This window comes from Rattus norvegicus, chromosome 4, assembly GCF_036323735.1.
Source record: "Rattus norvegicus strain BN/NHsdMcwi chromosome 4, GRCr8, whole genome shotgun sequence".
NCBI classification, from domain to species: Eukaryota; Metazoa; Chordata; class Mammalia; order Rodentia; family Muridae; genus Rattus; species Rattus norvegicus.
Genome location: NC_086022.1, coordinates 11,305,439 through 11,440,936, shown reverse-complemented (window position 1 = coordinate 11,440,936; position 135,498 = coordinate 11,305,439). Strand labels below are relative to the sequence as shown.

Genomic DNA, 135,498 nt, shown 5'->3' with positions numbered 1-135,498 from the left:
TTCCACAAATCGTTGCAAGCACTCTGTGTGCATTCTCACTGCTCCACACTATGGGCGTGTATACACACAGCAGGAGCCTCATATGTGCTGCAGATTTACCTACCAAGGAAATGCCCTCCCTAAGGTAGTGCTCCCATGCACACTATGGGAGGAAGGCTTTGATATGCTCAAGACCCAATCAAGATCTCTGGTATAACTTGGCTAGTCGGTCACAAACATCAAGAAAGTTTTTCAGAATATAGGGTCAGCCAAATCTGGCTTTGGTCACTTGGTCTTCCCAGAGTCCCACCTCCAAAAACCAGATCCCAACTAGCAGATTGATTATATGACACTCTGAAGGATAGACCTCTGACCTGCAGAGCAAATGAGTTCAAAGAACTGAGCAAGGGTCAGCATGTGCAGGAAGAAGCCGGTGAGGAGGAACCAGAGACCACAGACAGAGAGAGCCTGCTGGATGCCTGGGAGCAGTGCCCCCCAGGACATGGCAGACAGCAGGTTGCAGAGGAAGAGGCTGAGTCAAGGCCTTGCACTGCTTCCTTAGGTTTTCCTGTCACAGAGACCTGGCCACTCTGCTGCTCACATGATGGACACTTTGGAGTCTAAACCCTGAGCCCTGCCTGGTTGTGCTGACCCTGGGATCCAGGGGTCTCACAGGCATGGACAGACCTTTCCCACCCTTTCTTTTCCCACCCTTTTATTGTCTTATGAAAATGAAAGCTTTATGAAAAACTAGAATTAATAAAAATATATAATTTTTAAAAAGATTGCGTTTATTTGAAATTATGAGTATATGTGTGGGTATGTTCATGTGTTCAGCTGCCTGCAAAGGGAGAAAGATGTTGGATCCCCTGTAGCTGGAATTAACAAGGGTCCTGAGAACTAAACTCGGGTCTTCTGTAAGAGTAGTGCATGACTTAACTGCTGAGCCATCTCTCTCCCCCCACCCCCACCCCTCTCTTTTAAGACTGGATGTCACGCAGTCCAGCCTGGCCTCATTCTTGCTATGAAGTTGCGTATGCTCTTGAACTTGATCCTCCTGCCTCTGCCTGCAATCATAGCACAGGCACCCCTTGCCTGCAGGCTGTGGCACCCCTCTTCTGTCCTCCTTAGAGCTGGTAGGGAAGGCACACAAGCGCCTCCCTCAGTCAGTCTGGTGGTGATGGAAAGAAATTCTGGTACTTCTCAGTCAGTCAGCACGGAACAATGCCAAAAAAGTCAGTGAGAGTGCCACAGCGCTTACGGTCCTGACTATGACTCTGTCTCTCTGCCACTCTGGACAGGGACTCTGTAGTGTACCAGGAGGCATGGCAGCCTGGGCTTCCTGACCACATCCAACACAAAGTAACGGAATCGGGGCCAGCACCATGCCCAAGATGCCTGTGCTGGGTGAGGTAGCTAAGGGGGAACAGGCTGGTGTTGGACTGGGGTACAATCGGGGTGAAACTGGACCTCAAAATCTCAAAATGCTGCATTTATAGCAAGAATTTGGAAACAATTTGATTTTCATCAGCCCAAAATAGATCGGATGTCAGCTGAGTGACAGGTGCTTGGAAGACAAGTCACTTAAGGACATATCAATAAGAAGATATATATTGATCTAGAAGGATCTCAGCTACAAGTCAAGGGGGGGAGAAGCGACAGGTACAGGACGGTGTGTAAAGAATACCAACATCTGTGAGTGTGGGCATGCGCAAGCACGTGCTGTGTGTGCAAGCACACATATGACTTGTGTGTTTATGTGTGTCACATACAGTCTGTGCACATGCAAAGCACTCCTCCAGAAAGATGAGAAAAGCAGACCACAGTTTGTCCCTGTGTTCGTGCATGTGTGTGTCTGTGTCTGTGTTTGTCTGTGTCTGTGTGCATGTGTGTGTGATTGTGTGTCTGTGTGCATGTGTGTGTGCGTGTGCGTGTGCGTGTGTGTGTGTGTGTGTGTGTGTGTGTGCGCGTCTTCATGCCATGCTATGTATGTAGAGGTCATCAAAAAAAAATCTGTGAATCAATTTCTCTTCTTCTACAACATAGAAGGGCTTGACCTTAAGTCATCAGACTAAGTAGCAGGGACCTTTACCTTCTGAGCAATGGCACTGTTCCCTTCCTTCCTTCCTTCTTTTCTTTCCTTCTAAAACAGGGTCCTATGTAGCCTAGGATAGACTCAGACTTGCTATGCAACAGAAGATAACCTTGACCTCCTAATTCCCCTGCCTCTGTCTCTTGAGTGCTGGGATCTTGGGCATATTTCACCAGAACCGTTTTGTTGTTTGTTTGTTTGGTTTTGTTTTTTTTTGTTTGCCATACTAGGGATCAAACCCAGGGTCTCACGCTCTTCCAGTGGGGCAATCCCTCCAGTTCTCACTAGCTGTCCCACAAGCTTTGACAATTGTGTAATGATATGCACCCACCTCTGTGGTGTCCTGCAGAATAGCTTCACTTGCCTGAAGCCCCCCCCTCCCATGCCAGTCCACGTATTCATCCCTCTCTTCCACTCCCAAGCCCCTGGCAACTGCTCATCTCTCACTTTCCATAGTCAGTTGAATGCTATGACACAGGCAACTCCTGGGCTCTTTCACGTCAGGATGCAAGTGTCAGCTTTGCTATTTGTTTATTTATTTAAGCCTGAAATAATCTACCTCTGTTTGTATGCTTACGTTCCCTGTACCATCATGGCAGTTTAAAAGTCCTGGCCATGAAAATCTGCCTGAAGGCATCCAGACTCCCCAGGCTCTCCGGTGGCCTCTGGCCTGATCCCATCACAATGACTCCTTGCCATCATCTGGGAAGTCCCTCCGCCTCTCTTCTGTTCATTCCATAAACGTGTGGTGTCCTTATCAGTACAATCGTTGTTTGGAGTCAGGCAATGAAGCACACTGTGAACAAAACAGACCAAAGTGTTTCTGCCCACTTGGAACTTATCAAATGAGACAGATGGGTAAGAGGTGGATGTGACATCCACCGTAGCCATGTGAGACTGGTTAAGCACTCAGAGGTCAGTTCAGAGGGTGGGGTTAAGTTAACCAAGACTCCAGATGTATTAAGACCCTTTTGGAAACCCACTACTTTGTAGCTAATTTTAAAATATAGTAAAAAAGGCGTGGTGGTGTATCCCTTTAATCCCAGCACTCAGGAGGCAGAGGCAGATGGATCTCTGAGTTTGAAGTCAACCTGGTCTTTCCAGTATGGCCAGGGATATGCAAAAACAAACAAACAAACAAGCAAAACTAACAAAAAACCAAACCTGTCTCAAAATATATATATATACACATTACATACATTATGGAAGCCAGTAGCCAGCAGGGAGGATTTATAACATCCTCAGAAATAGGGTCTTACCATTTATTTCTAGTAGCCAAGAGTAACAGCAACACACACACACACACACACACACACACACACACACACACACACACACCAGTGAGTGGCTTGAACACAGGTACCCTACATGGATGGACATGGCTTCCACCAGAAGACATAAGCTATTAAATGAAAATCTCAGTGTCAGGCATGGGACACACCGCTATGAATTATTGGTCAAGGAGTCCCCAGAGCATTTGTGTTTATGCCCTGCATTAGTCCTGCTGTCAACCTCAGTCAGAGAACCTTTCCTCTGCAATGGGCAGCAATCAGTGGAGAAATTCATAGCTGGTCAAAGAGTGGGAGAGCATAGGTGACCACTATGCCGCCACTAGCCTAGGTTCGTGACATAACAGAAGATGGGTGGAAAGGGTGCAGAAGCCAGGGGATGAGGCTGGGAAGTACTGTCTTCTGGGCAGTAAATGAACGAGAGAGAGAGAGAGAGAGAGAGAGAGAGAGAGAGAGAGAGAGAGCACACTAGTGATATGGAAAGGGGTGTGTGTTGAAATCTCGGCTCGGTCCAGACAAAACACACCAGGCCAACATGGTCCCACATGGAGAGGTTTAATGTAAGGACGAGTCAAGGGAGAGGGAGGAGAGACAAGAAGAGGAGAGGAGTAGGGGCCGGCCATGAGCACGTGATGGGAAGTGGGGAGGGGAATGAGGAGAGAAGGGACAAAGGGGCAAGAGGGTAAGAGTGAGAGCAGGAGAAAGAGGGAGAGTCAGGCACAGCTGGCTGTTGCCAGGTAACTGTGGGGAGGAGCATCCCTGGCTTAGACAGAATGTTCAACAGTGTGGGAGATGGATAGATGAACATATGCTGTGGACTTGTATGAGATTGTCAAAGAATAGAAAGAAAAGATGATTTTGAAAATCAGTCAATTTCATCCATCACATTAATGAACTCAAGGAGAAACAGATTTCATCGGCCAATGCAGGACTCGGAGTCAACAAACTGCAGCATCCATTCACTGTAAGAACGCAGAGAAACCTGGATGAGTGGGGTTGGTGCGCACGCCTTTAATCCCAGCACTTGGGAGGCAGAGGCAGGCTGACTTCTGTGAGTCCAAGGAAGGCCTGTTATATAGAGAGTGAGCTCCAGGACAACCAGGGCTACACACAGAAACCCTGTCTCAAAACAAACAAACAAACAAACAAAACCACCCCCCCAAAGTGCAACCTAAGGGCAGCTGCCAAACCCATGAACTGACGCCAAACTGAGCTCTTTCTCCAAAAGGCATGACTGACTAGTTTAGTACCTCAGTCTGAGCATTGCCAGCAGTGGAGCAGTATAAGGAGGCTGGAAAGGGGACAAAGACAAGGGCGGGGAAGGAGAGAAGTGTCCTCATCTGCAGTGATACTGTGGAACAGGAAAGCCCCGTAGGTCTGCAGAAGGACCTAAGGAGAAAGTATCAAGGCCCAGGATGTAAAAGCCTGAAAAACTCACTTCCATACCCAGGAAGACCAGCTGGATCCCAGAACTGAAATGCAATTCTACCTTTAGTTGCTCAGGATGATGAAGTGCTCTGCACAGGGCAGGTTTGTAGGGACACGGGGCAGGTTTGTAGGGACACTTGTAGGACTTGCCCGTCGACAGCTCTACAGAACTAAGAAAGGAAGCAAAGAAAACCCTCCATCGTGGAGTGGCAGAGCTCGGCGCTTTGGGAGACTCGGTATAGGGAACATGGTGATTGTCCCCAGTCTGACACTGATACACGGACTTTTAAAAGGCAGGGTCTTGTGTAGCCCATGCTAGCCCCCAAATCATTTATGTAGCAAAGGATGGTTTGGGAATCCTTGATTCTTCTATCCGCCTCTGTCAAAATTCCAGTGAGTATTTTTTGTGGAAATAGAGAAAAGTACTCTGAAATGAAAGATGAAGGAAAAGGAGAAACGGCTCAGCAGTTAACAGCACTCACTGCTCTTCAAGAGGACCCAGGTTCAATTCCCATCCCTATGTGGTGGCTCCTAACCATATGTAACTCCTGCTCCAGGATTGCCCTCTTCTGATTCCCATGAGCATTGGGCACATGTATGGTGGGCAGACATGCATTCAGGTAAAGCATCCATATACATAAAATAAAAATAAATAAATCGTAAGAAAAAGGGGAGGCAAAGAAACAGATACAATTGAAATAAAAGAATAAAGTAGCAAGCACCAGTGAGAAAGCTCAGTGGGTAAAGTGCTTAGCTGGCAAGCTGGTGACTGAATTCAATTCCTGGGGTCTATGCAGAGGAGGAAGAAGGGAACCAACTCCAAAATGGTGTCCTCTGACCTCCAAATATGCCCTTGGCACATACCCGTGTCATGTGCATGCACAGACACACACATTTGGTTGTGAGTCTACACTTTAATGTCTGAGCCATCTCATCAGCTGCCCTCCCACATACAATAAGTAAAAATGAAAAGAATACCGTTGGCGGACTCATGCTAACCCAGGCCAATGGCTACTGCTCAAGCATCACCTTCAGAACACTATGTGCTTGGCAGAGAGGTGGACACAGATGAAAGAAACAGAGCAAAGAGCCCGGGGACAGACTAGCAAATATGCCCACCCAAACTCAATAAGGATCTTAAAGTTATCAATAGAGGAACGCCAGGGGGGCAGGAGAGATGGTTCAGTGGTTAAGAGTACTGACTGCTCTTCCAGAGGTCCTGAGTTCAAATCTCAGCAACTACATGGTGGCTCACAACCATCTGTAATGAGATCTGGTGCCCTCTTCTGGTGTGTCTGAAGACAGCGATAGTGTACTCATATATAATAAATCCTTTTAAAAAAAGAGGAAAGTCAGAATGAGCACACACCCAAAGTCAGAACCCCTCTAGGCTCTGTAAAATGTGGATTCAGCGGGTCACAATCTAGTGCAAAAGAGAAAAGTATGAGACTTTTAGACACAGCCATTCTATCAACTGCACCTTTGAGACCAGGGCTCAGTGAAGACCCCTCAGACCTGATGATTGGGTAAGCAATAGATTGATTTTCATTAAATAGAAAGTTTGTTACAGCATAGGAGAAAAAGGGAAACATATATCATATCAGACAGGAGCTACTTAGTATACATAAAGAACTCTGAACTCAGAATTCAGGGGAGCTGGAGGGGGAGGAGGAGAGGGAAGGGAAGGGGGGAGGGCTATCCACACAGAGAAGGAACACAGAGGAGGAACAGCACTAGGGAGGCAGAGGCAGGATGGTCTCTGTGTGTTTGAGGCCAACTTGGTCTACAGAGTGAGTTTCAAGACAGCCAGACCTTTCCAGAGAAACTCCTGTCTCAAAGAACAAAAACAAACAAACAAAAGAAAGAAAAGAAACAGAAGCAGAAACAAAAAGAAAAACCAACAAGACAGTCACAGTCACTTCCACACCAGGGTAGCAGACCCTGTAAGGTCAGGCGGTGAGCACAGCCTTAGCACACCGGGCAGAGCAGCTATGCCTCACCTCTGGGACACCACAGAAGCTGGTTGGATGTGGAGAGACCGAGCCACTGCGACCTCCAGCCAGGGATGTAGTAGACATGGGTCAGCAGAGAGTTTGGCAGTCTTCTTGTGACTAAGAACTTTAACCCGGTGCGTGCAGTCCTGAGTGTCCATCCCAGAAATGAAATCTCACAGTCAGCCCCAAACCTGCCCATGAATATGTCTGCAGCAGTTCTCTCCAGGACAGCTCCAAGCTGGAGAGGACCCAAGTGGGGACTATTATCCAGCTAAAAGGGAATGTTCTCATGCTACACATAGCTTCGCAGGGGAACCTCAGGACAACCGAGAGCTGGTTTCAATCTTTGGAGTTATTGAAAAGTGTGAGAAAAAAAAAAAGCCAAGTAAGTAAAAGGAAGACTCACACATTGCATGATTCCATTTTGATTCCATTTATATATCATTTTTGAGATAGCAAAATTATAGCGACAGGGAACAGGTTAGTGGCTGCCAGGAGTTAAGACAGGGTGGCATGGAAGGAGGGCGGATGGAATCCGGGAAAAGAAAAGGCCTGTCTACACAGCTGAGCTAGGCTGATGCCGGCTCCTGAGGCCTGGCCCACATCCCAAGGCCCAGCACCTAGGCCACCTATTTTGGAAAGGCCTCTGACTTGTTACTAAGCCGAACTCTGGAGAGAAGAAGATACTGGCTTACCTGGGTGAGCCCCAAATGTCCTAAGAGTCCGTATAGGGAGCATAGGGTGGAGGAACTGATGGAGCCGACGCGGCTGATAAAGTGCTTGCCTCACAAGTCTGGGGATCTGAGTCGGACTCCCAGAATCCATATGAAGATCAAGTGCAGTGGCACACACGCACACACTTGTAATCCCAGCGACGGTGAGGTGGGAGGCAGGGACAAGTGGATCCTGGGAAGCTTGCTGGCCTGGACCTTGTTTTGAACAATAGGTGGAAGTTGCCTGAGAAACATCACACAATAGCTTCAACACACAGGTACTCACATGCACACACACACACGCACTCACACACACACACTCACACACACACACACACACACACACACACACACACACACACACTCAGATGGGCCAGCCCTGAAGCAGCAAGAGGTAAAGGACAGCTTCTGCCCTTGAGCTTCTACAAGAAGCACAGCCTGTCTACACCTTGACTCCAGTTACCTAGCTCACGGCCATTACAGTAGCCGTGGAGAAGAAACTTGAGCATGTGATCAACAACGTGGCTGAGATATGTTACCGCCCAAGTTTTGCAAGGGGTTACCATTGGGGGACAATGGGTAAAGACGCACTACATTGCTTATGTTCTCTCTTATAGTTGCATGTGAATCCACAATTATTTCAAAATAAAAACATCCAGTAAAAAAACGAGCCAAGGGACTTGGGGGTGTGGCTTAGCTGGGAGAGTACTTGTCTACCAGCATGAAGCCCTGTGTCTGACCCCCTGCACTGTACAAGCTACACACCTGCGAGTCTAGGACTCAGGAGGTGAAGGTGGGAGAATTAGAGGTTCGAGGTTATTCTGGGCTACAGTGAGTTCAAAGGCAAAGCCGCCCCGGGCTACAGGAAAGCCTATATAAAACTACAGTGAGTTGTATGGGCTCTACGGTTAAGCGTGCTTTCTGTACAATCGTAAGTACCTTGAGTTAGGATTCCAGCACTCATGGGACAAATTGGGCATCCTGTATGTGCCTGTAACCTCAGCTCCCCAGTGACAGCAGAAGGATATCTGGGGCTTGCTGACTTCCTGTCTGGAGGAGAAATGAGAGCCCCAGATTTAGGGAGAGACCTTGCCTCAAAGGAATAGGTGGAGAGTAATGGGGGTCACCTAACACTTTCACTGTCCCCCATACCTGTACACTCATGTGCACACACAATTCCAAAGACAAAAGGTATATAATAAAGCAAAGAAGGGAGGAGACACTTTCCTTCTTCTTTCTTTTTATTTTTCTAGACAGGGTCTGTAACTTGCACTGGCCTGGAACTTGCTGTGTAGACCAATCTGACCTCAAAATCACCAAGATTTGCCACAGCATGTGCCAGCACGTTGGGCTTGGGAGGGAAGACTTTGTGTGTGTCTGTGTGTGTGCATGTGTAGCTCCATGGACCAGACTGCACCTTGACTTTATAGAGATCCTCCTGTCTCTGCCTCCCAAGCATTAGGATTAAAAGCGTGCACCACCACCGCCCGGCTTTTGGTTTTGTTTTGTTTTGGGAGGAATGGTTATTTGGGTTAGGGAAGGGCTAGCAGCGATTTCTCGGCACACTGGGTTTGGTGTTAGGAGAAACTTGCTGTGTCTGCCGGGCCAGAGGAAGGTGTCAGATTCCCTGGAGCTGGAGTTACAAGTGGCGGTGAGCATCTGATGTAGGTGCTGGGAAATGAACCCCCATACTTTGCTCTTGACCACTGAGAAAACTCTTCAGTCCCTTTTCTTTTTTATTCTCCCCTTTTCTTTTTCTTTCTTTTCATTCTTTCTTTTAAAAACAAAAAACAAGAAACAAAACAAAACAAAACAAAAAGACTTCCCGTGTATCCCAGGCTAGCCTCAAGCTCGCTAGGTAGTCCAAGCTGACCTTAAACTCCTAGTCTTCCTGTCCTAACCTCCCCAAGTGCTGAGATTACAAATGAGTGTCATCACAGTCTGGCTAGGTTTTCTTTTTCTCTTTTTCATTAATTTATTTATTTATTCACTTTGCATCCCAATCAGAGCCCTCCTTCCTGGTCTCCCCCTCATACAACCCCTCCCTCCCTCCTTCCTCCCATTGTCCTCTGAGAAAGAGGAGCCCTTACCTGGGTATCACCACACTACAGGACTGGGACTAGGCCCATCCTTTCCCACTGAGCCAGCAAGGCGGCACAGTTAGGGGATGGGATCCGCAGGGAGGCAACAGATTCAGGGAGAGTCCCTGTTCCAGTTCCTGGGGGACCCACCTGGCTAGGGAGACTGGACTGGGAAGACAGCTCAGTGGGAACAGCATTTCTATGCAAGTGTGGAGACCTGAGTTTGAATCCCAAACTCTGCATACAGTTAGGCACATCAGTGTGCATCTATGTTCTGAGTGTTCTAGCAGCAAGGTGAGATGTAGAGAGATAGGAGAACCCTCATGTGGAGGTCAGAGCACAACTTCTACCATATGAATTCTGGAGATTCAACTCAGGTGGACAGGGTTAGCCGCAGTCACTTTTCCCTGCTGAGCCCTTCTGACATCCCTGCACCTCATCTTGCAGACAGACCCCTCCCCTCTTCTCACTTTCTCCAGAGCCACTTTCTCAATCACCAGCTCTCATCTGAGGCCCTCCTCTTTTTTTTTTCTTTTCTTTTTTTGGAGCTGGGGACCGAACCCAGGGCCTTGCGCTTGCTAGGCAAGCGTTCTACCACTGAGCTAAATCCCCAACCGGGGCCCTCCTCTTTTAAGCCCTTGCTATGACTCTCCATCAAAACTATGTTGCATCTGGCTACGACTTGCCTCGCAGGCAGCTGTGTCTAGTGTCCTGTCCTTGCATTGCAGATGGTAACGCTGAGGACACTGGGATAGATGACTTTTCCAGTGTTCTAGTGACATCCTCACAGTCTTCAGAACAGCCTACCACAATCCCTCACAACTTTATTTCTTATGTTAAAAATAATATTTATCTTTATTGCTTTTAATGATGTAATGTGTGTGTGTGGTACACATGTGTGGACTGCCTGCAGAGGTCCGAGACACCAGTGTCCCTGGAGCTGAAGCTGCAAATGTGACAGCTGGGAACTGAACTCAGGTCCTTGGCGACAACAGTGTACTTTTAACTACTGAGCCAGACCTCCGGCTCCTTCCTCCGGCTCCTTCCTCGCACTCTCTGGTTCAGCAGAGCTGAGTTACTTCAGTTTCCTGGATTGTTAGACTTCTAGAGGAAAGTCCCGGGTGTATAGGTCCAGAAAGAGGGGTAGTATAGAAAAGGAGAGAAAAAGAGGGGCCTTTTTGTGAGGTGTGGGTGAGGCCAAGCAGCCAAGATGGTCCTGAGGCTTCCAATTTGTATATCGGTGGGAGACTGAGAGGCACGGAGAGAGGGAGGATATGCTACAAAAACCAAGGTGGGGTCAGAGCCTGGGCCTAGGGTATACCCAGCAGAGATCACAAGGCAAGAGGGCAAGTGGGCTACGCCACCAGATAGGCACGAGAGCTGGTGGAGTGGTACATGCTTAAAGCCTGGGCATCTCAGAGATCTGAGATGGCAGGAGTGGGCCTGCCTCCTCCCAGCCTCCAACACCAGCTCTGTAACTGTGACCACGACCACCAACTGAGTCATGTAGCATAGCACCTGGAGCTTTTCTCCATGCTAATGAGCTCTCTAGATAGCCTTAGCCTTCAGCCAATGAACTTCCCTTCCTGGGCATTCTCACAGTCTTTCCCCCAAAAGTATATAATTCCTGGGTCACCACAAATAAAGTGTTTACATTTACCCCAATAACGAAATATGAACAAGCTAAGATTTTCTCAGAGAGCTGGTTCATTAGAGGTCAACATGGGGAAGGCTTTCACCTAAAAGAACCTTTCTCCTCTCCTGCCTCTCCAGCATTCAGCACTCCCAACTGGACCACATCCTGCTCAACCAAGGCTCTGCCTTCCCCTTCCTGCCTGGCAGGCAGACATCCTGAGGGGAAATGTAGACTGTGGACCCCTGTTCCTGACTTCCTCTTGGGTCCAGTATACCTAAGGCATCCTGGCACCCTGAGAGGAGACCTTGAAACCACAGCATTCGTTCTGGAACCTGCTCTCCCCATTGTGAACTTTTCCCTGCCTTCTCTGCCATGGTACAGAGGTGACAGACACCTCTGGCAGAGAGGCAGAACAGGATACCACACACAAGGGTGCGTGGCCATGGCTAAAGTCACTCTATGTTCCCAGATCCACTTTTCTTCCGAATCTCCCTCCTCCCTCAGACTCTGTCATTGGTCAAATACAACCAGAAGCCAGAAAACAGGAGTGGCCAAGGCAAGGGGGGTCTGCAGAGGTCCCGAGGCAGCACGGGGCAGGTCAGCACACAGCAGGGGAAGGCTGGGGTGTGGACCTGGGAGCGGGTGCAATGAGAGAGTTTGGCTCTTGTTGAGAAGAACACCATATTCCCTCAACCTTTGACTACCACGAATCATTTTCTCAGTCCTTCCTTCAGTGAGGACTGACATTAGTGACCGACATTGTCATGGAAAATTTATTGGGGAAACTGATCTCAGCTGCTCCCCATGAGAACTGTGCTCTGGGCTGGTTGCCACCCGCTCAGTCTGGTTCTACACTCTTCTCACATTGTCCCAAGTTCTGTGGCAATGCAGGCCTTTACGTCCACAAGCTGTTGGTGGTCCTGCCCCTTCTAGGACCTACTGCATTTTCAGCCTGGCCGTTGTTATTGCAAAAGGAGAACATGGGTCTACCAACCCCCGTTGAGCATTAACAGTCATTCCACTGAATTCGGAGCCCATCAACCTGCCAGTCCAAGGAAGGTCTAGGCTGTGGCTATCCCAGCTACGTGAAAAGCCGGAACTGGCCTAGTGCGTGTTCCCTCTACAGAATCATTAAGATGCTCAACACACATCCCTGGGTTTGATTGGAATGAACCAGGCTTGGCAGTGTGCACCTGGGATCTCAGCACTCAGGAAGCACAGTGAGGACGCACAGCTCACGGCCATCCTGGACTGCTTTAGGGAAGCCCAGAGCAGCCTGAGCTGCACGAGAGTCTGTCAGAAGAAAAGAGAGAAAGAAAGAATGAGAGGAAGGAAGGAAGGGAGGAAGGAAGGAAGGAAAGAAAGATAGTAAATGTGTGTATTTTACCTGCACAATCACAAAAAAATGGAAAATTGTCGTAGCTACAGCTGTTACAGGACTAAAATTGGGAAGTTGGAGCAACAAGAGAAGCAAGGAAGCTAGTACAGCCCTGCCCACTGCTGGTGGGAACGGGGACCTGGCCCGCATCTTTAGAAAAATGCCCAGGCATCCTCTCAGCAGGCACCTGCACCTGCTCATGACCCAGACATCCTAACCTAGGCATTTACTAAGACACCTCAGGGAACCTGCCTTCAGTACTCTGTGGAAACACAGCCGGAAGATCTCTCTAGCATGAGGAACACACCTGAGCTCTGTCCTGAGTCCCTGAGTGGCAGCGATTTTCTAAAGGGCCTCTTCTATAGTGCCTGTGGTTTTACTAATGAGATGATTTAGACACCTCAGCATGGCCCACACACCAAAAAACCCCAATAACTGGAGGACTCCAGGTTGATAGCTGTCCATCTGCCTACCTGGCTGTCGCTACCCAAGAAAGGGAACTGGAGGCCAAACTCTTGAACCAACCAGGAGATCCTGAAGCCTGTAGAGAAGGGTGCAAAACCCACCCCAAACTTCCCCCAGTCCTTGTAGTGATCATTTTCCTTTCTATCCAACCACATCCATCATTGTTTGTTGATTAGAGTCAGTGTCTTGCAATATAGCTCAGGTTAGCCTTGAACTCACCACCTAGGATGAGGATGCCAGTTTCAGTCAGGTCTCTTATACAAGTGGGTAGGTGTAGATGGAACACCTCCCTGAGGTCTGTAAGTTGTCCCAACAAATTAGCCAAGGAGGAGTGGCAGAGGAGGGATGACTTGTAGCTGGTCAGTCTGAGCTTAGATGGAAGTGACAGCCTGGGACTTCTTTTTTTTCTTTCCGGAGCTGGGGACTGAACCCAGGGCCTTGCGCTTCCTAGGCAAGCGCTCTACCACTGAGCTAAATCCCCAACCCCAGCCTGGGACTTCTTGTTAGCATCGGAAGTAGGACAGTCTCGTGGGACTGACCCCTCCAGCTGCACCCTCTGACATTACATCCTGGTGGACGGTATGCTTTTGTTTGCTTTGATAAAATATTCTGATCAAAGCAACTTGGAGAGCTAGGCAGTAGTGGTGCACACCTTTAATCCTAGCACTCTGAAAGCAGAGGCAGGAGGATCTCTGTGAGTTCAAGGCCAGTCGGGGTCTACAAAATGAGTTCCAGGACAACCAGAGCTACATAGAGAAACCCTGTCTTGAAAAACAAACAAACAAACAAACAAACAAACAAACAAACAAAGCAATTTGGAGGAAGGAAGGTTATTTCAGCTTACAGTTTTTAGTCCATCGTGGAATGATGCCCACGGCCCTGCTTTCTTCTATTGTCCAGAGTCCCTGACTGGCGGTAGCACCACCCACAGTGGGCTGGGCCCTTTCACATCTATCATCCATCAAGAAAATGCCCCAGAGGCTTGTCTAAAGGCCTACTACCTGAGGCTCCTGTTTCTCAGTCAAGTTGACAAAGAAACTAGCCAAGACCCAGTGTCAATCAAGGACCGCAGAAGCTGCACAGAGGTGGAGAACTGCCCCGCTGATCTGGTCCTGGGCGCTGTGGCAACTGTTAAATCGAGAGCAGCAGTGTGCTTCTAGCCCAGATATCCCTGAAGGAGAGAGGGCGATGCTGGCATACTGTGCGGTGGAGACTGTTCTGCAGCACAGTAGGGCTGGCCGTGCACCCACACAAGCAACTATATTTTCTGGGAAAGTGCCCCTCTGGCCTACTGAGCAGAACTCAAGGTTCTGGGGAGGAGAAGCAAGCATTTGTAAGATGTATAAGGAGAAATGCTGATGAGGCATCCTTAGCCCCAGCCTTGACCCTTGGCTTCTCTGGCTCCTAGAGGGGGTTTCTGGCTCCTTCTCTTCAAATCTTTAACATCTTTACCTGGGCTTAGTCTCAGAACAATGGAATGAGTGTCTCCTGGGATACCCTGTTCATGACTAGACTGGGAACTCTGCTGTGGGAGAATGAGCCAAGTCGCTTGGCCATTGCCCTAAGGTCTCTTAGTAGTGGTCAGTGTAAGACCAGTGGATTTCAAGGGTGTAAACTTATTGCTGCACACGTTTTTCCCATCATGAATTCTTCGGTTGGAGATGATGTGCGAGTTACCATGGCAACATATAGGGCACTCTGAAAATCTTCAGATGGTGGTGCTGACAGAGCTGTGTAAGTAGGGAGAGTGGGGATGACTTCATGAAGGAGTGATACAGTTGCCACCAGCCTGTCCCTGGCTGACTGCTTCCTCCCCTTGTGGAAGCTGCAACACCAGGGACTTCACCTGCTGGCCTTCGCTCACCTGTAGCAATCTGAGAACTTACCTCTGTGAACCTCAGTGAAGGGGTTACGTGACAGAGAGAAGGGGCTGAGTGGCAGGCACAGGAGAAAACTGTGACCTCTTGGCCGTGATTTCCGGATGCAGAGAGTGCAGGAAACCCTGCACAGCTTCCAGATATTGTCATAGCACACCTCCATGCGCTTCCCCTCAGACTTGCTGTCTGCAGCCATCTGGCCACAAAGTTCCTGACCAACATGGCAATCTGTTGCTTGCTACTCACCAGTGTAGAGCCACACCGAAGCCAGCTTATCTCTAAAGCAAGCTACAACAGTGGTGGCGGATTCAGCACAATGGTTTCCAGGGACTCCTCCATGTGGGCATGCAGCGCCATCCAGCGCTTTTCTGTCGTGAAACAGTTGGGTTCCGTCTGAGTTAAGGTTTGACTGCTGTGAACAGAGACCATGACCAAGGCAACTCTTACAAGGACAACATTTCATTGTGGCTGGTTTACAGGTTCAGAGGTTCAGTTCATTATCCTTAAGGCAGCATCAGGGCAGCCATGGTGCAGGAGGAGCTGAGAGTTCTACATCTTTATCTGAAGGCTGCTAGCAGAATACGGACTTACAGGCAGCTAGGATGAGGGTCCTAAAGCCCACGCCCACAGTGACAGACCTTCTCCAACAAGGCCACACCTCTTAATAGTGCCACTCCCTGGCCCAACCATATACAAACCATGTCCTCTGTTGAATAGGACCTCCCAAGAAGCCAGGCTGTGAGTTGAGAAAGAGGCAGATATCGTCGGTGTCTGAACTACTGACCCAGACTTATTTGTGCCTTTTGCACAAATATATCCTCACAGGTGCAGTTGTCTTTACTAATGACAGGCAAACTGCACATACCCCGCTCTTGCAACCCTAAGAATCCTTTGTTCTTTGCGGGGTCTGGGTTCAGATCTTCCTATCCATTTAACCTTCCCAAGGCTCATCATTCTTTATTATATGACCTCGTGTTTTTAACTGATTCTGTTTCCCCTTTCCACCACATAAGTTCTTAAATGCTGATCTGTTTGTGAAAATTCCATTTATCTGTGGTTCCTGAGTCAAGAGTCTGAGGCCATCTTGACCATAATGAGATTTTTATCTTAAATTTTTAAAATTAATTAATTAATTATTCTACAAGATCTTATCATGTAGCCTTGGTTGACCTAGAGCTTGCTATGTGGGCCAGGGTAGCCTTGGACTCACAGAGACCTGAGCATGCTGGAATTAATGGCCTTTTTTATTTATGTATTTTCATTTTTAATTTGCAGCCTTTTATGTTTGTAGCCCTGTGTTTTCTTCCCTTTGGCGTTAGTCTTTGATGTTGGCTTTTGTCAGTATGTAGCAGGCAGGTATGGGACAGGGTGTGGCTTCCACTATATTTATTCTACTTAGGGGTCATATAGGACTTCATATCTTTTTTTATGATTTAAAAGTTTCTGTGTGTGTGTGTAAACTTGGGTGCATATGTGTGTGTGTATACTCAGGTGCATGTGTGTATATACACTTGGGTGCATGTGTGTGTGTATATGTGTGTTGTACACTCAGGTGTATGTGTGTGTGTATACACCTGGGTGCATGTGTGTGTGCATGTGTGAGTATGGGTGTGTATGTATACTTGGGTGCATGTGTGTGTGTGTGTGTGTGTATACACTTTGGGTGCATGTATGTGTGTATGTGTGTGTGTGTACACCCAGGTGCATGTGTGTGTGTGCATGTGTGCATGTATGTAGATGACAGAGATCAGCTTTAGCTCTCTTCCTCAGTCATTCCTACCTTGGTCTTTGGAGACATGGCCTCTCACTGAACCCAGGTTCAGCATTTGGCTAGCAGACACCAGGGACCCCAGCACCAGGGTTTCAGATGCATTCAGTCACAACCAGCATTTCTGTGGGTGGGTGCTGGGGATCCAAATTCAGGTCCTCAGCCTGTACAGCAGGCGCCGAACCAACTCAGCCATCTTCCCAGTCCTGTGTCTTGAAAACTCTCGGCAGCTGTTTGTTTATATACCACTCCGTCGTTGTCTTTCTGCTGCGCTGGACCCCAGTATCAATCATGAAAGCAGACTTGCCCTGGGTGAATCGACTTTCTCCATTCTCTCTCTCTCTCTCTCTCTCTCTCTCTCTCTCTCTCTCTCTCTCTCTCTCTGTGTGTGTGTGTGTGTGTGTGTGTGCGCACTTACAGAGCTATGTGGAGGTCAGACAACTGTCAGGAGTCAGTTCTCTGCTATGTGATACCGGGATAGAATCAGGACACCAGGCTTGTAGAGTGAGGACTTCTACCTGCCGAGTATCTCAATGTCCATCTTGGCTGTCTCTTCGGAGCAACTACATCCTTCCTCCTGACCTACTGCGAACAGACACACCCTCTTATTTGATCTTCTGGTGTGCTATGCAGCCTCTCTTCTAGAGTCTTAATTTCAGTTATATTTTCTGTTTATTAATCTTTGTGAATTCTGTAAATTTCTCATCATGCACCATAATCCCATTCATCCCCCCCAGTCCCTCCAGATCCACCCTCCACCCTTGTAACACTCCCTCAAAATTTTTCTCGCTGTGGAAGCTGCAGTATGTCAGTGTCTCCTGCAGTATACCATTTTGTTACACATCTTCACTTACAAATGTTCACTGCAGTGAGTCACTGGTCTGGTTGGAGGCCTCTGGATTCTGCTACTCCATCAACACTGGATCCTCACAGGGAGTCCTCTCATATATGCTGCTGTTGCCCTGTGTCATGGAGATCCTGCAGCTTTTAGACTAGGTAGATGTTGGGGAAGGCCAACTCCAAGCCCTGTGAACAGACACCATGACCAAGGCAACTCTTATAAAGGACAACATTTAATTAGGGCTGGCTTACGGGTTCAGAGGTTCAGTCCATCATCATCAAGGTGGGAACATGGCAGCATCCAGGCAGGCACGGTGCAGGAGGAGCTGAGAGTTCTACATCGTCAAATGAAGGCTGCTAGCAGAACACTGGCTTCCAGGCAGCTAGGGTGATGGTTCGAAAGCTCACACCCACAGTGACACACCTACTCCAACAACTGGATCTGGGCCTGGGTGGTTGCAGAGTTGGTCAGCCCACCAGCTCTCCTGCACCCATGCCACCAAGGGGAGCTCTCCCAGGCTGCCCAGGGGACAGTCAGTTCTCTTGTGCCCCCACCATCAAGGCCTGGTCTCCCAGGCTACCCCGGTGAGAAGTGGGTCAGCTCAGCTTAGTCCTCAGACAGCAACATGGCTCCAGGAGGCAGCCCAGACACAGAAGTCCTCATGGTCTTTTGTAGTGGGTAACATGGAACACAGACATCTATACAGACCTCTGCTGGGACAGGGACAGGGACCCACACATGGCCTGGGCATAACCACGACCTCAGGTGGCCGCACAGGCTACTCACACCAGGCTGTTTCTCACCGCCATCACATCTCCAGTTCTCCCTCTTCAGTACACAGACTTCTGCTTCTCTTTCTTCACCACATACCAGCTTATCATAGTGGCGTGTTCCCCACCCCAGCCCATCAGCACCAGGTGGCAATGAAGGCCTCTCTTAATTCACTTTTTAATACTCAAGTTTCTAATAAAGTTAATCTTCTCTCCTTTTTTTTTTTTTTTTTTTTCGGAGCTGGGGACCAAACCCAGGGCCTTGTGCTTGCTAGGCAAGTGCTCTACCACTGAGCTAAATCCCCAACCCCTATTTGTATTATTTTAAATTATGCATATGTATATGTCTGTCTCAAATAAATAAATGAATTAATAAGTATACAAATAATGGACCATGCTTGAGGTATAGCACCTTAGTTTGCCCTTTGACTTCCCCATTTATGTGTGCATAAATGTATCTGCACACACTCATGCAAACACACGAAGACCTGTATGCACACATGTAAATTTACTTTAAATATTTTATGTTTTTCTTCTTGAATTTTTATTTATTTACATAATTCTGTATTAGAAGAACTCATGTGGGGGATCAGGGGACAGTTTTCTTTTGGTTTGTTTGTTTGTTTGTTTGTTTTTGAGACAGTTTCTCTGTGCAGCTCTGGCTGTCCTATAACTCTCTCTCTCTCTCTGAAGACCTAGCTGGCCTTGAACTCACAGAGATCTGCCTGCCTCTGCCTGCTGAGTGCTGAGATTAAAGATGTGCACCATCATCAATTGGCCAGAAGACAACTTTTTTTTTTTTTTCGGAGCTGGGGACTGAACCCAGGGCCTTGCACTTCCTAGGCAAGCGCTCTACCACTGAGCTAAATCCCCAACCCGAAGACAACATTTTGGAGTTGGTTTTCTCCTTCCTTATGTGGGTCCGGGGGACTGACTTCAGATCATCAGGCTTGGTAGCAGGTGTCTGTACCTGCTGAACCAACCCATTGGCCTATATTTCTCTTTTTGAACACATATATGAGGTGACTCGGTGGCTAAGGGCACTGACCGATCTTCCAGAGGACCCAGGCGGTGGCTCCACAGCACCCACACTGAGGCTCACAGATATCTGTAACTCTAGCTCCAGGGGATCTGGTGCTCTCTCTTTTGGCTTCTCCAAGCACCAGGCATGAGAGTAGGACACAGATACACATGTAGATGAAGCATCTATATAGATCAAATAAATTTTTATAAGATGTATTTATTGCAACTGTATTTCTATGAGTGTTACCTACATGTGTGTCTGTACCATATGTGAGCAAAGCCCCTGAAGGCCAAAAAAGGGATTGGGACTCTCTAGAAATGGAGTCACAGCCGGCTGGGAGCTGCCCTGTGGGGGCTGGCAATAGAGCTTGGGTCATCTGCAAGAGCAGGTGTGCTATTATCTGCTGAGCCACATCTCCATGCTTTACTCTTGAACATCTTTGTTTTAACTTTTTTTTTTTTTTTTTTTTTTTTATTCTTTTTTTCGGAGCTGGGGACCGAACCCAGGGCCTTGCGCTTCCTAGGTAAGCGCTCTACCACTGAGCTAAATCCCCAGCCCCTGTTTTAACTTTTAAACTTTTGTCTTTTCCTTTCCTCTCTCTCCTCTCTCTCTCTCTGTTAACGGATTCTGTTAAGATGTGCATTCACTAACTCTAATGTCTAGATCACCTGTGAATCTATTGCTATTTTTTTTACTCTTCCTTTGGTTTTCTGTAATTAATTCTTGTTTTTGATATGTCTGGTATTTTATTCTAACAGCCTTATTGAGAAATAATTGATATTTACCAAATTGAAAATATTTAAAATATGCAATTTGATGGTGTTTACCATCCTCATAATTGTGATGGTTTGTGTATGCTTGGCCCAGGGAGTAGCACTGTTGGGAGGTGTGGCCTTGTGGATGTGGGCTTTAATTCCCTTACCTTATCTGCCTATGAGCCAGGATTCTGCTAGCAACCTTCAAATGAAGATGTAGAACTCTTTTTTTTTTAAAGATTTATTTTATTTATTATATATAAGTACACTGTAGCTGTCTTCAGATACACTAGAAGAGGGCATCAGATCTCTTTACAGATGGTTGTGAGCCACCATGTGGTTGCTGGGAATTGAACTCATGACCTCTGGAAGAGCAGTCGGGTGCTCTTAACTGCTGAGCCATCTCTCCAGCCCAAGATGTAGAACTCTTAGCTCCTCCTGAACCATGCCTGCCTGGATACTGCCTTGATGATAATGGACTGAACCTCAGAACCTGTAAGACAGCCTCAATTAAATGTTGACCATTATAAGAGTTGCCTTGGTCATGATATCTGTTCACAACAGTAATACCCTAAGGCAGTAATCTAGGTGGAGACTGTATCCAATCAAGATGGAGACTATATCCAGTCAAGATGGAGATTATATCCAATCAAAATGGATTCTGTATCCTCTATGCCCTGAAGTTTTTTTGTGTCTTATGGTGACCCATTCACTCCTCTCCCATAGTCTCTAACAGTCCCACTGAGTTATCAAAATAATAAACTGAGGGGTTGGGGATTTAGCTCAGTGGTAGAGCGCTTGCCTAGCAAGCGCAAGTCCCTGGGTTCAGTCCCCAGCTCCGAAAAAAAGAAAAGAAAAAAAAATAAACTGAAATAAATCACCTGGTACCACTTTTCCTTTTTGCCCTTTAACTCAGCATTATTTGGAAAGTTACTGTGTAGCTGTCTGTATGCATAGTTTGTTAGTTTTTATTGCTGGCTAGCACTCTACTATGTTTTTGCTTTTGATGGAAATGTAAGTAGTCCAGTTTAGAACAATTTTAAAAGAGTCACTGTTATGTTCTCACACAAGTTTATTTGTTTTTTTCATGTCTTTTGTACAAATGCTTCGGTGAGGAATGGGGAGTTCATATGGTAGGTTCATGTTGTTGTTTGACCCTAAAATGTTCTCAGAAGTCTCACAGGTTAAGGACTCCATGCCAACTGATAAGCTTTGGGGACATAATTGGATCATAAGGGCTCTGACCTCATCAGGGGACTAAGCCATGTATGACATCATAGTTGAGTTAACTGTTCAGGTAGGGTATAGTTGGGGGATGTAGGTCACTGGGGAACATGACTTTGAAGGGTGTATCTTGTCCCTGGTCCCTTCCTCTCTGTCTCTGCTTCCTGGATGTCATGAGGTGAGCTCTTTTCCTCCACCATTCCCTCACCTCACTATAGGTGTGAGAACAACAGAGCCTCCTGACCATTATTAAGTCTCCAAAACCGTGAGCCAAGAGAACCGTGCCTCCTCTTGAGTTGCGTCAGGCACTTCGTAACAGTGAGGCAAGTGGCTTACAGAGTACGCACTTCCCTTTTCATAATTACCAGGCTCCTCTGGGAGTTATGATTAGTTACCCTGGGATGAATCCTGTGTTTTTATATCTTGTTTGTTTTCATTTTAACTTGTTCCCCCCACCCTCAGGACTAGAGATTGAACCCAGAGCCTCACACATGCTAAGTAAGCGGCCCTACTGCCCATCTAATATCCTTAACCCTTAAAAACAAAACAAAACAAAACTATTGATCGTGGATGAAGAGATGGGTCAGTTAATAAAATGCTTTCCAGGTAACCACGAGGATTTGAGTTTCTATCCCACGTTGAAAGCACATGTGATCCCCTCACCAGGGAGGCAGAGACAGAAGGCCCTGGGACTTGTAGGCCACCAGTCTAGTCCAATCAGCAAGTTCCAGATCTAATGACAGGTCCTGTCTTCTAAAATAAGGTGGAAATCAACTGAAGAACAAATGTAATATCAACCTCTGGCCTCCACATGCATGCACACACTATCTCCAAAAGATGAAGACTACGTGTGTGTATACATATATATAAAATATATATTTATATATGTATATATTGTATCATATTTTATATCATATTTATATCATTTATATCATATTATATAATTGCTATATAATTATATATAATTTTACAATTTAATATAATATATAATGATATGTATAATAATATACATATTATATATCATATTATATATGATATTTATTATAATGTATAATGTATATTATATATAGTGTATGTATATTATGTCATATATCATATATATTACATAGCATCATATTATATATAATACTATGATAATAAATATATAATCTATATTTATATATAGGGTCTTTATATATATTTCTGGCTGGCATAGAATTTGCTATTAAAACAAGCTGGCCTTGAACTCACAAAGATCCACATGTCTCTGCCTCCTGGGTGCTGGGTTTAAAAACTTGCATTACCACACCTAGCCCTTCTTTTTATGATATATGTGTGGTCAGGGCTGTGGATGGAACTCAGTTGAGTATTTGTCCAGCATACATGAAACTCTGGGTTCAATTCCCTGCACCACATAAACCAGGCATGGTGGTATATGCTTACAAATACAACATTCCAAAGGTGAATGTGGGACTATCAGAAGTTCAAGGCTAGCCTGAAAAACAGGAGACCTTGCCTCAAAACAAACATATCTATAAACATATTGCAATCATAATCATGCTTGTAAAAAACATACTACTTTCTCGATTTTATCAAATATGCCACGTTTAAACATCAAGTCATCTTATAAATGTCTTTTGATTTGGCTTATCCATTCATTCATTTATTCATTTTGAGTCATGGCTTCAAAACTATTTGGAGCTGAGGCTGACCTTGAACTTCTGATTCTCCTGCCTCTATCTCCCCAGTGCTGGAATCACTCACAGGCATTCACTAGCACTCCTGTATTCGGCGGTGCTGGGGTCTAGAACCCAGGGCCTCATACACATTAACCCAGCACACTACCAACTGAGTTACATTCAGCTTTCCTTTTTAAAAATCTCTATTTATCTTATTTGTTTTCAGATAGTCTCTCTCTGTAGCTCGAGCTTTCCTTGAACTTGAGTCCATTCTCTGGCCTGAGCCTTCATGTGCTGGAATTAGTCATGACCCACTACACTCGGGTTGTAAATGTCTTTTTTAAGCAGGTAGGGAGGCAGGCAGGGCAGGGTACCAGCAGGCTAGACCAAATAGATGGTGGTCAGCAGCTAGCTGAGAAGGCACCGTCCCCACAGCAGGATATCGGCTTGAAAGTGTTGCCGGGACCCCTGAAAGTGAGCATCGTGGGTTCAGGGAACTGGGCGTCAGCTGTTTCAAAAATCATTGGGAACAATGTGAAGACCACCAAGAAGTTCGCTTCCCCGGTCAAGATGTGGGTATTTGAAGAGATCGTCAATGGGAGGAAGCTGACAGACATCATCAACACTGATCACGAAAACGTAAAGTACCTTCCCGGATACAGGCTGCCCGAGAATGTGATAGCTACTCCAAGTCTCAGCCAGGCTGTGCAGGACGCAGACCTGCTGGTGTTTGCTTTCCCACACCAGTTCATTCGAAAAATCTGTGATGAACTCGCTGAAGTGGTGCCCAGGAAAGCCCGAGGCCTCACCCTCATCAAAGGCATAGACGAAGGCCCCGAGAGCCTGAAGCTTATCTCTGACATCATCCGAGAGAAGGTGAACATAGATGTCAGCGTGCTGATGGGGGCCAACTTAGCCAATGAGGTGGCTGCAGAGCAGTTCTGCGAGACCACCATTGGCAGCAAGGTGCTGCAGAACGGCCTTCTCTTCAAAGAGCTGTTTCAGACCCCCAACTTCCGAGTCACTGTGGTTGAAGATCCAGACACGGTGGAGCTGTGCGGAGCTCTAAAGAACATTGTCGCCATGGGGTCCGGGTTCTGCGACAGCTTCTGTTGTGGAAACAGCACCAAGGCTGCTGTCATCCGCCTGGGCCTCATGGAGATGATTTCTTTTGTCAGGACCTTCTCCAAGGGCCAAGTGTCCATAGCCACTTTCCTGGAGAGCTGCGGGGTGGCTGACCTCATCAGTACCTGCTACGGGGGGCGGAACCGAAAGGTAGCGGAAGCCTTCGCCAGGACAGGAAAAAGCCTTGAGGAGTTGGAGAAGGAGATGCTGAAGGGACAGAAGCTGCAAGGGCCACACACCTCTGCCCAGGTGTACCGCATCCTCAAGCAGAAGGGGCTGCTGGACAAGTTTCCACTGTTCACAGTTGTGTATCAAATCTGTTACGAGGGCAGAGCAGTTACCGAGCTGATACCCTGTCTACAGAACCACCCAGAGCACAGGCGAAGGGAACTGGGGACAAGCCCAGCTCTACCTCACCCATCTCAGGGTCACACAGACACCAGGACGTGACAGTAAGATGGTTGCCTGCCTTTCTCTCATCTTGGACACACGAATTTCTGGGTCATGAGAGAGGACTCAGTGGCTGATGTACTGGTAACAACTACACATACACAATGAATGTGAAAAAACACAGCAAAGAAAAAAAATACAGCTTGGGAGTTGAATCAGGATCCCAGTGAGGTTCAGCGTTGTTTTCTTGTGTCTGTGTGTGCAGGTGTGTCAATGTGTCCGGCGGGGGAAGCTTATGGGTCTTTGTGGTTGGGATATGTTTAGGAACAAGTTGTAAATTGAGCATGAACAAGTGCATGGTGTATGTATGTGTGTTTGTGTGTGCATATGAGTGTGTGCGTGTGTGTCAGCTGGGGGGCATATAGGTCTTTGTTGGTGGGATATGTGTTTATATACACACATATGTGTGTGCATGAACAAGTGCATGGTGTGTGTATGTGTGTGTGTGTGTGTGTCTGTGTGTGTCTGTGTGTGTGTGTATGAGCATGTGTGCAGGAGTTGGGTCATCTGTCAGTGCTCTCTATGCCTTGCTGGCTTTCCCACTCTAATGGTGACATGCTCCCCCATGGAGAAGGATAGCTTCCCTGAATGACTTGTGTGACATCAACAGAAGTCAACGCTCAGCAGTGGAGCTGTCCCTTCAGTGTTTGGTTTTGTTGTACTGACTCACTTTTTGTCACCTTGACACAAACTAGAGTCACCTGGGAAGAGGGAGGCTCTGCTGAGGAACTGCCTCCATCAGATTTCCTGTGAACACGTGTGAGGGGCATTTTCTTGATTGATCACTGATGTGGGAGGGTCTGCCTGGTGTGGACAGTCCCATCCCTGGGATGGTGGTTCTGGTTTGCTTAAGAAAGAAGGCTAAGGGGTTGGAGATTTAGCTCAGTGGTAGAGTGCTTGCCTAGCAAGCACAAGGCCCTGGGTTCGGTCCCCAGCTCTGAAAAAAAGAAAATGAAAAAAAAGAAAGAAATTGGCACCGGACACGGACTATTACTGTGGCAGACTGGCCATGTTGTTTGGGGAGAACTGTGCAAACATTTGGAACTTTGGGTCGGAACTGGCAGTGAGTGTTCAGCATGGGAAACAGAGTGAGAGTAGTACAGAAAATCGGGGCCTGGCCTGTGACAGTTCAGAGGGAAGCAAAGGTTCCATTGGTGGCCTGCCAGGTGGCAGCAGCACAAGGCCTTTAATTCCAGCACTCAGCAGGCAGAAGCAAGGGGATCTCTGTGAGTTCAAGGACAGCCCAGGGCTACACAGAGAAACCTTGTCTCAAATATGAATATAGCTATAGATAAATCATTAGGGTAAAATCTTTTGCAAAGGTATTTCCTCAGGAACAGAATACAGAATCTATGGTTCAGAGGGGGCCAAGGCTGCATCTCTAGCTGGTGGCTGAACTTGGTAACATGAGTCTCCCACATGTTCCTGGTTTTAAAGGAATGAAGGGGTCACGGAGAGCAGCTGAGGCTTGGCATCGTGTTGCAGAGTTGGAACCCCTGCAGAGAGGCTAAGAAGCCATTGGTAAAGGTGAAGCCTCAGTTGTGAAGATCTCTGGTTGAAGAAGCTAAGGCTTAGCACAGAAAGAGCCAAAGTTGGGGTCAATCTAAGGCCAGTGGGAAAGTTCCACCTCAATCCTCCAGGCACAAAGACCCCTCCCTTCCATGGAGTAGTTAGTTCCTGGAGCAACTGCAAACCAAACTGTCAAACAAAGCTACCTGTGACTTCCAACTGACCTCCCCTTGACTCCCAACCATCCCCTCTGGAAAGCCCAGAATGGTCCACTGATCACGAGTCAGTTTGGAGGTCACTTTGCCCCATCAATAATACCTTGCCTAGTTACCAATTGTTTGAATTCTGCTCCCAATTGTTTGCAAGGTATATAACTCCCTGTCAGAGTCTGCTTGGGGTCCTCTCCGCTTGAAATGGGAGGTCCCCAGCCTGCTGGAATTAAACTCCTCTTGCTATTGCATCGATCATTGTCTCAGAGACTCTCATTCAAGAGGTCCTGGAAGGTTGGGGATTTAGCTCAGTGGTAGAGCGCTTGCCTAGCAAGTGCAAGGCCCTGAGTTTGGTCCCCAGCTCTGAAAAAAAAGAAAAGAAAAAAATAAAATATAAAATAAATATAAAAAAAAAAAAAAGAGGTCCTGGAGGAGGTTCAATCCAGAACTCACAGCACCGTGTACCAGGATCAGAGTCCCTGCAGAGGCTAGGTGAGGCCACTGTTGAACATGTCGCCTCAGTTGGAATTAAGACCTCAGCATTTTGTAGATGCCAGGACTGTGGATAACCACCAAGGATAGTGGTGGGTGTGGCATGGAGCTGGCCTGAGCCCATCAGACATGTTGTGCATGCTATAGATGGCAGACATAGAGAGGTGGACCCATCCAAGCCCTTTGGAGAGCAGATAATTTGTAAGTCCCAGACATCAGACACTGACCTATTCAAAATGGTTGGAGTCTAGTTTTGCTCTGATTGTGACTGTGTCCTTATTATTCTTAGAATAAAAAAGTATGTTAATTTTTTATTTAATAGAATCCCAAAGTTAAGAGACTGTAGGTATTTTAGAGACATTGGACTTTTATAAAGTGTTAAAAAAAATTAAAAATGATGCCTCTTCTCCCCCCCCCCTTTTTTGAGACAGGATTTCTCTGTGTAGTCTGACTGTCCTGTAATTTTCTCTGTAGACCAGGCTGGCCTTGAACTCAGAAATATGCCTGTCTCTGCCTTTTGAGGGATTAAAGGAGTGCACTACCACGCCCATCTGACTATGAGACCTTAAAGTTGTACTATGCTTTATATTGTGATATTAACATGAAATCTTAGGGGAAAAGAAGAAAAGAAAGGTTATAGTTTAATAGCGATATGTGTGTCAAGCTGACAAGGGGTCAATTATACTGGTTAGTCTTTTGTCAGTTGAACACTTGGGAAGAGAGAACCTCAACTGGGAAATTGCCTGTGGGAATGTCTGTGGGGCTTTTTCTTGATTGATGGTTGATAGCAGAGAGCCCAGACTACTATGGGCTCTGCCCACCAGGCGGTAGTCCTGGATTGTATAAGAAATAAAGAGAAGAAAGCCAAGAAGAGCAAGTCAGTAAGGTAAGCAAGATTCCTGCATGGTCCTGCTTTTCTACCTGTTTGAGTCCTCGCCCTGAATTCTCTTTGTGATGGACTACAGCTGTGAGCTGAAATAAACCCTTTCCTTCCTGAGTTGCTTTTGGCCTTTGTGTTTATTCCATCAATAGAAAGAAAATACAGGATAGCTGTCCTAAGGCTTTGATTGCCCTCCTAGCTCTCCTTTTATTGATGAGAGAAGGAGTCCTCCTTCCCAAACCTCCACTGTGTTTTCTCTATACCCGCTCTCATGAAGAGCAGTTAGATTGTTTCCCAGCTCTTCTCTTCCATCCACAGACGCGCTGGCCTGTATGATGGTGTGGAGAGATGCCCACAGAGGAGGAGGAACGGGTCCCTGTGGTAACAGACTGCCCTACTCTGCAGCTGTCCTTGCGGATAACTGGTTCCCACCAGTGAGAGAGCTACCACCTCAACAGTGAAACTTTCTTGATGTCCACCAGCTCATGTGGCCAGACGGTTGGAGGTGGGGTGGGATCAACCTGTCTTGACAAGAAGTAGGGGCGTGAAGGCACGCTGCTGAGTGTGCAGGTTTCTCCGTCTGGCAAACTTGGGCTCAAACATCAACTTCATCGCTGTGTCAGTTACACGCCGAGACAGTCACTCACCTCTCATTCATAATCTCATAATCTGAGGCTTGTGGCTCCCAGTTTAACAGCACAGGCCTGGCTGCCTTGGAAAAGGTGTTTGCCGTCAAGATTAAGTGACGGATGTTGTCGCAGGGATATTAGTCTGGATCGCCCAGGTGAGTTTTTTCATGTCACAAGGAACGGCCTTGAAAGACACCTGAGACGACATTGGGGCTTTTAGAGATGAACAGGAGCCCAGGCTGAGGTCTAGGAAAACTGGGTTAGCTTTTCACAGCACTATTCTTTCTGCTTTTGTATTTATAAGACTTGGAAAGCAATGCCTCCCTCCCATTCCAAGGGAGAATTTGCTTGAGACTTGCTGAAGCCGGATGTGCGGGCTCTGGCGCCACCTGGCGACAATCTCGGGAATGACACCCTGGGGCGCTCCAGACGCACTAGGTGCTGCTTTGGCTTTCACCAGCCAAGTTGAAGCAAGGAGAAAGGCGGCAGCTGCCACTTCAGGCCCACTCGGTGCTGCCTGGCACTATAGAAGCCTCTTTGGCACCCTAGCCCAGCCATGTTCTCTCAAGAGCGTCGATCCCCAGGCCCCGTTGCTGTCTGGACCAGCATAACTCTTTCCATCTCACTGTCTGAAGACTTGCTTTTATTTTTCCCCGAGACAAGGGTTCTTTGTGTATCCTTGGCTGTCCTTGATCTAACTCTGTAGACCAGGCTGCACTCAGACTCTTCAAACCCCACCTGCCTCTGCCTCCCAAGTGCTGGGATTAAAGGCGTGCACCACCACCGCCCTGCACTTGCATTTGGGTAGATCTGATTTGGCACAAAGACTGTGGCTCCCTTTCAGTGTAAATGCTTCATGACCTCCAACTCTGGAAATCTGAGGGGAGACAAAAGCAGAAGATAAATCCGCGATGTACAAATTGGAATTTTGGAAACAAGGATAATGATTTTAAAATAGGACATAAAATTAAAAATAAGACATCTCTGAAAATATACAAAAATTTCTCAGAAGTAGTTAATTATCTTAAGACTGTAGATTGAGAAGTCGGCAGTACTCAGTAAGGAAGTGGCATGCGATGGTGGTGTTTTCTGACTGGTTGAAACCTACCTGCGAGTGAGCACAGTACAGACTGCTACGTGGATTTCCTTCCTTAGTCTGGGCAGCAGGTGCTACAGATGCATTAGGATGCATCCTGCATGATGAAGCCAGCTAGCTTGCAAAGTATGGGGTGCACGCTGCAACCTCAGTCGGCTTGTAAGGACCCCACGATGCGTGTACTCACCACACCCTGAGCCGGGTTGACCTTGCTGAGGTCCCTGGAAGGTGGCACCTATCTGGGGCTGGCCCAGATCCATCTGTAACAGCCATGTTCCTTATCTAAGACTTGTACAGATAGTACAATGCCCCACCTCTGTGTGCAACCTGAAACCAGTCACACCACAGGGGTCAAAAGGCCTCAGACACCAGGTACAGCCTAGGAGAAGCAGGCAAAGCCTTTTCTTATACCTGCTTACTCAAGAGCTGCCAGGCAGGGGAGGGGGAGTTCTGCTTAGGGGTTTTCTGAGACCCTTCCTGCAGTCCCTAATGCAGTCTTAGACTTAGTCCTGGCTTTATAAAGGACTTCAGAGCCACTAACCAAGCAGAGCCAGTGCCGGGATGGGATTGATCCACAGGTCTCCTCCACAGGACATGTGGTTTTCAGGAGCAAATCCATGAGACACTCCCAGCTGAAGGTCACCTACCTACACATGCTCAGTCCTGGAGCCTTTACAGTGTTGTAGAAAGATGTATGCATGCATGCGTGTGCGTGTGTGTGTGTGTGTGTCTGTGTGTGTATGCATGTGTGTGCACGTGCGCGTGCATGTGCTGTTTGTAGGACTTAACAACTGTGGTTAAACGTGTTTTAAGCTTGCACTGAAGGGACAAATTCTAAGGATGGTCACCTTGACTCTCCAGGTCAGGTCCTTAGGCCCAGCCCCTCCCAGCGACTGCGGGAAGCTCTCAGAGAGGTTGCCAGGGTTTCCCCCAGCCATAAAGATTGCTGGTAAGTGGGGCTGACAGTGAGTGGCCTTTGAGGCTGGGTCAGCTCCTGCTGGGTACAGTACCTATCTCATGCCCCGCCCCTCTGTGACCAGGTGCTTTTTGTTTGTTGTTTTGTTTTGTTTTTGTTTTGTTTTTTGTTTGTTTTTTAGTCAGGGTTTCTCTGAGTGGCCCTGGCTGTCCTGGAACTTATTCTGTAGAGTAGGCTGGCCTTGAACTCAGAGATCCACCTGTCTACGCCTCCCAAGAGCAAAGGCGTGTGCCGCCTCGCTTAGACTTTTTCTTTAATTTTTAAGGCGTGTGTGTGTTTTCACATGTACACGCAGGTGAGATGCATGTGCGGTGTTGACATTGATGTTGAGTGTCTTCCTCAGTCATACTTCACCTTATTTTTTTAACTTTCAAAAAAAGAATTTTACTTATTTATTATAAATCAGTACACTGTCACTGTCCTCAGACACACCAGAAGAGGGCATCAGATCCCATTACAGATGGTTGTGAGCCACCATGTGGTTGCTGGGAATTGAACTCAGGACCTCTGGAAGAGCAGCCAGTGCTCTTAACTGCTGAGCCATCTCTCCAGCCCCATTTTTTTTTAACTTTTAAAAATTTAAAACATTTTTCTAAATGTTTTTTCTTTGTTTTGAGGCAGGGCGTCTCTGTGTAGCCCTGGTTGTCCTGGAATGCTCTGTAGTCCAGGCTGGCCTTGAACCACTGTGCCGGGCTTGTTTTTATTTTATTATTTTTTATTATTTTTATTATCTGTGTGCGTGTGTGCGTGTGGGTGCAGGTGTCTGGAGGCCAGAGCTGTGAGACACTCCCTGGAGCTGGAGTTACAGGCACTCGAGAGCTGCCGAGTATAAATACAGGAAACAGAACTCAGGTCCTGTGCTAGGACAGAATGCACTTGTACCCATGAGCCATCTCTCTAGCCCCTTCCCATCTTACTTTTGGAATAGGCTCTCACCTGGAACTGGTCAACCCCAGGCATCCTCCTGTCTCGGTCTTTCTGGCGCTGGGATCACAGGTGCATGCGGAGTCCTGTAACACGTGGTCAGTGTAGATGTGGCATCTGTTGTATTAGAGTCCAGAGTTGCCACACTGTGGGCTGGGGTGCTGTCTTAGTTAGCTTTTTACTTCTGTGATAAAAGCATGACCAAAAGTAATTCACAGGAGGAAACAAAGGGTTGCTTAGCTTACAGGTCCTGATCACAGGCTCACTGAAGGAAGTCAGGGCAGGAACTGAAGCAGAGGCCATGGAGGGGTGCTGCTTACCGACTTGCTTCTTGTGGCTTGCTTGGCCTGCTTTCTTAGAGCACCCAGGACCTGCCCCCAGGTGGCCCCACTCTCAACCATCATCAGTTAGGACAATGTCCCACAGTATTGCCTGTATGACAATCTGACAAAGGCTTTTTCTCACTTGAGGTTCTCTCTTCCCACATGACCCCCGCTTGTGTAGCGCTGACAGCAAACTGCCACGCTCCCCCTGCCCTTCTGTGGCCCTGTGATTCTGCTCCGACTGCCGCTTTTGTCTCTGAGAAACCACGATCCGTTCTCGTTCTAGTCTGGCCCTTGCCGACTTCAAGTCATTTGCATCTGCAGCCTTTTAGGCTATTTAACTTGTAAATTTCCTGAAATGATTCCAGCTCATAACTCCCAGAGTCCTGATTGCAGCATTTAAATTTTTTAGTATGCTGCGTGCCATGTCTGAGAGGTGTGGGTGCCACCCTCACCAGGACAGCCAGAAGGTACGAAGAGCACAGATGGGCATGGCACCGCTTGCTCCCCGAGTTACTCTGTCAAAACACCTGACAAGAGCAGCTCATGTGCAGAAGGGTTCATTTGGCTCGTGGCTCGCCATCCAGTGCACCATGACAGGCTGGCCAGAGCCAAGAGCATCCGGTCACCCTCCACCCTCAGTCAGAGGCAGAGATGAGCGCTCCTGTTCAGCTCACTTCCTCCTGTTGCCTTATCCCCTGGTTTCATTGTGGGGCCTGAATCCATCATGAGGGATCCACATTCAGGGTGAGTCTTCCCTCAGAGAAACCTCTCCAGAAGCGTCCTCACAGACATGCCCCGAAGTGACTCTTAGTCCTGGCAGGTTGACAGGGAAGGTTACCCACGAAGGGTGTCTGCCCACCCCATCCCCCATCCTTAATTGGCTTGGGACATCTGTCAAACTCCTGCTACACCACTGTAGCCGCGACGGTGCCACTTCGCTCTAGCTTCAACCTCAGAGTAACTGCCCCTCTTTAGTAAACGATACTCACTACACGTGGCCCACACTTCCTAGCCCCATGGGACAGTGAGCCTCTCGTGTGATCATTTTGTCCCTCCTACCTTGGAAGGCAGATCGTTGTGGAAAGACAAGTGTTTCTCCATCTCTTTCCACCTCCATGACTATCTCCCTTGAGATCCCCACGACACTCTCCTTCAATCTCAGGCTCATCCCCAAAACCTGGGGTTATAATTCACTGTGCTAGAACACTGGCTCCTTCTTCAGGCCTAGGGAAGCTCACCATGGTTCTTCCACATTCTGGTCTCTCTAAGTCCCTAATGAACCGCCTCAGACTTACTAACATCCAGTAACTACTTTCTTGTGCTCTCACGGCTCAGTAAGTCAGGAGCAATGAGAGGGCAGAGGGAGGGGCAAGTTGTCCCTGCTCTGCCAGACTGGAGTAAACTGGGAAGCCTGGAAGAGAAAAGTGTGTGTGTGTGTGTGTGTGTGTGTGTGTGTGTGTGTGTGTGTGTAGCAGGGAGCACGTGGAACCATCTTCTCTCACACATGGTCTGGCAGCTGGCGCTGACAGTCAGCCAGAACCCTACATACGGCCTCTTCACAAGCTCAGCGAGTACCAGCTGGCTTGGGCTTCCACACAACCTGGTGACTGAATTTCTAGAGAAAGGGCCCCGAGGGCAGTACTGGAGGAGTCCATGTGTATTTATGCTGCAGCCTGGGCAGTTACATAGTATCTCTTACACCATGCCTCCTAATTTCAGGAAGCCAAGATTGCTACTGTAGTCACTCAGACATGACCCAGCTACACCAGGGACTCCAGCCTCCTGCAATCATTTGCTCCCAGCTTGGCTGTTCTGTCCCTGCTGGGGACACTAAAAGGGTTAGTGTTCGCCTGAAGAAAAGATTTCCATAGATCTATGAAGACAGGTGTTTGGTGACCCAGGAGGAGCTGCAAGTTATGGTCCAGCACTGAACCTAGAGGAAGGAGGCCAGAGAAAACCCATTCATTACTTTCTGGCTTGTCTGTGGGTGGTAGTGTTGGGGACACCATGCCTGCACCCCTTCAGGAGAGGATAGACTTAAAGATAGTGTGTATTTTTCTTTCTTCTTTTTCAAATAAGGAGGCTAATTTGGGTGCATGGTTCCAGGAAGTTGAAGGGCTACAGCCGGCAATGATCTTCTTGCTGGCAGAGTCCTGTGGGACAGCCTATGTGCAGCAAACATGATGGGCTCATGAACTCTGCTCTCTTGTTTTCTTTCTTTTCTCTCTTTATAGGAATGCAATGATTTGTAGAACTTTAATACTGCCTTTTAACTGCTGTTTCAATACTGGTTTTGCAATACTTTGCAATAAGTCAGAAATGATAAACTTTGGATATGGGGGTCTGTAGCAATGGTATCTTTTTTTGTTTTCTGTAAATTCAACTTGAGATTGATAAGACCTGAAATAGAAGCTGTGATAGAGCTGAGAGGCTGCTCTGAGAGAAACTTTAGCTCTCACAAAAGGCAGGGACTGGTTCAGGACAGGGGTGAGATTTAATTGAAACAATGGATCTCTTTGGGGTTTTGTCCTTTGTTTTGTTTCATTTTTTTTCCCCTTGAGATGCTGGGAACTGATAGATTGTTTGAGGATCCAGTCAGTGAGTCAGGTGAGCATGAAGCTGGAATTTTTTTTTTTTTTTGGTTCTTTTTTTTTCAGAGCTGGGGACTGAACCCAGGGCCTTGCGCTTCCTAGGCAAGTGCTCTACCACTGAGCTAAATCCCCAACCCCGAAGCTGGAATTTGAAATAACTGTGAGCAACCTCACATGAGTGCCTGCCTATGTAACTACAGGAAAGGAACGCCTCATTTAATTATATCTAATTACTAGACTCTGTGCGCATGTGTGTGTGTACTTGTGTTTTTGAGTATGTGAGTGCACATATGTGCTTACATACATAAGGGGTCATTCCTCACTTGCTATCCACCGGGGGTTGTTTGGTTTGGTTTTCTGAGACACAGCCTCTCACCAGCCTGGAGACGGCTGGTCAGTGGCCCCAACAGATCTACCTATGTCTGCCTCAGCTTTCCTGGGACTTTGGAGTTCAGGTCTGTTTGCTTGCATGGCAAGCACTGAACAGTTATCTCCCCAGCCCCTTAAGCATAACTTTAAAAACCATGCCTGTGGTCCTTAGTTATTGTCAGGTTTCTCTTTTACTTAAGGATGTGTTTGGGGGCTGAGCTTGCGAGCTGCTTCACTTGGGCAGTGAGCCAAGATAGCTTCTGGCGCCCACCATCAGAGGAGCCTAACTCAGGATGACTCCCAAGTGGCCCTGCCAGAGGTGGTGGTGGTGGTGGTTGTTGTTGCTTTGTTTGGGGGTAGGGAAGAGTTGTTTTGGTTTGTCGAAACAGGGTTTCTCTGTGTAGCCCTGGCTGTCCTGGAACTCACTCTGTAGACCAGATTGGCCTCGAACTCACAGAGATCTGCTGCTTTCTGAATGCTGGGATTAGAGGCGTATGCCACCGCCGCTGCCACCACTTCCACCACTGCTGCCACTGCTGCTGCTGCCACTGCTCAGCTAGTTTTATTTTTTAAATGGAAAATAGACTAACTTTTGTTTCAAACAATAATCCTGATTGTGGTTTCCCCTCCCCTGCTTCTCCCCGTTCCTCCCCACCTCCATCACATCTGGATCCACACTGTCTCTGTCTCTCATTAGAAAACAGCCTTCTAGATAATAGTAAAATTGACTTGAATTAAGATAGGATAAAACCAAAACCTAGCACATTGGAATTGGACAAAACGAATAAGCAGAAGGGGAAAGAGCCTAAGAGAAGGCACGGGAATCAGAGATCTACTCGTTCCCACACCTGGGAATCCCATTAAAAAAACCTCTAAACTGGAAGTCATCATACACACACCGAGGAGCTGGTGCAGGCCCATGCAGGTCCTGTGCCTGCTGTCTCCATGTGTGAGTCTATAGGAGCTTTGATCATGGCGACTTAGAGGGCTTGTTGTCCTGGTGCCCTCCTGTAGGAGCCTCTGGCTCCCACACTCTTTCTGCCTCATCTTCCACAGGTTCCCCTGAGCCCTAAAGTGGGGATCTGATGGAGACATTCCATTTGGGGCTGAGTGTCCCAAGGTCTCTCTGCATAATTCCTGGCTGTGGGTCTCTGTGTTTGTTCCTGTCTACGGCAGGAGGAGGCTTCTCTGGTGATGGTGAGCAAAGGATTGATCTAGGAGTGTAAGAGGATGTCGTTAGGAGTCGTTTTATTGATGTTTTTGGTTTTGTTGCTTTGTGTGTGTGTGTGTGTGTGTGTGTGTGTGTGTGTGTGTGTGTGTGTGTGTAATAGAACAGTGGTATTTGGTTTTACCCTAAGGCTTGGGCCATCTATCTACTCCTAGGTTCTCAATCACCTAAGCAGTGCTGGGGGTCAGTTTTGAAGCGGAAATACCAGAGCCTTATTTATTTACACCTCCTGACACTTACTTCCCCTGAGGTTTTCTTCACAGGCTAAAATGGCAGCAAAAGATACAGCTCTCAGCTTACTGTAAACATAAATATTTTGAAATGAGACTATTATGTAACCCATGGCTATGTTCCAGGTATCACACCAATCTGCTACCTGGAGAAGCTGAGGCAGGGGGATTGCTTTGATTTCAAGGCTTGCTTGAAATACACAGCAAGGCCCTGTCTCAAAAGCCAATAAAAGTAAAACTACATGAGCAAGTTCTTCTCTAGTCTTTTTTTTCTTCACAAACTTGTTCTCCTATGCTGAATCCTGTGTTCAAGAATATTAAATGGAATCAAGGGAGTAATGACCTTGGGGCAAGATCCCGCCCAGCTAAGTTAGCTCCAGGCAACTAAGTACAAACCTTTACCAATGACAGGCGTACAGCTTTCTAAATTCAAGGTCAATCTACAGAGCAAGATCCAGGACAGCCAAGCTCTGGCAGGGAAGGAGTTAGACAAGAGGAAACTGGTGACAATGTGATAGAACCCGGGGGCCATGTTCCAGCTCCTGCAGGCAGCAGAACTCAGCAGCTTCAGCCATGTGTCTCTGGCTTTACATTCAAGAGGAGAAGGAGACAACTGGGACAATTGATGCTGGTTAACTGGAGCTAAGGAAGAGATCAGCATCACTGAGGGGAAATCTCTGGGAAGTGTTTTTTGAGAGCTGTGTTTCAGAAAGGCCAAGGTTGTACCTCCTGCTGTGGCTGGACTTGGTAGTGTGTAAGAGTCACCCAGGTGGTACTGGTTTTGAAGGCATGAAGGGGTCATGAAGAACAGCTGAGGCTGGGCAGTGTGAGAGGCCATGGAAGGCCATTGGTGAAGGTGCTGCCCCAGTTGCTATTGATGGCCCAGGAGTAAAGGAGATCAGGCAAAGGAGTTGAGGCTTAGTACCGTGAAGAGAGCCTGTGAGAGGCTACTGGTGAAGCCTAGTTACAATGGAAGACTCCAGTGTATTGGAGATGCCAGTACCATGGGACGATCACCAGGAACAGTGAAGTGGATCAACCCAAGTGTTACAGAGGACAGAGCTGGAGAAGTGAAGCCAGCCCTTTGGAGGATCCAAGACATTGAAACAAGCTGCAACATTGAAGCTGCCTTGGAAACCCAAAGATGTTAAAGATACCAGAGCCACCCGCTATCTGCTGAGGAAAGCTGCTAACAGGAGTGGAACCAGCTCAGGAGAAAGAAATTAGTTGCAGTCAACAAAGATGAAAAGGGAGTTGAAGATCTGAAGACCTGATGACATCAGACATGGAGACGGCAGAGTTTGGAGTGTGCCCAGCTGGTCGCCTGTCTTAATTTGGGGATTACAGCTAAGTGATTGAATGGATCTCAGAAGAGACTAAACTCTGGACTTTTAGCACTGTTGATACTGCTATAAACTATGGGGACTTTGAAAGTTGGACTAAATATACCTTTTTATTATACTGTGTTTGGGTATGTCCTTCATAGGCTCATGTGTTTGAACAAGCCTGTGGAGGCCAGGGAGTGGAATGTGATGGTTTGCATATGCTTGGCCCAGGGAGTGGCACTATTAGAAGATGTGGCCTTATTGGAGGAAGCATGTCACTGTGGGGGGTGGGCTTGGAGACCCTCCTCCTAGCTCCTCCTAGGATGCTGAGTCTGTTTCTGGCTTCCTTCAGGTGAAGATGTAGAGCTCAGCTCCTCCTGCACCGTGCCTGCCTGGATGCTGCGATGCTGCCATGATCCTGCCTTGATGATAATGGACTGAACCTCTGAACCTGTAAGCCAGCCCCAATTAAATGGTGCCCTTTATAAAACTTGCATTGATCATGGTGTCTGTTCACAGCAATAAAACCCTAACTAAGAGCAATAAAACCCTAACTAAGACATCTACGAAATGAAACACGTAATCTATTGTGTGACACTGCTCTAAGATAACATCAACATAATTTCTACTCTTAATCAATATATTGCATCTTTATGGGTTGGCATTTTAATTCCTCAAGCCTTTGTGGAGTTTTCTCATCTGTAACTACCTGTTTTTTGTTTTGTTTTGTTTTGTTTTGTTTTGTTTTGTTTTGTATTCGGAGCTGGGGACTGAACCCAGGGCCTTGTGCTTGCTAGGCAAGCACTCTACCACTGAGCCAAATCCCCAACCCCTTTCTTTTGTTTTTAAGATTTATTTTATGTATATGAGTACACTGTAGCTGTCTTCAGATACACCAGAAGAGGGCATCAGATCCCATTACAGATGGTTGTGAGCCACCATGTGGTTGCTGGGATTTGAACTCAGGACCTCTGGAAGAGCAGTCAGTGCTCTTACCCGCTGAGCCATCTCTCCAGCCCGTAACTACCTGTTTTTGCTGTTGATGTAGGTTTCAGACTGGATTCTTTTGAAGACTCTTTATTCTGATGTAAAGAATTCTCTAACCTCTCTGTTCTACGTCCTGTAACCCAGAGTTCCATTTTCCAGACCTCTCCTGTAAGTCTGCTTTATTCCTATATCTTTCTTAAATATATAATTCTAATCATTATTATTTGTATGCTGATAAATAGAACAAAGTCATGTGGGACCCAGGTGCATTGTCATTCATTGTACTTTCCGTTTTAACATAGAAAATGTTTCTTTTTAATCTCTAACTCTCTTCTTAATGACTTTCTTATTTCAAAATATTATTTCTTCCTATGATTTACTTTTATACCCAGGTTCTTTTCTCTTTTATTTTTTTCAAACTTAATACCTCACCAGTTCAGAAGTTTGGGGTTGTTCAATCCCATTGAAGCTCTGGAAAAATGTTCCTCTGGTCCTTCTGTGTGTCTGCAGGCTCCTGAGGCCAGCCTGTGTCTATGCGCTGCCCTCCTTAGTTCAGTCTAGCAGGCTGCTGTAGCTGGTCTGGTAAAGATCTGCTTGCTTCAGGTCAGTTGCTTTCTTTGGACGGTCATAGGCTTTTCCTGTGTGAACCTGAATTGGGCTGTTTGGCTAGCTCTCTCTAGTGGGCTTTTTGATCGTTCTCTGGAACCATGTTGGGCTTGGAAGAAAATGCAGCTGCAGCCCTCAGACTCCAGTCCATGAAAGCCTATGGCACAGCACTTCCCATCTGTGGATGCCTTCCCAGCCTTGGGTAGGGGTGATACTGGACTCGTGGATTCTTGATTAAGTCAGAACAGACCTCCCTCCTGACTTACTTCCCTCTTTTCAACACTTCTGCTTCCTCTAAGGGTTTCTCACTATCCAGTCTGTGGCTTACCAGTGTGGCCAGACTGTCCAGCCAGCAATCCTCCAAGGACCCACCCTGTTGTATCTGCCTCCCAGGGCTGGGGATATGAGTGTGTCCACTCTTCGGGAGTGGCTCTTGTTTTGTTTCTGTTACTTTTTATTTATTATGTGTTCTGGAGACGAAACTCAGGTCCTCCTGCTTGCACACTAAGTTACCAACTAAGCATTGCACCCAGAGGACCGCGTTCTATTCTTTTTCTTAGGTCTCCTTGCATAGCCTCGGCTGTCCTGGAATTTCTCATTTATACCCAGCTGACCTTGAACTCCAGAGATCCACCTACCTCTGCCCCTACAAGTGCTGGGATTTTAAGGCACGCATTACCATGCCCTACTCCTCATGTTATCTTTACCCAGCAAAGGGTGCTGAGGAAAATTACTATGATTCCAAAAAGGACATAAGAGGAAAACCTTGTAGCACTCATTACGGCTGGCAAAATAGACCTTCTTCAAAGGCGGCTGTGTCTGCAGGCAAACTGGTGGTTGCAATGGGATGGAGTGTCTCACAGCAGGGAAAGATGCTCAACTCCAACTTGAACCAGGATAAGTGTGAATAATGATAAAACAGCAGGTGGAGCTCAATGGATAAAAAATGACCAAGGGCGGCTGGAGAGAGGGCTCAGTGTTAAGAGCACTGGCTGCTCTTCCAGCTCTTCCAGAGGTCCTGAATTCAATTCCCAGCAACCACATGGTGGCTCACAACCATCTGTAATGGGATCTGGTGCCCTCTTCTGGTGTGTCTGAGGACAGCTACTGTGTACTCACATACAATAAATAAATAGATAATCTTTTTAAGATGACCAGGGAAACATTGTAGAGAGAACATCTGGAGTTAAGTCTGGCTGACTTCTTGCTTCATGAAGGAGTCTGCTGACATCTGTCTTTGTTTGTTAAGACATGCGTTATAGGGGCTGGGGATTTAGCTCAGTGGTAGAGCGCTTGCCTAGCAAGCACAAGGCCCTGGGTTCGGTCCCCAGCTCCGAAAAAAAGAAAAAAAAAAAAAAAGACATGCGTTATAGGGGAGGAGGAGTGGGAGAGGGGGGAACCTGGAAAGGAAATAACATTTGAAATGTAAATACATAAACTATCCAATAAAAGAAAAAAAAAAAAGACATGCATTCCCTATCCTGCCAAGTTCCTCCCCTTACATATAAATCACTGAGAGACTGTCCAAGCCTGAAGGAAACCTTAGTCAAACATAAATACTGCGTACCATAAACTCGCCACATAAGCATTTTCGGCCATTGCTCATCTTCCTGGGATTAGTCATGCCTTCTCTTACCTGGCTTTAAAAGACACTGAGAAAATAATCTCACCGCTGCATGCTATTCACCAACAGCCCTCTCATCTCTGTCTCTTGCACCTTCTTTCTGCCTTTCCTACAACCATCCTCACTTCCCTAGTCTTGGTTCCCTCGTTGACTGTACTGGCTGGCTCCAACAGGATGACACCAATACAGGAAGGCTCCAATACAGAGGCCGAAGGACAGCTCAGAAAGTGAGCACGTAAAAAACGTTGTCCGCTCAGAAAAACAATTCCGTGTGGTACTTTCTGGGAGTAAAAGACATACGAAAACAAAGATCTCAGAAAAAGTAAGGGAGCTCATAAATGATAGAAGCCGAGAGAGAGAGAGAGAGAGAGAGAGAGAGAGAGAGAGAGAGAGAGAGAGAGAGAGAGAGAGAGAGAGAGACGGGGAGACAGGGAGACAGGGAGACAGGGGGAGGGGAGGGGAGGGGAGAGGGGGAGATTTCCTAATGTGCTTCACTAAAGTACGGCAACAGCAATTACTTAGTCTTTTGGATTTTGTAGAAAAGGTTTGTCTTTGGTGTCCTGAGGAAGGAATAAATTCAGCAACCTAGAAGAAAGTTGGAGAAAGACTTCAAAACTATTATGATGTGCGTGGACTAGGTAAAGTGCCTGTAGATAGTGTTTGGACCTTGATTAGGGCTAGGAGAGAGAAGTGGGTTTTGGAGAAGCAGTACCGAGCCGCCCCCCCCCCCCAAAAGCTCCCCACCCCCCGTGTCCACGGGGGGTGGGGGGGGATGAGGAAGAGAAAATGAAAGTAAGCAGTTCCAGGAGTCAGTTGGGTGCACTGCCACAGTGGAAGTGAGCTTGGCAGTGGCCTGGGAAGCAATCCTCTGCGGGCCCCATTCCTGGCCCTGTTGCCCTGCACCCACTCACTGATGGAGTGCCTACCTACTCCCGGAGGGGCAGATAAGGCAGCAGTGGGACAGGGGGAGGGGATGATGGAGGTGGAGGAGCCTACATGGAGCAGGACACTGTCTGGAGCAGCTTAGCTGCTGACTGGCAGGCGGAGCTTGCTCCCATCCCTCCCTGTTTGAGCAGCCACTGAGGGAGCAACTAAGAGCAACAGGGCAAACTCTGGCGCAAGTGAGTTATAATCCAATCCGGCAGGCTAATGGCCAAAGAAAAAATGTTTATGGAAAGTGGTTGAAATTGATAAATGCAAGTAATGAAGGTTAGAGGACCTTATATGGTGATGACTTAGAAATAAAAAATGTGAGGCTGGAGAGATGGCTCAGTGGTTACGAGCACTGATTGCTTTTCCAGAGGTCCTGAGTTCAAATCCCAGCAACCACACGGTGGCTCACAACCATCTGTAATGGGATCCGATGCCTTCTTCTGGTGTGTCTGGAGACAGCAATGGTGTACTCATAAATAAAATAAATCTTGAAAAAAATTTTTAAAAATGGAAAATGTTTCATATTCCCCACACGCTAATGATATTTCTAAGTTCAGAACTTTAACATTGCTCAATGGAATTCTGATAAGTTAATGGAACACTGGCTGCCTACAGTTCAGTCACAAGCTCAAGATTTTAATTTCCCTTTGGTTGTCTTCTGAATATAGACTTAAAGGTACACTCCGTTTTTTTAAAATGGATTTCAATACTATGGTAAATACTACTGTCCACTCGTTTGTAAACTAAAGTTCACATAAGCTTCAGGGAATCAAGAGTCCTAAGACTTGGACCCACCTGCCACAGAAAAAATGGACTCCAGATAAGTACACTGCCTGTTGTGATCCAATCCAGCATGTGTTCCCAAATATAAATTATATGACTGACATATATCATATAAGTTAGAAATTGTATGCATCAAAACATGTATATAAGATGTATACTTTATTCACATGTCATCAGAAGATAACCTGTCCTTAATAACTACTATATATTCACACGTGCATGTGTATATATAAATTATCCACATTAAATATAAATTATACATCAAATGTAAATTATACAAGTTAAATGCAAATTATATACATTGAATATGGTTTATATATGTTAATATATAATATATAGTAAATATAAATTACACACAATATTAATTATATACTTTAAATGAAAATTATACACATTAAGTATTAATTATATATGTTAAATATAAATTAAATATTAGATAAATATATAAAACACATGTTATATATTTGAGAAAATAAAGTATATGCATTGAATATGATTTATATGTGTTAATATATTATATATGATAAATATAAATCATGCATTAAATATCAGTTGTATACTTTAAATGAGAATTATATACATTAAATATAAATCATGTGAAAATGTGAAATTAAATATGAGTTAGATCTGTAAAATATAAGTTATAATCTGTATAATATACATAATTTTGCATGTCTTCAAGCACAGGGAATTATGGAATGAGCACATGGAACTCTAAAGGCTGGTTACAAAATTAAAAACAGGGAAGTTGTAGGCTCCTTCACCACAAAATTTCATTTTGAATTTTTTGACCTTGGATGCCAAGGGACTCTCTGTTGCTGAGTGTCTACGGTACCCTCTGCCAAATTGGCACAAGTCAGCAGGAGCAACCAAGAGTGGCAGGGATGCCAGGAGAAGTTGTCTACCGTGCCATTCTCAATGAAGTGAAGATCAGCAAAGTCGAAGATGTGAGTCCAAGAAGTGTTGTGAAGCTAGCTATGAGCCTTCATCACTGTCCATCAAGTTGTAGTTATACTTCCTCCAAACGTGTCCTCCCACGGATCTTGCCTAAAGTTTTGTGGTGTGTTTCTTTCTGTGAAGTCATGACAAAAGGAGCTCAGTAACGCAATGTAAAGTGAACCAATACATACGTGTCGTTAGACATCCTTTCACATCTATGCCTTAGCAAAGTATCCTTTCACCTGTGTCTGCTTCAGCAAAACATCATATGACATAACTGAGTTTCCAAAGAAACCAGAAGTTTCCATTTCACCTGAGTCTCTGAGCTGTTGCCCTTATCAATAAGTCTTTAGGATTGTGTTCATAAACTATCCCTGTCTGACTGAGATTGGCGTTTGTCTGGTTTGTAGAGTGACTCCTGAACCCCAAACTAACTATCTAGGATTTAAATCAAATCAACAAAAAATTCAACCACAAAAAAGTACAGATCAGGGCTGGAGAGATGGCTCAGTGGTTAAGAGCACTGACTGCTCTTCCAGAGGTCCTGAGTTCAAATACCAGCAACCACATGGTGGCTCACAACCATCTGTAATGAGATCAGATGCCCTCTTCTGGTGTGTCTGAAGACAGCTACAGTGTACTTCTATATGATAAATAAATAAGGGGTTGGGGATTTAGCTCAGTGGTAGAGCGCTTGCCTAGCAAGCGCAAGGCCCTGGGTTCAGTCCCCAGCTCCAAAAAAAAAGAAAAAAAAATCTTAAAAAAAAAGTACAGATCAGAAGAGATCAGTTACAAACTCTTAATGACTTTCATAGGCTATTGGAAGATAGTAACTGATTATAGCCTGCTATTGGGTTAACTACTTAAGAGTTGAGTAATTTGTTACAAACTTTACAAGGTGATTCCAACTTAAATGGTCACAGACAATTAACAGCTGATGCAGAGAAAGAGTTGACTCATGCAGAACAAAAAATGGCAGGATGGACATGTGGACTGTCTGGATCCCAAACTTGACTGTATTCTAGTAATCTTGCCTTCTACTCATTTCCCAGCTGGACTCATTATGCACAGGGAAGACAACATTTTAGGGTGGATTGTCTCAGCACATAAACAGAGTTAAAAACTAAATACTTACGTCGAAAAGGTGTCAATCTAATAGTAAAAGGAAGAATAAGACTGTCAATTATCAGGAACAGACCCAGCAGAAATTGTAGTACCATGTACTAATGCTGAATTTACCTCATTGTGGGTAATTAATGAAGACTGGGAAAGAACTTAGCAATTATTTGCAAGAAATTAACAACAAATATCCCAAAAGCAAACAACTGCTTACAAAAAGAACTAATCGAATTCTCCTCCGTGTGGTAAAAGGGATACCAGCTTCTGAAGCTCCTAAATTTTATACTGATGCAAACAAATCTTTAATGGCAGGCTATATGTCAGGAAATATAAGTAAATGAATTCAAAGCCCATATGCTTTGGTTTGAAAATTAGAGCTATATGCAATTCCTATGGTTTTTTTTATTAGATTTTTCTGAACCTAGCAATGTAATTACTGACTCACAGTATGCAGAGGGATTGTGTCATATATAGGATCAGCTGATAATTCAGAATTAACATTATTAATTATACAACTGCAAAAGACACTCAAAACAGAAATTATCTATTATATTTCAATCATATTTGATCTCATATGGACTGCCTGGTCAAATGGCACAAGGAAATGAAGAGATTGGTCAATTATTAATAGTAAATATGCTGGAAGCCTCAGAATTTCATTTAAAAACTCATCACGTCAACAGCAAAAGTTTAAAGGGAAATTTCTTTTTATTACTTGGCAACAAGCCAAAGAAATTATTAAAAAAAAAGTCCTACTTGTTCTTTGTTTAATCAAGTTTCATTACCAGCTGGAAGTAATTATATGGGTACCTAAAGAAATGAAATTTGGCAGGTGGGTGTGATTGGCTTTGCAGAATTGGAGAAACTAAAAGTTATACATCACACTATTGATACATATTCAATATGTCAATAGGTTTCTGCTGAGTTTTGAAAAGGCTGATTCTGTAATTGCACGTTTATTGGAAGTGATGGTATCTTAATTAAGGCCTTATTGCTGCAACAAAACACCATGACCAAAAATCCTTCCAGATTTCCAGATCATAATCCATCATTAGAGGAAGAAGGGACAAGAACTCAAGCAGGACGAACTGGGAGGCTGGAGCTGACGCAGAGGCCATGAGGAGCATGCCTCCCCTGGCTTTCACAGCCTACTCTCTTATAGAACCAAGGACTACCAGCCCATGGATGGTACCACACACCAGGGGCTGGGCCCTCCAGAATTGATCACTAAATGAGAAAATGTCCTACAGCTGGATCTCATGGGGGTGTTTCCTCAACTGAAGCTCCTTTCTCTGTGATAAGTCTAGCTTGTGTCAAGTTGACACACAAAACCAGCCAGTACAGATGCTATCGTGGGGATACTCTTACAAATCAAGACTGATAATGCCTCCATATGTTTCCATTAAAATAAAATGGTTTTTTGCATATTATAACATAAAACATATTACAGATAGACCATACAATCCAACAGGTCAAGCAGTTATAGAAAGAAAATGGAACAAAAAGCACACACACACACACACACACACACACACACACACACACACCAATCTGCACGGAGGCAGTTCAACAGAGCAGCTGAAAAAGGACAGATCATTCATCAGCCTGGCAGAGTGCAAAACTGTGATGCTGAAATGGACATTTGCTGAAGGATGATGATCAGGAGTGCTCATGAAAATCATTGCGTCAACGGCTCTTCATAAGGACATTTAGATTGTTAAGATTGTGCGACCGATAGTTGTTTCTGTTGTAATAGTTAAACTGTGTATGGTTTTCAGCTTAAACAGAAAGGGGGAAGATGTAGAGGAATTTTCATCCAGCAACATGGCTGCTCTGGTAAGAGATTACATTCAAAGACTTTCTAGGTCTATATGATCAGGCTGGAACAAGACATACCCTTGTTATACACCTTTAGTCACTAACAGTGAAAGTAAGGTTAGTTAGTTAGCAAAGTTGGGGATGTGCCCCTCGAGGTACAAGAGGCCAGGCCTCTCCCCCAGAGATCTCCAACCTCTAGGATCCAGCCACAGAACACTCTAGCTGACCTAATGGCTTGACCCAGCCTCTGCCCGTGAAAGGTCCAAACTCAGGACTTAAAATCCCATCAATCACTGAGCTTGCCCTGTTGAAACCCCACCATTATCTACCCTGGAAATCTCTGCACCCTGTACCCCCAAGAAATTTTATTCAAACCCGGTCTCCTACTCAGTTCTACATTGCTTCTCACCTGAGCAAAGGCAGCCAACATCCTGGTTCTTCCCTCCCAATAACTCTGTGTGGAGTTTGTTGTACAATGTGACCTTGGTACTCCTTGATTTCCAGGTGCTAGGATATCTTTCCTCTCAGAACTGTAACCCAGCCATATTCCAAGGGCCTCAGGCTTCCACCAAGCTGATCTAGCAGTATTCTTGCTCTCAGTAGATTCTACCAGCACTGAGAAAGAAGCCCAAAATTGCCAAGGTTCAGAAAGTTCTCAGGAGACAGGATGCTTTGGGCAAAGGATAGACTCCTCGTCAAAGATTAGTTTGATGTCAGCTTTAATCATTAACTTGACACAACCTGGAATCATCTGGGAAGTATATCAGTGACACTTGGATTGGACTGTCTGAGACTATCTTAAGTTGATTGATGTGGGAAGACCCTGAAAGAGTCAGAGTTCTCCAAAAGGGAGTTGATCCCAACATGTTGGAATAAAGCTCCTTTTGCTTTTGCATCAATTACTGCCTCTGAGAGTCTCACTCAAGGGGGTCCCAGAAAGGGGTCAGATTGGACCTCACATTTGGTGCATTAACTGGGAAAATTGCCTCTTGTGGGGGACCCATGGGAGAGTGGTGGATAGGAGGAACTAAGGCTACCACGGACAAGCAGGTACCACGATTGTCTGTGTTTTCTCTATCTAGCTTCTTTGTGTTCTGCTTTCGGTTTGGGTCATGCTTGCAAGCGTCAGGAGGGTTCAGAGAGCCTCAGTAACAGGACTTTGATCTGGCAGGAGGCCAGGGAAGTGGGAAAGTCACCAGAATCTGTGTATCTCGCTCCTGGCAGGAGCAGGTAGCCTGAGTTATTCTCTTCGTGACAGGAACTGGCTGGTCTTTGTACTGCGCCTGTGAAAAGAGGCACTTGGTTTCTGTGTTAGTTGTTTGGTTTTGTTTGTTTGTTTGTTTGTTTTTGTGTCCTTGTTTTTGTTTGTGTTCTTGGACTTGGACTGACAAAATTTTTGGACATGGGACAGGCTATTTTCTCACCTTAATTTTATTCTGACTCATTTTAAAGAAGTTAGGACTAAGGACCACTAAATGCAACTTGGAGTGGCCTGCTTTTGATGTTAAATGGCCACCAGGAAGGAGACCTTATATTTCCCCAGGGTGTCATCAGTCGAGGATAAAATGTTTCAGAAGCCCCAGCTCCGGAAAAAAAAAAAAAAAGAAAAAAAGAAAAAAAGAAAATGTTGCAGAAGTTTTCCCTCTACCTCCTTGCTAACACTTCTTTGTCAACAGGAACAAAAAACAGCCAGTTTCATCCTTGTTGACAGCATAAACTTTCAGGCTGGAGAAATGGCTTAACAGTTAAGAGCACTGATTACCCTTCCAGAGGTCCTGAGTTCAATTCCCCACAGTCACTTGTTGGTTTCCTTTTTCCCTCAGGGCTGGCTTATCCCCTCTTCCCCTCCCCTTCTGCCGAGTGCAGACACAGGCGTCCAGGGTCCCTGACAGGATAGGCTCCAAGTGGGCATATGTATCCCTTAACAGAGCTTGCAACTGACTCCTGGTCACTCATTTTGTTCAGGAAATGGCTATCCTTCTTGCCAAGAGAAATGCTCACTCCCTGTCTTGATAAATGTGGTCTCTGAGTTGTTAAGATAAAAAAGACTTATTTTATATAAAGAAGGGGATGCCTCTGGTAGGCTCATGTTGAGGCATCTCTTCCCCTGAGGGACCACCCACATGATGGCATAATGTAGAATAAAGTTTATTCAGGGCATGACACCCACTCCCCCCAAAAGCTCTTACAGGTTCTCTTCACCACAAACAGAAGCCAAGAAACTAGTTCCTGGCCCCACAGGGAACCCATCCAGATTGGGGCTTCAACACAGTAAGGGTAGGGAGCATCTCCAGATTTGCCACCAGGCTCTGTTAGCAGGTCTCAACAATAATTTGACCAGGTTTAGATATGATATTAAATAAAAGAAAACAGAGAATTCTAGTGTGGTAGCCCTGGCTTTCATCAATTAAGTTAGTGCCAAATATTAGAGAAAAGTCACAGATTCAAGCTAATAAAAGTTTCAGAGAGAGTATAGAAGAGTGCAGATTAGACAGGAAAAAATTAACTAGAGCCCTTCTAACTGACAGTCTTGGATCCAGGAGAAAAGACTACCATAGAAATGGCCAAAGGGTTATTTATCAAAGAAACTGGACTCAGTGGCTGCAGGACTCAGTGGCAGCAGGATGGCCGCCTTGCCTGTGTTTATTGTTGCCACAGCACTGTTGGATAAAGATGCAGATAAATTAACTTTGGGACAAAAGTTGGTCATGACTACCCCCATCCCCACCCCCCGCAATTCTGATTATGACTCGGTAATGCCTACATGCTTCACTATCAGACTTTACTAATCAATCCTGGCTGAGATATTTTCCAGCCACCTGTTTCCCTGAACCCTGTGACTCTCCCAGCTGACCCTGACTTGGACTGTCCACTCCATCAATATGATGAAATTCGGGCCCAGGTACATAATACCCGACCTGATTTAAGAGACTCTCCTCTGTCAGAGACAGAGCAGATCTGGTTTATGGACAAAAGCAGCTTTATCCATGAGGGTCAGAGGAGAGCAGAGGCAGTGGTGACAATGGGATTGGAGGTGATCTGGACTCAGTCTCTTCCTCCAGACGCTTCAACTCAAAGGGCCAAACTATTAACATGAACATTGGCCCTCACCATGGGAAAAGGAACCAATGGCTACAGATAACACCCTGACTGACAAGGCCGCTAAGGAGGTAGTTTAAAGGAAACAGCCATCTCTAGATTGGTTACTGTCCTACCTGAACCACCTAGAGCAACTGATATATGCAGAAAAAAGGAATTAAATGGGCTGGTGAGAATCGCCTGAAGGTAAGCTAATATTACCTACCTCTTTAATAAGAACTGTCCTCAGAAACATCCTGAGTCACTCACTTGGGAGTAAAACAAATGACAAACTTTAAAGCTTGCCAGCTGACCAACACTCCCAGGAACCCCAAACATCCAAATTCCTGACTCCAAGGGAAGAGCCTGGAGGCCTACTGAGAAAATTGCTTTTATAGAGATCAAGGAAGAAAGATATGGCTCAAAATACCTGCTGATATTTGTGGACATTTTTCTCCAGATAGACGGACAGAGACACTAGAAGAGATTTTTTCCCAGGTTTGGAGCACCTAAGGTAATAGGATCAGATAGATATGGGCCTCCCTTCATATTTCAGGTATGTCAGGGACTTACTAAGGTCTTGGGGACTAATTGGAAACTCCATTGTGCATATCATCCCCAGAGTTAAGGGCAGGTAGAGAGGATAAATAGAACTCTACAATAGACCTTAATTAAATTAGCCTTAGAGACTGGTGGGGACTGGATGATGCTCCTTCCCTTTGCCCTATATTAGATGTATATGGCATTCTAGCCCCCATTGTATCCAGCCTACAGTTGGCAGCTATTACAGAACTGAAAAATGATAATTTAAAATTTAAGGTCAGAGCTACCCAATAGACTCATGAATGTGTGTGCCCTAAATTACGTGCCCTCTATGAAGCAGGCCTGGTTCCAGAACCACACAGGTCAAAAGACACTGGGTCTATATGAAGAGATTGTACTAAGATGTGCCTAAACTCAGGCGAATAGGACATTTCATCGTCCTGTTGACCACGATCGATCACCACCTGGTTGTACTACAACCACGCCAGACCTGCTCCTCCACTGAAGAAGATTACCTGGCTCCAGCTGTACCAAAATAGAGGGTTCTAAAGGACACCAACCCCCTCAAGTTAAATTGCTTAGTAGCTTTTAGAAGAGAATGCAGCCGAGTTAATGATCTTAAGGCGACACTATATGCAGCTGGAAGCAGGGAAGCAAGAGTACGAGTTAGAGGACTGTAAGCTTCAAGATTGAAGCTATACGCAAGGAAAAGGGGGGAATGGAAAAGCCAGAGTTGGGGCCAATCTGAGGCCAGTGGGAAAATTCCACCACAAACCTCTGAGCACAGAAAGACCCCTCCCTTCCAGTAGGAGTAGAGCTAGTTTACTTCCTGGAACAGCTACAAGCTAAACTGTTGAACAAAGCCACCTGTAACTCCCCATCTGATCCCCGTGGAAAGTCCTGGAATTGTCCACTGACCACGAATCAGTTTGGAGGTTGCTTAGACACACTGATAGTGCCCTGCCTAGTTACCACTGTTTGAATTCTGCCCCCAATTGTTTGCCAAGTTTATAACTCCCTGTTAGACTCTGCTCAGGGTCGTCTCTCTCTGAAAGGGGAGCCGACCCCACCATGTTGGAATAAAGCTCCTCTTGCTTTTGCATCAATTACCACCTCTGAGAGTCTCACTCAAGGGGTCCCAGAAAGGGGTCAGATCAGACCTCACAACCCAGCTCACAGTGGGTAACATCATCTCTAGGCAGGGAATCCTGAACTGTGTAGGAGTAGGGAAACTGAGCTGAGCACAAGCAAGCAAGATGCACACATGCCTTTTTGCTCATGACTATGGATGTGACGTGTGCAGCTGTTTAAAGTTCCTACAGTGACTTCCCCCCAGTGACAGACTGTAACTTGAAAATGCAAGCCAAATAACTACTTCCTCCCCCATGATGCTTATTTATCAGGTAATTTTATCACAGCCATAGATATGAAACTAGGATAAAGGGTAAAACTGAAAGTCCACCAGACTGAAAATGTGAGTCATTACACCAATGCCCTCAAAATTCCACCTTCTAGCTACTGCCTGAAGTTCTTACTTTATAAGCAACAAAGACTTTACTTTTTAAGTCTGTTTTCTTTCTTACACAAAATTATCTTTCCATACAACCCAATCCTGTGCAAATATATGGTTCTCCTAGAATCAGCTATTGATGGAGATAGACAGCCAGATAGCATTCTGTTACTTTTTGTTCTTCAAGCAAAAATCAACCTCCAGGGTTAAACTATGTTGTTGTACAATGTGTGATTAAGGATTTCCTGATGGTAGGTAAGGGGAAGTAAAATCAGATTTGCTTAATTTCCTTATTTACTGCTACAAAAACATGGCAACACAAACACCCAAGGGTTGGGGTAGGGGAAGGGCAGGTAAAAAGTGCTGACTGGGGGTTAGGGATTTAGCTCAGTGGTAGAGTGCTTGCCTAGCAAGCGCAAGGCCCTGGGATCGGTCCCCAGCTCCGAAAAAAAGAGAAAAAAAGCGCTGACCCCTCTTTCGAAGAACCCAGGTTCAACTCCTAGCACCTCTATGGTGGCTTACAACTGCCTGAACTCAAGTTCCAAGGGATCTGATACTATCTTTGGGTCTCTATGAATACTGCACCCATGTATGGTGCATAGACATAAAATAAAATCTCTGGGGGAAAAAAAACCAAATCAATGCAAAGCATGACTGCTTCATCTGTAAAATGTTCAGTTGGAGCCACAGAATACCCACTTTAGAAAGGAACCTGTCAGATGCAGTCGCTCATGCCTGTAATCCCAGCCCTTGGGAAACCCAGGCAAGAGGACTGATCTGAGTTCCCGGCCAAACTGGAACAGGCCAGCTGTGAATTCTAGGCTTGTCTATCTTAAACAGCAGAAACCACAAAAACATGTTGGTCCCTCATGGGAAATCTAATATGTAGATGCCAGGAACGTCTGCTTCTTGGTGTGTTCTCACATGGTGATTTCACACAGGACAGTCTGTATCTCAGGGCACATTGCACAGGCCATAATTCTATTCCTGAGAGCAGAGTCCTCAGGATCCAAAGGCCCTGCCTCTCACCATCTTGGTTGGGGTAGATTCAAGATATGAATGTTTGTGGCTGGGAAGATGACCTAGAGATTAAATCCAGGCTAGTCTTCCAGAAGTCCTGAGTTCAATTCCCAGCAACCACACGGCAATTCACAAGCACCTAATGCACCTAACAAGATCTGATGCCCTTTTCTGACATACAGGACAGAACACTGTATACCAGATCTTGGGTTCAGACTCCATCCTAGAGAACCTGACCTAAGTTTGAACTCTCTAACACCAGTTTCTAGGTTACTCTCCAACAAACCTGCTCCTTAAGGTTACAAGCCTGCCGCTGCCACTTCACTTCCTCACAAATACCAATCAGGAGGAAAGCAGAAGCTAAGTTTTCAGTTTGGGCCCCAGCAACACCCAATTATTTTAAAGGGCAACAAAATTCCAAAATGGCCCCCAATCAGATGTGTGCCAGGCTAGAAACCTCCTCACTTGCTTGCCATTTCCTATAAACCTTTGTCCCACTGAGAGCTGGGGCTTCACCTGCCCATTCTGCTATGTTAGAGAAGTTGGTATGGCCCAAGCTTGAGTCCCTAGTGTGATTGCATCAGAACCAGCCTTGACTCTGTTAGAGGGGACTAAAGTGGAGGCACTTCGAGACCGAAACCACGCACAGGATAGAAGATGTTCCAGGCTCTGGTCAGGAATCCTAGTGACTCAATTTGGGCACTGGGCTTGGAAAGCTATGAGTGTGGTTATTTCTCAGTCCCTCCTGACAGAGAGGAGAGGACAATTTTTTTCTTGTGTTTTAATGTGCTGTGGGGTGTGTGTGTGTGTGTGTGTGTGTGTGTGTGTGTGTGTGTTCTTGAGATTTTCGTTACAGGGAAATTTTGACTCTGACGGACGCCGACATGGGACAGACGCCTTCAACTCCACTAGAATTGTTCCTTAGTCATTTTAAGGATGTTAAAACTAGGAAAGATAAACTAACCACATTATGCAGGTCAGAATGGCCTACTTTCAACACTGCCTGACCCCTGATCTGGTATTGGTCCAAGGGATCAAGAAAGTCATTTTCAAACCTAAAATTGACCTTCCAGCTCAAATGCCTTGTGTGGTGGTCTGCTGAGACCTCCTTGAAGACCCACCCTCTTGGCTTAAACTTTCTTTCCAGACAACAGGCAGAAGTTTTTACATTGGCTAGCAAAAAGCCCAAGGATATGGAGGAAGAGACATGGGGCCACCCATCTCCTTCTGTACCATCCCTCTACCCAGTCATCCAAGGAGGAACGGAGGAGGTTGCTATCTTTCACCCCACCTTATTCAACCCCTCAGGCAGATTGGCAGCTGCCACAGGAAGCTCAGCCACACCACAGGCAGAGAGCGGGGACCTGCTGCAGGGACACAAAGCCACTGGGGGCTTCCTCCCAAGCCTGCGTGCAGTGGGGCCAGTCAATGATCATGGAAACCAACCTCATCACTATTGGTCCTTTGTTACTGTATAACTGGAGAATTCAGAACTCCCCCATTTCAGACAACTCTTGAGACTTAATCACTTAGAGACAGTCCTCTTCACCCACCAGCCCACTTAAGATGATTGCCAATAGCTTTTGCAGGTTCTCTTCACCACAGAAGAGAGGAAGAGAACCTAGACAGAGTCCAGGGAACTGGCTCTTGGCCCCACCAGGGAATCCACTAGTAACCAAGCAGCTATAGAGGCTGGCTTTCCCTTAACCCATCTGGATTGAGACTTTAACACCATTAAAGGTAAGGGAGGCTCTGTTGTCAGGTCTCAGGGTGGCGGCAGGATAGCCCACTAATCTGGCCAAAGTATATGATGTTAGTCAGGAGATAATGAGAGCCTTGCAGCTTTCTTAGAGAGGGTCATGGAGGCATTCTGAAAATATATCACATGGACCTTGAATTATCAGAAATAAAAGCATCAGTAGCTCTGGCCTTTATTAATCAGGCAGCACCAGATATCAAGAGAAAGCACCAGGGGGTTGAGAGGTTAGGAGAAAAGGATTTTAGAGACTAAGTGATAATGGCAGAGAATGTGTTAAATGGAGGAGAAAGGGCAGAGGAGAGGCAAATGCAGGCAGAGAAACAGTTGGAGGAATGACAGGTGGAAGAGCAGAGACAACAGACTCGTGACCTGACAAGATCCTGTTGGCAGCCACGGCCAAACCAGAAGACCATAGGGTACACCTAAAATAGATGGCTACCAGAGAATGAGGTAAGGGGTTGCCCTAAGGATGGAGAACTCCTCCACTTGGGAAAGAACCAATGTGCTTATTGTAAGGAGGAGGGCCATTGGGCCAGGGAGTGCCCCAAGAAAAAACAGTCTATTCAAACCGTGGTCCTGGAAGATGGAAATAGATGAACAGAGTGATAGGGTTTAGATGCCTTCCCCAAGCCCAGGGTAACCCTAAAAATGGAGGGGAATCCCACAAGTTTCCTTGTTGACAGCAGAGCCCAGCATTCTGTCTTGATAAACCTAAGGGTAAAGTTTCTTCAAAAAAATCCTGGATCCGGGGCTGGAGAGATGGCTCAGTGGTCAAGAGCAATGATTGCTCTTCCAGAGGTCCTGAGTTCAAATACCAGCAACGACATGGTGGCTCACAACCATCTGTAATGGGACCTGGTGCCCTTATCTGGTGTGTCTGAAGATAATAATGAATGATAATAAATAAAATTAAATAAATAAATCTTAAACAACAAAATAAATTAAAAAAAACATTTTCTAAAAAATAAAAAATCCTGGATCCAAGGGGCACAGGAATTAAATAATACTCATGGACTATCAGAAGAACAGTGGACCTGTGGGTGGGCATGGTACTTATTTCTTGTTGTACCTGAGTGCCCCTACCCTCTCTTAGGAGAGATTTGTTGACAAAAATGAGGGCACAACTGCACTTCTCCCCAGAAGGAGCCAAACTATTAGGCTCAGAGGGGAAGCCTATTCATGTCCTGGCCACCACTCTAGTTGAAGAGTACCGGTTGTTTGAACCCTTCCCCACCTCAGGGGACGAAATTACTACTTGGCTAGATCACTTCTCCAACACTTGGGCAGAGACAGGAGGAGTCAGGACGACTAAACATTGGGCCACAATATGGATTAAGCTCAAGCCAGGGGTGGAGCCTGTATTGGTCCAACAGTACTCCATGTCCTTGATTGCCAGGGAAGGTATAAACCCCCACATCAGGAGGCTGTTAGATGTAGGGATCCTGAGACCATTCCTTTTGGCCTGAAACATCCCCCTTCTGCAAGTCAAGGAGCCCAGAACTAATGAGTATACCCTGGTAAAAGACTTAACCCTATACCCCCTGCCCCCCCAGTGCCATTCCTCCTGAGTGCCAACAGTATACGGTGCTGGATTTCAAGGATGCTTTCTTCAGCTTACTCTCAGCACCCAACAGCCAAGGCCTCTTTGCCTTTGAATGGCATGATCCAGAGCCTGAGATTAGCAGACAGTTGACTTAGTCCTATCTGCCCCAAGGATTTAAAAATCTTCAGTGAGGCCCTCCATGAAGATTTGAGTGAGTATAGAACCCAGCATCCTAGCCTGACTCTCTTGCAGTATGTAGATGACTTCATGGTGGCAGCAGAGACCAAACAAGAATGACCTCTTGAAGGCCCTGGGGAATATGGGTTACTGAGCCTTTGCTAAGAAAGCCCAACTCTGTCAACCACAGGTGACCTATCTAGGGAATGTATTAAAGATACATCAGAGATAGCTCTCTGAGGCCAGGAGGGAAATTATCCTGTGCCTTCCAACGTCCAAGACTCCCTGCTAGGTAATCTTGGGGTCCACTGGGTTCTGCAGAAATAGCTAAACCACTATATGAGGCCACCGACGGGCCTCCTAAGAGCTTTATGTGGACAGAGAGACATTAGAAAGCCTTCAATTCCTAAAAGAAGATCTTAATTTCTGCACTGGCCTTGGAGTTGCCTGACTAAGCCCTTTCATCTCTTTGTTGACGAGAGATCTGGGATAGCAAAATGGGTACTGACTCAGACTCTTAGGCCCTGGTGTCAACCAGTGACCTACCTCTCAAAGAAATTAGATCCTGGAAATCAGAGGCTGGCCCCCTTGGTTACACATCATCTTCACGATGGCCCTCATAGTCAAGGACGCTGACGAATTGTCATTGGGTAAGGCTGCCACAGATTCACAGGACCAACTGCCATCTTCTTGGACCTGCCTGGGTCAATGAAGCTGCTCATCTGACTGAAGACTCTCAAGACACACGCTGAGATCCACAGATGACGACTGAGACAGACTTGGGACCTTCCAGCTACAGATGAATTCTCTTGCCAAAGTCAAATGGTTACTGAACTTGGGGAAGTTACATGATAGTAAGGAAAGCATGATGTCTATATAGACTAATTAAATGTTGATTAAAACCGAAATTAATACCCTCACAAACTGTTCAACTCATGGAACAATTAATTGGTTCAATAACCCCTTGTCTTCCTAGCCCCAACCCCCTGTTACCCCTCTGGCTTTTGTTGTGCTAGCCCCCACCCCTTGCTACCCCTCTGGCTTATGTTTTGTTTTTTGATGCTAATACCTCACCCAAAATTCTCACTACAAATGACACAGTCACTCCAGTGATGCCTCTCCTTTATAAAAAGAAAAAGAAGGAACTATGGAATATAAACCATGCCAGGAAATTTGGTAAGGAAGAATAGGTTGAAACCTGGAGACTTGGTGGGCACACACCTGAGTCTTAGGTGACTCCTAGCTCCCTGCCAGACTCCTGACTTGGAACACTTCTCACATAAAATAAGTGTGTCCTATGGTCATATGTGTTCTCTGAACAGATCATGATAGGACACTCTGAAAACAGAGTTCTTCATGCTAATGAGGTACCCAAATGCCTGGAGGGCTTAGTTGATAAGCTTCCTTTCCCAGACATTCCTCCCTGCAAAACGTATTTAATCTCATGCCTACCCTAAGAAGCTGAGTATGGTTTTACATTCACAGGGCCAGAGCCTGACTATCACCATGCCTGATGCTATTGAAGGGGTACTAAAACAGCCAAGCCTACCCCATTGATGGCTCACCAAGGCCAGAATGACTCAAATTACCAGTCTCTCAAATCCCCCTAGGATAACCTTTCATGTCCAACTGCTCTGACTCTAGCTACCCTGCTGCCTGACCCAGACCTCGAGTGGGGCCACTACATGATTGCTCAGACATTTTGGCCCAGATCTTCAGGACACCCCTTGGATGGATGCAGAGGTAGCATGGTTCCCCAATGGTAGAAGCTTCATTCATGATGACCAGAGGAATGCTGAGGTAGTGGTGGGCACAAGCACCGATATCATATGGGCAGAAATATCAGCCCGGAAAGCTAACCTGGTAGTTCTGACAAGGCATTAGAGCTGAGAAAAGACAAGAGATACAGACAGCTGGTGTGCATTTGCTATTGCTCATGTCCATGGGGCTATGTATAGGGAGAGAGACCTTTTGACAGCAGAAGGAAAGACTATCCAAAAAAAAAAAAAAAAAAAAAAAAAAAGAGGAAATCCTGTCCCTACTAAGAGCTCTCTGGGGACCTAAAAATCTGGCCATCATCCACTGCTCGAGACATGGAGCAGAAAGGGAAAGACCCAGTCTCAGAGGGCAACAATAGGGCAGATGAAGCAGCCTGACATGCTGCCCTAGAAATTGGACCTCTCTTGCCCCTGACTTCCCTGGATCCAGGGGAATCCTACACTCTCTGATCACACTAAGTATTCAAAAGATGACATAACCTGTTCTAGGAATTTTCCAATGTCCCAGTGTTATGAAGGATGGTGAAGAACAAACTCATTGGGTCAGAAGAAATGGAACTATCCATTCTTCAGAAGATCCACTGCTCTTCCCACATGAGCATCCAGAGAATGCAGGGTTTGATACGGCAAATATCAGGCTTACGGATGCCAACTCAAAGACAGCTGAGATTGTCAAGAACCGTGAAGTCTCCCAGTTAATGCAGTGGCTAATGAGAAGAACCCTGGTAATAGGTTTAGAGGTACAAAGCTTGAATGAAGCCTCCTGGGAGATAGACTTCACAGAGGTAAGACCAAGCGAATTTGGATATAGATATTTTCTGGTGTTTATAGATAATTTTAGAGGATCTACTGAGGCCTTTCCCACTAAACATGAGACCATTCAAACGGTGACAAAAAAACTATTAGAAGAAAAATTTCCAAGGTATGGTTTCCCCCGACTTATAGGATCAGATAATGGACCTGCTTTTGTGTGCCAGGTAAATCAGGGATTAGCAAATATTCTGGGGATTGTTTGGAAACTTTATTGTGCATATAGATCCCAGACCTTAGGACAGGTAGAAAGGATGAACAGGACCCTAAAAGAGACCTTAACTAAATTGACCATGGAGTTTGGCGGTAACTGGGTGACTCTCCTTCCCTTTGCCCTTTAGAGGGTACAGATCTCCCCATATCAGATGGGACTCACACTCTTTGAGATCATGTTCGGTTTTCTCCCCTCCCATCATTCCTAACCTTCAGGCAGAAGTCATTGTTGAGTCAGATGACCTCCTACTACTGGATGTCCTTGAAGGTGTCCAATGGGTCCACAAACATATTTGTCCTAAACTCCATGCCCTCTATGAAACAGGTCCAGCTCCAGGACCTCATTGATTCCTGCCTGGAGACTGGGTCCAATCAAGAGACACTCCAAGGGGTGCTAGAGCCTTGTTGTAAAGGTCCCTATGTCATCATTCTGACCTCCCCCACCAGGCTGAAGGTTGAAGGTATTGCAATGTGTTTACACCATACTCATGCCTGAAGTGCAGGCCTGTTTGCAGTTGAAGACCACCTGGACCAGCGGAGAGAAGAAAAATGGAAGGTTATCTACCAAGCACCCTTCCAACCCTCTCAAGCTTAAGTTACAGTGTTCCTGATGAGCCTCTTTACCGTATGTACTGTGAAACCCAACCCCCATCAGCCCTTTAACCTTAGTGGGCCATCATCAATACAGCCAAAGGGAAGACTGTCAACTCTACTTCCCTGGTTGTGCCCCTGAGTACTTGGTTCCTAGATCTCCATGTCAACTTCTGTGATCTGACCAGTAAAGAATGGAATTCTCCCCTAAAAAAAAAAAAACAACTTGGGGACCCTGTGGATTATGGTTCTTTTTTTTTTTTTCCGGAGCTGCGGACCGAACCCAGGGCCTTGCACTTCCTAGGCAAGCGCTCTACCACTGAGCTAAATCCCCAACCCCCGACCCTGTGGATTATGGCTGTATCACACAATTGGTTTAATGGGAGACTAGGCACCAGGCTTTTTTTTTTTTAGGTTTGTTTGTTTGTTTGTTTGTTTATTTATTTATTTATTTATTTATTTATTGTATATAAGTACACTGTAGCGGTCTTCAGACACACCAGAAGAGGGCATCAGATCCCATTACAGTTGGTTGTGAGCCACTATGTGGTTGCTGGGATTTGAACCCAGGACCTCTGGAAGAGCAGTCAGTGCTCTTAACCACTGAGCCATCTCTCCAGCCCGGCACCAGGCTTTTTATGCCTGCCTGGGACATTCCCAGAGCTGTGAACAATGCAATAAATGTGGAGACCCTGAGATCTTCTTCTGTGTGGCATGGGGATGCGAATCCCCTGGATGGATAATCTGGAAGCCCTCTAGTAAGGACCTTCTCACCATGACTAGGCTCAATACCCAGGCTATGGGGAGTAATGCAGTCCTCTTGTTATCAGATTCACAGATGATGGTAGGGAGGCTGACTGGACTACCGGGAAGGCAAGGGATTGAGACTTTATGGTTTTGGTAAAGACCCTGGAGTCCTGCTCACTATCCCATTCTATGTTCAGACAACTTCCACTGCTCTTGGCCCCATTGTCCTGCTGGCTAAACCCCCACCTACACTATCTCTGCAGGCTTGGAACAAGGCCCCAACTCAAGCCACAAGGACAATGCAGAGACTGAGTGATGATAGTCTTTTTTTTTTCTTTTCTTTTCTTTTTTTCGGGGCTGGGGATTGAACCCAGGACCTTGCGCTTCCTAGGCAAGCGCTCTACCACTGAGCCAAATCCCCAACCCCGTGATGATAGTCTTAACCCCTCTGGAACATGATGCTTCAGTCTTCTCGGGTGACCAATGCATCCAGACCTGAGGTAACTGAGTCATGCTGCCTGTCCTATGAGATATGGCTACCCTACTTTAAAGACATAGCCCTGATTGGAGACTTTACTGAAACTGAGAACCGCACTGAGTGCATATGGCAACGAGGTGAGGCCAAGCTGACCTTAAAGCTCACTTGAGTCCTATAGCCACCCCTGTAATCAGACCTACAGGAAGAATCTAGACAATGATAAATACTTATAACCATGCACCTGGGCCTTGTGGGCATGAATTGCAGGGCTTACCCCATGTGCCTATGGGCCTATATTATACCAGACAAGGAATTCTGTGTACTTGGCCAGTTGTTACCCAGGGTCATCTATCACACAGATGACTAAGTCCTAGATTTCCTACGTGGAACCTCAGGTTTAGTTGCCCCAAGAGCCAAGTGAGAACCAGTCTCAGTTGTAACCCAGGCAGTTCTCACAGAATTGGGAATGGCTGGCACTGGAACTGGGGTAGCCTCCTTGATGTTGCAAAACAAACATTATGATGGTCTAAGAGAGGCCTTAGACACTGATATACAGAGATTAGAGAAAGGGGTCTCTCTCCTCCCAGAATCTCTGGGCTCCCTGGGAGAGGTAGTACTCCAAAATAGGAGGGTGCTAGATCTCTTGTTTATACCACAAGAAGGGCTGTGTACATCTCTTAAAGAAGAATGCTGGTTTTATGCTGACCATTCTAGAATAGTCAAAGAGTCAGTGGCCAAAGTTAGAGAGGGCCTGGGTAACAGAAAAAAAAAAAAAAGAGAAAGAGAACAGGCACAAAGCTGGTTTAAACCATAGTTCAACAGGTTCCCATGGCTGACCATGTGATATCTACCCTACTGGGTGCCCTGCTCATTTTACTTCTGCTCCTTACCTTTGGTCCCGACATTCTAAAGAGATTGGTCCAGTTCATGAAAGAAAGACTTGGGACTATTCATCTTAGGGTCATGAGGAATCACTATTACTCCCTCCAAAATCTAAACAAAGAAGCCTACAAGCTCCAGAAAGCCCCATTATTGGACCTTGTAGTTGCCAAAGAAAGGGAGGAATGAGAGACCAGATCTTGGGTTCAGACTCCATCTTAGAGAACCGGACTTAAGATTGAACTCTCTAACACAAGTTCCCAGGTTATTCCCCAACAAACTTGAGCCTCCAGTTTACAGGCCTGCCCCTAGCCCTTCATTTCCTCACAACTACCAATCAGGAGGAAAGCAGAAGTTTACAGTTTTGCTCCCAGCACCAGGCAATTATTTTAAAGAGCCACAAAATTCCATAATAGTCCCCCCAATCAGTTGTGTGCCAGGCTAGAAACCCCCTTGTTTGCTTATCATTTCCTATAATAACTTGTCCTGCTGAGAGAGCTTGGGGCTTCAGCCTCCCATTCTGCTGTGTCTCGAGCTTGAATAAAAAGACCCTAGTGTCCTAGTGTGATTGCATAGAGTTCGAATGCATGTCATATGCCTGCTAGCCAATTGATTCAAAGGTCAATATGCTTAGCCAATAAGTTTAAACTGTACCCTTGCTGGTGTAGCCTGTACCTCCAAAAAACTGCTTGTGTAAGGCTCCAAGTGAGTCTTAACTACTGGGAGACCCCCAAGTGAAACACGAGAACGGAGTTTGATGCAAATGCAAGAGGTTTATTTTCCAGCATGTTGGGGTTGACCTTCAATCAGCCCCTCATGGCGAGTGACTAGAAGACAACCAGGGTAGAGTCCTTTGGTCCCCAGCAGCCTCATGTAGATGACATTCCTCTTGTAGATAACAAAACTATCTCCAGCATTGGTACCATTCCAAACCACAAAGAAAAATGGAGGAATTACACAGGTGAAGGAGGAGATATTAAAAATTTTACTAAACCTACTATTTTCAATTTTAAGGGAACCTTCAAATGTGATAGATGTATTCTAAGGGGTAGTGGAATTAAACGCTACCCCTGTCTTAACATCAGAGAAGCAGCATCCAGGCATATAAGAGGACCACAAAGAAACATTGGGAACAATGTGTCCCACCTGTAACTGCTCCTGCAAAAGTCCATATGCTGCCTCCAATTTTTCAAAGAAAAGGGGCCAGTGCTCTACACAGGATAGGAAGCAACTTAGCAGTGGTCCCCATGACAAACCTCGCAATCCCATCCCATCTGTATGGGATTGAACAACCAGTTCCCCATCAGACACAGGTTGAAGATTACCCTGTCTTACCTCCCCAAACCCTTCCTGGGGGCAAATCCCTGTTCATAAGCATCCTCTGCACTGGTTGGGGTTCAGTGGTAAGCACCACTCCCATATCATGTAAGATGTCCCTCCCCCATCCTGCAGCAGCATCTCTCTGAGCTGTCTGGGAGCACTGCTCCCAACATTCTCCTCTCCATATGAGACAATCTCCCCCAGACAGCACTGCCCTACATAATTGTTGCCAATCTCCAGGAGTCAAATTGGACATAACATAAGATTCAAAAATAGCAGAAATAGGGTTGGGGATTTAGCTCAGTGGTAGAGCACTTGCCTAAGAAGTGCAAGCCCCTGGGTTCGGTCCCCAGCTCCGAAAAAAAAGAACAAAAAAAAAAAATAGCAGAAATAAAGAGAACAAGGGGACCATAAGCAGAGACTGCTTCTTTCAGGCTTTTCAAATCCTTAAAACTCAGAGGAACATATTGTCTAATAATTGACAATATTTTGTTGGGGTCTGGGTCCTCAACAACAGGAAACACTGCTCCCTGTCCAGGGGAAGGCTCAGGAAAAATTACCCCTCTCCTTGGAGCCTTCTCTCCATAACACCACTCCAAGGAAGGATAGGGTTCAAAGGCAGGAGGAGCAGGAGCTCCCTCTTCTTTAAAGAAGGGATTTTTACTAGGAGGATGAGATCTTGATTTTTTTTTTAACAACCATGCATTTATTAATCTTCCTTTTAAGCTCCTCTATTTCTTTTTTTTTTTTTTTCCCGGAGCTGGGGACCGAACCCAGGGCCTTGCGCTTGCTAGGCAAGCGCTCTACCGCTGAGCTAAATCCCCAACCCCTCTATTTCTTTTTCTTTTTCTTTTTTTTTTTTTTTTATTAACTTGAGTGTTTCTTATATACATTTCGAGTGTTATTCCCTTTCCCGGTTTCCGGGCAAACATCCCCCTCCCCCCTCCCCTTCCTTATGGGTGTTCCCCTCCCAACCCTCCCACCATTGCCGCCCTCCCCCCATAGACTAGTTCACTGGGGGTTCAGTCTTAGCAGGACCCAGGGCTTCCCCTTCCACTGGTGCTCTTACTAGTATATTCATTGCTACCTATGGGGTCAGAGTCCAGGGTCAGTCCATGTATAGTCTTTAGGTAGTGGCTTAGTCCCTGGAGGCTCTGGTTGCTTGGCATTGTTGTACTTTTGGGGTCTCGAGCCCCTTCAAGCTCTTCCAGTTCTTTCTCTGATTCCTTCAATAGGGGACCTATTCTCAGTTCAGTGGTTTGCTGCTGGCATTCGCCTCTGTATTTGCTGTATTCTGGCTGTGTCTCTCAGGAGCGATCTACATCCGGCTCCTGTCGGTCTGCACTTCTTTGCTTCATCCATCTAGTCCAATTGGGTGGCTGTATATGTATGGGCCAAATGTGGGACAGGCTCTGAATGGGTGTTCCTTCAGTCTCTGTTTTAATCTTTGCCTCTCCCTTCCCTGCCAAGGGTATTCTTTTTCCTCATTTAAAGAAGGAGTGAAGCATTCACATTTTGATCATCCGTCTTGAGTTTCGTTTGTTCTAGGGATCTAGGGTAATTCAAGCATTTGGGCTAATAGCCACTTATCAATGAGTGCATACCATGTATGTCTTTCTGTGATTGGGTTAGTTCACTCAGGATGATATTTTCCAGTTCCAACCATTTGCCTACGAATTTCATAAACTCGTTGTTTTTGATAGCTGAGTAATATTCCATTGTGTAGATGTACCACATTTTCTGTATCCATTCCTCTGTTGAAGGGCATCTGGGTTCTTTCCATTTTCTGGCTATTATAAATAAGGCTGCAATGAACATAGTGGAGCACGTGTCTCTTTTATATGTTGAGGCATCTTTTGGGTATATGCCCAAGAGAGGTATAGCTGGATCCTCAGGCAGTTCAATGTCCAATTTTCTGAGGAACCTCCAGACTGATTTCCAGAATGGTTTTACCAGTCTGCAATCCCACCAACAATGGAGGAGTGTTCCTCTTTCTCCACATCCTCGCCAGCATCTGCTGTCACCTGAGTTTTTGATCTTAGCCAATCGCACTGGTGTGAGGTGAAATCTCAGGGTTGTTTTGATTTGCATTTCCCTTATGACTAAAGATGTTGAACATTTCTTTAGGTGTTTCTCAGCCATTCGGCATTCCTCAGCTGTGAATTCTTTGTTTAGCTCTGAACCCCATTTTTTAATAGGGTTATTTGTTTCCCTGCGGTCTAACTTCTTGAGTTCTTTGTATATTTTGGATATAAGGCCTCTATCTGTTGTAGGGTTGGTAAAGATCTTTTCCCAATCTGTTGGTTGCCGTTTTGTCCTAACCACAGTGTCCTTTGCCTTACAGAAGCTTTGCAGTTTTATGAGATCCCATTTGTCAATTCTTGATCTTAGAGCATAAGCCATTGGTGTTTTGTTCAGGAAATTTTTTCCAGTGCCCATGTGTTCCAGATGCTTCCCTAGTTTTTCTTCTATTAGTTTGAGTGTGTCTGGTTTGATGTGGAGGTCCTTGATCCACTTGGACTTAAGCTTTGTACAGGGTGATAAGCATGGATCGATCTGCATTCTTCTACATGTTGCCCTCCAGTTGAACCAGCACCATTTGCTGAAAATGCTATCTTTTTTCCAATGGATGGTTTTGGCTCCTTTGTCAAAAATCAAGTGACCATAGGTGTGTGGGTTCATTTCTGGGTCTTCAATTCTATTCCATTGGTCTATCTGTCTGTCTCTGTACCAATACCATGCAGTTTTTATCACTATTGCTCTGTAATACTGCTTGAGTTCAGGGATAGTGATTCCCCCTGAAGTCCTTTTATTGTTGAGGATAGTTTTAGCTATCCTGGGTTTTTTGTTATTCCAGATGAATTTGCAGATTGTTCTGTCTAACTCTTTGAAGAATTGGATTGGTATTTTGATGGGGATTGCATTGAATCTGTAGATCGCTTTTGGTAAAATGGCCATTTTTACTATATTAATCCTGCCAATCCATGAGCATGGGAGATCTTTCCATCTTCTGAGGTCTTCTTCAATTTCTTTCTTCAGTGTCTTGAAGTTCTTATTGTACAGATCTTTTACTTGCTTGGTTAAAGTCACACCGAGGTACTTTATATTATTTGGGTCTATTATGAAGGGTGTCGTTTCCCTAATTTCTTTCTCGGCTTGTTTCTCTTTTGTATAGAGGAAGGCAACTGATTTATTTGAGTTAATTTTATACCCAGCCACTTTGCTGAAGTTGTTTATCAGCTTTAGTAGTTCTCTGGTGGAACTTTTGGGATCACTTAAATATACTATCATATCATCTGCAAATAGTGATATTTTGACCTCTTCTTTTCCGATCTGTATCCCTTTGATCTCCTTTTGTTGTCTGATTGCTCTGGCTAGAACTTCAAGAACTATATTGAATAAGTAGGGAGAGAGTGGGCAGCCTTGTCTAGTCCCTGATTTTAGTGGGATTGCTTCAAGTTTCTCTCCATTTAGTTTAATGTTAGCAACTGGTTTGCTGTATATGGCTTTTACTATGTTTAGGTATGGGCCTTGAATTCCTATTCTTTCCAGGACTTTTATCATGAAGGGGTGTTGAATTTTGTCAAATGCTTTCTCAGCATCTAATGAAATGATCATGTGGTTCTGTTCTTTCAGTTTGTTTATATAATGGATCACGTTGATGGTTTTCCGTATATTAAACCATCCCTGCATGCCTGGGATGAAGCCTACTTGATCATGGTGGATGATTGTTTTGATGTGCTCTTGAATTCGGTTTGCCAGAATTTTATTGAGTATTTTTGCGTCGATATTCATAAGGGAAATTGGTCTGAAGTTCTCTTTCTTTGTTGTGTCTTTGTGTGGTTTAGGTATAAGAGTAATTGTAGCTTCGTAGAAGGAATTTGGTAGGGCTCCATCTGTTTCAATTTTGTGGAATAGTTTGGATAATATTGGTATGAGGTCTTCTATGAAGGTTTGATAGAATTCTGCACTAAACCCATCTGGACCTGGGCTCTTTTTGGTTGGGAGACCTTTAATGACTGCTTCTATTTCCTTAGGAGTTATGGGGTTGTTTAACTGGTTTATCTGTTCCTGATTTAACTTTGATACCTGGTATCTGTCTAGGAAATTGTCCATTTCCTGAAGATTTTCAAATTTTGTTGAATATAGGTTTTTATAGTAAGATCTGATGATTTTTTGAATTTCCTCTGAATCTGTAGTTATGTCTCCCTTTTCATTTCTGATTTTGTTAATTTGGACGCACTCTCTGTGTCCTCTCGTTAGTCTGGCTAAGGGTTTATCTATCTTGTTGATTTTCTCAAAGAACCAACTTTTGGTCCTGTTGATTCTTTCTATGGCCCTTTTTGTTTCTACTTGGTTGATTTCAGCTCTGAGTTTGATTATTTCCTGCCTTCTACTCCTCCTGGGTGTATTTGTTTCTTTTTGTTCTAGAGCTTTTAGGTGTGCTGTCAAGCTGCTGACATATGCTCTTTCCTGTTTCTTTCTGCAGGCACTCAGCGCTATGAGTTTTCCTCTTAGCACAGCTTTCATTGTGTCCCATAAGTTTGAGTATGTTGTATCCTCATTTTCATTAAATTCTAAAAAGTTTTTAATTTCTTTCTTTATTTCTTCCTTGACCAGGTTATCATTGAGTAGAGCATTGTTCAATTTCCACGTATATGTGGGCATTCTTCCCTTATTGTTATTGAAGACCAGTTTTAGGCCGTGGTGGTCTGATAGCACGCATGGGATTATTTCTATCTTTTTGTACCTGTTGAGGCCCGTTTTTTGACCAATTATATGGTCAATTTTGGAGAAAGTACCATGAGGAGCTGAGAAGAAGGTATATCCTTTTGCTTTAGGATAGAATGTTCTATAAATATCCGTTAAGTCCATTTGGCTCATGACTTCTCTTAGTCTGACGACATCACTGTTTAATTTCTGTTTCCATGATCTGTCCATTGATGAGAGTGGGGTGTTAAAATCTCCCACTATTATTGTGTGAGGTGCAATGTGTGTTTTGAGCTTTAGTAAGGTTTCTTTTACGTATGTAGGTGCCCTTGTATTTGGGGCATAGATATTTAGGATTGAGAGTTCATCTTGGTGGATCTTTCCTTTGATGAATATGAAGTGTCCTTCCTTATCTTTTTTGATGACTTTTAGTTGGAAATTGATTTTATTTGATATTAGAATGGCTACTCCAGCTTGCTTCTTCTGACCATTTGCTTGGAAAGTTGTTTTCCAGCCTTTCACTCTGAGGTAGTGTCTGTCTTTGTCTCTGAGGTGTGTTTCCTGTAGGCAGCAGAATGCAGGGTCCTCGTTGCGTATCCAGTTTGTTAATCTATGTCTTTTTATTGGGGAGTTGAGGCCATTGATATTGAGAGATATTAAGGAATAGTGATTATTGCTTCCCGTTATATTCATATTTGGATGTAAGGTTATGTTTGTGTGCTTTCATTCTCTTTGTTTTGTTGCCAAGACGATTAGTTTCTTGCTTCTTCTAGGGTATAGCTTGCCTCCTTATGTTGGGCTTTACCATTTATTATCCTTTGTAGTGCTGGATTTGTAGAAAGATATTGTGTAAATTTGGTTTTGTCATGGAATATCTTGGTTTCTCCATCAATGTTAATTGAGAGTTTTGCTGGATACAGTAACCTGGGCTGGCATTTGTGTTCTCTTAGGGTCTGTATGACATCAGTCCAGGATCTTCTGGCCTTCATAGTTTCTGGCGAGAAGTCTGGTGTGATTCTGATAGGTCTCCCTTTATATGTTACTTGACCTTTTTCCCTTACTGCTTTTAATATTCTTTCTTTATTTTGTGCGTTTGGTGTTTTGACAATTATGTGACGGGAGGTGTTTCTTTTCTGGTCCAATCTATTTGGAGTTCTGTAGGCTTCTTGTATGCCTATGGGTATCTCTTTTTTTAGGTTAGGAAAGTTTTCTTCTATGATTTTGTTGAAGATATTTACTGGTCCTTTGAGCTGGGAGTCTTCACTCTCTTCTATACCTATTATCCTTAGGTTTGATCTTCTCATTGAGTCCTGGATTTCCTGTATGTTTTGGACCAGTAGCTTTTTCCGCTTTACATTATCTTTGACAGTTGAGTCAATGATTTCTATGGAATCTTCTGCTCCTGAGATTCTCTCTTCCATCTCTTGTATTCTGTTGGTGAAGCTTGTATCTACAGCTCCTTGTCTCTTCTTTTGGTTTTCTATATCCAGGGTTGTTTCCATGTGTTCTTTCTTGATTGCTTCTATTTCCATTTTTAATTCCTTCATCTGTTTGATTGTGTTTTCCTGGAATTCTTTCAGGGATTTTTGCCATTCCTCTTTGTAGGTTTCTACTTGTTTATTAATGATTTCCTGTGTTTCCCTAAGTGTGTTCATGTCTTTCTTGAAGTCCTCCAGCATCATGATCAAATATGATTTTGAAACTAGATCTTGCTTTTCTGGTGTGTTTGGATATTCCATGTTTGTTTTGGTGGGAGAATTGGGCTCCGATGATGGCATGCAGTCTTGGTTTCTGTTGCTTGGGTTCCTGCGCTTGCCTCTCGCCATCAGATTATCTCTAGTGTTACTTTGTTCTGCTATTTCTGACAGTGGGTAGACTGACCTATAAGCCTGTGTGTCAGGAGTGCTGTAGACCTGTTTTCCTCTCTTTCCGTCAGTTATGGGGACAGTGTGTTCTGCTTTCGGGCGTGTAGTTTTTCCTCTCTACAGGTCTTCAGCTGTTCCTGTGGGCCTGTGTCTTGAGTTCACCAGGCAGCTTTCTTGCAGCAGAAAATTTGGTCTTACCTGTGGTCCCGAGGCTCAGGTTCGCTCGTGGGGTGCTGCCCAGGGGCTCTCTGCAGCGGCAGCAACCAGGAAGACCTGTGCCGCCCCTTCCGGGAGCTTCAGTGCACCAGGGTTCCAGATGGTCTTTGGCTTTGTCCTCTGGCGTCCGAGATGTGTGTGCAGGGAGCAGTCTCTTCTGGTTTCCCAGGCTTGTCTGCCTCTCTGAAGGTTTAGTTCTCCCTCCCACGGGATTTGGGTGCAGAGAACTGTTTATCCGGTCTGTTTCTTTCAGGATCCGGCGGTGTCTCAGGCGCAGAAGTCCTGCCGCTCCTGGGCCCTCCCCCACGGGAGCCCAGAGGCCTTATACAGTTTCCTTTTGGGCCAGGGATGTGGGCAGGGGTGAGCAGTGTTGGTGGTCTCTTCTGCTCTGCAGCCTCAGGAGTGCCCACCTGACCAGGCGGTTGGGTCTCTCTCTCACCGGGTCTGGGAGCAGAGAGCTGCTGCGGGCCGGGATCCGCGGGTGTGGGACTTCCGGTAAACACAGACCGTGCGGGGTCCTAGAGAAATTCTGCTTCCGTGTGTCCCAAGCTCACCAGGCAGCTTTCTTGCAGCAGAAAATTTGGTCCTACCTGTGGTCCCGAGGCTCAGGTTCGCTCGTGGGGTGCTGCCCAGGGGCTCTCTGCAGCGGCAGCAACCAGCCTCTATTTCTTTTTCTAATGTTTCTTCTTCATCCTCCTCTGAGCTTGAATCCTGATCTGAATCTGAGATTTGTAAAGACTTGCGAGAGGCATCATCCTGTGACGCTCTGAATGTTCTTTCTATCTCTGACATTTGTTCCTTTCTCTTAGCGTTAGTGCTCAAGAGAGCATCCTTGACCAATATCCACAAAGAGAACATGGTGACAGGAATGCTCTCAGGGCCATCTCTTTGCAGTGTCCTCTGCAAATCTGTCTTAACATGTTCCCAATCAGGAATACTAAGTACTCCTGAATGAACAAACCAGGGACTAGTCTTTTCTAAAGTTTTAATAAATTCTTTAGCTGTTTTTACCTTTATCTCTGTTCCCTGCTGCTTGAGCAGAGCTACTATCTGATCTATTAGCTGTAATGTGGAACTTGAGGTTCCCATGGCACAACCCTTTTACTTACTGCGAACTAAACTTCTGAGCCAATACGTTCCTTTCACTTCACCGGCCAGCTTCTTGGAATGATCCCATCAGAGGCTCTTCACTTTCCTTATCTTGGTAGGGACCTCCACTTGGTGGCGCCACGGTACCAAGAACCAGGCATAGGCCTGGGGGATTTAACAGAAGACAGAGACTCGGGTCATTCGTGCTATGAGAATGCAAAAGCTTTACTGATATATATATATCTCAAGTTCACAGGGTGGAAAAACCCCAGAAGCACAATGGAAAAGAAATGTTCTCAGGATAGAAACAGGAACATGGAAATGGAAAAACAAGTTACATTCTCAGAATAAAAACAGGAACTGACTCAATGGTGTTACCGCCCATCGGCCAAACAGCAAAAGCCAAGATGTTCTTTTCTTAAAAACAAAAGTTTCCACATGTGTCAGCAAGGCTCAGCAGAGGGCAAAAACTGAGGGAGCCCAGGAGGGTCTGACATCGTGGGTTCTGGGTTCATTTGGAAAGTGATGAAATGGGCTGGAGAGATGGCTCAGAGGATGAGAGCATTGACTGCTCTTCCAGAGGTCTAAGCTCAATTCCCAGCACCCATATAGTGGCTCACAGCCATCTGTAATGGGATCTGATGACCTCTTCTGGCATGCAGGCATACATGAAAAGAGACTGTATACATAATAAATAAATCTTTTTAAAAAGTGATAAAATGTTTTAAAATTTTTTGTGATTATGTATGGTCAACTCTTCAAATATACTGAAAAGCGGGCTGGAGAGATGGCTCAGCAGTTAAGAGCACCCGACTGCTCTTCCAGAGGTCCTGAGTTCAATTCCCAGCAACCACATGGTGGCTCACAACCATCTGTAATGGGATCCGTTGCCCTCTTCTGATGTGTCTGAAGACAGCTGCAGTGTACTTATATATAATAAATGAATAAATCTTTAAAAAAATATACTGAAAAGCACTGAATCATATAACTCGAATTTGAATATTATGATCCATATGCATTAAATCACAATAATATTGTTTTAAAAATGAAAATTCATGCTATTCAATCCCATGAAAAAAACTTTAAATTCTGTACAGAAAGACCAATCTACATATACAAAAAAACAGCAGTAGGATCTTTGGGAGGCAAGAATCAAGTTTCACTTTGCACAGTAAGTTTGTTATTTAGTTGCAAAGAAGGAAAGACAATGCCTTAATAATTTCTTTAGAGTGGAAATAGTTACCTACAGATACCATTTTTTTGGGTTTACACTCTATCCTAGTTAAGTTTTTACTACTGTGAACAGTCACCATGACCGAGGCAAGTCTTATAAGGACAACATATAATTGGGCTGGCTTACAGGTTTAGAGGTTCAGTCCATCATTATCAAGGTGGGAGCATGGCAGCATCTAGGCAGGCATGGTACAGGAGGAGCTGAGAGTTCTACATCTTCATCTGAGGGCTGCTGGTGGAAGACTCACTTCTAGGCAGCCAGGGTGAGGTCTTAAAGCCCATGCCCACAGTGACACACCTACTCCATCAAGGACACACCTTCTAATAGTGCTATTCCCTGGGCTGAGCATATACAAACCATCACATTCCACTCCTTGGCCCCCATAGGCTTGTCCAACCATATGAGTCTATGGGGGGGGCCATACCTAAATATAGCATAATGCAAAACATTTAGTCCAACTTCAAAAGTCCCCATAGTCTATAGGAATCTCAACCATGTTAAAAGTTCAAAGTCTCTTCTGAGATCCATCCAATCACTTAACTGTAATCCCTGAGTCAAGATAGGAAACCATTTGGCAAACTCCAAACTCTGCATCTGCATGTCTGATGTCAAAGCAGTTTTCAGATCTCCAAATCCTTTTTCATCTTTGTTGACTGCAACAAACTTCTTTCTCCTGGGCTGGTTCCACTCCCTGTTAGCAGTTTTCTTCAGTAGATAGATCATGGTTCTGGCATCTTGAACATCCTGGGTCTCCAGTGCAACTTCAATGTTACAGTTTCTCGCTTCAAAGTCTGGGATCCACCCATGATCTTCTGGGCTCCTCCAAAGGGCTGATGTCTCTTCTCCAGCTCTGCCCGCTGTAGCTCTCTAAGCTCAGGTTGATCCACTCCACTGCCGTTGCTGTTCTTGGTGATCTTGCCACGGTCCTGGCTCTCTTCATGGTGCCAAATCTCAAATGACCCCTTCAGTTTTGGGCCATCAACTGCAACTGAGGCTGCACCTTTACCAATGTCTAGTGCCAAGCTGCTCATGCTCATGCCTTCAAAACCAGTACTATCTGGATGACTCTCACACATTACCAAGTACAGCTTGCAGCATGAGGTACAACCTTGGCTATCTCTGGAACACAGCTTCTTTGTGCTCTCAGAAAACACTCCCCCGATAACCTCAGTGATGCTGGTTTCTCTCTCTCTCTCTCTCTCTCTCTCTCTCTCTCTCTCTCCCTCTCTCAAGATTTATTAATTGTGTGTATATGAGTACACTGTAGCTGTCTCCAGAAACACCAGAAAAGGGCATCAGATCTCATTACGGATGGTTGTGAGCCACCATGTAGCTGCTGGGAATTGAACTCAGGACCTCTGGAAGTGCAGTCAGTGCTCTTAACCACTGAGCCATCTCTCCAGCCCATGCTGATCTCTTCTTACTCACACCTAATTTCTTAACTCCAGCTAACCAGCATCAATTGTCCCAGTAGTCCCTTCTGTTCTTGACTCTAAAACCAGAGCCATGTGGCCAAGCTGCCGAGCTCTGCTGCTTGCAGGAGTTAGAACATGGCCTCCTTGATCTATTACATTATCATCAGCTTTCTGTTTTCCAACTCCTTCACTGCCTAAGCTTGACTTGTCCTGGAACTTGCTCTGTCGACTGTCTTTGAGCTCATACCTGTTTCCTAAACGCTGGGATTAAAGGTATGTACTGGCATTCCTGGATCTAAAACTTTCTTTGTTCTAGGCTAACCTTGAACTCAGGAAATCTGCTTGCCTCATTCTTCAGGAATTAAAGGCAGCTAGGGTGAGGGTCTTATAACCCACATCCACAGTGACACACCTACTCCGACAAAGTCACACCTTCTAATAGTGCCACTCCCAGGGCTGAGCATATATAAACCATCACACATTCACTTTCTTTTGTTTGGTTCTGATAGCTGTGTCAGTTGGGAGGCATAACAAACAACTTGCAAATCTGAACCTTATAATAACTTCTTTAGCTCCTGATTCACAGAGGCCATTTTTGGACTGACTTGGTGGGCCTGTGCTGGGCTCTCCCGTATGTGCGTGGGAAGCAGGTGTTGAATGATCAATGTAGCTTCACTGGCAGGCTAGCAGTTGGCAAGCTCCCTGTTGGGGTTCCTGGTTGCTTATGCTCCTGCAGGCTAGATCAGACCTCCTCACAGTCTGCAGCAAGATGAATCTCAACACCAGAGCGTTGTTTCCTTTCTCACAGTATTAAAAACATACCTCATTTTTTATTCCCGTTTGGATTGTTTCCTTTCCTAGATATAAGGACACATGCCTGTTCCTAGATACTGGTATTTTTCACAGCACTGAGCAAAGCTGACATCCATATCTACTGTACCCATGGTGGTAATGGGCAGAACTGAGTAGCAGAAGCTGCTGGAAGCATGGGTAGCCTACCTAACTTCAACAGGAGAGGGGATCCTGGTGGGATTGTGTAGGGTGGTGTGCGGATCCTTCAGTTTAGGGGGACCCCCTGGGCCTAGTAGAGGGAAGACGAGAAAATGTTCAGGAAAACAGGTCTTGCTCTGTCAAGGCTTTTGTGGAATAAAGCCAGATTCATTTTCCTCTGACCTCAGAAAAACTGTGTCTGGGAGTGGACCTGGAGCACTATTAGATTTGCAGTGCCTCACCAGGCCTCCTCTGCCCCTCTCCCACCTCCCAAGACTAGTTTTAGCCCCGCCTTTCCAACCTAACAGCTCCACCTACAGCCCGCCCTGCCTCCATCTTCTTTCGCGCCCCTTCCCAGATCAGCTCCACCAGCAAACTACCAGGTCTGCCCACAGATTGCCTGACCCTCATCTTGGCCCTCGCCCCACCCACTTTGCCCCTCACCTCCCTCCTCTACATCAGCCCCGCCCTGCCCACACTCTCCCTAGCTCCATTACGCGATCGTCCCGCCCCACACAGTCCCGCCCACTAAGTACTAGCCCCGCCCCCAAGTCGCGTTTTCCGGGCTTCCTTCCTTTCCCACCGCCTTCAGCTCGCCCCTCGGCCCCACCCCTCCGTGTAGCCCCCGCCCACGACCCGCCTTCCGGACGGCGCGAGGGGGCGGAGCCGGGGGCGGGGCCGGCCTCACCCGGAATGAAAACAAACGGCGGCCTCTGCCGCATCCGGGCATTTGGCTGGTCTCGGCTGGCTCGGTGGTGGCGCAGGTGAGACTGCTGCGGCGGGCACCGACCCGGGTTTGGGCCTCGGCCTGGCAGCGCGGCTGAGGCGGCCGTCGGCTGGGTGGGCAGGAGTGGTCGGGCGAACCCGGCGGGGCAGGCTGGGGCGGAAGCGGGAGGAGGTCGCGGTAGAGCTGAGGGAAAGGGAAGGATACCGGCCGCCAGCCTGAGCTAGGATGAGCTGACTGCCTGGGCTGACGTGCAGACAGTGGATGGCGTTGGGTGAGAACGCGAGCTTTCTGGACCCACACTGTCCCTGCCCCTTCCCTTGCCCTTACTTTTAAATAGGAGGCCCTAATTGCGTGTTATTTCCCCGAGAGGGAACGTGTTGAATGTGCGTAAGGCTGTAGGCAGTCTCGATTGATTGACAAGTGAAAGTGATATTTTTCAGCGTTGATTCCTAACGTTTCACTTTCGGTTCAGAGCTCTGATATTCATGACAAGTATTTTCTGCTGTATGATGTGGAACGCCCAGCGACAGACAGGAAACGCAGTTCTCCAGTTAAAATTGAAAACTGGGCTGTTAGATTTTCTTCCTTTTGACCTAACATGGGTCATTCTGTTGCCTGTAGTTGGAGTTTCATACGTTTCAATACAGTGGTTTAATTTTTTTTTTTTTTTGAGATAGTGTCTCACTGTATAGCTCTGTCTGTCTTGGAATTCGCTAAAGGCGAGCATAACTATGGTCGGCTTCGGTGGTCTAATTTCGTTAAACATTAAATCTTAGGTTAATCTGGGCGTGGCACACCCTCCTCCCAGAGCTTGGGAGGCAGAGACTGGAGATCTCTGTGAGTTCAAGTTAAGCCTGGTTTACATAGTGAGTTCCAGGACAGCCAGAGCTCAGTACTGAGACTCTGTCATGGTTTTTTTTTTTAAAAAGAAAAAAAAAAAAAGGAAAAAAATCTTATGTGATGCAGACCTGGCAACAGTGTGGGCACAGATGAAGGGTTGTAATATCCTTTTTTCAGACAAAGGACTGGATACAGTTGAAAGGCTGTTTTCAACCTTCTGAATAGCTGGGTACTAGTAAATTATCCCTGCCACCCTCCTTAGGAGATTGCAGTGATCTTTTTCTCAGAATTTCTATAAATTTGAATCCTGTGTTTGGTGGTTTAAGAGATTTGTATTTGCAAAGCTCCTAAGTGCCTGTGGTGAGCTTATGAGTGAAAGCACACAGCATATTCTCTGTCTTTCTGCTTCCCCTCGTCTCTCTCTCCCTCCCCCATCCCTCTCTCCCTGTCTCTCACCCTCTCTCTCTTCCCTTCCTCTCTCCCTCTCTCCCTCTCTGACATAAATACACACAATGTTCACTCCATGTGCCATCCTGATGACCTGTTTCTCACTCTCAGATAGATCTGGGCATCCTTTTAAAAGTGTGGTTATGGAATAATGCTTAAGTCACCACGCTTGTATTGAAGATGAGGTGGATTGTGTTTAGAAGGACGATATTTAAGTTATATCAATCCACGTATTGTTCCACTCTCTGGAATTCATGTTCACCAGTGAGGAGTGAGTAGCTTCCTACTGTGTTTAATCTGGCAAACCTTGAAACACTTTACTACTTCTTCCAGCTGCCGCAGGCTCTTAGCAGCCCCACCTACCCCGTGGAATAGCTGTGCTCATGTGCAATGCCGTCAGCATGCTGTCAGTGCTCATGTGCAATGCTTTCAGTAGCCCCACCTACCCTGTGGAATAGCTGTGCTCCTGTGCAATGCCATCACACCTCCTATGTAAAAAATGGAAAGTTGTATGCTGAGGACGTGCAGCATGGAATTGTGAGACAAACTAGAGTCCCTATTGTAGGCGGTTGTCCCATGCCAGTTCTGGCCCGGGCTCATTTTGTGGTTTTACAAACCTGGAGCCTGGAGTTTCCCAGCAGTAAAGGGACTTCTCAGAAGTACCAGTGAAAACAAAACCAAGGAACAAATCTTGAAGACAAGCAATTCTCAAACTAAACAAATAAAGAAACAAAAAGTGAAATGGTGCAGTGCTGTACGTTCTTTTATTTATTGATTGATTCCTCGAGGCTGGCCTGGAACTCAGAGATCTACCTGTCTGTGCCCTCCAAATGCTGGGAATAAAGGTGTGCATCACCATACTTAGCTAACTTTTTTTTTTTAAGATTTATTTATTTAGGGGGGAAGATTTATTTATTTATTATATGTGAGTACACTGTAGCTGTCTTCAGACACACCAGAAGAGGGGGTTGGATCTCATTACAGATGGTTGTGAGCCACCATGTGGTTGCTGGGATTTGAACTCAGGACCTCTGGAAGAGCAGTCAGTGCTCTTAACAGCTGAGCCATCTCTCCAGCCCCCTAGCTAACTTTATTTTCAGAGTTCAGCTATATAAACATTTAGTACTGATGCTTCATAGTTCAGACTAGCTTTTCTCTATGCTTAGTCTTAGGTTTTGAATTAAAGTGGCTAAGTGTGAGAGAATTTACAAAGTATAGATTGGGTTACTAAAGGGTTTGCCTTGTCCTTTTTTTTTTTTTTAATTACCTTTTTTTTTTTTAGTGGGTATGGGTGTTTTGCCTGTATGTATGTATACCAGAAGAGGACCTTGGATTCCCCTGGAACTGATATTACAGATGATTGTGAACTTCCATGGGGATATTTGGAACCAAACTGACTTCTGGAAGTATGACAGCTCTAACCCCTGAGTTGTCTGGCCAGCCCCTTTCCCTGTCTTTATGATAATAACAGGGTAAGAAATGGAGAGATAGGGCTGGGCTGCTACTGAGCAGAGCAGAGGCCTAGAATTATAATGCAGAATGCCCTGGTTTGCTCCCTTCTTCCATAAGAAACATGAGAGTATGTTACTCCTTGTTACATCTTAGCAAGTTGGAAGTAGACATTGTACAATGGGCTGGTTATAGATTTAATCCCAGTATTCAGAAGGCAAAGGAAGGCAGATCTTTGTTCCAGGTCAGCTTGGTCTACAGAAACAGAACAAGTTCCAAGACAGCCAGGGCTACACAGAGAAACCCTGTCTTAAAAAGCACAAACAAAACACAACAATAAAAATTTATATTGCCTTGCATGTAATTGGATCCAGTAGCTGAGGTTCCTCAGTGGATTAAGTAATGTGTGAAGCATTTTAAAATGTGATACGGGTTTTATTGATTTACAGTTTTACTTTCAAGGATGGCGCAGAAGAAATATCTTCAAGCAAAACTGACCCAGTTTCTAAGGGAAGACAGAATTCAACTTTGGAAACCTCCATATACTGAAGAAAATAAAGAAGTTGGTTTGGCCTTAAAGGTATTTTTTTAAGATTTATTTATAAGTCTATTATATATAAGTACACTGTAGCTATCTTCAGACACATCAGAAGAGGGCATCAGATCCCATTACAGATGGTTGTGAGCCACCATGTGGTTGTGGGGATTTGAACCCAGGACCTCTGGAGGAGCAGTCAATGCTCTTAACCACTGAGCCATCTCTCCAGTTCAGTATTTTTTTTTTCAGAAAATATAGTTTTATTATTAGATAAGTAAAAAGTAACATTCTACAATCTCACCTTGGCTTCTATTTATTCTCTTGAGTTTGTTTTTTTTTTTTTTTTTTTTTTCCTTTGTTTCGGAGCTGGGGACCGAACCCAGGGCCTTGCGCTTGTTAGGCAAGCGCTCTACTGCTGAGCTAAATCCCCAACCCCCTCTTTTTTTTTTTTTTTTATTGGATTTTTTAAATTTACATTTCAAATGTTATCCTGTTTTGTGATTTCCCATCCATAAACCCTCTATCCCATTCCCCCTCCCCCTGCTTCTATGAGGGTGTACCCCCACCCACCCACCTTTTCCCACCTCCCTACCCTGACATTCCCTTACACTGGGGCATCGAGCCTTGGCAGGACCAAGGGCTTCTCCTCCCATTGATGCCCAACAAGGCCATCCTCTGCTACATATGCAGCTGGAGCCATGGGTCTGTCCATGCGTACCCTTTGGATGATGGTTTAATCCCTGGGGAGCTCTGGTTGGTTGGTATTATTGTTCTTATGGGGTTGCAAACCCCTTCAGCTCCTTCAGTCCTCTCTCTGACTCCTTCATTGGTGACCTTGTTCTTATCTCAGTTCAGTGGTTGTCTGTGAGCATCTACCTCTGTATTTGTCATGCTCTGGCAGAGCCTCTCAGGAGACAGCTAGATCAGGCTCCTGTCAGCTTGTACTTCTTGGCATCAGCAATACTGTCTGGGTTTGGTGTCTGTGTATGGGCTGGATCCCCAGGTGGGGCAGTCTCTGGATGGCCTTTCCTTCAGTCTCTGCTCCACACTTTGTCTCCATATCTCTTCCTGTGAATATTTTGCTCCCCCTTCTAAGAGGGACTGAAGCATCTGCACATTGGTTGTCCTTCTTAAGCTTCACGTGGTCTGTGAATTTTATCTTGGATAATTCGAGCTTTTGGGCTGATAGCCACTTATCAGTGAGTGCATACCATGTGTGATTTTTTTGTGTTTGGGTCACCTCACTCAGGATGATTATTTTCTAGTTCCATCCATTTGCCTGTGAATTTCATGATGTCATTGTTTTCTGTATCCGTTCCTCTGTTGAGGGACATCTGGGTTCTTTCCAGCTTCTGGCTATTATGAATAAGGCTTCCATGAACATAATGGAGCATGTATCCTTGCTGTATGTTGGAGCATCTTTTGGGTGTATGCCCAGGAGTGATATAGCTGGGTCCTCAGATAGTGCAATGTCCAATTTTCTGAGGAAACTTCAGATTGATTTCCAGAGTGGTTGTACCAGCTTGCAATCCCACCTGTATTTTTTTTAAACATGTAAGTCTTTTGCAGTGTGAAAACCTACTTATAGTAAATACTATTCTGAAGTCACCAGAAATTACTAGGCACAGCTGTGGAAATTTTGGGAAGCACCAAAACCATTAGTAATGAACAAATTCCTACTTAATTTTTTTCAGCACCAGAAGTAGCGCCCTGGGTTTCACACAGGGGTATGCAAGCTCTTTGCTACCAAGCCACTCCCCACAAGCTGCCACTTCATTTTTATGTTACCTGACTTCCCAGGCATTGTACTAGTCATATTAACTATAATACAGTAGCTGGGGAGAATTAAGTTATAAAGAGAAAAAGGTTATTTTGGTTTATGGTTCTGGAAGTTCCTCAAGCCTGAGTGGTCCTGAAGCCTTGGGACTTTGTCTGGGGTGGCACCCTGTGACAAGCCTCAGGGCAGAGATGAGGACTGTGCACCAAGACACACAATCCTGTATGGCATGTCCTGTTTCATGAGAAGGGATAGGGAAGGGGGCAAGAGCAATGAAAAACCAGCCTTGGTTCAGTTAGCATGTGCTCCTCTGCCTTTTCTGAGGTAGTTTACTGTGAAGTGTGTGGAGGGAGGCAGCAGCAACTTCAGAGCCCTGTAGACCAGGCAACCAGGTGTGAACCAAGCTCCTGCCTCAGGCCCAGTGTGAAGGCAGCCTCTCATTTCCTAAACCAGGAAACTGAAAGGGAGGTTGTGTCCAGCTGTCCGATAACCGGGGAAGGCCCAACCCTCTAGGATCTTCCACCTACCAGTAGTAGCATCTACGCATTGAGCCTTTACCACAGCCTTTGGAAGACATTGAACCGTGACACGAATGTGCTGTTTTTAAAGCCATTTGATCTTGCTTGCTGTGGTATCTTGGCTTGAGACATTGTAATAGACTGGCAGAGCTAACACTCTTGAGAATGGTTAGGACTTCAGGAGCATCTAACATCCTAACAGTTTTGGAGGAAGGGTGGCTGCCAGAAGGGAGAAGCCTTGATTAGAAGCTGCATGTTTTCCATGTCACCCTCCAGGGGCCAATCATGTCATAGACATCGGTGGCCCAGGATCTAATCAGCCATGCCTGATAGCATGCCTCCATTAAAGATATGTAAATGACGGCTCCTGAGACCTACATTAAACACCCAGGAGCTGTGAGGGTGGCATACCGTCTAGAGCAGGGACTCTGTTCACTTGTAGCTTTGTGGGAAGTTAGAATCCCAGACCTTGTTCTGATTTCTGAGTCACTGTAGTAAATTGTCGAACATGGGACCCCATACTTTGTAGTAGTCAGTCAGTGAGTGTGGCCTGGAGACTGGTGCATGGCACGTGGTACCTGACATGGGGTCTTAGGGTTTAAGTCTCCGCCTGTGCCCAGGCAGAACACACCAAGCCAACATGGTTCCACATGGAGAGGTTTAATGAGAGAAGAAGAGTAGAAGAGAGGAAAGGAGGCGGGCCATGGGCACATGGAGGGAAGGGGTAGCAGGGATAGAGAGAAGGGATAGGGAAGGGGGCAAGAGCAGTGAAGAACAAAGAGCAAGAGGGAGAAGAAGGGGCAAGCAGCCCCTTATACCAGCAGGCACAGCTGGCTGTTGCCAGGCAACTGTGGGGCGGAGCCTATCTGGCTGTTCCCAAGTAGCTGTGGGGGTGAGCTTAGAATACCAACATGGGGTGTTCTGTAGGACTGCCCCAAGACACCAGTGAACTGTCCCAAGTTAATGTTAGAATTACTTGCTATCAGGAGAAAAAAATAACCTTCTCTAGGTAACTAGAGTTTAGTTGGTTATTAGGTTGGTTTGGTGTGTGTTCTGTTTTAGCTTTTTGAAACAGGTCTCATGAGGCCTGGATTGGCCTCAAACTCCATAGGACCTTGATCCATGGGATCCATAGGATCTTCCTTCTCTGCCTCCTCAGTGCTTAGATCGCAGGTGTGCTCCACCATGCTCTAGAGACATTAGAAGTTTTAGAAAGTAATGTTTTTGTACATTTATTTACTTGGGGTGGGTGGGGGATGGGGTGCACATGGGGAATCAGGGCAACTTGCAGGAGTTGGTTCTCTCCTTCTATGTGGGCTCTGGAAATAGAAAAGTTGTCAGCCATGTTTTGACAGGGACCTTATCTGTTGAGCCATCCTACTGGCCCTGAAATTGATTGTTAAGGTGTTTTATTTTCAAAAATTTCATGTTTTATAGTGATAAAAATAATATGTCTTCCTGGATTAAAAATAGAACCGAGCCTAGTCATACGCACCAGAAATTCTAACACTCTGGAGGCTGAGGCAAGAGGGTCACCAGTTCAAGGACAGTCAATTGTATACTTAGTCTCCTTCACCACTGGGGCCGTCCAAGAGTTGGGGTGATGCGCCTGAGGCAAGAGTTTGGTTCACACCTGTTAGGCTGAGGTTGCTGCTGCCTCCACACTACTTCAGTGTAAGTTGTTGTCTGTAAGCAGGTGAGGGCCGGTGAAAGATAAGACTAGAGCCTGTGATTGGGTAGTGGGAAAAGAAGTGGACTGAGAGTTTTAGAGACAGTACAGAGAGACAGAGAGAGGAGACAAGACCTATACTAGAAAAGGAAGACGTACTGGATCCACAGGGCTTGAAATAGCCATAGGTGGCTATGGATATCATAGAAGAACAATAGAATAATGTAGGGCAATTTGTCCAGTCTAGGTGTGCAGCTTTTATCAATATCGATTGAGTTTTGAATTTTTTTGTGTGGGTGTTTGTGAGTTGAGAATTAACAAATTACAAGCCTCTGGAGGTTTCTTTATACGGGATTCAGGGTTTCCAGAAAGTCTTGACAGACTAGCCATAGGGGACAGATGCTTGGGAATCTGAACACTTCAGTGGTTTGGCTAGGGAACTGGGTAGACCACCGCTTGGGGATAGCTGTGGGGGCAGGGAGACCTCCACAGCTGGAGGGAGAGTAGCCGTCAATAGCATACATTTTTTTTTAATAATTACATGCTATACTTCATAGTAAACTATTACAGAAAAGTCAGAGGAGCACAGCTAATGAAACCAAGATGGCTTTGCAGCCATTCACTCTCATGAAACAGTATTTATGTGCTGTGCTGATGCCGTGTCCTGTGCTTACAGGACTGGCATCACAGTAGACTTATTCACACCAGCATCTCCCACACATGCAACATGGACATTAAAATGGCCTCTTCTGCTCTGAAAGAGATGACTCAGCAGTTAAAAGCTTGCTGAGGACCACAGTTCAGCTCCCAGTACCCATATTGGTGGCTCACAACTGCTTGTAACTCCAGGTCCAGGGGATCTGTTGCCTTCTAGAAGGTTTCCATAGGAACCTGCACACACATGTACACATGCACTTCTACTGATACAAATAAATTGAAAATAAGCCCTTTTTAAAGTGGCACTTGAGCTTATGTTTGGTCTGTCATTGGTCACAGCATAAAGAAGACAATTTTATAAACCATGGTGGGCATGCCTGGAATTGTAGTACCCAGGAAGTTAATGCAGGAGGATCAGAAATTCAGGGTCATCATTGGCTATATGGCGAATTTAAGACCAGCCTAGATGAGATTCTATCTCTATCTCAGAGAGTATATTTTTAAAAACATAGTAAACATCAGTGATATGGTATTCTTCCAGCCTTCTCCTGATGCCTATTTAAAATGTATTATGATGAGGATGCCATCACTGAAAGAAAAAACAAAGAAGCTGGAGAGTTGACCCAATAGTTAAGAGCACTTGTTCTTACAAGGACCCAGGTTCAATTCTCAGTACCCACACCACCTCCTTGGGCATTGGGCACACGTGTGCACAGACGTGCGTGCAAAAAAAACCAAAAAACCAAAAAAACAAAACACTCATACACAAAATAATAAAATAATCCTAAAAAAAATTAAAAACAAACAACAGCCAGGTAGTGATGGCTCATACCTTTAATCCTAGTACTTGGAAGGCAGAGGCAGGTAGATCTCTTGAGTTCAAGGCCAGCCTGGTCTACTGAGTGAATTCTAGGACAGCCAGAGCTATGTAGTGAGACTGTATCTCAAAAAAAACCAAAACAACCCCCCCCCCCAAAAAACTTCCCATCCAATGATGATGAACAGTTCACTATTTTAAGAAGTTTTTTTTTACAGTTATTTATGTATGAGTGCATGTGTTTATGTGCCTGTGTATATGCAACATAAGCATGATTGGTGCCCTTGGAAGTCAGAGGAAGAACATTTGAACCCCCAGAATGAGAGTTGTGGGTGGTGGTAAACTACCATGTGGGTGCTGGGAACCAAACCCAGGTCCTCTAAGAATGAAAGATCCTCTCAGCCACTGAGCCATCTCTCCAGCCTCTACAACTTTGAAAAAAAAGTAGCCGTGTGTGTGCATGCGAGTATGAGACACTTATGGAGGTTAGAATTCAATTATAGGACTTGGTTCTCTCCTGCCACCTTGTAGGGCCCAGAGATTGACCTCAAGGCATCAGCCTTGGTTGGCCATTAGTCATCGTCTTCACAGCCCTAGTTGACTGCTTCCTAAACTAATTTCTTAGTCTATGAAGGTCACAGGAGTCTCAGCCTCCCTCCATCTCTCTGGAATAGTCCCAGTTACTCTCACTCTGACCAGCAAGCTATTTTTACTATTTATAAGTGTTTTCATTTCTCCCTGAATATCCTTGAGAGCCCAGATTGAGTTTCAGTACAGTGGGGGTATCTGCTGGTAAGAATTATGTTGCTTTGGGAAATATACATATATACTATCTATATATAATAAATATATATAGTGTTTATTATACACACACATACACACACACATATATATTTTGTTTTTTGGTTTTTTTGCACTGGCCCTCCACTGAGCTCCGTTTCTGGTTTCTGCTCATAGGACCTTGCTAAGAGGTACTCCGAGCGGCTAGAGTGCTGTGAAAATGAAGTGGAAAACATAATAGAGGAAATCCGATGCAAAGCGATTGAGCGCGGCACTGGGAATGAGCACTACCGCACAACTGGGATTGCTACGATTGAGGTGTTCCTGCCTCCGAGGCTCCGGAAAGTGAGTAGCTTTAAGACCGCCATGCTGTGCTCATCTGAGGAGCAGTTGTGTGGTTGGTTTGCTTGGTTTGGCTTTTTGAGTCAGGATCTTTTTGTGTGTGGTTCTGTCTGTCCTGGAATTCCATACGTAGATCAGGTTGCTGCCTCTGCCTCCAAAGTGCTAGGATTAAAAGGCTCTTGCTACCATGTCCAGGAAGCTGCTGTTTTGTAAATCTACAAGCAGAATGCCAAGGAGTTCCATGTGTTGAATGGTTTTATTTCTGCAGGGGGGTAGGGGGAGGGTGGCACAAGCCTTCAATTCCAGCACTTGGGAGGCTGAAGCAGGCGGCTCTCTGAGTTGGAGGGAATGGGTGTTGGGAAGAAAGTTCAGGCCCGCTCTAGGAGGAGTGTAACTCTTATCCACTGAGCCACCTCTCCATTCCAGTATAGTGATGGCAGGCATGTGACAGATCCCACTGAGCAGCTCTACCTGTTGCACCCCTAGGACAGTCAGGTCACCCTGTTGGTCTAGACTGGACTGTGTTCAGCTGCTTCTCCTTACAGGCAGTGTTTTGGTGCTTAAATAGAGCCCTGTGTTTTCATCCTGACAGCACCTTACAACCTCACATGCAGGGCAGCAGGTCCAAGGAGTGTCTCACTCATGTCCATTTTGTTTTCTCTTTTTGAAACAGGATAAGAAAAGCTTGTTGGAGACCCGCTTGCATGTCACTGGTAGAGACCTGAGGAGTAAGTGAGTATCTGAGCAGTGCGTCCGTCCCTACAGGTCTACCCCTTTACCCTGCTTCTAATGCCTCAAGCCATCCTGTGAGCGAGGCAGCTGGCCTGTCCCCCTTATAGCAGAGAAAATGAAGCCTGGAGGGCGGGCTGACAGGCTGCTGGGCTCACACTGCTCCACAGGTAACATGGGAGCTTCCTAGAGCTAGTGCAGCTTTCAGAGGACTGCAGCGTGGTGCCCCACAGGAAGTGCCCAACTGTAGGAGTGGCTGAGGGATGGAAGGAAGCAGGAGCCAGCCTTGCACCTAGAGAACACATGGTTTATAATTCCATTCCTTTGGTGCTGGTCACTTGCTGTGACCTTCAGCAAAGGCCAACCATCCCAAGGGTCCCTTAGCTTATTTGTCTCACTTCTTCATCTTCCATCAGGGTTAAGGAGAACCAGGAAGTGCCACTCATTCAGTAGACAGTGGTTTAGGGTAAGCCCAGTTTCAGGGTCTTCAGAGGATGCTGGCAAGTATGGCAGGCATGTTTTTGACTCTTGCTCAAGTGGACAGCCCTGAAGTCCTCAACTCAGAAACAAGTTTTAAAAGGACTTGTCTCAGTGGCCTCCAGCAGCCACCCACTATATAGCTTTAGTGTAAAGTGGTGCTTACTGGTCGGTGGGCGGGGGGCCAGGGTGTCCGTGGGTAGAAAGTACAAAGTGGGGAAAGTGGACCTCATAAGTCTCTGTTGTAGGTAACAAGCTTGCTCTCTGGAGCTCACTCTGCATTTATTTTATAGAATAGCTGAAACCTTTGGATTTCAAGAAAATTACATCAAGATCGTAATAAATAAGAAACAGCTTCAACTAGGTATGTCAAAGCAATGCATCTGATGCAGATGTAGTGACTTTGTTATTTCTGTGTTTGTCGGTTGATTGGTTGGTTTTGCTTTTCCTCTATGGAAACCTTCCTGGCCTTAATGGATTTATTCTCCAGAGTTGATTACATTAGAAGTTTACCATAATAAAAATGTTAGGCAGAAAAGAGCATTCCGGGCTGGAGAGATGGCTTAGCATCTGACTGCTCTACCAGAGGTCCTAAGTTCAATTCCCAGCAACCACATGGTGGCTCACAACCATCTGTAATGGGATCCAGTGCCCTCTTCTGGTGTGTCTGAAGACAGCTACAGTGTCCTCAAGTACATTAAATAATTAAATCTTTTTTAAAAAAGAAAAGAGCATTCCAGTGAACAGTCACTGGCTTGCTCTGACTAGTGGGAAAGGGGACATTCATTGCAGTCTCACAGATTGTTCCAGAATGGACGTTTGTGCTGAGGGGAAGATCAGAGTTACTCATAATATATAGTTTTCCCCGTGAAAAGAGAGACAGATGAACAAGGCCAGGTTGAAGCATTCTGCTAACACCCAAGGGAACTGAGTGGGGTCTGTGTCTGACAGGAGCCATGTGAGTCTTCCAGCAGTGACTTCACCCAGGGGAAACTTCCTTGTCCAGAGGACAGTTGACTTTGTGAGGAGACAGTTTTGATGATAGTTGTGTTGTGGGCAGGGGGAGGGCTGCACTTGTCATTTCCTAAGTCAGGGTCAGAGTTACTGCTAATATAAGACAGTCCCTAGAAAGGCCTGCCGCACAAGCTTCTGCCCAAGGTCATGCACGTTGCTGAGAAGCTGTGCACATGAGCCTTGTTCAGTATAGTTTGTCACCAGAGAAGTGGGAGGCACCGATGCTGTGAGGTGGCACAGGGGCACGTGTGGCTCACAGACCCTTCCTTGGGGCAGTCTGCAGGACGCATGAGTGGAACTGGACAGGTATTAGCTCTTGAGCAGCCCTGGTGGTCCCTCAGGAGTCGAAGGTTTGAGTTTCTAAACACAGCCTTGCCGGTCTCCGCTCTGGCTGCTTCCATGTGTACTCCTGTCACAGCGGCCTTCACTGGCTTCCCATCCCTGTGTTCTGCTCTTCACTGGACAGAAATTCTTAATTTTGATGCTGCTAAAACCATTGCCTTATATTTTGTGTTGTCAAAAAGCTCTGCCCGGGGTTGGGGATTTAGCTCAGTGGTAGAGCGCTTGCCTAGCAACCACAAGGCCCTGGGTTCGGTCCCCAGCTCCGAAAAAAAAAGAAAAAAGAAGAAAAAAAAAAAGCTCTGCCCAAGCCCAGGACCACAAGGGTGTTCTCCACTTGTCCACCAGCACCTCCCTTTGTCCCTGAAGGGTCAGCCTAGTGTTCCTCCAGTGTCAGCTGCTAACAGAGGTGGGTGCTGCTGTCTTAGGAGGTCTGTCCTTCCTGCACTTCTGTGCTTCTCATGCCTCTACAGTCTCCCCTCCTGTGGTTCTTTTCCTTTGTAATGTTAAAATGCAATGGGGGTGCTGGGTGGTGGCCCAGTGGGTGAAATTCTTGCTGCCTAGGCGTGGGAACCTGAGTTTGGGTCTCTAGCACTCCTGCATGTTAGGTATGGTGGCACACTCTGACCCCAGCTCCATGAGATGGAGATTGGTAGAGGACACATCGGCCAGCAGCTTAACTGAAACAGTGGACTCCAGATTCGGTGAGAGATCCTGCTACAAAAGATAATGTGGAGGCACTGGAGAGGTGGCTCAGAAGTTACGAGCCACCGAAGGAGGACCCAAGTTCTATTCCTAGCAACTATATGGTGGCTTGCAATCACCAATAACCCAATGCCAGGGAATCCAACAGGCACACGTGTGGTGTACATACAACATGCAGGGCAAAATAGTCATACATACCAAGTAAACGAAATAATCCTGAAAAGGGGGCTGGAGAGATGACTCAGTGGTTAAGAGCACTGACTGCTCTTCCAGAGGTCCTGAGTTCAGTTCCCAGCAACCACATGGTGGCTCACAGCCATCTGTAATGGGATCTGATGTCCTCTTCTGGTCTGCAGGCATTACATGCAGGCAGAAAGCTGTATGATGTATGCATAATAAATAAATATTTAAAAAAATAAGCTTGAAAACCATTTAAAAGAATAATGTGGAGGAGCAGTTAAGAAAGACCCTTGATATTGACCTGTGACCTCCAAACCCACCTACACAAAAACGTAGTCAGGGCAGTGGTGGCACGCACACCTAGTCCCAACACTCTGGAGGCAGAGACAGGCAGTTTCTCTGAGTTCATGGCCAGCCTGGCCTACAGATCTAGCCAGATGATGTCCCCTCTTGCCACCTCCTTCTGGTGGATCTTGTAACATTCAAATACAGAAATGAGGTGTCTGAAGGCGGGGAGCCTGGGAAGCGTAGGAGTGCAGGAAGGACAGACCTAAGACAGCAGCAGCTCACACTGGAGGACCAGCTGACCCTTCGGGGACAAAGGGAGGTGGGAGGTGCTGGTGTCTGGGCTGGCCTCCCTTCTTTTGTTTGTGGGCATTTATTATCAGAGGAAACCGAGTCCTCTGCTTTTCACCATGGCCGGAGCTGGCCCTGATGTCCTTACTGCACTGCGGCTTCTTGAGTTAGTTTTTTTCTCAACTGGAGGATAGGAGAGTTTGCGTATTGATAGATTACACTTTCTCGTTTTCCTCTTATCCTGCCTGGATATCATTTCTATCAGTATGGTCTTAGGGTGAAGAGAAAGAAAACAGGAAAGAGCAAATGTGGCCTGCTGGTCTCAAAGTGCAAATGAATGCAGGGTTTTGACTCCTGTTTTCCAGGGTGGTGGAGGGATTCAGTGGGCACTGAACTGCCAAGCCTGGCGATTTCAGTTTGGTCCTGGGATGAAGCAAAAAAGTGCTTTGTGCATGTTGTTCACACACACAAGCTCATTCCAAAATAAATAAATTATTTAATTAAAAAAGGACTCCATTTACCACAGGAAATGGACTGTTGGCCAGGAAGTTTGTGTGACAGGCAATTCTGCTGTTCCCAGGGAAAAGCCTTGAAGAGCAAGGAGTCACTCACAATGTGAAGGCCATGGTGTTGGAGCTGAAACAGTCTGAAGAGGATGTGAGGAGAAACCTGCAGCTGGAGGAGGAGGAACAGAACGAGGCTGAGCAGAAGGAGAAACGCATTCAGAGGACCAAAAGGGGACTGGAGATCCTGGCCGAGAGAGGTACACCATGTTGGCTTGTCACCTCCCTAGATGCATCCGGACAGCACACAGATAAGCATTGTGCCTGCTGTGGAGTCAGTCCTCTCCACAGTCTGGCATCTCCAGTGTAGTCACTGCTGCCCAGCCCTGAATTAACGAGGCTCCTGTGGCTTTCTTGCAGCTGAGATGGTGGTAGACCCGGAAACGATGCCTTACTTAGACATTGCGAACCAGACTGGCAGGTCAATCAGAATTCCCCCTTCAGAAAGAAAAGTAAGTCTGCTTTGGAAGGCTTGCCCTAGGTGGGCGGCTCACGGGGGGTTTGTGCTGGTTCCTAGGAGTCAAGAGCTTCTTAGGAGGAAGAGGTCTGACTTCAAGTTCATTTTAGGGTTTTTGTTTCATTTTGTATCTTTTTGGTATTTAAATGACAATTTGGGGCAAGCCTCACTACTTGAATTATTCTGTTTAAAATGAAGAATTTGGGGACTGGAGAGAGAGCAGCAGGCAGAGGTTCTTGCTCTCAGCCTGCTGACCTGGTCTCCTCTTCAGAACCTACACTGTGGGAGCAGAGAGCAGCCCCCTCTTACATTCACATGCACTCTGTGACAGCTGTACTCATATACAGACACATGCACATACACAATAAATAGTTAAAGATTACACAATGAGGTTGTAAGCTGGACATATGTTACAAGCCTGTAATCCTTGCACCTGGGAGGCTGGGGACCGAGCCCTCATTTAGTGCACAGTTGAAGCCATTGCAACCTTTTAAAAATGGTTTAGGGGCTGGAGAGATGGCTCAACAGTTAACAGCACTGACCTCTTCCAGAGGACCTGAGTTCAATTCCCTGCAACCACATGGTGGCTCACAACCATCCAGTGCCCTTGTCTGGTGTGTGTGAAGACAGTGACAGTGTACTCACATATATAAAATAAATAAATCTTTTTAAAAATGGCTCTGGAGGGCCAGCAAGATGGCTGAGCAGCTCAAGTGCTTGCTATCAAGCATAGCAACTCAAGTTTTATCTCCAGAACTTAAATGGTAGAAAAAGAGTCCTGAAATTTGTCCTGTGACCTCTACACATGTGCTGTGGCACAAATGCACACACATGTCCACAGACACACAAATGTTGTAAAAAGTTGTCTAGGAAATGCTGGCATTGTCAAGGAACTTGGAAGTGTGTGGTGATCCTGCTTGTGAAGGTGGAGGGTGGGAGACTGATGTAGGAGTCTTGATACGTAAGGGACCCCAAATTAAAAGCAAAACCACAACCGAAACCATGCTTGATGAAGTTAGGTTCTTACTTGGACGGTCTCGCTGCTTAGGGCAGGCTGGCCTCCATCCTGTCATCCTCCCTCCTCAGCATCCCAGCTGGGATCACAGCCCACAAGAGTTCCTGGTCGCTCATGCCTAGTCTTGAAAACTGAAGCCCATGGCTCAGCAGGCAGAAGAAGACCTGAAGAAACCTGGGGGACGCCACTCTCACAGCTTGGCTTGAGAGGCTGCAGGGCCTCACCGAGCTAAAGCTCTCTTTGGAGCTTAGCTAATTTGGGTTTTAGATTGAGTTGTGTTTGGTTTTTGCCTTGCTTTTCAGTAAAGCTAATACACTTTTTAACTTGTTTTATTGATGTCGTACTAACCTGTTTGAAAGTACTGTTTTAAAATTTTACCTTCTTTCCTAGGCCCTAATGTTAGCCATGGGGTACCATGAGAAGGGCAGGGCTTTCCTGAAAAGAAAAGAGTATGGGATAGCCTTGCCATGCCTTCTGGACGCCGACAGATACTTCTGGTAGGTGCTTTTGCATTCAACAGACGATACTGGTGTAAGGGTAGGCCCCCCCCAGCACCCTCCTACCTGTAACTGCAGACTGACTTCCACCCCATAGTGGTTTCTGGGAGTGAGGAGTTAAGGCACACACCAGTATGTGGTGGTTTCCTCCTTTGTGTTTCTGACTAGCCCCCTTGCCTGTGCAGAACACCCACTCATTTCCACCCTAGTGTGTAGGCTGTAGGCTCAGCACCCACAGGGTACTGCCACCAGAGCTGTTGTCACACTGCTCCTTACCTTATGAGTGTGTCAGTGCGGACAGTACTGGCCCGAACCCCACAGCCCTGCAAATGTGACTGTGGCACTCTTCTGCAGTTGCTGCTGGATTACTAGGAGAAAAAGCCTTTGCCTTGTGTGTGTTTGGTGTTGGTGGGGTGCAGTGTTCGCAGGAAGCAAGAGAAATGCCAGGCCCCTTTCATATCACTTCCTAGTCTGCAGATTTAGTTGCTTCCTTAAAGTCGATCAGACTAAGGTTTGCTTTTCCTCTTCATCAGTGTTAACTGCTGAAGCTGAGTGAATTCTGCTATCCCAGCACGCGCGCGCGCGCACACACACACACACACACACACACACACACACACACACACACACACATATTTTAACATGAGCTTTTACACATCCGATGTGCTTCATATTTCTGTGCGTAGTTTCTCTACCTGGGGCTGGCCCCCATTTTCTTTTTCCCTGGTGCTGGTAGTTTCTGAAATTTCCCAGGGTTCCTAGTTCCTGTCTGTGGAAATGGTAGAGAATGTAATCTGTGCAGGTTGGATACTGAGACAGAATGGATTCTGGGAAATGGTCAAGAGTTAACAGCCTCATTGTGGATGTTGTTTGGTGAATTCCCATGACAATCTTCTGTGTCAAAGAAAACCCGAAAGAAATGTTTTCCACCTGCAAAGGTCAGAGCTGTTGGGTCTTAGATGTGCAAATCTCAAGCTAACCTATCCAGAGAAGAGATTTATCATCCCAAATGCTTGGAGGAGATGGAAGGGCAAGGCCGGGAGGAGCAAGAAAGCAGTCTGGGCCGCCTCAGGGTCCTGCCCTGGACTCTGTCCCTGCTACTTTGTTCTCTTCTGAGGCAAACATTGGAGTGTGAGTTGAGTTCTTAGAGGTGAGGACAAGGTTCCATGTCTTTGCATAGTCCTTAATAGAGAAGATTTCAAATCCGTGGAAGCAGCAGCTGCTGTGGTGAACTGCTGTGGTGAACTGTGAACTGTTGTGGTGAACTGCTGTAGTGAGGGTTCATAGTCTGGCTGTAGTGGGTGTCAAGTAATAGTTTTGATTCCTCTGTGTAGGCTTTTTTCAACCTTTTTTCCCTGGACTAATCACTGAAATGATTTTCAGGTCTCAAAAGACCTCAGTGAAAATACCCGTGTCATTATCATGTTACATGAAGTTAAGTAGCAGGTGTCAGTGCCTTTAAAGGATGCGCAGTCATCTTTCCTTTATGGTCATGAACGCACAAGGTGACTGGCGTAGAACAGGGTTAATTGGCTGAGAGTTTAGAGGCTTTAGCTCATAACCAGTTGTTCCTCTTGCTTCCCTGTCCCTCTGTTTCTGCTGCTTTGTGGTGCATGTGCATGACTGAGGAACTGGGCTGAACACCTCGGCGGCTGCAGTACTAAGAGAAAGAAAGACTAGCCACCAGTCTTTGTTCCCTTCAAGGACATAAAACCTCCTACGTGTGCCACTTCCTGAAGATTTCACTCACTTCGTGACTGTGCTCGGCCCAAGCTGTCATGTGTTGCCCTTGGGGAACATTCCAGATACAGTGGTAGAGAATCTCTCTTGTGGGAATCTGTTGGTTCTGGCCAATCTGCACACATATGATTTCTCTTCATGAAGGAAGTTAACTGTAGCAGGAGCCCCGGTGCTGACGGAAGAAACCTCAGCGTTCCATTTTCTTCCCTTATTTCCTAAGTAAACTGAAGTTCATGACTTTTTACTCATCTTACGTGCAGTGGCTACTGTGCCAAGAATAGTTTCTTTTTCCTGTGTGTGTGTGTGTGTGTGTGTGTGTGTGTGTGTGTGTGTGTGTGTGTGTGCGCGCGCGTGCGTGCATGCGTGCGCGTGCATGCATGCGTGTCTATGCATGTGTGTCTGTTTGTCTGGAAATCAACCAGGTCTTGTGCTTTACTGTGCACCATACCCACAGCTCTCTTTGCCTGATGGAGCAACAGGACTAGGTTTGCTGTGTCATGTGAAAAAGCCTGGCAAAATAAAGCAAGCAGCAGCTCCCAGCAGTTCAGGATGGGCAAGGACAGGCAGGGCATCGGCCCCAAGCAGAGGTGGAGCTAGGTGTCCAGGGACAGGGCCTGAAGTTCCCCTTGAGTGTCCAGTCTGTGAGCAGCGTCATATGGGGAGAAAGCACCCACGGCTGGATAGGGACTGCTTGGAAGTAGTAGCAGCAGGTGGACCCTTGGTGCCCACAGAGGATCAGGAGCAGTTTGTGACAACCCTGGTCACAGGGCAGCAGGTGGGGCTTTGGAAGGAGTTGTCTCAGCAGGAGCCCAGAGACCGCTGTGGTCCCCAGCCCTGCCTCAAAGCTTCTGAAAGGGAAAGGGAATAACACTCGGAATGTATATAAGAAATACTCAAGTTAATTAAAAAAAAAAAAAAGGAAAAAAAAAGGCGTGAACAGGTGACAGGGCGGTGTGGGGGCTGTGCAGAGGCTCACAGTGGATCTCAGGTGAAGAGTGGGGCAGTGCATAGGGTGCAGAGTGAGCGAGGCAGAGACAATAAGAGAATGAAGGAGAAGCAGTGGAAGCCTTCCAGTGTGACAAAGATGGCTGAGATGGGAGGAGGCCTTGAGAGCTATCCCACACATGACAGTCTGCTTCCTTACCTGTTTAGCTTAGAGTCATAAACTCATTAGAGAGCGTAAGAAGTTCTCTGGCGCTGGAGAGAACTCGGTAGTTAAGAACACGGGCTGCAGCCCTGTAGGAGGACGAGCAGTCAGTTAGCCTGGATCCTGAGAACTCTGATTCTGGATCCCCAACCAGGCAGCACACACCAGCTGAGCTGAGGTCTCTAACATATACAGCAGAGGACTGCTGGGTCTGGGTTCAGTCAGAGAAGATTCACCTACCCCTCAAGAGACTGGAGGCTCCAGGAAGTTTATGGGTCTGGTGGGGTGGGTGGGGTGGGGACATCCTTGTAGAGATGGGGGGAGGCAGGAAGGAAGTATGGGATATGGAGCAGTCGATGGAGCAGTCGGAGGGTGGCCCATGCGGGGAATAGAATCTGGAATGTATAAATAAATAAAGACAAACACTGGCTGCTCTCACAGGACCCAGGTTCAGTTCCTAGCACCCATATCCAGCGTCCGCAACTGCCTGGGAATCCAGTTCCTGGGAATCCAGCACCTGTAAAAGCTTGGGGCTTTTCCACACCCCATGAAGGCCTTTATACTTCTATATAAGCCTCAGGCACTATAGCTGGGCACATTCTGATCTATTCTAACCTGGCCTGCTTCCCACCCCCACTTAGTCTTAGTCTTGTTCCAGCACCTCCGTCGTTCATGGCAGCTCCCCATGACCACCTGAGTCCTCTCTCCTCTGGGAACAGAAGCCCGCCTTTCCCTCTCCTGCCCACTCTAGGCTGGCTGGTCCTCATGCTGAGTCAGGAGGTGCTGCATCTTAGTGACAGTACCAGGGTCCGGACTGCAGCCAGCTACAGAACGCCCTCTTCTGGTCTCCACAGGTACTGCATGGACACATACACAAAACACACACCAGTAAAAATAAGTAAGCAGTCTGAAGTCAACTTTAGTGTTTTCATTTTAAAATTGTTTCAACATGAAAATTTGTTGAATAGCAAAACTTTTGAAACTGCAAACCAAGTCATTATTAATAGAAATACATTTTTTTTGGCTTGTTTTTTTTGAGACAGGGTTTCTCCATGTAGCCCTGGCTGTTCTTTAAAACAGTTTTATGCTGGGTTTTTTTTTTTTAAAACTTTTCCTTCCCAATTGTCATGATCAGGTTCAAATATAAGCCGATCAGGTTCAAAACTATAGTGCAGGTGTTGGTTTCTTTTCCTTTCTTCCCTCCCTCCCTCCCTCCTTCCCTCCTTCCGTCCTTTCCTCTTTTCCTTCCTTCCTTTTTTTGAGGCAGAGTCCTGACTGGTAGTCTTAGTTATTCTGGAACTCTAGGCAGACCAGGCTCACCTCAAACTCCAGAGATCCACCTGCTCCTGCCGCCTGAGTGCTGGAATAAAAGACGTGCGTCAGTGTGCCCAGCTTGGTTTTCTTTTCTTTTTTTTTTTTTAAGTAATAAATAAAATGTACCCCTATAATAGGCTACCTGGGCTTTGATACATTTTGGTTTTGTGTTTTGGGCACACATGATTCAGTTCTGGGTCATTTCTGTCCTTGTTGCTGTTTGTCCTGCAGGTATTGAAAGAACCTTTCATAGGCCTCAGAAGCTAATGCATGGAGAGTGCCCATTGCACTCTGAGTGATTCAGCCTTTCTGTCTCAGGAAAGTGAACCTGTCAGGGCACAGATCAGGGTGTCTCCCTTGATGTGAGAGCAGATTTCTACCTACAGCCTTTCTGCCTCTTCAAGTCAAGCTTTCAGGCTGTGTTGATGATGCTCTTTCCATGGGCTTTCTCCCACTATCTCTCTGTCTCTGTCTCTCTGTGTGTGTGTGTGTGTGTGTGTGTGTGTGTGTGTGTGTGTGTGTAGCAGCATGGCATGTATGTGCTCAGACACTCATGACTAAAAGGAATGCTAGAAGAGACAGGGAAGAAAGCATGCGCGAACACCATTTTCCATGCTCTTGCCCCCACTGGTCTGTGCAGCCTTGTGGGGTGATAACAGATCTGTTTCATTGGGCTTTTGGATGAACATGTCTTGGTAGGCAAGCAGAGGGAAAAGCTCCTACTTAACGCATCCATTGGACGTAGCCGGACGGAGCTCTGGAGTCAGCGGTGTGGACTGTGGTTGCAGATGTGTTTCTGTCTTGAGGACGAGGTCTGCGCTCTGCACTGAGCATTAGCCTAACTTAAAGCATAAATAAATCGTTTATAGCGTCTTCAGACCTTTCCCTGTGTCTAGCTCAGCCTGTTCATGGGCCCGCAGCAGTCAGCTAGGCATTTAGCCTGGTGTTTTCCAGACTGTTCCCCCAGTGAGAAAGTCCCTGAGCATGAATGTCTCAGCAGAACTGCCATCAGCCGGGGCAGTTTTAGGAAGTTGCAGGTTTCGGGGTGTCTTTACAGCCATGTTAGTCACCTAGGGAGATTTTAGCAATAGGACATCCAGCTCCTGTCGTGGAGAGCTTTGTCACTCTTGTCCTGATTAGGCCTTCAGCATCAGTCTCCCCAAAGAAAGACTCCCGTGTCTTGGGGATTGTAAGTCACAGCCAGGACTGGAAGCCACTCTGTCCTGGGCCAGAGGCCACCATGCTGCTGTCAAGACCCCTTATTCCTCTTTGTCCACTCAGAGGACCCATATTGTAAATAAAGGCCCCATTAGTTAATTCTAGAGACACACCAAGAACTAAAAGGCTTTCCAGGGACCCCTGAGAGCTGAAGGGCTCTGCCATGACAGCTTCCTCCTCTTGTAGTGAGTGCAAAGAGCTGCTGGACACTGTGGACAACTATGCAGTCCTCCAGCTGGACATCGTGTGGTGCTACTTCCGCCTGGAACAGCTGGAGTGCCTTGATGATGCAGAGAAAAAGCTGAACTTGGCCCAGACGTGCTTTACAAACTGTTACGGGGAGAATCACCAGAGACTGGTCAACATAAAAGTATGTCACTGGGATTGGTCGTCTCGGCCTGCCTCCGGGGCCCATCTGCCTTGATGTGGGAACTGCTGCCAGAGGTGGCTCACCCGGGCACAGCCTATCATACCTCGTAAACCAGAGCTTTAGCAGCTGTTAAGAGGTTCATGAACCTGGCTGGGGTGTGTTTGTTTCTTTATTGTTATGTTTTCAGGGTTTTTTTTTTTATTTGTTTTTTGGTTTTGTTTGAGACAGTCTCATGTAGCCCAGGCTGTCCCTGAATTCTTTTTTTTTAAAATATTTATTTATTTATTATATATGAGTACACTGTCACTGTCTTCATGCACACCAGAAGAGGGCATCAGATCCCATGACAGATGGTTGTGAGCCACCATGTGGTTGTGGGGATTTGAACTCAGGACCTCTGGAAGAGCAGTCAGTGCTCTTAACCACTGAGCCATCTCTCCAGCCCATTTCCCTGAATTTTTTTTTTTTTTTTCCGGACCTGGGGACCGAACCCAGGGCCTTGTGCTTACTAGGCAAGCGCTCTACCACCGAGCTAAATCCCCAACCCCTGTCCCTGAATTCTTAATCCTCTTGCTTCCACCTCCAGAGTGCTGGGCTTACAGTATACACCACTGTGCTGTTGAGTTTAGTCTTGCTGCTTCTCTGGTGGGTTTTAAAGACAGAGTTTACTAATTGTAGACCACAACTCTCAGTCTGACCAGGAGAGAACCAGTGACTAAGTCATGACCTGTGAGGGCTAGCGTCCGATCAGGTGTTCTGACTGATCCCTTCCATGTGGAAGAGATACAGCCTGGAAGTCATCCCTTCACAGCAGTGATGCCCTAGGCATTCTAGTACTGCCATCTTGCTTCTGTGGAGAAACGGCAGTACAGCAGTGACCACGTGACCCTTTAATGAGAAATAAGACTGCTTATTCTTTTCTCCCAATAACTTCAGGGGAACTGTGGGAAAGAGAAGGTGTTGTTTTTAAGACTCTACTTGCTTCAGGGAATCCGAAACTATCACAGTGGAAATGGAGAGGAGGCTCGGGAATATCTCAACAAGGTAAGGAAGGCCCTGGGTCTGCCCACCTCTGCCTGTGCCTTGGCAGTGTAAGACTTGCTCACGGGCCTACACCTCCCTCCCTCCCTCCCTCCCTCCCTCCCTCCCTCCCTCCCTCCCTCCCTCCCGTGCAGCATGAACACGTGTGTCTGTGAGGGCTCAGGCAAGGGGCTGTAATGAAGACTCCTCAAAGTGGTAGTGGCTGTAAGTGGGTGGTCCTGCCCTGCCTCCCCCAGCAGGCCCAGCTAGAGCTCTGCAGGCTCCCATTGTCCTGCTACTCCATCTGCCACCAGCAGAGAGGGCCAGAGAGCCAGAGCAGACCTGCACATCACAAAGAGACTGCCAGGGCTGGAGAGAGGGCTCAGTGATGAAGAGCACAACCGCTTTTCCGAAGTTCCTGAGTTCAATTCCCAACAACCACACCATAGCTCACAACCATCTATAGTAGGATCCAATGCCCTCTTCTGGTATATCTGACCGCGACCATGTACCCATATATAAAAAGTAAATAGAGAGAGAGAGAGAGATACTCTGACTGCCTGCTATTGACCTTGTAACCACGCAGCCAGCCCAGCTGGGGGAGAGATAGATGCCATTTGCAGCCTGTTTTGAGATAGGGTCTTGCTGTGCGGCCCTTATGGCCTTTGCCTCCTGATTGTGGGGATGACAGGCCTGTGCTACCACAGCCGGCTGAACTCAGAATGTATGAAAGGGGGGAGAGAGAGAGAGAGAGAGAGAGAGAGAGAGAGAGAGAGAGAGAGAGAGAGAGAATGAATATGAATGAATATGTGCGTGCTCCGGCACTTCTCCAGCATCCCACCTGCCCATTTGCGCTATGTTATGGGTACATTATGCAGGCAGACATAGTGTTTGTTTCATTCCTTATGGTAGACAGGTCATACAGCAGTAATTCACATTTGATAGCCTCACTCCCAGCCTTTAGCTCTGCCAAACTTTAATGTCGCTGCTGTCTAGTGAGTCTTCTGCTTCTTCCTGTTTGTAGGCACGTCAGCTCTTTAAAGAGCTGTACATCGACCCATCGAAAGTTCACAACTTGTTACAGTTGGGGTTCACTGCCCAGGAAGCACGGCTGGGCCTGCGGGCCTGTGATGGGAACGTGGACCACGCAGCCACTCACATTTCCAACCGCAGAGAGGTGGGTTTTCCTTTCTCGCTGCAGCACCCAGGAAGCTCCTACTCTTTGAGGTTATGAAACAAAAACACTGTAACTTTATATCTGAACTGGGTAGGAAAAGACCGGACAGAGGCCAGAAGAGGGGGCTCGGGGTCAGGAGGGCAGGGGTAATAATGCATTGTCTTCCCTTTGTTTGAGACGGGCTCATGTAGTCCAAGTTAGCCTCAAACTTGCTCTAAAACCATGGGTAACCTTCCTCTGCTGATCCTCCTTGCTGGTACCTATGAGGGCTAGGATTACCTGGTTTTCTGCAGTGCTGGGAAAACCTGGGGCTTCCCCAATGCTAGGCAAGTGTCCACAGCAGGGCTGTCTTCCCCCCCCCCCCTTTTCTTTTTTTTGGAGCTGGGGACTGAACCCAGGGCCTTGGGTTTGCTAGGCAAGTGCTCTACCACTGAGCTAAATCCCCAACCCCACAGCAGGGCTGTCTTAATCATTCTGGCTTGAACCAGAACCAGGGCAGTTTCCTATCATGGTGGCAGTTAGGCCTCTAGTCTCCTCTCAGGATCTTGCTCAACACTGTAGTGTGTTTCCGAAAGTTATTTCAAAAGTGGCTATGATATGATATTTAAGATGCCTTCAGGGGTTGGGGATTTAGCTCAGTGGTAGAGCACTTGCCTAGGAAGCGCAAGGCCCTGGGTTCAGTCCCCAGCCCCGAAAAAAAGAACAAAAAAAAAAAAAAAAAAAAAAAAGCCTTCTTGCCTGGAAACATCAGATCATAAAAATGAGGTCTGAAAAGCTACAGTCTTTATAACAAGTACACACACACACACAAAAGCTTTAGAATTCTAAAGACGAAAAAAGGGGCCTTGTCATACCCAGTTGTACAGAGAAGAATCTGAGGTCCAGAGAGCTGGTGATGTGGTCAGTCTTCTCTCAAAGCTAGAAACTGATAGTTTCCTGGGGCTTTCTAGCCAGAGACTCTTACTGTATGACTCTTAACAGCAGTCAGTGGGCCGCAGTGAGGTAGGAAAAGCCAGTAGTCATGTGGGAATGGATCTGTGTGTTGATTGTGTAGTGACCTGGCAGCAGGGCTGTGTGATTGTCTCACCACAGTCAGCCTCAGCTGTCCAGTCATGGTCCCTGGCCCTTGAAGCAGACGTCAGGGACGGCTCAGGTATAGCTGGCTCTGTACAGTGTAGATCAGTACCACAGCATTTCCACCTGTTGCTGCTCTGCCAGAAGGATGGGCTCAGAGGAAAGCTGCTGTTTTCAAGTGATTTCTTGGAAAATGGTGTAATACTTTGTAGTTCATGTTGTCCTCCCAGTTGTGATATAATCCAGCTCTCCCCATGACTGATCGTGTTGCAGATGAGGTGAGCTGTGGCTCACAGGCTGCCTCCTCAGGGTCGGGGAGAGTGGGGGGGGGGCGGGGGGGGGGACTTCTCAGCCAGGAAGGCCCTTGCTGTGAAGCCTGATCTGAGTCTGTCCCCTGGGCCCATGTGACAGGAGAGACTCCTACAGTTTGTGTACACACACACACACACACACACACACACACACACACACACAAAAGTGAAAACACTGCAGAATGCTGGGGTACATAAGACACTGGGCCTTCGCACCACAGACTCGATGTGTGCATGTGTGTGTGTAAGCACGTGCATGTCATACATATGTGAATTAAGTTGTGATCTTCAGAGAAGAAGATGGTGATTCTGGTGTTAGGTGGGTTGGTTGCCGTGTTGCTGAGGACCTGGTTTCTGTCTCTATTCCCCCCTTTGTGTCTCATCACTCCCTGAATCACCAGTCCTTGAGCTTCGTGCTGATGAACCAGCCAGCCTTGGACCTCTCACTGAGGCTGGGATGAGCTGAGACCATTCAGAGCCCCATTGGGAGCTGGCCAGGGCGGGTGATGTTGGAGGCACACCTGGTGTGGCACAGAAGAGACATTCCCAAGGGAGCTGCCATCTCACTTCCTGCAGCTCTGCACAGAACTAAATGGAATCAGGGTTTTCTTTTCTCTCCTGCTATTAGGGATAGAATCAGAGTGTCACTCACGCTGGCAGCCACTCTATCCTAAGTGGCGTTCTTAGCCCCCTGATTTGAATCCCTGGATAGGTAACCTGAGGTGGGGATGACCCTCCACCCCAGCAGGAAACTCTGGTGTAGCTGCCTGCTTGCGGTTCTTAGCCCAGCACTGTAAGGATCTACCTGTCTCAGGATATGCTGTGCTGACTGTTCCCACTCCTGGGCCTTAGCCCAACCCTAACCCCATCCCCGTGCCTCCAGCCACTTTTCTAGGCAAGGATAGGTAGAAGTCCCTTTCTGTCCCAGCCCAGAGACCCTGAGACATCCTGCAGATTCCTGTGCTGCCTCCACCTCTAACTCACAGGACCTTGTTTTCCTAAAGGAACTGGCCCAGATACGGAAGGAAGAGAAGGAGAAGAGGAAACGCCGTCTGGAAAGTGTCAACACTTTGAGAGGAATGGGCTACTCCACACAAGCTGCCAAACAAGCCCTTCACCAGGCCAGAGGCAACCTGGACGATGCCCTGAAGGTAATGCTTGCAGTTCATTGTGTGCAGCCGGGCATTCCCCTCCAGGCTGGCTCCGGTGCCCAGCCTTCCTGTGCGCATCCCTCCTGTACAGTCTTTGTACAGTTGGGGTGGGGTGCAGTCAGGTCTGCTGTCCTCCAGCAGAGCCAGTGACGGCCCTGGGCACCTGGCCTGGGGCTTTAGTGACTGGCCTTTCCAACTCGCAGGGGGTGTTCCATTCAGTGTTAGCTGTGCTTGAGTGGAAGGCTGGTTTGCACATCTGCTTTACTCTCTTGGCAAGAGGGCTTGTAAAAGACTGCAAGGTGACAGTGCAGCAACAGTGTTTCTGGCCAGTCTCGGTCAAGAGGCACAGGAAGCTCTGTGCTACAGCTTGGACACTGCCCTCAACTGCCACGAACCAGTGGTAGGCAGATGGATGCACAGGCGCAGCAGGACAGTATGCTGTCCTGGGACTCTTGGGATGGGAATATCACTAGTGGCAGGGCTGGCCCAGCAGGGACCAAGGACAGTATGTGCTTCAGGCAACAGCCCACAGCATCCATGCTCTGCCTTGGGAAGCTCCAGTTGCACAGTGTTTGCTGGAGTGCATGCATATATGCTTGCATGTGCTTGTGTGTGTGTGTGTGTGTGTGTGTGTGTGCGTGCAAGCACACATGAATACGTATATGTATTTTATTTTTTAAGACGGGGTCTCACTATGTAGCCCAGGCTGTCATGGAACTCAGTATGTAAACCAGGCTGGTACCAAACTCATAATCTGCCTGCCTCTGCCTCCTAAGCATGGGTACATGTGCATCACCATGCCCAGATCATACATATTACAGGTGTGCATCACCACATCCAGATCATACATATTACAGGTGTGCATCACCACGCCCAGATCATACATATTACAGGTGTGCACCACCACGCCCAGATCATACATATTTTAAGTTACAATGTTATCTGAATATGAAGCTTAAGGTTTTGTGTTGGACAGACAGAAAAAACAGGGACGTCTAACCCTCCAAAGAAAGCAGTGAGATTCACACAGTTAATTCAAGAAGGGCATGGGCTGGAGAGACGGCAAGCATGAGGACCTGAATTTGATACCCAGAACCAGGTAAAAATGCCAGCTGTGTGGGCCATGTCCTTGCACTAGGAAGGTAAAGCAGGCTCCCTGGGTCTCCTGGCCAGCTGAGCCCTTTTCCTGCTTCAAGGCAGTCTGCGCACTGTGACATTGTGCACTCATGTGCCCCACAAGGACGGTCTGGGCTGTGTGCCCGCCTGTGAGATGGCAGTGTGGCTGGTGGTTAGGTGAGTAAAGACTGTCCCTGCCTGTGATTGCAGATTCTCCTCAGCAACCCCCACATGTGGTGGTTACAGGATTCAGACTCTGAGAACAACAGCCGGCAAGCAAGCCCTTCCCAAGAAAGCATCGACCAGGTGAGTGACCTCGGCAGGGCTGGCTGGAGGGCCTGAGATGGCAGGATGGGGCGGTGCCTGCTTCTGGGCTTTAAGCAGGACCTGCCATCTCTGGGGGGACCTCAGGCATTTGCATCGAGGTGGATGTGGTTGGGATGGTTCGTGAGAGGTGCTTCTGTAGAAGGGAAAAGGGATGGGCGTGATAGTGCACACTTCATTCCTACCTAGCACCCAGAGCCAGAGGCGGCGGGTCCTTTAGTTCAAGGTCAGGTCTCTATAGTGAGTACCAGGCCAGGATACATGGTAAGACTCTGGTCCCTGAAAACAGCACTGCAGCAGGGATACCCTTTGCCTTCCGTTCTCCTTTGCCCCCTTCCCATGTTCCACTGTTATGCCAGTCTCATTTTTCTTGGGACCTAAGAGGATGTCACTGTGTCCTATGAAATTCAGCTTACCATAGTGTACCGTGTGTCAGCCTGCCCCACGTATTGTGGCCATTTAACTTGTATTCAGGGTGAGATTTTTCACACACTTGCCTTCAGCCCCAAGGTGGCCAGTCCTGGAGTGAGTGCCCAGAACCTGTTATACTAGGTCTTCAGAGGCCTTTTCTACATGGCTTGGTGTCTGTCAGAAAGAAAAGCCAGAGGATGCGAGCTGCATTCCTTAGGTACATATAGATACCCAGGAAGTAAAGCTGCCCTCGGCTGTGCTGAGCGACAGAAGCAGATGTGGTCATGCACATGGCTGTGTGGGCAGAGCTCCAGGGCAATGCTAACCCTGTGATCATCTCTCCTAGCTGGTGTACATGGGCTTCGACACAGTGGTGGCCGAAGCTGCGCTGAGGGTGTTTGCAGGCAATGTCCAGCTGGCAGCTCAGACCCTGGCACACCATGGAGGAAGCCTCCCTCCTGACCTACAGTTCTCAGGAGAGGACTCCTCCTCCACCCCATCCACATCCCCGTCTGACTCCGCAGGTAGGTCTGGGTCTGAGTGCTTCACTCATGGCGGCACTCAGCTGGAGCCAAGCTGGAGGCCGAGGGGCATCCCTAGGGTCCCGCCAGGACAAGGCAGCTATCAAAGGCACAGTTGGGTACTGCTCCTCTCTGACCTGTGGTGTTCCCCTGCAGGGACCTCTAGTGCCTCCACGGATGAGGACATGGAGACAGAGGCCGTGAACGAAATCCTGGAGGACATTCCGGAGCACGAGGAAGACTACCTGGACTCCACACTGGAGGACGAAGAAGTCATCATCGCTGAGTACCTGTCCTACGTGGACAGGACCAGTTCTGCCACAAAGGACAACTGAGCGGAGGGACAGAAGGGCTACGCTTCTGCTATAAATTCTGGCGTTGTGAATGGTTGAATGCTTTGCGTTCCTCTTGCTTTTCAACGATTTTGCTCTAAGTAGGCTTCCTCCTCAGGTCCAGGGACCCAGCGCAGCAGAGACTTGTCAGTCAGAGGACAGTCTAGGAGAAGGAATTCTCCAGCCCAGCTCTGCTGCCCCCTCCTCTTCTAGGTCTGCACCCCTGACGGCCACTCTGCTGGCTTTCCATCCAGTCCCGGAGGGCCTGGGACTAACTCTGTCTCCTGTCTTCTCCTCAGCTAGTCCTCCTGTGCACTCTTCCCACTGTCCGCTGCTGAAACTGCTCTCCTCTGCTGTGCGAGCTTCCCTCGGCCCTCGCTGCTCTGCCTCACCCCTTGAGTCTCCAAGTGCTGTCGAGCACAGCAGCAAGGTACCAGCCGTCACTATGCAGATGGTGCAGATACCTTAATCTAGAAATGTCAGTGTTTTGTGCTCTCAGATCAGTAAAATCTGTACTTAAAATTCAAGGTTGCAAAATCAGAGTTTATATGGATTCTAAATTCCTCATACAAAATGAAAAATCTTTTATTAAATGGAAGTTTTAAATGCTAGCGACAGCAAGTCATTTTTAATTAGCATCTCTAGACTGAAAGCTTATTGTCAGCCAAGAACCTGAGAATGCGGTCTGCTTTCTCGGGGCTGTCCCTGGGTTTCCTGTAGCTGGCTCACAGAAGGGGGCTGTCAGCCGGTGCTTGCTTCGTCCTGGGTGTGGACCAGGCAGATAGCCTTCCAGCACCCAGGCATGGTAGCAGCCAGATGTGGCGTGGGCCAAGTGTGACTGTTCCTGAGAGCTTTTCATCTCACCTGGAGCCTTGGCAGCCCACTAAACTGGACAAGTATGATCGTCTCTAGCTTTTTTTTTAATTACACAGTTGTTTGTGTGGGGGGTGGGACAAACATACCATAGCACAAGTCTGGAGGTTAGACTGTGTGGAAACTGGTTCTCTGTCCACCGTGCGGATACCAGGGACTGAACCTAAGTTGTCAGGCGTGGTGGCCCCCTTGCTGTTCTCTGGAAGTGAGTGATGCTGATGGGAATAAACGTGGGTGCACTGAGCGTCTTCGTCTCCGTCTAATGCACTGAGTCGCTTCCTGCTTGTCTATGCGTCTTTCCATTCTGTGTTGGGAGTGAGGGGTGCGTAGCCCTCAAAAGCACCATGGAGGCTGGAGTGTGGTTCTGCAGCAGAGCCTGTGTGGGGCCTTTGTGGGCTCTACCTCCAGCATCCACAGGGAAAATCAGGGTTCGGGTACGACCAGGAATGAGCAAGTCTCAGGGAAGGGTTTTGAAGCAGGCCACCAGAGTCTGTCTTCACAAGTGCAGTGTGAGGGGCGTTGCCTTGAAACTACTGGTCAACCAAGAATTGTCCTGGGAATGGCGCCACTGTGCTTGCTGGCTTCCCACTGTTTGAATGCCAGTGGAGAATACCGAAAGCCAGGGTGGCACTGCCATGCCAGCAGGCCTGACTACCTGTGTGCACCTACACGGAGGTGCGCAGGACTGGAGGGCCATGGGCAAACACTGCCAGCAAGATGCTCTGGCCTGGGAAGTGCTGCGGCCATGCCGGAGAGCTGAACCTGGAGAGTGAGCAGCCAATGGGCTGGGCTTAGAATTGGTACAAATTCTGTTCTGGACAGGGTAGAGAGAGAGACAGGAGAGAGTGATTTAGGAGGGCAATGATTCTGGATGCACCAGGAGGCTGTGCTGTGAGGAGAGGAATGACGGTAAAAGGCTACCAAGACCTTTCACAGAGCCCCACAAAGCAGGCCGAAACTAGACTGGATGTGGCAGGACACCCAGAGGCTGGAGGACAAGGCAGGCATGAATGATAGTTATGGGGGACGAAGTCAGCCTAAAGCTGTGCAGCGAGGTCCTGGGCTTGGTGTCATTGATGCTGATCGTGTCACTTGTTAAATGTCTGCCCCGGTCACACACATACTAGTCTGTTCTCGCAGCCAAGCATCTGATAGAAAGTTCCCGTTCCTTCCTCTGGCCAGCTAAACATGTGTCACCCTGCTTTCTTCCTCTCAAAGGCTGAGCAAACACTCTACCACTGAACTACACTCCCTCCTGGTGTGTCCACCGTGGACCTGTGGCTCAGCATCTAACAGCTTCACACATGCAGCCTGCAGCTGCCAGGAACCTGCAGAGCACAGGGCCCCTCACATCCTCGGCATGAAGCCAGGGTCTCCGAGCCGGAGAAGTAGAAACCAATGGCTGTGCTGGACCAATGCAAAACATCCCAGTGCTTTCCCCAGAACATACAGCGACCCATCACAAGCTCCACAATGAGGGAGGCTCAGACAGTCAGAACATCCTTCCTGCCAGCCCTCCTAGAAGGGTTCTATCTAGGGAAGATAGCAGTAGTTTAAAAAAAAAAAAAAAAGTGGTGTGCACCTTTTATCCTAGCACAGGGAGGCACAGGCAGGTGGGTCTCTGAGTTTAAGGCCAGCCTGGTCTACAGAGAATGCTGGACATCCAGGGCTACACAGAGAAACCCTGTCTCAATCAATAAATCAATAGGAAAAATATATCTTTAACTTTTAAATTGTATGTGTGTCTGTGTATTGTGGGTGCAAGTGCGTTGGAGGCCAGAAGAGGGCGTTTGCTGTGCTGGAACTAGAGTTACTGATGGCCCTGACAGCTCAACACAGGAGCTAGACATCAAACTCCTGTCCTCTGTAGGAACAGTGCATGCTCTCAGCCACGGAGCCATATCTCCAGCCCGCATGGCTCCTACGGGTGTCGATGAGTCCACCACATCTGGCATACTATTATCATTTCTGCATAAGACCAGATGCTTCTGCCCAGCTGTTCAACTCCAGACTGACAGAAGAGAACTCATGGAATAATCTCCAGAAGTGGCGGGTGCTCCAGGGTAGAAGGACCTCCTGTCAAACAGGCTGGTTGAAGAGCTGGTCCCTTGCTTCCTGTCCTTTCCTAAGGCCACTGCTGTACAGATGACCTTGCTTCATAAGCCCTCTTAGGAGGGAGATGACCGTCCAGGTGTTGGAGGTCACAGCTGTGGCAGCAGCCTCCAAAAGGAAGTCAACAAAGACGACTTGGAGCACTTAGAGCGTGTATTTGAGTTCTTCATCATTTGCCACCGTAACAGTCTAGCTCCGTGGTTTTTGTAAGAAGTCCCCATTTTCTCTCAGCTGAGAGAGCCTGTGAGCATGGGGTTCAGCTATGAGAGCTGGAGGCCCTGCCTTGGCTAGAAGTATCCAGGTAGCAAGGCCTTTGATTCAGAGTGAGGGCAAGAAGCACCTTCCCTTCCTCCACAGTGAGAAAGGTCACAAGGCCAGGTACATGCCCTGCTACAGGCCACTGCAAAACAAGCCACGCCTCCCTCGGTCCCTCGTCCCCTCTCCAGGCCCTCAGGCTGGTTGTAGGGGCCCTGGGGCTGCACAGGCCACCTTGTTGCTGAAGAGGCGTGACAGGCTGCGCTTAGCTGATGGCCTGCGTGGCAAAGGTGGCACTGACTGGAGACCACGTACGTCCCAGAAGCGCAGAGCACCATCATGAGATGCTGTGTAGAGCACCTGGCCGTGTACCTGTGGACAGGCAGGACTGCTGTCAGCCATGAGCAGACCACTGGGGTTCCTCTGTGGGAGGCCTCTTGCTTCCCTGGGGGCAGTAGGGAGCTGGGCGGGGAGAATCCTACCTGGAGACAGTTGATGACGAAGGTGTGGCCTCGGAACACCCTTTGCAGCACTCCTGACTGGGCATCAAAGGCCCGGGCGCAGGCGTCCCCACTGCCTGTGAACACTGTGGACACACAGCGGTACACTGGGCCCTTCCTGACTGCCACATTACCACCTCCCCAGGGCTGGGACAGGGTGAGAAAGTAGTGTGACCCCCTTAAGTCAGATGGGAAACACCTAGAAGCCTTCTGAAAGGAAACTCGGGCTCTCAGTCCTAGGAAGTCAGGGAGGTCACTGAGGGACAGTATAGTATGACTGTCATGCCTGCCTTGACTTCAGGTCAGCCTGTGCTGTCCTGAGTGGCCCTGTCTCTCAAGGACCTCCAGGACCAGGTGCCCATTTTATACCTCCACCCTCCCAATCCATCCCCTGTACCTACTGGACACATCCACCCTCCTCAGAGAGGAATGTGGCTTTGAAGCAGAGCCCAGACTCTGGCGCTCTCCTGCACCCAACAGCCCATCTGACTCCCTCCTTGGGGTCTTCTTCTGTTATTACTTGTCTTGGTGGTCTTGTGGTATCAAGGACAGCAGAGCCCCTGGAACACTTGCTAGGACAGATGTCTGAGTACCACCCTATGGTTTCTGGTGGAGTGAGAGGGCTGTGACTCCGTTTTAATTAGTACTAGTAAGGCCAGTGATGAGGCCCAGCTGGAGTAGCCACCCATGGGACTGGAGTGACTCACTTGCTATCCTACGCTACTCCCCAGAAGCTGCCCTGACCCTGAATAGGAGGCCAGGAGTGACCGTGGCAGACAACACAGGAAGCACAGACATAATGGGGACACAGGAAGAAAAACCACACGGGCCTGTTAGTGAGCACACAACTACTGCAGGGGCTGGAGTGGGGGTGGGGAAACTTATGTCCAGCTAAGAGGTAAGGATGCTGGGCCACTTATGTACCCTTGAATACCTCTGCCGAAGGAGTTCTCCTGGGTAGTTGCTGAATTTTAGCTAGAATCTCCTGGGAAGAGAATCTCAGTGCAGAATTATCTGGGTCAGGGTAGCCTGAGGCATTTCCTGGTTGTTAATTGAGGTTGGAGGACTTGGAATGTGGGAGTACCATTTCGTGGGCTGGGGCATCATTTTCTGAGCTTGACCCTAAACTGCATGGATGAAGTGAGAGGGCTGAGCAGAAGCCAGCAGCAGACAGTGGGGCGCACTGACTCCTCTCTACTCCGATTGTGTTATAACCAGCAGACTTGAGCTCCTGCTACTGCCTTCCCTGCAACCTGGAATTCTAAGACAAACCCTTCCTTTCCTGTCATGTTGCCTTTTGTCAGGTTATCTAGCACCAGGAGAAACCCCAAGCCCACCTTGTGTTTGCCACCGTGGACCTAGCTAAGGCCAGCACAGCTAGACTGCTTCCTGCCTTTGTGTGTACTACTTCCCCTTTCCTTAAAGTCTGAGGATGCACAGGGTCCTGGGGGGACTCCTTGCTGGGTTTCCTCAGTCCCTTCCTTGTCTCTCCCCAAACTCAGTAGCAAGGTTCCGCCCCCATGGGGCCACTGGGCACCCTGAGTAGGCAGAGTCAGGAGGAAGCAAAGCCCACTCTGTAGCCTTGTTGGCAAAGACCAAGAGCCAAGCTCTGTCATCGTGGGAGGGGCAGTGGAGTGACTTCAGCAAAACTGTGCCAGTTGTCACCAAAGGGAGGGGCAGAGAGGCCACCTGGTAGTGTCTGGGGGCTAACCATTCTGTGCTCAGTTAAGAGAGAGGTCCTGGTCAGGGAGCAGAGCCTTGCCCATACTATGGCTTAAACTCAGGAGGAAGGAAAATAAAATTCTCCATGTTAAGCTATTTGCCTAGGGCTCAGATATTCACGCTCTTTCCTCAGCACCTTAACATGAAGTCATTCGTTTTCCACAAGGAAGATACTCGCAGACTCATCCCTATGGGAAGCTGCTTCTGTTAGGAGCTCAAAAACTAGGCAGGAAGGGGACAGTCATCAGTGAAAAACTAGACAGGAAGGGGACAGCCATCAGTGAAGCCGAGTGATGAAGGCCCAGGTGTGTGACCATTTGGGACCTGAAAGACAGAAAGCTTCCTCCCTACCCAAAAGCCATTCTATCCAGAGTAACCAGGAGTCCTCTCTACAGCTGTGTCCCACCTGGGACCCCACCTTTCCTGCACAGAGCGGTCAAAACTGCACATGGAACCCGAGGATGGGGTTCCCCCAATCTCAAAAGGACCTACTCAGCTAAAAAAAGAAAAAAGAAAAAAGAATGCCCTTAGCTCTTCCCTTTGCCTGCCTGCCTGTCTCAAAGACCACACAATTGCTAGTTTTCCAAGAACTACCTTGATCCACGTTGCCCCACCTAAGATAGAAGATGTGTGTCATCCAGGATCCCAGCCTAAACTGTCAGCATCCCTGAAGTCTTTTATCAGAACAACAAAACACTCATTTCATCACCTAAGGCCAAGTGAGGTCAAACGCATGGCCCTCCAGCCCAGCTACCTAAGGAGATGTTGCTGTCTCACCTGGAGACTAGAATGGGTCCAGCTAGCTCAGTCAGCAGAGCACGAGATGCTTAAAATGTGTCCTTGAGACACACTTCTGATTCTAGGAGCCTGAGTGTCCAGGTCTCTCACATTCTCGTAAAGGTGAGAAGGAAGTTGTAAGCCCTTGCTTGAACCTTCTATGCATCCCTCTTGGGAAGGAGGTGCCTGGAGAGGGGACCGTCTTCACCTTAGGTCACCAATGAGGTGGAAAGGTCGTGGGGCTCAGAGACAGCAAACCATGCAGGCATGAGAGAGGCAAGAGACAAACCAGGAAAGGACGGTAGGGTGGGCAGCCTGGGGTGGCATGGGCAGTGCCAGGACAGATCACTTACAGGTGCCTGCGTGGTACTTGAGGGCGCTCACGCTGTGTCTATGTGCTGAGAAGGTGCACACCCTCTCCCCAGTGTCAGCCAGCCAGCACTTAACAGTCCTGTCTGCACTGCCCGAGTACAGGAGTCGATCTGTGAGCTGTAGGAAAAACAAGAGGGTCAGCCCATTGACCTTGATAGTTGAGCAAACCTCAAACTCTTCTCTACAAGGTAGGAAACATTGGCAGGTTTCAGTGGGGAAAATCGAGGTAACCCCAGAAGGTACTCCCCACCATCCACTGCATCACTGGACAGTGCTGGCTCCTCTCCCCTGGTGTACCTGGGCCCCAAAGGCAGAGCACCCTCAGCCCTAGAAAACCCTGTAGTAACCAAGCAGAAACTACTAGACCTTATTAAATAGGCCTACAGACTCCAGAGCCATGCAGACCCAGACAGAGCCTGCAGACCCAGAGAGAACCTACAGACCCAGATAGAACTCTACAGACCCAGACAGAGACTCCTTTCCCCAGACAGCCCTGAAGACCTGAGAGCCGTCATAGACTCAGAGCTTCTCTCTACTATCTGGCTGTTCCTTCTCCACAGGCTCGCTAGTGAAGCCTTGGTTCCCAGCTGATGACACTAGAAGGTAGCAGAGTTTCTGGAGGATACTAGGAAGCCTTATCCCTAACTGGCAAAGTTCAATGCCCAAATACAAGCAGAAGCCCTCTGCCTATACACTGTCCTCATCCACAGCAATGGCGCCCCAGTGGGGACACACTGAGTCATGCCACAGGTGAGGGTCAGGTTACTTTCACACCTCAGCCCCCAAGCGATCTAGAAGGAAGGCGCTCGTCATCACTAGCATGTTAAATGAGAAAATTGGTGCCCAAGAATATGAAGACTGATAATATACTACCCCAAATACAGCAGCAGAGGCAGTGTGTTCAGACATTCTTTGAACGCTTAAAAGCTGAGAAAGTCCTATCTCCAGGGGAAGAAAAAGGTTCTTGTCACCAAAGACAGAGAAGCTCAGGCCCAGCAAATACAGACACAGGACAGGCCTTCAGGGTTTTTGTTGATGTTGTTTTTGTGTATGTACGTGAGTCCATGTTTCTAGCATGTGTGCATGTGTGTGTGTGGACATGTATGTGTGTATTATGCATGGTGTGTCCATGTCTACAGAGAGCTCATGGTCCTAGTGTCTGAATGTCCATGTGTATACATGTGTGTACATGTGTGCATTATGTGTGTATGCATGTGTGTGCATGTATGTGTCTATGTATGTTGAGAGCTCATGTTCCTAGCATGTGTGTATATGCAAGTATGTGCATGTGTATTTATATGCAAGTGTGTACGTGTGTATGTGTGTGCATGTGCAAGCACAAATGCATGTGGAGAGGCCAGTGGTCAATCTCTACTGTCCCTTCCTTTGATGGTGTCTAAGCAGCAAGTTATAGGGACCCACCTGTCCCTCTGTCTTCAGAACTGGGATTACACTCGTGCCACCACACCCAGCTTTTCTGCTTGGTGTTGAGATGAACTCGGGTCCGTAGCTTGCACAGCAAGCCTCTGAGCCACCTCCTAGCCCTGTTGTTCCAGACAGGACTTTGAAGCTGGCTTCAGATTTCCTCCTGGTCCCCACAACACTAGGATTCCAGGTGTTCCCAATCACACCTGGCTCACACCAGCCTGCTCAAAGTCCCTTTCTCTCAGGTCACAACTGTGGCACTATTTCCCCTTTGCCTGGACATTTTCACAAATCTTCCTCTTCAGCCAACCTAGGCTCCATTTTCTCGGCAAGGTTTGTACTTCTGGGATCTGGACATATCTCCTCCAAAGCGCAGGCCGCATACTTTCCACGGAGCAAGAGTGTGTGGGTGGTGTGGGGCCAGGCATAGTGAACGCCTTTCATCCCAGCACTCGAGAGGCAGAGGCGGATCTCTGAGAGTTCGAGGCCAGCCTATCTACATACAGAGTGAATCCTAGGACATCTGAGGCTGTTACACAGAGAGACTGTGTCTTTAAAAAGAAAACAGAACAAAGAAAACAAAAAACAAAAAGGAAAGGTGTTTAGCCCACGAGAACTGCACTCACTCCGTATTTGAAAGGATGGACAGCCTGGTGCCCTGGACTGGGTACTGTGGACTGGGCCTACCAAAGGCCTGATACTAGGAATGGGCTTGAGTCCCCTCCACTCCCACCCTCCAGCAATACGGCAGGGCAGCAGTTGGACAGGTCTCACCTCCAGACAGATGACAGAGCCCTGGTGCTCCCGGAAAACCCGTAGCTGCTCCCCACTCAGGATGTCCCAAGCACGAACGGTGGCATCAGTGCTGCCTGTGAAGGCCGTGTGACTGGAGACATCCAGCACCAAGCACAGTACTGCACCGGTGTGGCCCCGAAGTGTCTGGTGGCAGCAGCCACTGGCCACCTGCCACACCTTGGCTGTGTCATCGGAGCTGCCAGTCACTAGGAGCCCACCACCCATGGCTGCTTCCAAGCAGGGATCTCTGGGCAGGTCCTTGGGAGCAGAGTAGGCTAGTGTCAGTACACAGTTACGGTGGCCCCGGAACTCTTGGGACATTTGTCCTTTATCCACAGTCCACACACGAGCTGTCCGGTCGTAGGAACTGCTGAAGAGCTGGTCATTGGCAACTAGGATCCTGTGGGTAAGAGGGAAAGGGGTCAAGCTCGGAACACTCAGGGTTGAAGGCATCCACCCAGCCTTCATGGGCTAGCCTTGGCACTTCAGCTGACACAGCTTTTAGTCTTTGCCCCGCTCAACACTCAATTTCCAAGATCTAGCTCAAACATCACACTCCCACCCTGTCTCAGCCATCCACGCATCCTCCATTCTATCTCTCGATGACAAGCCTGCTGGCCTGAGCTTTGTCCCAGCAGGGAGCATGTCTCAAGTGCATGAAGCCATATAACACTCTATACAAACCAGATGCATAGGAGGAAGAGGGAAGAAAGGAGGGAGGGCACACAGGCTTTCTGTTTAAAATAGGAAAAAAAAAACATTCAGGAAGCTGTGGCAGGAGGATTGCTTTGAGTTCAAAGCCAACTTGAGTAACATAGTGAGTTTAAGTCAAGCCCAGGCTAAAAACAAGAACCTGCCTCAGAGAGCAAAGCAAAGCAAAACAAAAGCAACACAGAAAGGCGAGGGCTACCTGAGACCATCTGGCCTCCTTAGAAACAGTCTGGTAAGGCCCATCTGGAGGGCTATAAGCAATTTGGAGGCCCTTCTGCCACTCTGGCACCAGAATGTCCTCAGGGGGTGACGGAGGGACACACAGAGGTTAGCTGCTGTGCGGAGTGAGCCTCCGCTGTCCACAGGAGAGCCCTTGCCACTCCAGGGCACAAGCTAGACTTCAGACATATGACTGGCAGGGGCAGACGAGTGGCCACAGGGAACTCTGGGTATGAGGTCTCAGAATGGCAACCATGCAGCAGGCTGGCTCACAGCATGGAGCTTGAGTGGGGGGTAACTATTGACAGCATGCTAAATGCTACAACCTCCCCAGAAGAACACATTTGTCATTGGAGAACTTTGCACAGAACTTCCAAGGGTGTGTTTACACATCTTTGTTAAGAATTCTTGACTCACCTTCCCAGCTATGGCCCATGCCTGGGATCCTGGCACTCAGGAGTCAGAGGCAGGTGGATCTCTGAGTTCGAGGCCAGCCTAGTCTAATCCCTGATCTACTGAGAGTCAGAACCCCCTTGACAAGAACCTATGATGTTCTGGGGAAGCAGGTTATTCTATGCTCACACCATAGGGGGTGCTCTGGAGGCACCGGGGTTTGCAATGGTTAATCTTGATTGTTAAATTGATGAGATCTGGAGTCACCATGGAAATAAGCCTCTGGCACATCTGTGGGAGTATACAGGTGAGGTTAACTGAAGTGGGAAGCCCCATGTTAGGTGGGTGACACCATCCCATAGGTTGTGGTCCTGGTTGAATATAAAGGAGAAAGTGAGCTGAGCCCAGACATGAGCTCTCTGTTCCCTGGCTGTGGATGTCAGTGACTAGCCGCTTCATGGTCCTGCCACCATGTCTTCCCCACCATGATAGACTGTCATAGTGGGTTGACCTGGTGCTGCTCTGTATTCAAAAGCTAAATACTGTACCCCAAGACCTGGTTGCTCCAAGAGGAGCAGATCCTCATGCACACCAGCTTTTATTGTGTAAACCTCACCTCCCAAGTTATCTTCAATTGGTTAGTAAAGATGCCTACAGCCTATAGCTGGGCAGAAGGGAGGTAGGCAGGGCTTGAGAGCCCGGGTCTGGATTTTAGGCAGGGACTATGAGAAGGAGAGGAAAAGAGAAAGAAGCTACTACAGGATAGGTGGTCGTGAGTGCATGACCACGAAGGTCAGCCTGTTGGAATAGGATCAGCCCAGCGAGAACAAGAGTTATCTCAGGGTTATTGACAGGGAAGTAGATAAAACAGCACAGAGGGCTGGCGTCTGCCCAGCTCATGTGTTTTGAGGCTTATTATAAATATACAGGCAAAAATAAAAATAAAAATAAAAATATATATACAGGCTTCTGTGTCTTTTATTTGGGAACTAAATGATCTAAAGTGGGACAGAATGTTTACTACAACAGACCATACACACTTAACTGACTCCTTTAGAGGGAGGAGTCAAAGCAATAAGAAAGTAATCCAGAGATTAGGTGGGCCCCACGCAGACGCAGTGCAATGTACAATAGGGATGGGAGCTCACACGCATAGCCTAGATCTGAAGCCAGAAGTGAGCTCCAGGCTCTCCTACATCTGAGAACATCCTGGGTGCTGTTGGTTTGGTACAGCTAACTGATGGAGAAGAGTGTATGTACTTGTGTGTTTGTGTATGTTCTGTCTGCACATGTGGATCAGAAACATATTGCACATACATATGGACATGTGCTTGAATGTATCTCAGTCATGCGTGTGTTGTGTATATGTATGTTTATAGGAATGTTCTCATTCACACATGTGCATGTTACCTGTATGTTTTGTGTCTATGTATGGCCATGTGCTGTGCTTTTGTGTGTGTTGTGTACATTACTTGTGTGGGACATGGATACTAACCTCGTAGGGCATAGTGTCTGCCTTGCTTAAAGAAGCTGGTGATGGCTCCCTGGCCAGCAGCCTGAAGACAAGCTTTAGTCGTCTGAGGCGTGGACTCACCCACATAGATTGGCTTCTGATTAATGCCAGTTTCCTTCAATGAGTTTTTGTGGAGAGGGAAGGAGGTATTCTGAGACAAGGTCTAACTCTAAGCCAAGCTGATCTGGAGCTTACTTTGTAGCTCAGGCTAGCCTTGAAACCACAGAGATCAGCCTACCTCAGCTTCCCTAGTGCTGGGACAACAGACCAAAGTTACCACATCTGGTCAAGACAGACATCTTCCTGGGAGAAGGCCAATTTGAACCATGAAAGCTGAGTCATTATAGATCTGCCAGCCCTGCAGACACCTCCAGGCTGTCAAACTATCATCTGTGGTGGACTTAGGTCTGCAGCTAGGTTGAGTAGCTAATCTGCCTGTCTGGGACCCATGCAGTACTCAGAGTCTCCTGGGCTACAGCAATCCCCTCCTCTGTGTCCATACAAAAAGACCCTTGGGACCAAGTAGGGCCCCTCCTATCAACATGACCTCAAGGGTCCCTATGCTGGGCATCTACTTAGGACTCGGGAGCCCAAGGCAACCGTCGTGCAAATAGCACCTAATTGATCTGGTTAGCAAACGAATTTCCACTGCTCAGATCCAACCTAAGTTCAAGAAGGAAAAACTTCAGTCCTTGAAGAAGGCCTAAAAATAACACCAACTGTGTCTTCCTCCTCCAAATTCCTGTTTTACCATCGGGGTCATGGGAGCAGTCTCCTCTGGAACATGCTCTCACCATGGGTGCTGCAACTCTAATATACACAAGACGGCAGTTATGGAGTGCGGGTCCCGGAAGAGTACAGACTATTCTGTTAGTGATGCCTCTTCCCTGCAGCTCCTGTGTCCAAACAGCCTGCTCCCACAAGCCGTTAGCCACACTGCTCAACCCAGTCCTACACAGTTGTCTACTTGACCCATGCCACCATGCTGACCTGTTCACAATGGATGTGTGCCCCCGGTACACCTGCAGACACTGCCCAGTCCTCACGTCCCAGCTCCGGATGGTGCAGTCAGCACTACAGGTGAAGGCAGTCTCATCCTCCAGTTGGCAGAAAGTCACATAGCTCTCATGTCCTACAACGAGAGGAGAGTGAGCTGACCCGGTTCTGCTCGCCTTCCTGTGTGTACAAGCAGGTAAAGGAGAGGGAACGAGCCTGGGAGGCAAGTCTGCGAGAGACTGACTAGCCCTCCCCTCTAACTGGACAGAGTCTGAATTTGTAGCCCATGCTGGGCTTGAACTCACAATCCTGCCTCAGCCTTCAGGATGCTCAGGACAAAACCACCTGAGACTGTCCCTTTTGTGACTGTGTGTGTGAGAGAGGGCAAGAGCGAGCGATCGAGAAAGGGGCGGGGCGGGTGCATGTGTACCAGTGGACATGGAGACGATGCCATGTCCTACCACTCTCTGTGTCCCCTTGCGAGTCTCTTACTGAACCTGGAGCTAGACTTTGGATGAGAAAGTGCCAGGGATCCTCCTGCCTCTGTCTTCCACAGCACCGGGGTTATAGTAGTTTGATGAAGAAATAAAGTGCTCTCCTTTTTTTACTGGGGTTTCGGGAATTGGAAGTCCGGACCTCCAGGTCTAAGCACCATGAACTCTCACCCACTGAGCATGTCCCCAGGGACCCACTCCGCCTCTAGTCTGAGATGTTTTCACGTAGCCCAGGATGGCCTTGGACTCCTGATTCTTGTGCATCTACCTCCCACCCTTGGGATTAAAAGCATGTGCCACCACACCCAGGTCTTTAATCTCATCTGAGAGTTTCCATTTCGGGGCTGCAGTCAGGCGAGCAGGAATTTCAGCAATCCCCCAGGCAGGCAGACTCGCACTGATTAACTTTTATTTTAGGTCTTGGGTTAAGCTCAGCTTGGAAGAACATGACTTCCTGGGTTCTAAGAAACAGAATTTTAATAAAGAAAACCATTCACTCTTCCCGGGGAACACATGCCAGGCCGCTCTGAAAACAATGCAAGATTAAGTAAACTTCAGAAATGGTAGATCGTGTTTCCCTGAATATACACGTTGACGAGAAAGTTGAGGGCAAATCTATTTGGCAAAACAGAGTCAGGGTTTTGCCAGAGTTTATAAATATTTCTTAAAGTTGTCAACAAACTTTCCCTGAGACCAGACTGCCTCCCCCCATCCCCCAATTTCTCTTAGGGCCTGGGATACCCCAAGAGAGGTAGCCAAGGTGAGCCCCGCCTTCCAGGTTCTGGCGTGGACAGGGTCCCGCTAAGGACCCTGAGCCAAGGCTGGCTGAGGCCCAGAGCAGAGTGCCCCAGCAGCGCCCAGCCGCTGCCACCCCGTCTACACAACGGGTCGAGTACAGGAGTGAATCATAAACTGAACCGTGAGGACACATTTGAGAAACGAGAGGGCTACTGAGAAATGGCGCCCCGATTCTGTGGCACCACGGACATAGCCTAGCTGCTGGGGTGCAGCAGCTCGAGGTGCAGGCGGCTTGGTGGCATGTTAGGGAGAGAGGGACTGAACACAGAGACCGCAAAGGAAAGAGGCAAAAAACGAAAAAGCTCCAGTTTTCGATGTAAAACACCCTCATCTGTGACTGCAAGCCAAGCTGACCTGGCAGCCTCTGCCCCCTGCAGCCAGGCACCGAGCCAAGTGAGGCTCCCACAGCACTCAGGACTGCGAAAGGCGGCCCTTTCTACTCTTCTACAGCTCACTCCCCAATCAGTGAACACGCCCGCCCGCCCGCTTGGGTCATGGGTCAGAGCCTGCCAGCAGGGGGCCTGGACTTGTGCCTGTTCCCTTGTCCACTCCCCCAGCCCCCCACCCCACCCCCACCCCAGTATATTACCAAAAGACAGATGGGCTAGACCCGGGCTGGTGGAGTTACCACAGAGGATGGGAGGAGCTGTTTGCCAGCTCTGGGCCTATCACCTCCAGGGACCTCGTCTGGCTTTCAGCTGTTGGAATTGTGCAGAATAAGCAAAAACCCCAAGCTGAAAGTAAATATTTTCGAAGGGATGGAGAACGCAGATAAGATGCAGCTATTGCACTCAGAAAAGCAGCTCCCGGGATCCTGCTGAGACAGCGCCCTCCTCGCCTTCCCGGCACCCACCAAAGACTTGCCTAGATCTGTCGTTCCCTCTGCACAAAGGAAAAGGGCTCCAGGACGCAGGGCTAGGGGACCCCAACTGCAACCAGTCTCTGGTATGCATGCACGCACGAAACAAGGCCTCTCTTCCCTGTCACTTCCTTACCCCACTCTTGGAGGGCAAGCAGGTATTGCACTCTGTGGAGGAAGGAACACTCGCCGTGTGGCCCTGGTCTTCTCACCTCCAGTGGGGTTCACACAGTGGGAGAGCGGAGGTCAGAATGCTACCCTGGGCTCTGACCCATGGCTGCCTCAGGCTGGCAGTAGCTCTGCAGTGAAGGTCCCCTCACACCAGAAGAACCTTCTCCACAGCTGTCTCACCTGGGAGAAGGGATGACGCCTCTCTGTACCCTGTCCACTCTAGTGTTGCCTGAACTCTGAACTATAACCCTTCAGCAGGTGACATCTAGCACCCGGACGTGCCAGACTGGTTACCGTCTCAGAACTGAGAATCACACAGGGCTTCTGTGAGGAAATCAGGACCATCTGCTCCCAGCTACCACCATCAGCCACAAGAGACAGGGCCTCCTTCAGTCCCAGCCCAGCCATGGCCCCTCCCACAGCTCACCACTCTTCCACCTTCCCCTCAGCCTTCTGAACAGGGAGCTCACCACTCATGCAACGGCAAACGTCCAAGATGGAGTCCTACTGCTGTAACTAAACAGAGGTCATTGTTTGTGGAATTCTTCTTTGAGCAGATAATGATTTGCCTGTGTGTAGCAGCCCTCTCAGCACAGACAGCTCAGCGGTTAAGAGCACTGACTGCTCTTCCAGGGGACCTGGGTTCAATTCCCAGCAACCACATGACAGCTCACAACCATCTGGTATCAGTTCATGTGGCACAAAGACATATACATTCAGGCAAAAACACTCACACACCTAAAATTAAAATAAAATTTAGACGCATATGCGTTGTTAGCTCACAGGAGAAAGCCAGGTACCTCATGTCCTCATTCAACCCCTGCCCACATGGCTCTTTTCAGTTAGCACTTTGCTTGGGCCCTGTCCCAGCCAGTGCCCCTCTCTGGAGCTTGCAACCATGACCCACAGAGAATGCTGAGGCCAAAGAAGGATGTGGAGCATCCACCGTGGGCTAGCACCGTCGGTCTCTTACTCAACTGGCAACCACGGGGCGGCGCTGCCTTCCTGGAAGGCTTTCTCGGGAGAAGGTCCAGTGAAGTATCAGCATGTGGAGGGAGGCTAGAGGCCATCATTGTCCCAGCAATTCTCTTTCCCAACATTAGCTTCTGCCAACTACAATTTTCCAACCAGAGTTCACCCACTGCATCTGAAAGCTCTCCCATTTCTGTGTCTGTCTGCCGTGGGGAAGCCTGGGCATTCCGGCCCCGCTGATGCCGCTCCATAATGACCTGCCCAGCAGTTCCAGAGAGACAGCCCCCTTTCTTTCATCTCCATCCCAGTTTCCCCCAGCCTCTGCCCAAATCCCCAAGTTCTGTAAAATACTCAGAAAAGCCTCCAGTCCAGACAGACTGAGAACTGAAAAGGAAGACTGAACCCATAGCAGTCAGCCGTCCCAAGACCCAAGGCTCCATAAGTGGTCAGTCTTCCACAGGAGCAGACTTCATTCACAGGCAGTACGTAGGGGTTTAGTGGCCAGAGCACAACTTCCCTATAGCAAGACCCCGAGAAAAAGTAGTAGCCACAAGCAGCAGGCTGCTATGAGCCAGCCTTTCAACCTTGGCAAGTCCTCTGGTTCAGTCCAGCTTGGGAGATTCTGAGGCTTCACTCACCACCATACAGCATCCAGAAAACATAAGACGTTCTGTATCAATAATCAAGTCTGCCTCTGTTCATTTTTGGTTCATAAACTGGTAACTGCCTGGGAAGCAGAGGCAAGTGGATCTCCAAGTTAGATCACAGCCTGGTCTATAGACAGGTTACACCTCCTCGGCAGATGGGGTGGGGGCGGGGGGGAAGTCATGAAGATAGTCTAGGGCGGCTGCACAAGCATGAAGACCTGAGTTGGGTCCCCAGACAGGGTAATATATACTTGTAATCCTAGAGTGAGAGTAGAGACGGGCGAGTGACTAGTTAGCTCAGCCTACTTGGCAAGTTCCCAACCAATGATAGACTATCCCCCACACCAAAATAAGTAGCCTAGGGTTAATCTCTGGCCTCAGTGCACTTGCACTCATGTGTACCAAAACAAAAGGTGTTGGGGGGGAAGGAGGAGTCAATCCTACAAATATCTCAGGGGTATAGGGAGGCTGGGCAGACTTTGTTTTCGTTTTGTTTTTCCAGGGCAGTGGGTCAGAGAAGTCAAATATGTTAACTCATGCAATTTCAGTCATAATCAGGATCTTACAATTGAAAGAGAGAGAGAGAGAGAGAGAGAGAGAGAGAGAGAGACTGAGAGAGAGAGACAGAGATTGAGAGAGAGAGAGACTGAGAGAGAGACAGAGATTGAGAGAGAGAGACAGAGATTGAGAGAGAGAGAGACTGAGAGAGAGAGACAGAGATTGAGAGAGAGAGAGAGAGAGAGAGAGAGAGAGAGAGAGAGAGAGACTATCTCTGTCCATTTTATCCGTGCAGGTTTTTGTTTGTTTAGTTGTTTTTGGATTTTTAAGACAGGGTTTCTCTGTCCAACCCTGGCTATCCTGGAACTTGCTCTGTAGACTAGGCTGGCCCCGAACTCATGGAGATCCACCTGCCTCTGCCTTGGATTAGATGACTGGGATTAAAGGAGCCTGCCACCACCGCTGGGCCCCTTGCAGTTTTGTAACCAAGACAAGAACAAGCTGAGCAGGGAATCTCCCACGGCTTCCCATTCAGTGGGCACCGCTCCACTAGACCAGGTCAGTCCTCACAGGAATGTTGTGTTCGATTTAGGGGACACACAGCTGCGAGGATCCGAGGAGCCAGCCAGAGCTGGGTACACAGGTGATCCTGGAAACTTGGCAGGACTCCGGAGCTGCACTGGGACAAGCCCCTGGGTCAGAACCAGGCTGGAAAGCCTAGACTTTTTCTGGGGAGAAGCTTCCTTGACAAACAGGGGTTACATGGGAGTCATGAGCATAAAGGGTGTGTGCACAGGCTGGCTGTGCAGTACCTACAGAAGGCCTGGTGAACATCAATTAGAAACACAGACAAAGCCTACATGGCGTGGCGCATCTAATCTCAGGTATTTGGGAAGTGGAATCAGGAGGCTCAGGCGTTCACAGGTGCAAGGTGAGTGTGCTGTGGTTTTCTGTCAACTTAACACAAGCCAGTCACTCGAGGAACCTCAGTCAAAAAAAATTCATCCATAAGATTGAGCTGTAGGCATGATTGGAAGACATTTTCTTATCTAGTGATTGATGGGGAAGGCCCAGCCTATTTTGGGAGATACCATCCTGAGCTGGTGGTTCTGGGTTCTATAAGAAAGCAGGTTGAGCAAGCCATGAGGAGCAAGCCAGTAAGCAGCATCCCTCCATGGCCTCTGCATCAGCTCCTGCCTCCAGGTTCCTGCCCTGTTTGAGTTCCTGTGCTGACTTCCTTCAGTGATAAAGTTTCCTCCACAACTTGCTTTTGGCAGTGACACTTCATTGTAGCAACAGTAACCCCAACTATGACAGTGAGTCTGGGACCTGAAGGTGACATAAAACTCTGTCTTAAGAAACCAAAATCAAACAAAAAACCAATTCTAAGGTTCTCCTTGGAGCAATCCGTGGAACCAGTCCTAAGAACTGAACCCCTGAAAACCCCAGACAGTCTTTCCTTGGGAAGCAACACATTTTACTTAAGCTAAGAGCTCCCCTCCTTTGTGGGGCCTGTCAGTGAGCACTGGCTGTATAGCAGGGAAGAATGTGGAGCACTTTGTAGCCAATTCCCCTATCTTCACACCAGCTCCCAAGTACCTGTCAGTTCAATGTTCCTCCCTTTGGTGCTGCGAACTAGCTACCTTATACTGTTTTCACTTCAAACTGATAGCGTAGGCATGAAGCAGTTTTGAAGATAACTGTCTCCCTGAAAGGGCTTGAGCCAGGCCACCCAGCATCTGCAAGTCAGGGTGGAAAGCTGGAGATAAGGAGACATAGCTTGTGCAAAAAGCTTGGCACGCCTCCTCTAGTTCCCCGTGCTACTGCAGAGGCCAACAGCCGGCCTGGGGCACCCCATAGTGCAGGATGGGAGCCTCCAAGACAAGGCTGCCCAGCATATGAACAGAGGTGCACATGAATCCATCAACAGGTGGATTCATAAGACACATTATTCATTTCCGTGCATGATAATCCTCAGTTCATTTCAAATATGCAAGATAGGGTTGACCCTATTCCCCAGACCCTATTCTTCTGGCCATACTTGAGATGAGGCCATAAAGGAACTTGGAGGTGGGGAGAAGTAGGGGTTCAAGTATCAAGGGTGCCCCTCAGCTCTGGTCGAGTTCCTAACAAGGTAATACGGGTTCTGTGTAAGGATTGCGTGGGACTGGTTGATAAAAGAAAATTGCACTGGGGTGGGCGCTCCTTGGTCACCCACACTCAAGCACTCTCGGACTCTCATGGCTTCCCGCCAAGAGCTCAAGCTCTGGGGGAGCTCCCTGATGAGTAGGAACTAGAGCCCTACTCTTCCAGAAGGGGGCTGCGGGGCCTGAAGAGCAAGGTCCCCGTGCGGTGCAGGTGAGCGTGAAGAGGCGGAAAGGGTCGCGAGCACGCGCGCCCGTCTACCTTGCAGGAGCGCGCAGCACTGGCCGTCCACGGTGCTCCAGAGGCGGGCCGTGCCGTCCTCGCTGCCGGTCAGCAGGCGCTGCCCATCCGGGCTCAGGCTCAACCAGTTGATGCCCCCGCGGTGGCCCGCACAGACCCTCAGCGCCGATCCGCTGCTCCCCATTGCGGATCCGGAGTAAAGAGAGGTACTGCGCTTGGCTAGCGAGCAGAGCTCCAGAGTCCGCTTGTGGCCCTGGCGGGGCTCGGCCGAGCAGTGGCCATCGCAGGGGAGCCCGGGCTTCCCATTCGTGCAAAGGCTCGAGATGCGGATGGGGACAAGGACTCTTACTCTCCACCGGTCCTTCAGCTCCGATACAGGTGAGACCTCCCCTACTCAGAACTTTCTCGGGGCTCAGGAGGGGTGGGCGCCTCTGCCTCGGGGTGCGCCCACCAGGTCTGAAGCCGGCAGAATAACCCGGGAAGCGGAGCGCGGAACAATACAATCCAGCCTGGCTCCTCCTCAGAGACCACCTCCCAACCTGTTCCCGCCCACTTTTCGGGCCGCGCGCCAACCCCCACCCCAAGACTCCCTGGTCGTCCTCAGGGAACAGAACTCAGAAGCTAGTTGGGGACCGCTTCCACGTGCTTCACGTACGATTCTCCCAACTGCCTATCCTGGGTTCTGTTCCCTGTCACTCCCGCTGTCCTGGTCCCCAGAGCCCAAGGCGAGAAAGTGGTGGACGGGAGTCTGGAGTCTTGGGGGACCCCCGATGAAGGGCAGGAACTGTGGAGTCCCGAGTCCACCGTTTCAGGGAAATCACGAGCACACCCCTAACTCTTCTTGGGCCAGGCAGAAGAAGGCTGGATTTGGCCGTTGGGGGTTGGGGGGTAAGACCAGAGGTCAGGCTCGCCCCTCCTCCACCCATCACCACCCCACCCCCTACGCCCTTAGCTGGGCGCGCGCCTTTGAGGTCCCACTGAGGTCTGCAGGAATCCTATACCAAACCTCCAGCCCTCCCTGAGCTCGGTCGGCTGGTTCCTATTAGACCAGTTCCGGGTGCTGACTTTGCTGGGGGGCGGGGAGGGTGACACCCCCCCCCCACTCGGATCCTCCAGGTCCTAAAGATAGCAGAGTTTCTCGAACCCTCCAGGGCTCTTTTTGGAGTCCAGAAAGAAAGGCCGGAAAGATGGTTTCGAGGAGCCGGTCCCCAGGGTGATATGATGACCTGCCCTAATCATTCTGGATGACCCCGTTCAATTCCAAGAAAACTCCGGAATGGGTTCCACGGGACAACCGGCTTTATTCCCCGGAGTGGCAGTGGCGCAACCAAATACACGCACTTTTTCTTTCTTTCCCGAAACTCAAATCAGCTTAGGAGACGTTACTTTGCAGACACTGAGGAGCCAGCAGAGGGTGTTAAGGAGTGTTTTGATGGGATCTGGAATGTGGAGGCAGGAGGTGACCACAGAAAGGATAGAACTCTCAGGAGGGAGAGTGCCGTCGAAGAATCCATCTAGAGTTCATCTGGTACCTTTAGAAGGCATTTGCATCGTACAGGTGGGTAGCTGGCTGTCTCTGGAGATGTCTCTGGCTGTAGGGGTGTGTAAGCAATGGGCAGCCATCCTGCAAGCTGAGGTGTGAGATGAGGAAACTGAGACTGCTCACCTAGATGGGAGCCAGAGGGTGCAGGGAAACCTGCATTCTCAGAAGGAAAACTTGTAAGGGAATTTGGGGAACGGCCAGGACTAAGTGGCATGAACACATTCACAGCCTCAAAGAGCTCGGCCAGTCGTCGGTCAGTGCAGGACAGCTACCCGAGGGAGCAACATTTCCAAGGGGGTCACACGGAATGTGTAAGGGGTACCCAGCAGCCCCATGCCAAGGTGTGAGCCTGAGAAACCACACCATGAGACAGACCTGGTGTAAGAGAGCTTTATTGGGGGGGGGGTGGAGGAGAGCAAGAACCTGGAGAAGGGGTAGAGCTGGACTGAGCCACAAGGGCAGAGAAGTGGGGACGAAGGACAGAAAGAAAGAGAGGCCAGCAGGGAACATGTGGGAGCTGTGAGAGGAGAGTGAGAAAGGGGGGTGGGGGAGGTGCTGAGGTAATGAGACACTGCCAGGCCACCCGCAGGTGATGACTAGGCTGTCCCTAGGTCCCAGAGAGGAGTCTAGTGGGATTGTCTGTAAGCCGATAGTATGAGCAAAATGGGACTCCTACACTTCCGGTTTGTCCTCCCATCCCCAGGAAGCCATCTGTGTGCTTCCTCAGGCTATAGCCTGCAGAGGAACCAAATGCTATCGATTCCGGAGTCTACAGATTATGGTCAGCAGCCCCCATCCAAGATGGAGAGTTCTTGTCCTTGTTCTCGCCAATCCTCAGAGTTGGGCTTATCTGTGGATGTTAGAAATACGTTTAGGGTGACAAAGCAAAAGACCATCATTCCAACTGCAGTGTCCTAGCAAGTCAGACTCTTATCAAGAGGGCGCCAAGGAAGAGCTAGCACATCAAGACAGGACGTGCAGTTGGTTTTTATTCTAACGCTGCTGGTGACATCTCTTTTCCCCACGGGCTACCGGTGTTCCCATCCGACCTTCTCCTGCTCCCGGGAGAAAGGGGTCAGTGCTCTAGACCATCAAACTCCTAGAATGGAGTGCTGGGTCTCTGTGAACGTGAAGGTTTTACTAAGTGCAGAGTGTTAAGGCATTTGCATAAAAGTCTTACAAGGAGAAAAAAAATATTCCTTATCTTAAACACAAGTTTTATAGTATTGGATAGAAAAGACTCACATTTGATATTTCTTCCAGTGGAGTTGAACACCGTGAGCTTCCTTTCCTGGAGGCCCAGCGTAGCCAGTGGCCGTGTGGTTGTGTATTTATTATGGTGGCTTGGGTCATGTCTTTGCCCTTTTCCTTTACTGAGTAGCAGGGAAATCCAACAGGATATCCCTGGAAACAAGAAAGCTGGGAAGCAGCAGCCAATTCCTCTCAGCCTGGAGTCCATTCCACCTAGGACTGACAAAACTTGAACTCCAGAAGCCAGGTAGGTCTGCAGACACCAGCAAACAGTGTGTGTGTGTGTGTGTGTGTGTGTGTGTGTGTGCATGTGTCTGCAGGAACCTGAAATACTGTGTGCTCGAAGAGCTAATCATTTGTGGAATGGAAGGCACCATGGGCAGAGCTCTGGGGGGTGGGGGAGAGGACAGCCACATTCCAAGAGGCAGAAAGAAAGAGCAGAACCGCAGCATCAATGAAAGTGACCATTTGGGGCCAGGTAGTGCCCATCCCCAAGGCTACGCAGATAGCTGCAAGGTCACCTGTTGAGAAGACTGACCCTCTAGGGACCTGAGAAACATCTAGAATGGTGATAATCACAGGATGAGAGGTGACAGAGGGAAGCGCCTTTTGGAGTCCCTGTCATGAGCTCACACAGTCAGAAACATAAATGATACATTGTGTCGTCTCGAGATGTCAGAATTTGTTGCCTAACAATAAATTCACAACTGTGTGTAAGTGGAGCGGTTTGTCAGATTACCCCTCCCACCATGCTCTCCTTGATAGGCAAACACAAGCTGTCATTCAGTCTTAGTTATTAATATTAACTTTCAGATTATTTAGTGCACACAGTAAATGTGTGCTTTCATGACACGTATATGTTATAGATTGGATACAAAAGGGTTAAAGAGGCAAAGAGTTTCAAAGAGGCCTGAGACACAGAGCTGGGAAACTGATAGCCATTCTGACTCTGGGGGGGGGGGGTGGGGGATGTCAGAGCAGCTGGCTCTCCGGAGAGGGCCTGCAGCTGCTGCTGTACTGTCCAGCTGCAAGGCCAGAACTGAAGTGCTGAGCTGGGTCCAGCTGTAGATGTGGCAGGGCAGGAGTGGGCATGGAGTCTCTGGAGTCTCTGAGGGGCGTGGGTGGAAGGACAGCGGATCTAGACTGGATCTGAAGAGAGACAACCTGAGTAGGCTGTGCAGTGGAGCTGAGGGAAGCTGAGGGAGGCTCCAGTGCAGGAAGCAGCAGGGAGCTCTCTGCTGTCTGTCAGCTGATATGCACATCAGGGGGTCAGTAGGGGCTGTCGCCAAGTTCCTGTGAGACAGCTACGCCATTTTCTTGTATGTCCAGTAAGTTCTTGGCCTGGTTTCCTGCTATGGTTTCAATAAGCTCCTGTGCCTAACTACTTTACCCTAGTAGAATCATCCGATGGCCCCTCTCTACTCGCAGAGTGTCGTTTTTCAGTGTGTATTTCCTGACCCGTGCCAGACAGATACACAACCATCCTCCCTTCTCAAAATGGATCCTGAACTGTTTGTAAAATGGAATCTTTCAGGACAAGGCAAGTCTGAAAAGCCATTGTTTTACAATCCCATAATATAAATTAATTTAGGGCAGAGCCCAGCTGGATCTCACCAGTACCCACCAGGGAGCCTCAGAGCCTTGTGACAACTGTTCTTACCCTTGTGGCACCAGCTGCACTGCTTGGGGTGAAAGGGACCATCACCATCATCTTCATTTGGGTACTGACTCTGTTCCAGATACTAAGTACTAGTATTTTTCAAGAAAGTATAGAAGCCTTTCTGGTTTGTGAATTATTCCTGGGAGAGAGCTGAGGTACTCAAGAAGGAAACTGGAGGCCCCTGTGTAATTCCCACCAGGCTGAAAGTGCACAGGCCAAGAAGTCTTCTAGAGAGACGGGGCTCATGGTGGCACAGAGGTCGGCTGGAGAAAGACAGGCTCAATCTAGAGAGTATAGTGGAAGAAGGGCAGAAAGGATGGAGAGGCTGTGGTTAACTACTGCTGAGAGGGACCAGAGGGGGAACTAAATGCACAGAAGAGAGCAGTGGACCCTGAAATGGAGGAGGGAGACAAAGCAGAAGGAGAGATTGGCCTTAAGTAAGCGCTCCTGGGGCAGGCGTAGGGACCTCTTCCATTCCAGTCATGGTTCCTTGGTGTCAGGTGAGACACTGGCTGCGTGCACACCGTTTCCCTATCTTATTCTTTACTGTCTGTATTTGAAATGGAAACTGTTTGTTTGTTTGTTTGTTTGTTTGTGAGACAGGATTTCTTTGTATAGCCCTAGCTGTCCTGGAACTCGCTCTGTAGACTAGGCTGGCCTTGAACTCGCCGAGATCCACTTGCCTCTGCCTAGGGTTAAAGGCATGTGCTACCACTGCCTGGCTGAAATGTAAACCTTTAAAAACTATGTGCGGTCAGCTTTCAAAATGAGGTCAGCTTATGAAGAGAACAGGTTTATTCCGGCTCACTGTGTTGGAGGCTCACCATGATCTGCTCATCTGTCGCTGTGGGCCTGGGGTGAGCGGAATGGCGAAAGCACGTGGAGAAGATGAATCCCTTCCTCATTTCACTGTGAGCCAAATAACACAGGGAAAAGGAAAGTCCCCGTCCTGGGTACCAGTCAGTAACAGCACCCTGTCCTACATCCAGCAGCAGCACTTTGGGGCCAACCCTTACCACACAGGGTTAGGGGAAATGCTCAAAATCCAAACCTTTGTCTACCAAAAGGCAGTTTCAAGGCCCAGAGCTGTAATCTTAGCACTTAGGAGGCTGAGGCAGGAGGACTGTGATTTCTAGTCTTGGGGAGCTCAGAAAGACCCTCCTCAAAAACAAAGTGTTGGTATGTGGAGCAACTGTTGAAAAGTTGAAAAGGACCCTTGGAACGAAAGACTCTCACAGAGCTGATAAAAGTGTCAATGCAGAAGACACCAAGAATCCTTCAGCCAATACCCAGCCCTAAAATACAGAGGCCTGGGGCTGGAGAAATGGCCTAGTGGTTAAGAATGCCCGCTGCTCACATAGAAAGACCAGAGTTCACTCCCAGCACTTACATATTCAAACAGGATGGTCAGTGAGGCTTGCTGGTTTCCAGCCTAGAAGACACCTTCATCAAAGCAACAAGGTAGAGAGTTGGGGAGAGGTGGACCCTCAATACCCTGCACGCACCCCCATGCACACATGTGTGTACCTCATGTGCACACTTGCACACATACACACACAACTTCTATTTTCCCAAATAAAATATACAAATGACTAATGAGCACAGTCCATTCATATCCAAGGGAAACAGGCGAGACGGCTCAGAGCTTGCCAACAGACGCATCTGCAGGACCCAGGCACTGAAAAGATAGAACTGGCTCCCACAAGCTCTCCTCCCACCTCTATAGGTGGCCTATTGTATCCCCTGGGTGCAGGAAGGTAAAGGGAAAGATGTTGCAAAGGGCCAAAGAATAGAAACACCCCAAGCAAGGGTTGAGTCCATCAGCTACTGAGTAGGCTGGCCTTGAACTCACGGAGATCCACTTGCCTCTGCCTAGAATCAGAATGTGCCAGTGCTGATACACACTACAGCATGGTGAACCCTGAATGTCTTTATGACACTGGGGATCAAACTCGGGGCTTCAAGCTTGCCAGGCAAGTTTTCTTCCACTAAGCTGTCCCCTTATTCCAGATGTGTTAAGGGAGAGAAGCCAGTCATGAAAGACCACATGGTACGGGGTTGTGTTTGCACGACAGCCATGGCAGAGGACCTGTCTGGACATCAAGAACTGCTCACCTAGAGCTGGAGGAGGTTTGAGAGTGGGGAGTTGGTCACTCAGGGTTTCCGTTGCTGTGGTAAACACCATAGCCAAAAGCAACTTAGGGAGGAAAGGGCTTATTTCAGCTTACACTTCCAGGTCACAGTTCATCAATGAGGGATGTCAAGCAGGAATTCAAGCAGAAATGAGAGGCAGGCAATGATGCAGAAGCCAGGGAGGGATGCTGCTTACTGACTGACTTTCTCCCTATGGTTTGCCCAGCCTGCTTTCTTTTGCTACCTAGGATCACATGCCTAGGGGTAGCATCATGCCCAGAGCATGGTCCTTCCATCATCAATCACTAATTAAGAAAATACTGGGGGTGGGGGGCTGGAGAGATGGCTCAGCGGTTAAGAGTACTGACTGCTATTCCGAAGGTCCTTAGTTCAAATCCCAGTAACCACATGGTGGCTCACAACCATCTGTCATGGGATCTGATACACTCTTCGGGTGTGTCTGAAGACAGCTACAGTGTACTCACATATAATAAATAAATAAATCTTTAAAAAAAGAAAAGAAAAAGAAAATACTTGGGCTGGAGAGATGGCTCAGTGGTTAAGAGCACTGACTGCTCTTGCAGGGGTCCTGAGTTCAATTCCCAGCAACCACATGGTGGTTCATGACCATCTGTAATGGGATCTGGTGCCCTCTTCTGATGTGTCTGAAGACAACGTCAGACATAAAATAAAATTAATTAATTAATTAAAAACCTTTTAAAAAGAAAAGAAAATACCCCCACAGTGGCCTCATTGGAGGTGTGGCCTTGTTAGAGGAAGTGGGTCACTGTCAAAGCAGGGCTGCAAGGTCTCATATATGTGCTCAAGTTCCACCAGTGTGATCCAGACCCTCCTCCTGACTGCCTGTGGGTCAAGAAGTAGAACTCGGGTGGGAGGGGGAGCTGTGTGAGGGTGGGGCTAGGAGGAGGGGCTGCAATCTGGATGTAATAAATAAATGTGAATAAATAAATTAATTAATGGAAAAAACAAACAAACAAAAAAGTAGCAGCACTCTTGGCTTCTCCAGTACCATGCCTGCCTGCATGCTGAATGGACCGGTTCTCATGTAGCCCAGGCTAATGGATTGAACCTCTGAACCTGTAAGCTAGCCTCAGTGAAGTGTTGTCCTTTATAGAGCTGTGCTGGTCATGGTGTCTGCTCACAGCAGTAAAGCCCTAAGTAAAACAGAGTGGCTGGGAAGATGGCTCAGCTGATGATGTACTTGTTGTGTATGGGAATCCCAGCGCCTGGAGCTAGAGGCAGGAGGATCCCTGGAGCTCACTGGCAGCCAGTCAAGGCCAAGTCAGGGAGCCCCAGGTTCGGCGAGGGGCCCTGCCTCAAAACTTAAGACAAAGAGGGACTGAGGAAAACTGTGTCAGCCTCTGGCTCCTACACACATGTGCTTGTGCCCAGTCACCTGCATAAACCTGTGCTCGCTCACGTGCTGGGATTCCTGCAAGCATCTCGGTTGGCAGGGAAATGATTCTTCAACTCCGTGTGGAGCAGTTAAGCACATTTACATTTAAGCACAGTAAAACTTTAGGGACAAATTTCCACATGACAACTACAATAAAGATTACGGTTGGCCATGTAAGCACTTCCCTGCTAAGTACGTCTATATAACAAATCACCTGTGACCTTCACCATAAGAGCGAGTTCTGGTGACTGATAAACAGTGTTCAACATTAGGGCCTAAAAGGAATGTTCAGGATTTGGGGATCCAGGAGGAGGCTGGTTCCACAGAATAACAAAAGATCCCCAGGTTGTTAGACAGCACCCATTCCAGCCTTCTGGTTCCCCCAATGCTCTCTCTAAGCTGTACCTTTTGCGTACATGTACACATAAAAAAATTCATACTTAGAGTCTGATACATGGTCATCAACCTTTGATACCCGGTATACACATATGGGCATTGCTGGGGTACAGGGGAGCTCAGTACAGAGCCTACTGGCCTTCAGTTAGTCCCAGGGCCTCCCCCAGCTCATTGCCTGTTTCTCACCCCCTCCCCCATTCTTTCAGATTGGCTAGAGGGATCACATCCATTCCTCTCAGTTTCAAAATATAAAAGGAGGCAGCATTAGAAAGCCCACTCTTAGGTTGATGACGAAATCAGCCATAATAACTGACAAACTCAGTTAGTAGGAGCTTGTCACATAGTAGGAGACTCCCGCAGGTGGCCCTCTGACTTGTGCTGTGGGGTGTGTGTGCGTGTGTGTGTGTGTGTGTGTGTGTGTGTGTGTGTGTGTGTGTGTGTGTGTGTGTTTAGTCCAGTCTTGCCGGGCAGTGGTAGTACACACCTTTAATCCCAGTACTGAGGAGACAGAGGCAGGCAGATCTCTGTGAGTTGAAGTTAGCCTGATCTATAAGTCACTTCCAGGATAGCCAGGGCTACATAGAAAAACCTTGTCTCAAACAAACAAACAAAACAACAGCAGGGGTTGGGGATTTAGCTCAGTGGTAGAGCGCTTGCCTAGCAAGCCCAAGGCCCTGGGTTCGGTCCTCAGTTCCGAGAAAACAACAACAACAACAACAACGAAGTCCAGTCTCCTTCATATGGCCACTGGTGGCCCCCCTGGGCACAGGGGTCTAGTCTGCACATGCGCAGGACTCTCTGTGGTGACCCACATCCAGCCCTGGAGTGTCAGCTCTTTCTGGTCTCTGACCAGGGTTGTGTTCTGTGGAAGCAAGCCAGCTGGCGAGCCTCCCACTGACCGCCTACCCCAGATTCCCCCTTTATCTCCTGCAGCCTCTTCCCAGGAACTTCCGAGAATGCAGAGCTAACTCTGCAGAAGGCTGCAAAGCTTCCAACACAGAGCTCCCCGTTTTCGGCCAAGAGGTGGTCCTGCTTGCCCTCCCGCTTCTCAAAGCAACCAAAAGCAGACATACAGAACACTCAGAGCAGTCGTTTTCAAGACATCAGGCAATGGGGGAGAGTAATCCCGAGGATGGGGGAAATGAGGTCCAGACCACCGCTGGCCTGAGAGTCTTCCAGACCACAGAGCAGGAAGGGGACGCTGCCCCTGCAGAGTCCAGTGGACTTCCTGAGTGTAGGAAACAGAGTATTTGGGGCAGTGAGGTGGCTGCTGTCGGTAGGACAGAGTGGTAAAGAGAGATCCCCCAAGTGCGTGTTCCGTGCAGGAGGGTCCCTGCTCCAGCAGTCATTATTATTATTACATCCCACACGTTGAAGGGGGCAGTGTGTGCTCAGTGACAGAGGATGTATCCATGGGAGGCTCTGGGGTCAAAGCTCAGACCCCATCCTCCCTCCCTCCCAAAAGATTGAGCCAGAGATAAGAACGATGTCTGAAGTTAAGCAACAGCTCTGGGTGGGATTGACAGCGTTACAGAAGAACACATTCTCAAAAACAGCGCAGTGCAAACCTCAGGGAGTGAAGCAGAAGGAAAAAGATTGGGGTGTGGAGAAGACCATTAAAAATACAGTAAACGCAAAGAAAGCCATTGACCCAGAGCGACTTCAACCAGTGTGAACAGTGTTACTAGGAGCTTTGGGAAAGAGAACAGAGCGGGGAGAACCATTAGAGGATTTGTGGTAGAAAGTTACCGCATTGGATGATAAAAGTTAAACTCCAGAGCTCCAAAGATTTCTTTGAACTTCCAGCACAAGAAGCCAGAAAACCGGGCCAGCAAAGACTGACCGCCACACTTGATGACAAGAGTCTAGTCGCCGGGACTCACACACTAAGAGGGATCTGACTGGCATTCACTCACACACACATACACATAAGTAATAAGAATAAGACTGTGTGGGGGCTGGAGAAATGAATTAGCCGTTAAGAGCGCCGACTGCGGGGCTGGAGAGATGGCTCAGCCGTTCAGAGCGCCGACTGCTCTTGTGGAGGGCCTGGGTTTGGCTCCAGCCTCCATCTGATGGCTCCCAACCGTCTACAGATCTAGTCATATACAGAGGATCTGATGTCCTCTCCTGACCCCCATGGGCACCAGGCATGCACACAGCACACACATGCATGCAAGTATGACACTCGTGAACAAACATGGGTGTATAAATGCATACGTGTGTGAATAATATTAATAGTAATAATATTAGGCCTGCAAGGTGATTCATCAGGTAAAGGCATTTGCTACTAAGCTTGAAGACCTTAGTGCAGTCTCTAGACTCAGGTAGCGTCTCCCACAAGCTGTCCTCTGACCTCTAACACACACTTTGACTTGCATTTACCCAACTCCAAGTAAATAAGTGGTTTTTGGTTTGTTGGTTTGGTTGGTTGATTGGTTGATTGGTTGGTTGGTTGGTTGGTTGGTTTTGCTTTTGCTTTTGCTTTGTTTTTCCATGACAGGGTTCTATGTAGCTCTGGCTGCCCTAGAACTCTCTCTGTAGACCAGGCCAGCCTCTGACTAACAAGATCCATCCGCCTCTGTCTCCCAAGAGCTGGGACCATGTGTCACTGCTTACTTAGCCCAAATAAATAGTGTAAACAATTTTTAAAGAAACGACCCAGTCCAGGTTTGTGATGCACACCTGTCACCCTAGCACTGGAGAGACAGGGTTTAAGCAGCTTGATCTAGATCCTGAGTTCCAGGCCTGCTGAGGTTCCATACTGAGATCCTGTCTCAAAAGAAAGGGAAAAAAAAACAAACAAAAACTCAGAAGAAACAACTCGGAAGTCACTAGTTCACTATCTGGACAGTGGTGATTGTTTCCCAAGTGTGTGCATCTGTCAAAACACATCCACATTCCATCCCAGACACAGTGTCTCCCACTCTTCATACGACCAGGCAGACACAGGATGGCTTCTGGTTAGAAAGACTATGTGCAAGAGACCGTGTGCCAGCATGTAGGACAGAAGCTGTTAGCGTGAGAGTGTCCATGTGTGTTCACACAAAGTGAGAATGTGCTTGCATGTCTGAATGCATGCATGCTCGAGGGCTTCTGTGAGAGTGTGCATAATACATGTGTGCACATGTGCATGTTTGTGCGCATGTGCATGAGAGTATGAAAGC

General features: G+C 47.5%; 3 protein-coding genes and 1 long non-coding RNA gene across 11 annotated transcripts; 3 read left to right on the top strand and 1 right to left on the bottom strand.

Moving 5' to 3' along the window:
* Positions 1-21,412: 21,412 nt before the first annotated feature.
* Positions 21,413-24,708, top strand: Gpd1l3 (glycerol-3-phosphate dehydrogenase 1 like 3). 3 transcript variants are annotated; one of them, XM_039108237.1, is made up of 2 exons: positions 21,413-21,492; positions 23,411-24,708. In XM_039108237.1, exon 2 carries the CDS (start codon positions 23,543-23,545, stop codon positions 24,545-24,547), a length of 1,005 nt encoding a protein of 334 aa, XP_038964165.1. In that variant the 5' UTR covers positions 21,413-21,492; positions 23,411-23,542; the 3' UTR covers positions 24,548-24,708. The 3 variants fall into 3 exon arrangements, with proteins under 3 accessions (XP_038964165.1, NP_001333291.1, NP_001333290.1); NM_001346362.1 differs by having other exon boundaries at positions 21,428-21,492; positions 23,408-24,708; NM_001346361.1 differs by having other exon boundaries at positions 21,428-21,492; positions 23,199-24,708.
* Positions 24,709-53,799: 29,091 nt separating this feature from the next.
* LOC134486541 (uncharacterized) lies at positions 53,800-59,384 on the top strand. Its single transcript, XR_010065737.1, has 2 exons — positions 53,800-54,031; positions 59,019-59,384. It is a non-coding gene; the product is annotated as an uncharacterized LOC134486541 (long non-coding RNA).
* Positions 59,385-74,673: 15,289 nt separating this feature from the next.
* Nub1 (negative regulator of ubiquitin-like proteins 1) lies at positions 74,674-105,561 on the top strand. Of its 4 annotated transcripts, none has more exons than XM_039107214.2 (15): positions 74,674-74,869; positions 78,031-78,148; positions 84,502-84,669; positions 85,340-85,398; positions 86,166-86,236; positions 89,267-89,449; positions 89,610-89,701; positions 91,112-91,218; positions 96,824-97,007; positions 97,944-98,051; positions 99,052-99,204; positions 101,594-101,740; positions 103,067-103,162; positions 103,938-104,115; positions 104,269-105,561. In XM_039107214.2, exons 1-15 carry the CDS (start codon positions 74,799-74,801, stop codon positions 104,445-104,447), a joined length of 1,914 nt encoding a protein of 637 aa, XP_038963142.1. In that variant the 5' UTR covers positions 74,674-74,798; the 3' UTR covers positions 104,448-105,561. The 4 variants fall into 4 exon arrangements, with proteins under 4 accessions (XP_038963142.1, NP_001013947.1, XP_063141761.1 ...); NM_001013925.1 differs by having other exon boundaries at positions 74,791-74,869; positions 78,018-78,148; positions 104,269-105,055; XM_063285691.1 differs by lacking the exon at positions 74,674-74,869 and adding an exon at positions 74,872-75,103 and having other exon boundaries at positions 78,018-78,148.
* Positions 105,005-125,111, bottom strand: Wdr86 (WD repeat domain 86). Of its 3 annotated transcripts, NM_001395636.1 has the most exons (6): positions 123,953-124,403; positions 117,102-117,243; positions 113,255-113,675; positions 111,037-111,172; positions 108,167-108,270; positions 105,005-108,056 (listed from the first exon to the last, which is right to left on the bottom strand). In NM_001395636.1, exons 1-6 carry the CDS (start codon positions 124,113-124,115, stop codon positions 107,880-107,882), a joined length of 1,143 nt encoding a protein of 380 aa, NP_001382565.1. In that variant the 5' UTR covers positions 124,116-124,403; the 3' UTR covers positions 105,005-107,879. The 3 variants fall into 3 exon arrangements, 2 of the variants coding, with proteins under 2 accessions (NP_001382565.1, XP_063142011.1); XM_063285941.1 differs by lacking the exon at positions 108,167-108,270 and having other exon boundaries at positions 107,565-108,056; positions 123,953-125,103; XR_005504115.2 differs by lacking the exons at positions 105,005-108,056; positions 108,167-108,270 and having other exon boundaries at positions 111,041-111,172; positions 112,478-113,675; positions 123,953-125,111.
* Between the last annotated feature and the right edge of the window lie 10,387 nt (positions 125,112-135,498).

Bases quoted from the DNA above. Each gene is read 5' to 3' on its own strand.
- Gpd1l3 (NM_001346361.1), top strand. From the start codon at position 23,279: ATGACCCACTACACTCGGGTTGTAAATGTCTTTTTTAAGCAGGTAGGG.
- Nub1 (XM_039107214.2), top strand. From the start codon at position 74,799: ATGAAAACAAACGGCGGCCTCTGCCGCATCCGGGCATTTGGCTGGTCT. The intron at 84,670-85,339 runs GTGAGTAGCTTT...TTTTTGAAACAG, and splicing joins TGCCTCCGAGGCTCCGGAAA to GATAAGAAAAGCTTGTTGGA. The intron at 97,008-97,943 runs GTATGTCACTGG...CAATAACTTCAG, and splicing joins AGAGACTGGTCAACATAAAA to GGGAACTGTGGGAAAGAGAA.
- Wdr86 (NM_001395636.1), bottom strand. From the start codon at position 124,115: ATGGGGAGCAGCGGATCGGCGCTGAGGGTCTGTGCGGGCCACCGCGGG. The intron at 117,244-123,952 runs GTAGACGGGCGC...CTCTCGTTGTAG, and splicing joins GTGCTGCGCGCTCCTGCAAG to GACATGAGAGCTATGTGACT. The intron at 113,676-117,101 runs GTCAGCATGGTG...TCTTACCCACAG, and splicing joins CACACATCCATTGTGAACAG to GATCCTAGTTGCCAATGACC.